At 42.3% G+C, this 107,243-nt stretch overlaps 2 protein-coding genes across 4 annotated transcripts; both read right to left on the reverse strand.

The window, feature by feature from the left end:
* Window positions 1-494: 494 nt before the first annotated feature.
* TKT (transketolase) lies at window positions 495-33,410 on the reverse strand. Of its 3 annotated transcripts, none has more exons than XM_066613688.1 (14): window positions 33,165-33,410; window positions 24,746-24,863; window positions 23,976-24,089; window positions 23,348-23,445; window positions 18,761-18,952; window positions 16,998-17,116; window positions 13,996-14,189; window positions 10,714-10,878; window positions 8,236-8,392; window positions 5,563-5,693; window positions 4,781-4,864; window positions 4,533-4,626; window positions 2,310-2,432; window positions 495-855 (listed from the first exon to the last, which is right to left on the reverse strand). In XM_066613688.1, exons 1-14 carry the CDS (start codon window positions 33,269-33,271, stop codon window positions 668-670), a joined length of 1,884 nt encoding a protein of 627 aa, XP_066469785.1. In that variant the 5' UTR covers window positions 33,272-33,410; the 3' UTR covers window positions 495-667. The 3 variants fall into 3 exon arrangements, with proteins under 3 accessions (XP_066469785.1, XP_066469786.1, XP_066469784.1); XM_066613689.1 differs by lacking the exon at window positions 33,165-33,410 and adding an exon at window positions 26,745-27,779; XM_066613687.1 differs by lacking the exon at window positions 33,165-33,410 and having other exon boundaries at window positions 24,746-26,724.
* Window positions 33,411-38,097: 4,687 nt separating this feature from the next.
* Window positions 38,098-97,827, reverse strand: DCP1A (decapping mRNA 1A). Its single transcript, XM_066617214.1, has 10 exons — window positions 97,693-97,827; window positions 95,255-95,295; window positions 85,792-85,919; window positions 70,167-70,233; window positions 65,758-65,896; window positions 55,605-55,715; window positions 52,364-53,122; window positions 50,081-50,146; window positions 45,805-46,020; window positions 38,098-42,167 (listed from the first exon to the last, which is right to left on the reverse strand). Exons 1-10 carry the CDS (start codon window positions 97,825-97,827, stop codon window positions 42,087-42,089), a joined length of 1,743 nt encoding a protein of 580 aa, XP_066473311.1. The 3' UTR covers window positions 38,098-42,086.
* Window positions 97,828-107,243: the final 9,416 nt, after the last annotated feature.

Consider the following 107,243-nt stretch of genomic DNA (forward strand, 5'->3'; position numbering starts at 1 on the left):
AGGAAGGGAGGAAATGAACTGAAATGTTAATCATGGATGTTGTAGAACATGATAAATACTTCTGGACAGGTAACTGTGCCAGCTGGAGGATGTAAATTCCTCTAAATGTATGTGCATAGAAGGGAGACAAAAGTTGCACCAACCATCACTCCATGTCTCAGGCAGGAAGGAGAAGTAATTTAGAATCAATCTGCAGAGCTAGACAAAAGACAGGGCCATGCATGTGAAAGAACACGCGTCAACCTCCTACAGTCAGGCATGAAACCCATCGCATGGACTTGGGAAAGCCACTCTTTCAGCCTGTCCTACCAGCACAGGATAGGAGAGACTAGTAGTAAAGCATTTTGATACACTGAACAGAGTCCTGAAAGTGTGGCCATTCAGTATCTTGAAAAACACAAACCTGGACCTATCTGTTTTATTTGCCTTGTACCATGGCTTCTGAGCATGTGGTTTTCTACCTCTCCTTTCACTCCAGTACATGACTCCTATTGGCTAAGTTATCAAACACTATTTTGCTCCCAAAAATTTTGTTTTTATTAGACTTCTTTCATTAAACGCTGCATATAATTTTAAGCACGTTTGAAGTTACAGTACTCATCCTCCCCTCTTCCCCACCTGGTGCAAACACCATTTCTAGCATCACACAATGGGCATATGATTCAAACTACTCTGCATTTCTTGACTTGGACATGGCCTTCTTCACAGCCTGGATAATGGCATCCTTGTCAATGCCAAACATGCTCAGGAGCTCAGCTGGTTTTCCACTTCTTGGTATGTGGGACACAGCCAAGCGTGAGACAGTGATCCCAGGTTCTCCAACCACTGCAGCAGACACTGCTTCGCCAATGCCACCTAAGGAAAGATGGTATACGACAAGTCATGACTAGTAGGCTTTACTGCTTGGTAAGCAGCTTAATGTGCCTATTTAAAAAGAAAACAGACAGTTCAAAGGGATCAGAAAGGCTTCAGTTTGTTTGTGCCATGAGAGACTTTGTTCTAAACAGTCTTTGTTCTGAGACCAAGATAATTGGTTTGGAGACCCAATCTTAGGAGATAAGCTCCAAGAATCCGCACAGGACACTAAGGCACAGGAGCTGAGCTTAAAAGGAGGGCTTTCCGACTCCAGCAGTCAAAAGGATTCAATAGCCCACCAGCCTGTTCTATGAAATAAACATATCCTATGCCTCAGACCTTTAGATAACTTGCATCCTTTAAACCATGTCTGCCCAGCCCACAGCTGTACACATTTGGTGCCTGTTGCGTATATGCAAACTTGGGCAGAAATGGGTTAAAAAAAAACTTTTCAAAAGACAGCCTTATACAGTGGCAGACAAGTGTTTAGCACTGCATGAGCGCAACTACACAACCAGCTCAAGCAGGATGGCCATGGCCTTTTCCAAGTTGGAACTGGGGAGAAGATGCAGCTCACAAGTACAGCACATGCTTTGCAAGTTCCAGGTTCAATCCCCATGCAGGACAGGCCTGCAACTTAGAAACATAAACCCTGTTGGATAAGGCCAAGGACCCATCTAGTCTAGCTTCCTGTATCTCACAGTGGCCTACCAGATGCCTCAGGGAGCACACAAGACCACAAGATATTTTCATCTCACTGCTACTCCCCTGCATCAGGCATTCTACTTACCATTGCACCTCCCAAATGATGACACTAGACTGCACTTCGGTTTAATTTGGGCCACTTTATTAAACACGTGACCAATTTTTAAAACATGAAACCTACTCAACACACCACCCTTCCTTCGCCAGTCTGGAGTAGGTGTAAAAACTGCCATCCACAGCCAATTCAGATGACAGAAAAAAATTCCTACCCAACCCTCATGATGAGTGACCAGCTAATCTCACTGTACATATTCATCATGGCTTGTAACTTTTGATGGAGTTTTCCTCCAGAAATCTGTCCAATTCCCTTTTAAAGGCATCTAGGCTAGACTCCATCACCACATCCTGTGGCAAAGAGTTCCACAGGCTAAATTACACCCTGGATAAAGAAATATTTTCTTTTGTCTCTTCTAACATCAATTTTAGTGGATGTCCCCTAGTTCTAGTGTTGTGTGAGAAGGAAAATACCTTTTTTTCAGAGAAAAAGAGCAGAACTCTTTTTCTCTGAAACTCTGGAGAGCCGTTGGCAGTTAAACAACACTGATCAGGACGGACCAATTGTGTGAACTAGTGTAAGGCAGCTTCCTGTTTCCATGGAAATGATGGAGATGGAGGAGTGGAAAATTACCCTTGCCTCTGTGTTCAGATACTGAAAACTTGCTTTGTACCAGGTAGGTTACTAATAATACCTTCATAATAATGGTCTTCCACAGTGATGATTCTTCCTTTGGTTGCTCTTGCATTTTCAAGTATAGTTTTCTTGTCCAGAGGTTTTATAGTGAAGGGGTCAATCACTCTGATGGCAATTTTTTCTGGAGAAGAGGAGCAGCAAAGGTAACGTGCATTAGGGCATGGGGTGCAACAAAAGCCAAAGTGAGAAAATGGCTGATATCTGAAAATCCTAAGAGTTGAGCATTTCACATTCAACACTTATTAAAGCATCCCTGCGAGGCTCTGGGGAACTACTGAATATCTAAAACTAGATAGAATAATGTGGTCGAAAGCAACTTTCTGTTTATTATATGTAATGTCTATTTTCATGTTGTGTCCTTCAGTTTCAAGGACCTCTGCACTTTACAAGAGCAAAAACCACCATAAATCAAAGGATTTTGCTTGCTTTTGTCTACATGCTTTACCATCACATTTTGAGATGTGTGCTAATTATGTGCTATTTGCAATTACTACTCTGATCCACTAAGAAAGAATTCAAGTGTCACTAATAGTCACTTGCAAGGCTAAGAGGTAATTTTGGGGTGCAACTAACACTATTTGGTGATAGAGTTCTACAGTGGACAAACTGAATTACCCACAGTCACTTAAAATACCATTCTTTTCACTGGGTCAGTTCACACATTGAGCCACAAACTGCTGAGGACTGCATTAAGAAACCAAGTGGCATGTGAGCCAGCCCTTGCCCCTGCTTTATAATAGGCACCCTGAGATCAAGTCTTAAAGCAATAGGCACCCTGAGATCAAGTCTTAAAGTAACATTTTATTTGGGCAGCTCTACAGTAGCTTCACACACAGTGTTTGCTTCTTGGCTGGCAAACCCAAAGAGCAGCCTAGCATGATCAATAGACCCATTGCTATCTCTGGGTCCACATGCATTCTGGCTTAGCGTCTATACTGTAACATTTTGCATCCACACAGTCAATGATTTGTAATGTCTATTATCTATTAGAGCCGAAAAAGGGGAAATGGAACCAAGGCTTAATATATATAAAAGGATCCAATGCCACACCAGAGTTCAACCACCAACTGTCATTTTATCCATGTTGTGCTTGCAACAATGAGATGCTATGTTAAACTGTATGCCATAAGTACTCCTATCAAGAATGATTCTCTGTTGCATATCTGATTGGCTATAATTACTTAAGGCTGAAAGAAGGCATAGAGCCAGTGGAGAATTTGGTGACAAGATGCTACTGTAGCTTAGGGAATATCCAAAGATCAAGATATCACTAAGTCATCCTTAAGCTTCAGTCTCCTTAATGCTGAACTGCCAACTCACTCAAATGCAATAATTGCATTACATACTTAGTACTATATTTTGTAATCTCTTCTAATTAGGGTATTGTCTAGTGGGCTTTTCAGTGGTGAGATTTCCTTAATATTCCACTGAAGGGCATTATGGTGGAAGACTAGGTCAATCGCTGCATTTCTGATACCAGAGTACTGATATCTATCGTGAAGTGAGTAGACATGCAAACAAGTTTCAGGCATCAAATTAGTTGTGAGTGGAGTCAGTGAACTACTGCCAGGCAAGTGGTTTGCAACTAAATGAAATAATGCATCTTACATTATAAATAAATATATATAAATATATTTAACCCTATATAAAAATAGTATGCTTCTATGTTTCAGAAAAAAGTGACATTTCTTTCCATGAGAAGCAAGTGAATATCTCCCCCCACCATGCCTTCCCCTACCCTCTCCCTGCTCCAGAATGCCTCCTCCCCACCTCCAACTCAACTCTCCACTGCCAGGCAGTTCGGCGACCACCGGATGGTGGAATGTGGGCCCAGTGCCAGAGCTGGCCTAGTGCGGGCTTGTGCTGGGCTAGTTCCAGCACTGGGCCTGTGGAAAGGGCTCAAAAACGTGCCTTATGGGATATTAGCGACAGTGCATGCTGGCGCTAAGCTGGTGTGCACAGGTCTGGATCGGACCCTTAGCCATGGTGAGAAGATGGGGAATGTTATGTCTAAGTCAGGTCTAACATTATAAAAAAAAATGTAGTGACATTTGAGTTCATAATGTCTAAGTTCCAAGAGAATCTAGGAATTGGGTTATGCTTATCCAGAACTCTGTTTCTCTTTCCACTGGTTCTCTTGCCCTGGTTTTCTTCCACAGAAAAGCGTGTCTGGCTGGCACACATTTTTCAAGGCAGTTCATAATATCCAGCATTTAGTCACCTTTCTTTAGTTGCTCAGCCGCAGCTAGTGCCTCATGGAGAGTCACTCCTGCTCCAATCACTGTAACCTGGTCATCCTTACTTTTGAACACCACCTGATGAGCATTAAAAACAAGGATAAGAAATACATCAGGGTTTATATATATATTTTTTTGTTCAAAGTTCTTTAAAGCTGATTTAAGGTCAATATATTTAACAATGATTTTCTTGGGGTTCAAGTATTTTAGTGACTCACTACATGGTTCTCACCTTGGCTTGTCCAATATGGAACTCCTCGTTGCTGCCATAAATCACAGTGTTTTCTGGACGACTGGTCCTTATGAAACATATGCCCTGTTTGAGAACAAAAACAACATAGACTGTAATACCAGTTCAACCCTCAGACTGCTCTTCAAAAGCTAAGTTCACAAAGCTGTCTTTTTCCATTTGGCTTGCATTTCAGAGGAATGTAGGAACTTGCCTTACAGTGAGTCAGACCATCTAGCTCAGTACTGCCAACCCTCTTTTGCCCCTGTCAATGTAGCCTAATTCATCATACAGCCAGCGATTGTGCCTTCCAGAAAACAATGGAGTTTTCTGCTCATCAGGTAATGATGCATTCATAGTAATCAGTACCCAAGCAGAAAAGGCTGACCCCACTCCCCATCAGCAATTTCGGCCCAAATCCTAACCAACTTTCCAGGACTTGCTTAATGCTAACAATGGGACATGTGCTGCATCCTGCAGTTGGGTGTCACTCACGGAGGCCTCCTCAAAGTAAGGGTATGTTTGTTCCCTTACCTCAGAGCTGCATTGCCTTTATTTTGGTGCTGGAAAGTGGGTTAGAATTGTGCCCTTCATCATTCTGCAAGTTTAGAATACAAGCGTGCACCACTTAATCTTCCACTTAATAATGGACTGCATGTATTACGGTGGTCAAAGTCCAACAAAGAGCTCTTAATGAGGCAGTCGGGACTCTTTTTAAGAATCCCTTCGTAGTGAAGGTACGTTGTAAACATTTTAAGGTAATACATTTGCAAAGAGTTGCAGACCTTTGTATTTGCAGCCAGTTCCACTGCCTTTTCAGTGGATACAGCATCACTAGGGTAAAAGACCGTGGAATTAGGAACTGCACGGAACATGCAGAGATCTTCTAGACCCATTTGTGATGGTCCATCTTCACCTAAAGGAAAAGGGTTGAGGAAAAAAATCTGTATAAGATGAATTTATAAGTCTCTTCTGGATACTTTTTCAAGTAAATAGTATCCAAAATAAACACTCATGAGACATGGAAGACTACCTACCATTGTCTCCTTAAACTTGGAACCCTCTAAAGAGCAAAGAAAGAAGACAGAAGGAAACTAAAAAGAAAAAGAACTAGGGTTATAAAGAAAAACCAAGGAAAAATGCAATATTAAGCAGTAACTAAATAAAGGAACAACAAAAACAGATGCACAAGAACACAAAAGAGGAGGAAGGTATATAGTTTTATGCAGTGAGCAAAAGGCAAAGAACAGTGAGTGAAAGATCCATGAAAAGGTACAGTATAATAGTATGTTGGGGTGTGCGTACACATAGCAGTCTTTTTCTGGCCCTGGCAGACCAGATTCCCAGCTGTCTTCCCTCCAAAGAAAGGAACTGCAGATAGACTCATATTATTGATAGAAAGGTGTGGGGAATTTATACCAGGTAGGACACAACTTTCAGTACAATTTTTTATTCTGGGTTCCAGTCGGTTTAGCTGACGTGTTTCATCACCTGTGTCAGGAGAAGTCTTTGCTTTCAGTACAGAAAATTGCTACAGAGGATGTTCTGTTTTAGGAAACACTATACAACAAATGGGAAGAAATTGTATCCTTTAAAGTGCACGAGGTTTAGGAAGCTGCTGTAAACTGAGTCATGCTCTCTCTGAGTCATGCTCTGAGTTGCTCTCCCATGTTAAATATAAGAAAAGCATAATTTCAGCACTGACTCTTTGCCTGGTTAGCAGGGGTGCAGCCAGTCTGCCAACCCCAGCTGGCTCAGCATCTTCACTGCTCTGAAACTTGAAGGAGCCAAAGTTTCTCTCAGCATTGGAATCTGAAATTCCATTCCTCAAAATACTAAGGACTGAACCTGGACCCTCAAGAAGACTTCAAGAACATACTTCATACAAGCACATGCTTCAGTTCCAAGGGATAGTCCCCTGCTATCAGCATCCTAATTGCTATGTGAATTTGAGAAAAATTATCAAATCTGAGCATGTAAAGCATACACTTCTTCCTACAAAGTAACATAGAGCAGGTGTACTGAATTATGCAAGCACCTGCATTTAAAGCAGAACTGCACTGCACATTCTTCCATGGAAGAAACACCAGAAAATTATCCTTCCCTTTGAAGTAATGCATGAGAGGCAAGTGGTATTAGAAAACTACAGCTAATGGACAGAGCAAAAAACCTGAAATATCATAGGACCAAAAGATTCTTGAATGCATGCATGTAGTGAGTGGTTCAGGCTCACTACAGCTGTCTATCCATATTGCCAATGCAAACTTCCTGTGCAGTGTTAATTCCAATTAAGTTGATAAGGAAACTTCCGGTGAGCTTTGCAGAGCTCTGATTTTGGCTCATTCCAGGGGAGGATTTTTATTATAAATTACTTGTAATAGTAAATGATGGAAAGTATAAAGCCCCTGTGGTGACATATCCTCCACTGATGAGCTAGGAAGAGTCAGCTGTTGGTTTCAAAGATTTGTAGACAGAAGGTCAAAACTGATTTATGAAGACATGTCAGATTGTAAAAATCCCTGTCCATATTATAGACATGGCAATAGCAGTATAAAAACTTCAAAAAAGCTCGCTACACTGATTCAAGCTTTGCTAGACAGAAACAGATGTCCTGCATGTTAAAATAATACTGACAATACACAGCAGTTTCAAGTGCATGTGGGACATTTATAATGCCTCCCAAAACTTTTGAAAGAGACTCAAAACACATTTTGAAGAAGCTTTTACTAACATCCTGTTTGACAGATGGGTTATTTATTTGGTATGTAAACTGCTTTGGGAACTTTTCTGTTGAAATGTGGTATATACGTTATTTTCAGAATAATAATTATAAAATGAAGCAGAGACTGGAATGCAATTTCTAAAAGTCATACACAGGTAAACACTAATGCACTGTATTGTTATTATTATTATTAACAGTACTTATATACCACTTTTCAGCAAAAAGTTCACAAAGCAGTTTACAGAGAAAGGGCGCAATCCTAACCCCTTAAGTAAGTGCTTTCCAGCACTGACATAAGGGCAATGCAGCTCTGAGGTAAGGAAACAAACATTCCCTTACTTTGAGGAGGCCTCCTTGAGGGACACCCAACTGCAGGATGCAGCACACGTCCCATTGGCACTCCTATGCCAGTGCTGGAAAGCACTGACATAAGGGGTCAGGATTGTGCCCAAAATCAAATAACTAATGGCTCCCTGTCTCAAAAGGGCTCACAATCTAAAAATATGCAGAAGAACACCAGCAGACAGCTGCTAGGAAAGACACTACTGGGGTGAGGAGGGCCAGTTACTCTCCCCCTGCTAAATAAAAGAGGAGCACCCACTTGAAAAAGTGCCTCTTACCCAGTTAGCGGGGAAGAGAAGAATGTAAGAGAAGAATGTGCGAGTCATGCATGCAGGTGCTGTTTTACCCCCAGAGATAATCTGGTAGATAATTTCATAAATGTAGAGACACTCACCAATTGACACACCACAGTGAGAGCCACAAAGATTGATGTTGCTCTCAGAAATGGCTGCCATGCGGATCTGATCAAAGGCCCTGGTGAAAAAGGTGGCAAAGGCGCTGGCAAAGACAATGTTCCTGTCACGGGCAGCACAGCCAACTGCAACGCTCACCTGGGAAGAGGGGCAAAGGAAAAGGTTCACTTGGAAGGCATTTTTCCAGCACAAACACTTGCGCTATACAAAGAACAGCTGCATAACAGGTTGTGTTGCTAAATGCTTGAGTTTGTCTCTGCGTAAAGTTGAACATTTCACCTACCTGCAGACTGATGTACAGCTATTTTTTTGTAAGTTCTCACTGTAACACGAGTGTTCTTTTGAATAAACATGTTTATGACTCCACAGCATAAAAAATGTCAGTGACTACAACCCTAAGCTTGTACACCTGCACTAACCAACCAAAAATTCTGCATTCTTCTCCTTATACGCTACTTTCCAGCGTACAGTCATCTTATTTGTTTCATTTCTTCTAAACCAACACTAGGCACCGACATCCTCCATGTCACCCCAATATGTCATTGAGGGACTAGATGTTAAGAAGTTGTCCTTGTGCACGTCTACTAAGGGTGCAACAAACCCTTGCTCAAGCTTGTGAAGAGATCAGTAGCAATGGCTGTGGTGGCAGCAACCTAACTACAACATCCCAAAGACCTGTGAACTCAAGGCTGGACCAAGACCTCCTGATACCTGAGGCAGCATGCCAAATGCTGCGCCTAACCCAACTATGTGCCAGCCTCTGCTCCTCCCACTCTCCAGTGTCCTAGCACAGCACTTGCCTTCCTCCTACAGTTTCTTTTTCCTGTATGGTCCCCTCTTCCTTTTCCAAGAAGCAGCAGTGGAGGCAAGTTGGCAGACAGAAATGGGCACACCCCACCAATCTACTGCCTGCTTCAGCTGGCCTCATGGATGGGTTGGAACTGTGTGAACTGAACTGTATATAAGGAGCATTATGAAATGCTTAGAACCTTGAATTAATCTGACTATGGTTCATTATCTGTATTTGTCAGCACTTTTGTTGCCATTTGTTTTCTCTCTTTCCTGGAGGTCTTTTGGAGACTTTCTAGATTTATCTCAGAGAAATATGCACTCTGCACTCTGATTCAGAGTAATATGCTTGTGTCAAGATATTTATTACTTACAGCAATATGTGTAGATGGGCATGTCCAAGAAACTCTATATTGCTGAGTGTTTTTTCCATTTTTCCTTTGCAGAATTTGGTGTAGTATCACTCATGAACAGTTGCATTTGGGGTCAAACTAGACAAACACTGAACATATCCTTGAATGCTACACATTGGTTCTTTTTTTATTATTTAACTAACAGCTGCAGGATACTGATCCAGATCAAGGCTGTGGCATGGGAGAGAGAGGCGAGTCTTTTTTCTGCACTATTTTCCCAGAGAATATTGTCCTCCACCACAGCTGCTATTTACTTGCAGCAGAACCGCTCCCCCTAGCTACAACTTGTAGTAATTGCTAAGTAAGCCATTATAAACCAATTAATCCTAGGCATTTTGAAATTGCACATAATTATAAGACTGTAATAAACACAGTTGCATGTATCCCATACACTACATCCATTAAAAGCACAAGACGAGCCCTGCTGGATCAGGTCAAGGGTCCATCTAGTCCTGCTTCCTTTATCTTAGTGGCCCATCAAATACCTGGGAGCACTTAAGATAAGCAGATTTGCAGATACTGGGAGATGCCTGTAGTTTAATTAAATGTATTGCTGTTTTTACACCTTTTAATCTGCTCCAGTTTCATTTTAATTGTTTTAGTTGGTTTTATTTAATGTTTTTATTAATTACGTGTTTTTGTAATTTTGTTGCACATTGCTTTGAACGCTGAAAAGAAAACGCACGCACACACACACAGTTCTTGGACCCTTCACCGATACCAAAAATCAATAATCCCATACATGATTTTCCACCCCTTTCTCCCTCTGAAGGGGACCTATGAGAGCTATGCTCTGATCATCTCGGGAGAGCTTTCTGAAGCCTGCAGAGGCAGCTTGCATCCACCCACTGCCTCTGCAGCTTCAGAATGGCTCAGAGAGGCAAAGAAAATGCCACTTCCGGTTTCCTGAGGGAAATCGGAAGTGACATGTTTTCTGCCATATAAGGCATTCTGAGACCTGGGGGAGGCCTCAGAATTCTTTCTGAGGCCTCAGAATGCATAATATAGTTTCCCTCAGGAACCGAAGTGGTATTATTTTTGCCTCTCCGGGTCATTCTGAAGGTGCCTCTGTGGGCTTCAGAAAGACCTCTGGAGGGGATTGGAGCGCAGCTCCAGTCATCTTGGGAGGGCTCAGGTGGAGTCCAGTCTGGCTCAATGCGGGTTCAGGGGACCTGCATTGAGCCAGATCTGTGGATGAAAAATCTATGGATAAACAAGGCTCCAAGCCAGAATGTAAAATCTTACACGAGAGCTTACCATGTTTTGTTCAGCAATGTAGCACTCGATGAAACGGTTGGGATGTTCCTTTTTGAATAGTTCAGAGAATGTGGAATTCTTTGTATCCCCATCTAAAGCAACCACACGGTCACAGGCATGGCCCAGTTTTGCAAGAGCCAAGCCGTAAGCTTTGCGGGTAGCAAACTGAAAAGGAAAATGACAAATTTACCGTTTGTCTTTTGATAGGATTTCAACTGTGTTCAAATATCCTACAACTACAATTACCAATATCTAAAGGTGTTTTCTTCTGGTAAATAAGGATTACAGGCTTACTGAACACAATGGGCTTACTTCTAAAATAAATAGCACAACTTTCAAACACCTCTACCAATATCCATTGAAGAGATTAAAAACAAATCTTCATCTTTCTCTTGATTAACAGTATGTAATGCAGGTATGGAGTTATCTTCTACAGATTTGTCTGGTTTTTATAAGAATCACCGCTTAAAATCTTTAACAACCTGATCCTCAATATTTACACTGTCATTTACACTGCCTGTAATTTCTGCAATGCCACTTAACCTCACTCTTAGGGAAGAGGACTCAGGAAAAGACAGTGACTGGAGGAAGTAGCTTCTAATGCGAATGCACACCTTCCACTTTCCCACTTAACCAACAGCTTGGTAGTTCATATCCACTGCCACCATGTCATGCTACAGAGACCAGGAAGAGGACTATCTGGGGAAAAACTACCCTGCCACACGGAACCCCTGGAGTTCTTATTAAAAATCAAACCCACAGTAGTGTCTGCAGGGTGAAGAGATGACAACCCAACAGTTTACCTGTGAATATGGACTAGGAAGGCAAAGAATCAAACTGTAACTAATTTATTAAAAGCCCAGAAGAAAAAGTAATTACAGGTGGGGCCTCTGTATCTGGGGATTGTGTATCTTCGGATCAGGCCCAACACAGGTCCCTTGAACTCACATGAGTCAATCTTGACCCCACTTGAGCCTTTCAGCGGTGACTGGAGTTGTACTGTGAGGGCACAGAGGCAGAGTACTTCTGCCCCACTGCCTTTGTGGGCTTCAGAATGGCCATTTCAACTGAAAAAATGCCACCTCCAGTTTCCAAAGGTAAACTGGCTTTTTAATGCCATATAAGGCATTCTGAGGCCCGGGGAAGCCCTCCAAGGGCAGCTCCGGTTCCCTTTAGAGGACTTATGGGATTGAGATTTGATTATCCACGATTTTTGGTATCCACGGGGTTCCAAAAATGGATCCCCTGCAGATACTGAGGCCCCGCCTGTAAATAAAAAGGAGGAAAAGCAGTGAGTAGAAAAAATACGAGCAGACTGATGGGAAATGCCTGAACTTGGCTGGAAAGCACACAGCAGAAGCTTGTTCAAATAGATACAGTCACTAGTAACACCCAGCAGATGGCGCTGGAATGCTTCTTGAAAACAGAGCCCACAAACTACCAATGTCAATGCATTACCAGGTTAAACTGGGTGAAGCTGGCAGGATGGACTTGGTGTCCAAGCAGATAAATGAAAAGAAAGTTAATTCCTTCATCACCTCAAGCTAGAAAAGAGCCCAAGCACTAGCAACTTACATTTGTCACAGGAATCCACAGCTTACTGACTCTGGACATAATAACAAATGGTGGTCTGTTTTAAATTAGGAATGGAAGCAAGGTGGGGAACATGAGTCCAAGGTATATGCTAGATCATGACTACAAATTTGTAACTAAAATGATGGTTTGGTGAAAAATTACCTCAATAAGTCACAAGCAAAATCTTGGAAGACCATCTGAATATCTTTTTAACAGCATAGAACAAGGGGGTTTATTTAATTTCTGTGCAGGGAATTCCAAACTGGGGAGCTGTCATGAAGAAGGCTCTGTCCTGTGTGTGTCCCACACAGGACACTGTGAGCCAAGCCTCACCCAACAATGGCAAGCAGAGCAGTACCTTGCCCAAAGATCTTAGCTGAAAGGTAGATTCATATGACAGAAGGCAGTCCTTAAGGTATCAAGGGTCCAAATCATATAGGGATTTCAAGGTGATGACAAGGACTCTGAACTGCACTGAAAATGGGTGGGAAACCAGTGCGGTTCTTGCAAAATGGAAATGACAAGCTCCACCCAACACAGCTCCCATCAGCAATCTAGTTGCAGCATGCTGAACTACTAGCAGTTTCTGAATACGTTTTAAGGGTGGCACCGCATAGGGTGTTGTTCTGTCAAGCATGGGTGACTGGCACCAGATATGCTTTCTCAAACAAAGGTTGCAGCTGGGCAAAAGCAGTCTTGGCCATGGCTGTCACCTGCCTCTGCAGGAACAGGGCCAGGAGCACTCCCAAGCAGCATAATTGTTTTTTTCAGAGGGGGTGCAAACCCATCAGCAACACACTCATTCCTGGACCAGCACTCCTGCTGACCACTTGTCTTGCATGGATCAAGCTTCAGATTTGGATTAAAATTCAAAGTTACATCTGTTTTAGCATCTTTCAAGGATTTGTTTAAGGTTTTGATCTTCAGGCCCAAGTGCAGTTCTCATTCTTGTCAAAGTTGAAAATTGGGGAAAGGGTGGAAAGTCTTAACATTCCTCTCCTTGATACTGCAACAAGTGAGCTATGTGACAACTATAGTTAGTTGGGCAGGAGGTCTGGTCTAGAGGGTAGAGCCTCCATTAGCCCGAAGATAACATCAGAAGGTTGCCAGTTTGAGGACAACGACAGCTCCCTGAACGGCTGAGAATGGCAAGACCTTGAAGCAGCTGACTAGCCAAGCGGAATGATTCCACCTGCTCTTGGTGTGAGCAAGAAGCGTCTTGGTTGCCCTCCATGTGAGAGATGGAGCTGCTTGTCAGCCTGCGTGGGAGAACTGGAGGCCAGAAGTGAGACCAAACCAGGAAGATCCATTCTGAAATGTTGTTGGTTCTTGAAAGAGAGAACCTCTATGGTTGTAAAAATCCCCTTGAGGGATTTAGAAACGCCTGCCTATGTAAACCGCCTTGAATAAAGTCAGAGGAGTAATCTGATGACCAGAAAGGTGGTATATAAATACCAAATTATTAATTATTATTATTAGTTTCATCTGTGTTGCAGCAGGTGATGGGAACGTGTGGGAGGCCATATCACTTTACCACCTGGGTGAGCGAAGTCGGACAGGTCAAGTCTTTCTCTAACCCATCTGGCCACAGCTTGCTCCCTTGAGCGCTGAGTATTTCCATTAACAGGCACCATTTACAGGAAATTGAACTAATAGCATTTCTGAGCAAAGCAAAGCAAGCATCACTGCTGGAAAACACCACTGTACCTTCTCTCCCATCTTGTAGTTCGGTGGAGATGGCATCTTTACATTTCTGATATTAACTACTGGGGCATCCTCTCGGGGGAGGGCTGGAGAAAGCTTTTTTTTGTTCTGGATTCTGTCATCAATCTCCTGAATGACTTGTTCGATCATGTTTTTGGGAAGAGGCTTGCCATGCCAGTTTTCTTTATCCTCAATACCTGAGGATTATTAGACAAACAATTTAAAGAATGAAGACGTTAAACCACAATCCATTTCGTAAGGTTACAAAATCAGTGAGGATTCTCAGTTAATGCCACAACACTATCTGCTTCCTTGGGTATATTTGCAGATTCAATGATCTACACACCAGTTTGTGCTAGCCATGCCTCCATTCCCTGTCACAGCCTGCCTTGTTCCTGATACTGCCTTCTGCTGGGCAAGCCCCTGATCTCCGCTTCCCATAGTCTCCTGCAACCTACTTCCTCCCCTCTCCCACATGCACTCCAGCTCCATTATTGCAATTCCTTCATTCATCTTATCACCTCATTTCTAGAAAACTCTCCTTTGGCGCCTGCCCCATTGCAATCCCCAATATGAGTGCAACACGTGCACCCATGTGCACCCAATTGGAATGCATGTGTTTTGCCTTTCTAGTTGCTCTCCTGCCTTGGTCTCTCAGTGCTTTTAATACTGTGAGCCCGTACAACAAGGAATATCATACTTCATTTCTCCAATACCAGCCCTGAACCTTTGGAACAGGATGGGCTATAAGCCTAAATAAATGAATAAATAAAATCAGCAAATCAATATCCTTGACTGCAATAATGACATGCTATGTATTCTGTAATTAAGGACCTGAATAAGCAGGCACTCTCTGCAAGCACGAAACGTCTCTCTGCTGCAGGAAAGAGCATCAGACAGACTGAGCTCTCACAGTAACAGGATCTAAATACTGGATTCTTTTCGCCATACAGAAGTCTCATTGAGTGGCAGCAGCCCAGTTAAACAGCATTTGTTCCTGAAAAATGACAAATATCCTAAGTTTATTTAGCTATTTTTGAAAAGGCTTCAGCCAGCTGATGGATGTACAAAGTCAAAAATATAACATGATGGGGAAGAAAGAATATGTAAATGTGTGGCACAACCCAATATTGTTGCATGCTTGTCCAGAGTAGCAAAGAGATCCATTACTTGTGGTGATTGCCACTGATCTTGTATTTGATCAAAGAGGAATCCACATCCTTTTGCATACTCAATTTCAGCATTGTTCTTTGTGCTTTGCTTAATATTTAATGGGCACAAAATGCCAGGACGACAGGTCAAGCACAAAGATATCTCTTGGGTGCCTTATGAAAAGTCTGATATGTCCTGCCACTTGTGACAGCTTGTGGTTCATGCCAGAAAATGGCAGAAAACTATTCCTTATTACTGAAGTATGTAAAGTTATATAATATGGTCACTAGGGGACAGCACAAAAGATGTTTGCAGCCTAACTCAAGCCTCCTTCAATGTAAATAGCTGCTAGCACAGAACACACTCAATAAAATCTCATTAAATTTGGCAACTGATTTTTTATTTTTTTTAATGCCTCCACATTATTCTCAATTCTCCTAAAGCACCACAGCTTGGAGCATATATAATTCAAATACTGTACATCTCACTTTTTCTTAATGGCTACATGTGCGCATTGCAACTATTTCCTAATCTATTGAAACAGCTGGGACATGCATACACAGGACTTTACCGGACTCCCAATTAGCCAATTGGACTCCTGCAAAACTGGGACAAAATCTGTACTTCTATTTCATAACATTTTCTTTACTTATTGTCATTTGTATTACACATGTTTCTTGCACAAAGAGCTTAACAAACATTAACAGAGTCATGCTCACAACAAGGCCTGCATTTTTACTATTTCTGCATAGTACCCCATTATTCAAATACTCATATGCTAACTGTGCAGCGGGTAAGGGAGTATGATTATAACCACATTAATCTACTGTTAAGGCACACTACAAGACAAGAAGTTTTAGAATTCAGATTATTATTATTATTATTATTATTAAAAATATTTATATTTTCAAAAATGTTTTATTTGCTCTCTCTCTCGCTCTCTCTCTCTCTCTCTCTCTCTCTCTCTCTCTCTCTCTCTCTCTCAATATCTGTGTTATAACAAGGTACATGGGAACATAGACTAGTAGTCCAGCTAGCCCAGTAGTATCTATGCTGACTGGCAGTGGTGCTTCCAGGTTTCAGATAGGACTTTTTCCTTGCCCTACCTGAAGATGCCAGGAACTGAATCTGGCACCTCCTGCATGGAAAGCAAGTTATCTTACAGCAAGTGACAGCCTCTCCCTGCTGTAACTGTTGAATACCCTGCAATTTTTCTGATACAGAACTCAAGAGAGTTTCTTATTCAGCTGAAGGGGTCTAAACTCAAAGAAAGGGTTCATATAAAAGCTGCTTAGAGCAAAACATGGAAGCCATGTCATATTTAAAAATCTCGTTTCACTAATCAAACCTGGCTGGTTTATGTACACAGCACAGGGGCAAAGAGACTGAACTATCCACACAGAAGGGCCCAGAAATGAAACTTCAGCTATGAACTGACCAGGGGCCCAATCCTATCTAACTTTCCAGAGCTGGTGCAATGCAGCCCCTAAGCAAGGGAACTAATGTTCCCTTACCTTGTGGAGGCCTCCATAACTACCCTCCCACCATAGGATGCAGCGCACACCCCACTGGCACGGTTATACCAGGGATGGAAAACTGGAAAAGATTTGGCCCTAGGTGTTCTTAAGGCAAGCCACTCTCTCAGGCACTGGTCCCATCTACAATGTGCAAATTATACTGCTGATCTACCTTACAGGGTTGTTGTAAGAATTACAAAAGGATAATGTATGTGAAACACTTTGAAAACTCAAAAACACAGTATAAATGCTAATTAATTATATTATTACTGGTAGAAATACAAGCAAAAATAAAATCACAGCAGCAGCAGCTGAAGACTTTGCTACTTTTATCACCTGTTATTCCTTTTCCTTTAAAAGTCTTGGCAATGACTGCAGTTGGTTGATGTTTGGCCTGGCTAAAAGCTTTGCAAAGTTCTTCCACGCTATGCCCATCGACAATAACAGCATGCCAGCTAAGAATCCAAACAAACAGATTAGCTTTAAAAGAATTTATACTAGCAATTTTTTAAAACAAAAATCAAAGCTCCTAGCCTAACAAGTGAGAGTACACACTATACTAGTACATAGTACATGAAATACACTAGTCAATGCCATTGGCATTCTTGATGCAAGATGTTTAGACTGGCCAGGTTTGAAAGAACTATTTAATGAGATTTGGTATGCTCAAAAGAATATGAAAGAATGTTTCTCTCTCTCTCTCCCTCTCACTGATCAGCAACACTCTATACCATACCAGCTTTGAAAAAGTCTCCCATTTCAAGGGAGGTTCACCACATGCCACATGAAAATGCTGATTGACAAACAAATGTAAGCCCCATACTTCCTAGAGTGCATGGAGGTACTTGTGTTGTTCTTAGGACCCCAGCAGCACCACAAGAAATCAGAGAGCAATCCATGGTCCTGACTGAAAATAATGCTATGTCATGAATTAATTGCTTACTGAAAATCTCATGGCTCTGTGGTGGTTAGAAAATGGAAACTTTTCATACCCATGTTTATACAGGGGTCTCAAAAAGTGTACACACATTTTAACATGGTCATATTCAGCACAACTCTCAGGTGTTCCAAGCACTGAGCCTGTGAGGTAGGTAAACCAGTACAGGTGCAGGCATGATGGTGTGGAGTAAAAGGCCCTCGTGGCTTGGTTCCCAGATGATAATCTGAATAGACAAGCATTCAGGTGAGAGTGCAGGCACACCCTCATGTGCTCAGAAGGGTTACTAAAACACACAAACATTTAAGGGATGTGACTGAACAGATGCGTGGGACTCTCTCAGCACACAAGCTGGTAGAGGTCTGCAGATCCCTCAACAATGTCAGCAGTGCACAGACACCAACAGGGAACACTTAGAGCACATGGTCTAATTAACTGAGGGCCCAATCCTATCCAGCGTTCCAGTGCCAATACAGCCACACCAACAGGATGTGCGTTTCAATCTGCGGTGAGGGGGCGGTCACAGAGGCCTCCTTTTATTCCCTTACAAAAGCACTGAAGTTGCACCAGTGCTGGAAAGTTGGACAAGACTGGGCCTAATTGGGTCAAGCAACTGCTTCTGTGTATGCCATATGCAGTACATGTGTGCATTATAGCAGTGGATCCCAAACTGTGCATCTGGGACCCACCAGTGTGTCACAGCCAAATTTTGGTGGGTCATGAAACTGACAAGGCAGATTAGGCTATGTGTACCAAGAGCTTAACAACCTGCTACTTTGGGGGGGAGGCAGCACTGCAGCACAACCACCATTATAGCCACAGAAACTTGAGTAGCTGCTAAAGTGAAGCTATTTTTTAGGGGTTTCCAATGCTAAAAAGTTTGGAAACTACTGAATTATAGAATATGGGTGAATTATTGAATAATAAATTTGACACTATAAAGTATGTGTACATTTTTTGGAGACACCCTGTATCATATTATCTGCCTACTGCAGATTTTGTAGTCCACTAAGCTTATCCTAAAATAAACTGATGAGTCCTGAAGATGCTACCAGACTCCTTGCTGTTTTTCCTTTATACTTAAGACTATCACTTCTATTTGAAAATAGCACACGGCACCATAGCAATGAGACAAGACACAAAATCTCAAAGACATACAGACCCAAAGGCTTCACAACGTTTTTGGTAGATTTCAACATGATGCTGGAGAGGAGCGGGGTCACTTTGTCCCAGCCGGTTAACATCAAGAATAGCAACCAAATTATCCAGTTTGTAGAACCCAGCAAAGGCCATCGCTTCCCAGACTGAGCCTTCAGACAATTCGCCATCTCCAAGGACACAATAAACTCGAAAGCTTTATATCAAACAAAAGAAGAAGGGATTAAATATTCTGTAGCCTAAATTCCTGAAAAGGGTGGGGGAAAACCGTTCTTTATATACATAATTAATCCTGGAAACATTTTGGCTTAAGCAACACTCTTTCAACACAAAGCATGAAGATACTTGCTGTGTCTACAAAGCCCAGTATGTAAAGCTTTTAGTTTTGAACTCTTTTCCTACCTCTGATCAAATGTTCTTGCTGCATGTAGAAACAATGATGGCCAACTCATAAGTCTAAGCACCAATTTATCCCAATTTTGAGAAAACGGAAGGTGACAAGCAAAAGGTTGAGAGCAAAAGATTAGGGTTGACATAAACCTTCCCACACCTTACCTCCTAGCAGTTCTTTGCTCCAGGCAATTATTTCCCAGCTAAGTTAGCTTCTAGTATCAGAGTTCAGTTGGGGGTAAAAAAGTTTGAGCAACAGATTGCAGAGAGGTGAAGCTATAGAAAGGAAAGGCCTTAGCATACCATGCACTTGCACTTAATACCTGACACTAGTCCTTGCACTTGATACAGTGTGACATGGAACACTGCCTCAAATCCACTGCATCTGCACAATTCCCAAAAAAGCAGCCTCTTACTGTGCTCCACACACAGTTTCTTCAATTACAGAAGTGAAGGACTTCTGGTTTGGTTTAGTGACTATGCATTCGCTCATGGAGCTCCTTCATTCACAGCGTCCCTGTAAATTAAACTGGAAGCTCTGCACTTCTGTGTTTCAAGAAACTGCACCTAGAAAAAGGTAAGGAACCAGGTGATCCTACTTGCTTTTAGCAGACAGAAAGCAGATCAATACTGTTTGCATCCATGGCAAGCTGAAGGGAGGAGGTAGAAATGGCAGACTCGGGGTGAAGAGCAACCTGAATCTGCTGCTCTCTGGCCTTCTCCACATCTGTTACTGATGCAACCCATGTCACCTTCTCTAATGGATGGGTTGCCCCGGCTTGGCACACATACTTGGGCACTCCCTATGTGACTGAGGCAGATCAGGGTTTATACCCATGGATCTCCTGCCACCATGTCCACAGAAGAGCTCAAGAAAATTGTTATATTTTGTTAGGCTGAAAAGGTCTGTAAGTCTTGTCTTTGTTTATAATACCGTACGGCTTTTAGTTGATGCAGGTTATTTCTGGATTTTAGCTAAACCATATTGACTTCCTCTAATGGAATCTTGATTTTCAAGTGTAGCCTATTTTGAATAGTTGCTTTAAAATAAAAAATAAGCCTACATCAGAAAGATCTTGTTTGTGCTGGCTAAGACAATGTTGAGAGGGAGCTTGAAGATCAGGTTTCCCAAACCCCGCTCAGTGCAGGCAACCTGTCCCTGCAGTGTCCCTGTCAGGTGTCCATCCAGCCTCCGCTTGAAAACCTTCAATGACAGCCCACCACTGCAGACTCTTCTAACTGCAGACTCTACCACTAAGACTCTTCTAGTGCTTAACTCTTACAGTTCTTAAATTACTCCTAATGACTAGCCAAAATCTATTTCCCATAATCTGTCCACGTTCTGAATGCATGCTCAGTTCTCACGGCTTCTCCTCCTAAACAGTTATGAAAATTACTGTTTCATTGAGGGAGCTAGGGCTCTCTTAATGGAATTCTCAGCCCCTTTGCAAAGCTATAGTTTTTAAGAACCCATGAGGGACCATCAAGGGAATCAATTCAGCTTAAAATTGGTTTTGGGTTTATAATGTACATGTACCCTGAAGGGACATTTTTTGTTCAGCTTCATGAACAGTGCAGAAAAACAGTCTGCACGCAAACATTATTCAACAGTAGGTTATTAAAAGTCAAAACACAACATCTAAAAATAGTTTGCCATATTATTTTATTTCTGTATTGTAACTGCTGCAGTTGTTAAGAAACTTGTTAGTGTGAAACCTGTTCATTTGAGCCTATGTACCGAAAACTATTTGAACACATTCAGGGCTCTCAAGAACATACAGAAATATATTTTATTTCCTCCCCCTTAAAATTAAGTGAATTAAGTGAAAATTGGCACGAATGAGTCACACCCTTCCTTTAGTCACTCACTTTGTTTGCTTATAAGTGATCGAATAAAGGAAGGGTGTGACTCATTCATGCCAATTATCGTAAAGTAAATATGTAATGTTAAGAAAGAAAGGGCTCTAGCAACAAATCTTACTGTAAGTGCTGGCATGAACATGCCTATGAAAACCCTGTCACTGTGACTCAGCAAGGCCACTGGGAAAGCACAGCTCTTACCTAACAAGGCCTCTTCCTCTTTGTAAAATGATCGTTTTTATTAATATTTCCACAAACATCAGAGCAGAATACTTGCATTTCAGAAAAGTGACACTTAATTTCATCCAGGCAGAGGCAAATATTTACAGACCATCTCAACTGTACATATTTAAGTCCTGAACACATTGAATCCCCCAAACAGCTATGTCTCAATTGTGGTCTATTACAGACAAAAAGGTTCCTCTTCCCATCCCCACCTAAAATCCTGTGGCTTTCCTACTTCCCTTGTCACATGAGAACCACAAGTAAAGCATTGGGTAGAATGACCTTGGTCATCAACATTTTTCTTTTGTACAATTATATTAATAGATTAAATATACAAAAGATTTTAAAGTGACTAATTAGATAACAGAGTTTTACTTTTTAAACAACTCTGCATTATGTATAATACAAGTACTTCCAAAACAGTGGAAAGGCCTCTTCCAAGATGCTGCCCAGCAAAATATGTGGGGGCCACTGTACATTGATACAGCTTTAATCAATTAAGGAGATCACATCATCTATGATTTCTTTAACTGGGTGACAGTTCCATTTTGTGAATCTGTCTCTCTCATATGCTGAAAGATCAATGGTCTATCATATTGCAGGGGGGACAATACATTTCTCCAACTTTCCCTTCCTCTGTGGTACATGCCTGAGTTAATTTAAAGTATCTGGTTCACTAGTCTCCTGGCACAAGCACCCTTTACTCTCTGCTGACTCCACAAAGCAATAAAGACAATGTTCTTTCTGGCAGGATAGCAGAAGCTGGGAGAGTCCAGATGTGAAGACAGAGCAGTTGTGAGCCCAAGATCTAGTTGCTACCAAGAATCTGGGGCAGGGAGACACAAGCTGGCAGTTCTCCTGCCTGTGCTCTTGGCAGACTGAAATTTAACAGGTGGTGTTGCCCAACCCAACATGCTGGGAAAGCATCTCCATCTGAATTTCAGCCTGTCACAAATCTGTAACGTCCAGGAACCTGTTAATATAAAGAGCTGGCACCCTATATGGCCTTCTAGTCATCTCCCAACCTTAGAATTCTACAAATCAAATGAAACTCCAAGTGATAGCTTTTCCAATGTGGCTTTCTGAAAAACTTGATGGCTGGCTGGTTATTTCTGGGCAGATGTATGTTGCCCAAGCATTGGTCTATAAATTATATATGTCGAATTAGGAGGGACAGAATATAGGAAGGTATCAGTAAAAAAGAAAAATAAATACAGATGAAATTAGTTCATGCTTTTATAGCAATACAATTGGTGTTGAAACACGTATCTGCAAGCCTGATTACTCACTTAGCTAAAATACCAATTTCACAAAATCTTGGATACTCTCCAGTTTTACTGGAAGCAGCAAGCAAGCACCAACGGTAAGCAGAGATAAAGTCTTTCTACGAACACCACCTGCCAGGTCACATTAAAATCAGACAACCATTGTACACAGAACCACTTTCAAGCAAGTGAAGTGTACAATTTAAAATTACATTTACTCAGCAACCCAGATTTTCATGCACCAATACTGTCATATAAAATACATCAACTTCCCCAGCACAGACCTGCCTTTGGATATCTATTTTGCTTTGACACCGCATGAAGCTCTCCATGCCAGTTCGAACAGGACTGTCATTTTACATGCTGGGATTAAACATGTACCAAACACTATTCCCCTTGAGCAATCCTGTATTCCCTGTTGCACAACAGAATACTTCTGCCTTATATTCACCAACACCCACTTTCATTCTACAATGCTGTGTTTCCATAACAACCTTTGAGCAAAACTCATTTCCCACAAACTAAAGACTTCTTTCTCACAGTTCACCTTCCCCTATCATTAACAGTAATACTATTCCTGCAAAAGCATGGAGGTTCACACACACGTGAGCAGAGAATACATTTATCACTGCAATTTGAGTTGCATACCAGATCCTGCCGTTTCTTTGGTTAATGACCAGCTTACAAAAGGAAGCACTTCGCTGGTTACACACAATCCAAAATTTCAGAAGTAACATTTGGGATTAGCAGTTGATTGAGGCACACTATTGCTCAGATGACAGTTATATTTTATTTCCTTAAATTCATCCCATATACACTTTGGGAGGGTGAACGACACTCAAAAACGTTACCTGGCTCTGTCAAAATATTTTCCGGAGTAGGCCATACCACAGGCAGCACCCAGTCCTTGACCAAGGGATCCAGTAGCTACATCAGTGAATGCTTGTTTCTGAAAAACAAGAAGGCAACATTACGTAATGAATACAGCACCAAACACAAAGGCTGCAACCCTGAATTAAACTGCAAATCAGCCCCATGAACATTGACTGGACTTACTCTCCAAGTAAATATGCATAGATCAGGCTGCACATTCAATCCCTACTAGGAAATCCCTAGTATTCAATCCCCTGAAACATTCAAAGAATGTTTGAGAAGAGAAGATTCCATTCTCTGGCATTCAATCTTCTTCCTGATTTAAGAAACTTAGCCTTTAGTATCTCAAGCCATCCATATTAAGTTTGAGTGCCTTCAGACCATCAGTGTAAGCCTATGCATGTCTACTCAGAAGTAAGTCCCACCAAGTTCAATGAAACTTACTCCCAGGAAAGGGACTTACCAAGGGCCAAATCAAGAATTACTTCAAGACTCTTAGCTAAATCATGAATATCATTAGGCATATAGGACATGTAAAAATACTGCTATACAAGGTTCAGGAGGCAAACCTGCACTCTGCCATAGGCACACTGCTGCAATACTCACTGGCACAGGGTGCCCTTCTAAAATAGAATCAATTTTCCTCAGGTTTAACAATTCAGATTCATGGATGAAGCCTGCCTCGGCCCAAACAGCATACAAGATTGGTGCTGCATGACCCTAGAAAAAATAACAGAGGAATAGTTAAACATCATAATATCATCATCATAAACATATAAAAATACATTTTATTTCTTATTGTATTTTTATTTGTGTTAACTATCTGAAGCAATGGAAAGGCAGGATAAGTACGTATAACAAGACAAGTAATAAATAAGTGGCTGGACCGAAAGTGAGTATGACTATACCAGGTCTAGAGGCAGCATGGCAGACTGCTCAAAAATAGTAGTCAATGGAAGGAAAGTGACTGGAGACAAGTTTGTGTAAAGCTAAAAGAGAAAAAAATGGGAAATAAGAACAGGGATATTACTACGTTTGAAAAGAGCTCTGAATACAAGGACTAGAGGTTGCCTCCTCTGGAGCTCTGACACAACTGCTTTCTTCTGTGCCTATTTTGTTTCAAACAAACAGGATGAGTAGAGCATACTGGGAGGAAAGAGGTAGAGCCAGAGCTCCTGTAAAAAGAGTGATCAAAGAAATCTTGAAAGAACAGTTGCAAAGACATACTGCTTTTAAAGTGTTGAGTTACTGCTGAGGAACATCATGAGAAAACAAAACAGGTACATGATCAAAACCAGTCAGAAGACATAACCATGTATCTTAACTCTTTATGAGTTCATCTGAAAGGGCATTTCCTAAGAAGATGAAGCTCTTACCTTAGAAAGAATAAAGCGGTCATTGTTGGGATTTCTGGGGTCCTGAGGTTTGTACTTCATGGTATTGAAAAACAGCACAGACATAATCTCTGCAGCACTGCAACATGATGTAGGATGACTGCAAGTCAAAGCAAATGCAGAATTACGACTATAGCCTTTTGCCAGGTCACATTCTCTGAGATACTCTGAGACAGCAGTGTGGCCAATGGGGAAATATGACATCAGAAGCATATATGAATCTGTCCTTAAGCCTACTGTCCATTAGCTGCACTCAGCTCGGGAGCACAGGATCAACTTGTCCAAAGTGGAAGTTAAATGATAAGCTTTAGTGATAGCAACATCTGAGCATTCTTCTCTCACCTAATGTCAAAGGGGATCAGAATCAACAACTGCTGTGTTAATGGAGTCTATACAGTACACCGCTTTCCATTCACTTATTAGTAGGTGGAAGCATAAGCATCACTTCCAAAAGATCGGCAGACCTCTTCATGAGCTGTAGGCCCTGCCAACCGTAGAACATTTTGCAAAGGCAAACCCTTAATTGTGACCTACATAAGTTAATGGACAGGGATTTTAGTGATATTGTGAAGGGACACCTTAATAGGATTCCCCCCCCCCCATAGCAAAGAAGCCTTGCAGCTGCTTCCCAGAATGATCAAGCCAGAGACTGCAAGAGATTACCAAGAACTGCATAAACTGGAGATATGCCATTCAAATTCTGGATTCCAAACTATTAAGCTATTCCAGAAAAACAAGTAAGGTTTTGTTTAAACAAGCATAAACTATATGACTTGACACCAAAATGCAAAAGAGTTTGCTTCTTCCTCTTTTATATCCCTACATAATTTTTAAGACTGATCAAGAACCCCCACTTGCACCAGAAAGAGACAGATTCTCCCTAAGTAGGGAACTGCCTTAGGGACATCTGCAAGAGCTCCACTTACTATCTTTTAGAAGCAACACAAGACATCTCAATAAAATTTATGGTCAAGGTTTTTGATTGCTGGCAAGGGCTACTGAGGATTTCACACCTCCCTGATCCCCCTTCTTTTCAGTCTTCTTACATTTATCTTGTTTAAATTGTTGCCTCTCTTTATCTTTGAACAGAGAAGTACTGCAAATTTACAGTTCTACAAATTACTGTCTAATCTCATTAACAAACTACTCACAATTATCCACTGCTTGTAAAACATAAATTCTATGACTGCAGAAATCAACAAAGCAAATATTACCCTGTGCTGCAATTTACAGCTTCTTCAAACACAGAGAAATGAAACACAGCCTTGATGGAAACATGCCAGTACATATTTATAAACGTTGTTTTCTAAACAGGGCCTCTGGCTTTCACCATTTGATCTTCCCAGGAGCATAAAATATTGCAGCATCATTAATAGAATCAGAATCAAATTGCACAGGCATTTACTGTTGTGACACAAAAGATCAGTTTTAATGATCGCCAGTTAAAAGCCATTGATAATGTGATCTTTTGATTCAGGAACAAAAGCTTTATTTATTACAGCTGCTTCAGTGACATACTTAAAAGCCAGAAACCTTATTTTTAGAGTAAAAGTCTGCTTGTTGGGCTTTATCACACATGGCACATTTTTCTTCTATTTCCAATATTTTTCATGCATGTTAACACTTTGACACCATAATGCCTAACACATGGATATGAAAGATATTAGACATCAATGGGACTCAAGTCTTTACACAATGTTTGTATTATCAAGGTGTCAATTAAACATAATTTACTAACACAAATCCCTCTGGAAACAGCACTCATGTTAATCTCTTAAACTCATGCAAATGACTTTAAAACATGTGGAATAAAAATTAGTGTTTCCCTTAGTAAGTACTTGCACACAAAGAATTAAAATAATTAGGTTTAAGTCACAACTCAAACATGTATTAGTAAATATTTACATGTCAGTTAATCAATAAACCTTACATGCTTGCTTAAGGCTTTCATTCCTTAAATCTTATGAACTTTATACTTAACCATCTCTCTAAAGAACTGCTGCTCTGGGGGAAAAGTTAACAAACCTATTGATGAACATGTGGAAATAAACACAAAATTAAAACACAGAATAAATTAACGTTTGAAAAGAAAATGTGCATAAGTATTCTTCACCACCACAACAAAAAGGATATGCTTTACAGACAAAACGAATTACTGTACTGCAGCCATTCTCAGCTCAATGTACAGAACTTAACTTTGAGCATGAAACAAGAATTCTATTATTTTAACATTTTAAAAACATGATAGTATAATGCTAGGTCTAAAGTATATTAATAAAAAGCCAAGGAAATATAGAAAATATAGACAACCACTCTTGGTGACAAAAACGTGAAGTCTGCTTAGGACTGCAACCTTGGTTACCAAAAAGAAAGACTTGTTCTTTCGAGACTGAAGGTTGCCAACAATATTTAAACTTTGATGGCAAAATACCAAGTGTTTTAAAAACTGTAAGTTCTGCTACTATGCAATTTCTACTAAATGTCCTGAGAAAGGACTTCAAAATTAAAAGAGATATCACAGTGCTTAGTGGCGCATTCTACTAAAGTTCAGTCTCCATCCATAATCAACATCCAGTTTACAAGCCAAACTATGCTCCTAGATCAAAATTCTAAAGTTTCTTTTATTATGCTAGGGATTTATCAGTTTTATTTCGTAATTAAACTATTTCCTTCAAAAATTTGCAAATGGCATGGCTTACAACTAAAAAGGCTTTAAAATTACATTGAAACTGAATATCAAAGACCCAATTAAAAAAAAATAAAAACAATGGAATTGTTTATCTCTATGCAAACTATTAAAATGCAGCTTACATCTAAAGACTTTCTTGCAGTGTATCTTAAGAAATTAAGAGCATAATTCAAAAGACATGTTCAGCTGGTGCAGGCCCCCTGTGCCTGCCTAAAAGTGTCGCAAATGTGCCATAGAGCATGTTTCATGACTATTCTCAAGCCAGCCTGCTGGCATCAGATCCAGACCCAGAGGGGTACATTTGTACCAGCTTGGGCGGGCAGGCAAAGGGAGTGGGAGAAGGTGGTAGGTGGATAATTCGGGGGGGGGGTGTTTTTGGGCAAGGGTGGGTGGACCAAGAAGTGGATCAGGCCCAAGAATGAGGTGGAATTCACTGTAGCAGCACTGGCCAAATCCTAACCTCCACTTCCAGCCTGATCAGCCTTGCATGAGTTGCTTGGATTTGCATCAGCAAATTCACTGGCACAGATCTGAGTATCCCCACAGGGATGGCTGGGGCATAACACAGGGCAAATGTCCCCTCACCCCAACATGCAGTCTAGCTGGCACCTATCTTGCGCTGGATACAGCACAGGCCACTCAGCCTGCCTGTTCCAGAGCAAGTTAGGAGAGGGCTGCCTATACTTCTCCAAACCACATAATAGCCAGTTTTCTTTTCGTCCTTTCAAAAAAATCAAATCTCTAGGCCTCTAATAGTCAAACTCTATTAGTTCTGGTCAAACTGTTTGTATGAACAACAGAAGCACTTTTCAGCCACCAAAACAAACAGAGCTGCATACAAAGATGCCGGCTCAGCAAGTACAGCTGCATAGGCAAAAATATGCCAGGTGCAAGGAAAAAATAAGCAACGGCAAAAATGGCCGAAAGGAATTAAAAATAACTATTTTCAATCATTGCTGGAAGCACTCAATAAGTAACAGCACAATGCTATGCATATCTACTCCAAAGTCCCATTGAGTTCAGTGGAACTTATTCCCAGGTAGATGTGTATAGGATTGCAGCCCAAGCGTAGCTTAAAGAATACCAAGTACAAACACTGGTAAATACTGTACCCACCACCTTACCTTCAGTGGAACACACACACTAAAATACAAACGTGAATCATTCCAGAGCAAGACAGAAGTACTTGTACTGTACATGAGGTCTGCACCAATTAGTAAAAGGATGAGGCAAAACCACAAAACTGCTGTTAAGTTAAGGCTGCAGGGCAAGGAGGGTAGGACAGCTGGGGACCAGCCATCATCAATTCTTTATTTTTCACAGTTATTTGATTTGGAGGACATAAGTAGAAAAATATCATTCACTGTCATGGCAAGCTAAACCATGAGGTACACCACAGAGCAGGGCCAGAGGTAAATATAGGCCTCTGCTGCAGTGCAACTGCAGAACAATTACCTGAGAACCAAATCCTATCCAATTTCCCCAATGCTGATGCAGTTGCAACGCAGCCCTGAGGTAGGGGTGGATCCAAGGGGAGAGCCATGGGTGTATGGCCCCCCCCAAAACTGTTGTGCCAGCAGGGAAGGGTGCCCACCGGGATGGTGAACAAAATTGGGTGCCAGGGGAATGCCAGCTTGGCGGGGCACCGGCAAGATTGGCTGGAATAGGAGCCCAGGTCTACCCAGCAGGTAGATCTGGGCCCCAAATTCAGGTGGGAGCCCAGGTCTACCCACCCAGCAAATCTGGGTTCATCTGGGCTCTGGAGTTGGTAGTGCCCATGGCCCCCCCAACTCAAACGTTTGTTGGATAGGATTGGGCCCTGAGTGTCTTTGAGTACCTTTGAGTTTGGAATGATGATACTATGGTTAGCTGCTGTCTGGCAGATCAGAATTGGAAATTGTTGTTTGAAGTAGGTTTGTAAACCATAGTTTACAATTGTTGTTTGAAGTAGGTTTGTAAACCAGAGATGAAAACAGAAATGAACTATGTGAGACTGCTATATGGCAATTTCATGTGTTTGCAGCATGGAACTTTATTACATGGAATCAGTATTTAAACAGTTCCAGTTTTCATCTCTGAATGGCCCATCACTTCCAAACTCTAGCCATCATTACCCATCTTTATGCAGAAGTCTTATTGAAGCTCCCATTGGAAATCTGACTTTCGAAACTAAAACAGGAACCACCTTGATGTTGTAAAAGTATACACACAGTTGTTGCAATACCATGTCAACAGCATAAACACCAACTTCCTTCCTTGAAATGAATGGTGTGGTACTTTTTCTTCAAGAATTTCCTCATTTTTCTATCTGACCTCATTCTTCATAAAAGGTTTGCATTAAATAAGAACTTGGTTAAGAAGTGTGGACTCTGTGCTGCAAACACCTTTTAATCTACATTTAAAAAAATAATCTATGCAAAGTACAGGAAAGCAGTGACCAAGCCCAAACAAAACACATTTGTCCTCATCTAAGGGTAAACCCAAAAGATGTCTGGTGAACACAAACTGCAGTTTGTCAGAATTCTGACATATCAAGTTACAGTTAGCACAGACTAAGGTTTACAAACCTACTTCAAACAACAATTTCCAATTCTGGTCTGCCAGACAGTAGCTAACCATAGTATCATCATTCCAAACCATAGTTAAGTTTCTTAACTATGAACAGGCCTATCCTAAATCCTTTGCTCTCATTTCTTTTTCTAATACAGGTTATGAGCAAAGGGGATTCACATCTCATACCATAGCATGTTCTGCTCCTTTCAGACATAACTCAGAGTAGTGCATGTAGTTGTGGAACTTTAACACTCCATATAAATTAACTTCAGCCCAAAATAGCCTTTTCTACTAATGCCAGTTTTGATGCAGTGCTTCCTAAACTTACCCAGCTGGCAACACTTCAGAGCTCTGGAACCAGAAGTAAGTGCTAATGATGTATGAAATCCTGCTGATGTGTAAGTGACACTTACTTCCAGGTCATAACAAAAAGTCTCATGCAAAATGGCCCAGGAATAGCAGGTGGGTTTTTTCCACAGCTCCATAGGCTGCCTGGCCCGCCATTCCAGACCTCGATGCATTGTGTCAAACTTGTGCTGCCGAGGGGCTCGGTCAGCATGGGTCCCATGACACTCCCAAAAACATGTCACAATGCCAGTTTGGGAACCTCTGCCTTAATGCAATTTACTGATTTCAGCAAGACCATTACAAACAAAAGAGGAGAAATATTATAAATCTCATGGAAAATATAAACTTTAAATTTATATTTAAGAGTTATAGAAAGCATCAATATTTTCTATCATACAAATTAAAAAGGAGCCCATCAACCAAGCCTTATATATACACGGTAAAAAGTTGCAACACAAAAATATCAATGGAATCAGTGTTTATCAGTGTTTCCAAAAAATCAGTGTTTATCAATGGAGCATCAAATATATCTGTTGTTTTGTGGGAAGAAAAACTGGCCTAATTTTTGAACAAAGAAATACTGAAATAATTTTCTCCCCACATCAGTGGAGTATAACCAAAATTAGACTGGAATCTGCAGACAACAGAATCTAAAATAAACCCTGCTCATAAGCCTGAATAAATCTGAGGCCGCAGGCATTTGGCAAATAATCACACTTGGGCCAACTTGAAAATCTGCAGACAATTTGTTATGACTGATGGGCACAAAATGAAAAAATAATAACTTGGCCTAAAGCATACATTCTTTTTTCTTTTTTTCCTTTCTAGCTGTGCATCAACTTAGTATACCTGGGTTTTCCCTTCCATCACATCAAAATATTCACTAAAAAGCTACACAGTATCTTAATGTCCGTGTTCAAAAAACCTGCCATAAAGCATATTTATGAAACATGCTTTCCGATTTTAACTGCCCAAAAGTGATATCCATAATCAAAAGGGTCAGCATTGTGGTAAAGTGCAATTCTTCCCTCCTTCCTCCCCATCCACCCTCATTCAGCTACATTACACACGACCACGTACACACCCCACGCTTCTTGTACAGATGCATATACATACAAAAGTAATCAGAAAAATCTGCCATCTTTAAGGGAGATCTACTTGCTATCTTGTATCTGTAATAAAATCTTGAATCATCTCATGAAATGAAACAGCTTCCTGAAACCACCCAAATACAATGAATCCTTTCCCAAGACAACATGCATGTCAAACGTCCTCCAAACACATGAATACATTGTATCTGTCTACAGATATATCTAATACCTTTAATGTGTTATAATGAGCTGGTTCTTTATTATTCCCTTTTCATAGCTGAGTGGACTTGCAAAAGGTAAGAGCAAGTGCCCATGTAAACTGCCTTGAATACTGTCTAAACAACAGAGAAAGGCAATAAATAAATAAATACTGTAGAAGCAAACTTCTAATATGGATTAGTAAAGATTTACTTCTTCTGTCCAAAGAAAAGCCTCCATCAACCATACAAGTTAATGTTAACCAACAGATTACTGTTCCAGCTGTTGAAACTGACAGCTTGAGGTTACCAAACCAGTGATGGTTCATTGCAGAAGTTATGAAATGTAACTAGCACCTGAAAGGTTGTTTCAAAACTATGTTTCAAAACCTCACTTTTAATGGAGACTTTCATCTTTTATTGCCATTCCAAACCGCCTCTAGAAACAATACTTTCAGCTCTATTTTTCCTTTAGTCTTTTTTTGCAAAACAAAATGCCTCTGACAGGCATTATGGCAAACAAGAGATTGCTGTGCTCTTCTAGAAAAATTTCACTGGGTCAAACAGCAGCATTAGCAACGGCTCCAGACACACCCCACCAAACTCAAACCTCTAGGAAACATTCCTCTTGAAGGCAGAGCAGACACATGGCTCAAAGGCTTTCAACAGCCAAGTCCCCTTGCGGAAATAAGCAACCAGTACCTGAACTGCTCAAGCATGCTGCAGGAAGTGCCAAATTCCACAAGGAGAGATGATGATGATGATTATTAACGGTATTTATATACTGCTTTTCAACGAAAAGTTCACAAAGTGGTTTACAGAGAAAAATCAAATAACTAATGGCTCCCTGTCCCAAAAGGGCTCACAATCTAAAAAGGTGCAAAACACCAGCAGATAGCCAATAGAAAAGACACTGCTGGGGCAACTGAACCTGCAAAACTACCATACATTGGCAACCCCCCCCCCCAAGCTATCTATACATCAACTACTGAAGGACAGCAGCATCATGGTCCCTTACTACATCAAAGGGTTGCCACAGGGGATTGCTAACAGGCAGGATCCTAATTTAAGGAGTGCAGGAAGGAGGGGTGAAAGGCAAAGGGCCCCTTAAGCAAAGGGACAAAGTTGGCATTCCCATCTACAGGTGGTACACAACTGATCTGCTCATTGGGGTGGCACAGGGGTGCAAGAGAGTTGGCACCATGTGCCCAGATAACGGCAGGGAACTATTGCTGGGGGGGGGGGGGTAGAGACCATGCACAGATAATCGCCAAACCGGAGCCTGCTGCACCGGGGAGGATGCCTGGCAGGGGCACGATGTGGTGGGGGGCACGCCCAACAGCCTGCCCCAAGCCGCCTTCCACCAGGGGTGCCTACAGGGAGCGCGGGCGAAGGGGAGGCACAGCAGGGGCAGCTGCGGGAGGGAGCAGCTGGCCGGCAGACGTGCGCCCGGGCACTGCGCCCTGCGAGGCACCCAGCAGCAGCAGCAGCAGCAGCGTCCCCCGCCCCCTGCCCGGGCTCACCCGGAGCCAGCTGCGGTGGTGGCCTTGATGGAGCTGATGCGCAGGCGGTTGGCCGTGTCCTTGAGGGCCTGCAGAGTCTGCTGGTCGGGCTTATGGTAATCCTCCATGGAGAAGCAGGAACGTGCGCTCGGCTGGCGGCAGCTGCGGCGGAGAGAGAGGGAGGGAGGCTGGCTGGCTGGGCAGGCAGGGCGCGCAGACTGAGCGAAGCGACGCGGGGTCGCCCCACCAAGTCCTGCCGGCTGAGGAGGGGCTGGGCGGAGCCCTGCCTGCGCGCTCAGCTCCAGCCAAGTCTCCGCCCCGCAGCTCTGGAGGCTGCGCTCTGCTCGGCTCCCTGCTGGAGGCTGGCGAGAGGCGGGGACCTGGGAAGCCTTTGCCGCGGGCTGTGCTGGCGCAGGAGGCCCAGCAAGGTGCCCCCCAGGCCTGGGACCAAGCAGCGCTGTCGCTGGAGGGGGGGAAGTCAGCTGTTTGCCCACCCCTCGCACTGGTGGCTCTTGGATGCTTCTCCCTGCTTATCCTTTCACTTTGCACACCAGTTGCACACCAGATACCCCACCCAACTGCCCCCCCCGGGAAAATAGTCGCCCCCCACCTCTAGGATCCTGAGTTCAACTTCCTACATGATGTCCAGGACCTGCACGGCAAAGCAACAGGGGCAGGAAGAGAGTCTCATTTGAGGGTTCCCAAACTTTTGAACACCAGGACTCACTTTTTAAATGGGACACACCAAGCCTTACCAGATTTTTTTTTTTTTTTAAAGATCTAGAAATATTTTTTTTATAAGTAATAACCAGAAAGAAAGACCCATAAACATTTATCTCCCTATATCAGTGATTTTCAATCTTTTTCATCTCAGGGCACACCAACAAGGTGCTAAAATTGTCAAGAAACACCATCAGCTTTTTTTTTTAAATTATTATTGGCAAGGCATGCCACACTGCCCACAAGGGGGGGAGGAGCTCACATCCCCCAGTAGCCTTACTAATAAATTTGTATCTTCTCTCAAATTCCTGTAGCACACTTCAGACCATAGGTTGAAAATTGCTGCCCTGTTTTTACAAATGCTTGCAAACTGCAGGAGCCAAGCACTTTGCAGGGTAATTAGCAGCTACAATATAGCTGCTATATTGTATAGTTGCAATGATTTTTGAATAGCTTCAGTGCTTGAGGCAATTAGTTATCTGATCTTTCCATCACTCTTTGGTGACCTACTTTGAAAGCCATAGTTCTAGTGTCTTCTGATGCACTTCCACCCCATCCATCTCCTCACTGTGGGATGCTCCTTCCCTGTATCACAGGCATGAAGAACACATCTGTTATGATCTTCTTGGTCCAAGAGCTGAGCATTGACTGACAGCTGTGCACCAAAGTTTCACACAGGGCTCTTCCCCCCTCCCCTTCCTCCTTCCCAGAAGCTACCAAAGATCTAACCTGCAACAGAGTATGTGCTTTCCACACAGAACCACCACTGAACCATGGCATCTGCCCAAGTTATCTAAGGGCGCAATCCTAACCCCTTATGTCAGTGCTTTCCAGCACTGGCATAGCGGTGCCAATGGGACATGCGCTGCATCCTGCAGTTGGGTGTCACTCACAGAGGCCTCCTCAAAGTAAGGAAATGTTTGTTCCCTTACCTTGGAGCTGCAGTGCCCTTATGTCAGTGCTGGAAAGCTAGGACATAAGGAGCTAGGATTGCACTCTAACTTCTTTAAGTCATGCCCAAGCTTGAGGCATGCAAGTCAGGCTCCGAGGCATGCAAAATTATTTACTCCCCCCCCCACACCGAAAGCAAGGGGAGAGCCAGCTGTGAACTGCTATGCAGCATGATCCCACCTCCCCAAACCATGCAGAAGCCACTATCACTTTTTGAAGATGGGATGCAATTCCCACTCCCTTTAGGTTAAGAAATTAGTGTGCCAGCACAGTGAGTCCCAGTTCACACCCCATTTTAGTTTTTGAGCACTTCTGAGTACATTTGGGCACTCCTGAACTTTTGGCTCAGTCATTTTTTCCTGCTGAATTACACAGTTGTGCCATTAGCTTCAACACAAAACCCCTCCACATGATTGCTCCCCCCCTTGTTTGTGCACATTAGCACTGCTGGTAACAGCAGGGGCAGAAAGGCAGGATCCTGACTGTCTATGTGAGACATAGCCCTGTCCAGGGGTCCATCTTGTTCACATGTCTCCATATAATGCTGAATGTATGAGACAGGATTGAGATTCTGTTGGCATACCGTCCACCAACCATGCTGCTCAAAAGTTTCCTTGTCTGAGCTAGCCAGGATCATGGCATGGCCTTTGAGTCTCCCCAATTGTCTTTCACTTTCACTGCTGCAGGGAGCCCTGCCAAAGGTTTGCACCGGGCTCCCTGCACCCTGGGGAGGCTGCAGGAGGCTTGGGTAAGTGTACCCAAGTCCCTGCAGCCCCGAGTGGTGCGATCCTGGAGATTGCGCCGCTGCCTCCTCCCTGCCTCCAGGCTGCCCCTGCCCCTTAAGGGCAAAGAGGCCAGGGCCCACAGACTGGGGCATTGCGACGCCCGTTTGAAAAGCCCTGATTTAGGCTAATCACACAGGTAGAGGACCAAATTGTGTAGGCTGTCCCCAGTGACTGATCAATCCAGAAAGACACCTGAGGTCTTAGGGCTTTTCCCTAAACTCCTGGAGGACCACTACCTAGTTACAGAGCTAAAGCAGCTCCCTGGGTTTTCTGCAGAGCCATGAACAGTGAAGTGACTTGAAAGATACCTTGGTGGAGCAATAGTGGAGAAAAATTTGTAATTCAAGATGGGCTAGAGCTCATTTTGAAACCCACTACTCCATGGTGGTGATGGTAGCAAAGGGTTTCTTCTTTATTACCATCATGTTTGTGGAGAGTTGTCCAACTGACCTGTTTCATGTTGTCCAGAACTTGCTCCATGGCACATATGTTGATCCTGTTTTAGATTCCTTTCAGCTTGTACAACTCAGGATGACAACACGATCCTCTGGCATGCAAGGCTATCTGCCCACTCACTTGACCCTTGCCTGAAGTGGCTTGTTAAATGTGCCTGGGAAGAGCTGGCTGAGTGGACAGGGAGGATTCTTAATTTATCTCTGATGGTGCCACCAGCACTGAAGTTGGCTGTGGGTCATCCCCACTTGAAGAAGCCTCCTTGGATCCCACCATACCAGAAAATTACTGGCCAGTGTTGAACCTCCCAGTATGATTGAACGTATGGTGATTGAACGTGATTGAAAGTATGGTGACATCTTGGCTCCAAAGTGTACTTGATGAGATGAATTATTCTTAATAATAAATCACAATTGGGAACCCTTAAAATTCGGGTTTGGGATGGAGACAAGCTTGGTTACCCTGGTGCATGATCTGTTCTGGGGGTTGGACAGGGGAGTCCATCCCTATTGGTCCTATTTAATCTCAGCAACTTTTGACATCATCAGCCATGGGGTGCTTGACAACACTTGGGGCTTGGAGGCACAGCTGTGAAGTGGGTTCAGTGCCACCTGGCCAACAGTTCTCAGATGCCATTATTGGGGAGGGGGTCACCTGTTTGGCACGCTGTTGTTCCACAAGATTCTTTTCTGTCCCCTATGTTATTTAGCATCTATATGAAACCACTGGGTTTCATCTATATGAAACCACTGTTATTTAGCATCTATATGAAACCATCTGAGGGTTTGGAGTTGAGTGTCATCAGTATGCAGATGATGCCCAGCTCTATCTCTTTTTTTTCAGTGAAATGCTGGGGAGGCTGTTGAAGGTCTGAAGCTCGATAAAGACTGTATGAGGGTTAACAAGCTGAAGTTAAATCAATACAAAACAGAGATTCTTAGAAGATCCACAGTGCAGGTGCTGGACTATGAACCTGTTTGGAGAGGGAGTGCAACCCCATTCTAAGGGTAGATGCACAGCTTGGGAGTCCTTGTGGATTCTCTTATGTTCCTGGATTGCCAGGTGGCTGTGGTAGCCAAAGGAGCCTTTGCCCAGCTTATCTTGGTATACCTGCTATGGCAGAATCAACTTAAGTTGATCTGACCTAGCCACAGTGTCCATACCTTAATGATATCAAGACTTGGGGGGGGAAGGGAGGATATGAATATTTTAAATAAAAAATAGTCAAATAAAAACATTAAAGGATGCTAGAGCAGAGGGGACAAAATTAAAACAAGTCAAGAAGAGCTGGTAAAAGTTCTGGAGGGTACAGGGGCTAAACAAGCATCCTTCCAGAAGCCAGAAGTAAGCAAAAACGAACTCTTGGCCTATAGCCCCATTCACTTAGGGCCAAATCCTACCCAATTTTCCTGTGCCAGTGCTGCTGTGTGCTGCATCCTGTGGTGGGGAAGCAATCACATAGGCCTCCTCAAGGTAAGGGAACATTTGTTTCCTTACCTTGGGACTGCATTGCAGCTATACAGGTACTGGAAAGTTGGATAGGATTGGGCCCTTAATCTTTGAAGGGGATGCAAAGCAGTGGCTTGGCTAAATACCTAAGAGTAATTATGGGATTGTGTGTGATCATCCTAAAACGGAAATAAAATGTCAACTTGAGAAACTTTGTCTGTACTTGTATGACAGTTAGATATTCTGTTGCTGTGCCACTAAATTACTTATAGACTTCAAACTTTCACTCAGTCTTGATTTCAAGACTGTCACTTCTTTGAGACTTTGAAAAGCTCTAGTATGGTATGTCTTTTGCACATGCCTTCTATGCCAATTCTCAGTCTGTAGAATTTCTTTTAAGCGTATCAAGATACTTTCATTTAATGTGTTTCTGAATATGGATGAATATCAAGTCAAGCTTTCCAATGCAGGTTCTCTCAGAAAGTGAACTGTTACCAAGCAGCTATTTTTAGGAGGTACTGAAACATTTGTCTTTGAAGTTTTATTACAAAAATATATTTGCAAACATACAAAACTTTCAATGAAAAATGCTCATTCTTAAACATTTATGCAATAACTTAATATTCGCCAAAGTAAGATGGCACAAATTACATACCCATATACTGAAATGTCAATGATGCACTATGGTTACAGTTAAAACAGTGCTCAAATAGCACTGGACACAATCCAGACCAGCACATGGGCAGCACCCACATGTAGAGGATTTCTGTAGGATCAGAGCCCTATTCCCAGTATCCCTGCCTATGCATGCACACAAGTAACTTGCACAAAGTCAAAGTGGTGGGAGAGGGTTGGATGGGAACATGGGAGGTGTGCACAAACCTTCCATTTCCTCTGATGGCCCCATGCACTCCCCCCCCCCCCACACTCTGAGGGAGTGAGGAATAGGGCTTTACTGAACTGGCTAAATTCTTTAGGGGTGGTCACTGTATTTGTGAGACTGGATCATGCCTACTGTTTTCCAAAAGTCATTACTTAAAATTTCAGGAGATCTGAAGCACCACAAATTCTCAAGAATGTGCAAGTGCAAATCAAAGTGGTAAACCCGAACACTGAGTATAGTGTGCATTTTTAACACAGATCCACCATGTGTCCACATGTTCAATCATTACAAAACACAAACTATGAGGGGAAGATTATTGCAATTTTTTTCCAACTTAAAATGAAGATATTGCATCTTAACATTTTCCACAAAGATGTCAAAAACTGAGGTGAAATATATATTGCACACATTCCTCTTTTTAAGATATGCTTAAGAAGCAACTCAAGTAGCTGACAAAAGGTGGCGGTCTGTGTCAGAACACTCCACATTAAATACTTTTTAGAAGAGCTCCTCAGTTCTACTCTTGCCTACATATGGTATTGGCAATCCATAGGGTATTCTAGGAACTCACTAAAACCAAGCAAAACTAATATAGGGAAAATTACAATTTAGGATTTTGAAATATTTGATTAAGTTCTATTTCAGCAATCCATTTCAGACACAGACTGCATTTTCACTTGACATTATTCCTTTGTTCTTTGCAGACTCTCTAAATTTTGTAAGATGTGTCCCAAATGTATAGCTGTTAGATACATCTTCAAAAAAAACATTGTATTGTTAATGTAAAAGCAGTTACAATGTTTATCCTTTTTTAAAAAAAATAAGTTTCATGTTTTAAAGTCACTTCTCATTAGACAGATATTAAGCATTTTTCAAAAAAGCTGTATATAGGCAACACAAAAATCCATGCTTAGTGAATATTTTGTAAATCAGGTTAACATAATATTTTTACTTTTGGGAAATAGGGAGTATCTTATCAAAATACACAGTCAAATGAATGCCCAAGTTAATTAATCAGCTATTCATTTGTTACTGTTACATGCAAATAACAAGAATTAAATATTTTATTATGAATCCAAACTTGGACAAAATAAAATTTAAGGTCATCAGACTAAAGCTGTCCAGTGATTTCCACATTTTTGTAAACATCTGTGGTTTTACTTTGCAGCTGAGTTTTTCAAAGCAATTCTTAAAGAGGTTTCTTTGTTTTGTCACGTTACAATAAGCAATAAGAGCACTAGTGTGGTACACTGAATGTTGCTAACAGTGCTTTGTATTGTGTAGGACACCTCTGTTCTTTCAGCTTGAGTCTGCTAATTACACAAATGTTGTAATATTGATGTGCATTAAGAATTCAATGCAAATCTGCTGTAAAAAAAGAATTTTATCTAATTTACTATTATTTCAACTTCTATCTAAGAAAATTCTCTTTGGAAGTAGAGAACTTTTTTTTATGCTGTATATATTTCTAACAGTTAAGATCTCTGATCTGCCAGCTACCAGCTGAGGTTCCTAGGGAATAATAATGCAAAATATAGGATAAGAATACAAAGTGTATTGGAACAAACATACCTGGAAATAACATTGCTTTTTTAAAGCAATATTCCCTTTCTTTCTTTAACCCTTTGAAAACACAAGACCTGGACAGTACATTCAATATCAGGGAACCCTTTCTAGTTTCATTTCTACACATCTTTGGAAAGGATTCTTATTTTAAAGGTTGCGACCAAGTCCAACTTACTATATACCTAACATGCATCACCTCCATTCTCATGTTAAAAATGGTTTCTTTGCTTTCATAATAATGTTAAGGACCATTCATAGATGATGAAACAAACAGTATGATATAAATTTGGTTAACATGATATAGTCAAATAGCCATTAAAAATATATCTAAGGTTGCTCTGGCTTGGTCTAATGTCCCAGAAAAAGCTTAAATTAAAACAGACCCATTTTAGACATGCAAGTATTTGCTTTTCTTGGTGGGCATACATGTTGGCTATTAAAGGTCCACTATGTGAGCAGAGAGCTTTTCTGTTCCCTACATAAGGTCTAGAAAGTCTGAAGAAATGCATCTGATTTTACCAATAAAGCCAATACATTAGTCAAATGTGCATGTCACCACTAACGTATTTCCCTGAATTCTGCACACTTTTCAGATATAAAATACTATGTTTGTAACTAGAAACACTAAGTTGAAAGGCTGAAGAGGTTCTCTCAGAAGGCAGATTTGCTAAACATAAAAACACACACTAAAAACCACTCAAACGTAAGTACATATTTTGATTGATTAAAAAACTCAACACACTGTTTATATCAAAACACTGATTTGTGGCTGAGTCATAATAATTAAAGCTTGGTTGATGGAACTGCAGTGAAAGTATTCGCACCTTGGTGCTATTATTATTATTACATTTAATTAACAGGTACAATCTACCCCAGGACCTTCTCCTTTGCACATTTTGCTGAAAGGAATGGGGATTGCAAAAGAGCCTGGCTGTGCTTGTTTGGAAATCCTAGCCACTACCATGGTTTGCACAGAAAACTCATTGAAATATGTGGAGCCAAAACTATGGTCTTCCTCCATTTTAACAGTGCTTTGAAAAATATGCAGTGCTTGTTGACTAGTTAAATTCACTAGAAAATTACCTGTCACAATATAAAACAAAGACCTTTTTACTAAAAAAAAACCCCTATCTTTTAAAATTACTATTGCTTGAATAAATTGACTTATATTACACTAGTATTGCTAGCTACTATCACATGCCATAATGAAATAAATAGAAGTCACAGAAAAACCAATAGCAGCTTATAACACAATTAGAGATCAGAACCTGACTTCCATTGGGAATAAGTTTAAACTTTACAGTGGTGTACAATGAAAAGTTAACCCTTTGATGAAAACTACTTGGAAATCCCTGCATATGGAGGAAAAAAACAATGAGAAGGGCACAGACTGCAGATGCTGATCGTTTGTCTAGTTTTAACAAGGTTACACATACTTCTTTTGTATCAGTCCTCCAGCAAGCTTCTTCCAAAATATGATTTTAACTTGGATGGGACAACGAAGTGACCAAGGTGATGTCCCATTCATTTCTAGTTTGTTTAAAAATAGTATAAATCACTCTCACACACACAAATTCAGGTTATTGGTAAGGATATTTGATAGCTCATTTTGATTTTCCTTTAGTAAAACTGAATACATACATCAACTCTGCATTCTGTGGAAGCAAGTGCTACTGAGTCCCAAGGTGAAATACATCATTTTTCATTAATTGTTTCATGCAAAACTCCCAACATTACTCTCTCCAGCCCTTTCACAATTCTGTAATTTGAAGATTTCCAAACTCTTGCACTGCACTGCCAAATGCAGTCAGACCTCATTTATAGAAATTGGCGGGGTCACGTCATACTAAAAGCTTGTGGTCAACTCACTTTAATCTTTCTAAAAGAACATGCTGTTAAAACATGAAGACCAGTTTATGCACACACAGAAATAAAAGCCTGCTGGTGATGGTCACAGTGAAACCTAAATCACCTCTGAGAACATAGACAAGTTTTTTCTCAAGAACAGCATCTCCTTGGAGACTAAAAATTAAGACTTCAAAAACTAAAAACAATAGTTAAAAATATTAGTTTTACAGAAGAGGCATAATTGTTTCAGAAGCAAATAGGTGGTCAATGAAACTGAATTCACTTCGGTTATAATTTGATACTGTCCGTATTCTTGCTCAAGACTTGTAAATATACTTCGTGAAGAGTACTAAGAAAATTTGCATCATTCTGAAAGAGAGAGAGAACATAATCAGACTACTGAAAAGCACTAAGTGCCTTTTTTAGTGTTAAGTGATTTACTCCTGAACATATCTGAGAGAATAAAGATATAGAGAGCAAAAGCTGAATGAAAATGCTATTTCCTGACAATCACAATTTCAGGATTGTACTCAAAACAGGGCACATCCACAAAGCCTTTAGCAACAGCACAGTAGCCATTAGATCCAATACATTCATGTACTGCAACAGAACAAAAAACACTAATAGGAGACATGCTCTGGCAAGGTGAAGCTGAGTTTCACACTATTCTTCACACTATCCTGCCTCGAAAGAGGCCTCCAAGGTGGTCCACATTAGTTGAAGGGAAGTTTATAAAATCATCAACTCATCATCAACACAAAATCATCAACTCTCCTTTCCTCCTCCTAGGAAGCTGGTTCCGCATGGCTACTGCGGGGTGGGTGGCTGGGTGTAGTGGAGCACAGTCTAAACTTTTATTGAGATAGCAGCAGGTTGAGCCAGTACTTCACTCTTTTCTCCTCCTCCTCATAGGGCAGTGGGTGTATCAACTAGTGGGCCAGTGTAGTGTGCTGAACTTCTATCACAGCATTGCAGGCTAAAGTCCTTGCTCAACCCATGACTATTTCATCTCTACATTATAAGTCAGCTGTTCTCACTGAATAGCAAGGATAGGAGAATCCATACACAAGAAACTGTTGTGGCATGAATTTTAGATGTTGCATGCCAAAACAAAAAACAAAAAAACCCCACACACATTCTGGGTATTTCTACATTTTGCTTTAAAGGTAAAGCAACCAAAGTATATTGGGAACCACATGCAGCAGATTTCAGCACATAGCTAGCGTACAAATTGCACACTCATTTTGGATTGTACGCTTATTCCCCATTTGAAAAGAAATGTACAGAAGTTCAGACTTTTCTTGTCATCCATTTGTTTGGTCCTGCATGTGCAGGAAATTTCACCCTCCTCAGGTTATGAATATGACCAACATAGACCTGATTTGTCACACTGATTAAGGCACACAGCTGCAAATCAAGACTTTGCTGGTTCAAATCTCACCGCCACCATGAACTCATTGATACAAATTACCTTACACAGGGTTGTCATAAGGACTATATTAAGACAATATATGTGAAGCACTTTGCATTTCCATAAAAAGCTATACAACACATTATTACTACCATAACTATTTTGGGGTCCATTTCATGTTCCCCCACATAAATACTTTGTGCCCTCAACAGCACTGGGTCTTAAATTAATCCTCAACCACCACTGTTCCGTCAGAAAAATTTCCATATGAGGAAAAAAATATATCTGGGTGTATCCTAAATTAACAATTCTAAACAAACATGAATGAAAACTGAACAAGTATTTTGAGGGTTTTTTAAATTTCAAACATTTCTGCTCAACAAACTTTGTATTTTGAACTCTGGCATCACAGTGGATTACCAGAGAGTTCTGAAACGATGCTTCATTCACCAGCAATTCACCAAATGAGACATATATGAGCCAAAGAGCAGTCCACAAATCTGAAGCAGTGATCCTATAGGTTTAAGAACACAAGCGCATTCTTAAGACCATTGGTAGGAAACCGAGAATGCCATTTTACTGTAATTACAGTAAAATTGCTGACAATTCAGCTCTTTCACAGGTCCATCTGTCCCCTTCATAGTCAGCAAGTTTCTTTGTTTCACTTGTAGTTCCGGCAGGGAAAAAGAAACAGCAGGTTGTGCAGAAAAAAATGACAAACAAAACAGAAGCCACAAAGCTAATTATATGACCTAGTATGGGCCCATTTTAGTCTTAACAATTCTATTACTAGGGTTACTATGGCCTGTTATTTTTAGATCTATACTAACCAGTGTAGAAAGAACTAGAGTGCACTAATGTAGCACAAAGGTTTGTAAATCTGATCATGACAAAAGGGATAAACACAGTCCTCACAATATAAACCTGTTCTAGGAGGTTTTTCTTTGCAATTTAGCGATATACTTACAAGCAGTCATGCAACTGAAGTCAAGATTATATACTAAAATGTACTTCAAGTGATCAAGCCTTAACTTTTTTTCTACTTTCGTATTTGAAAAGTGACAATGAACTTGACCTGAGTTCACTGGTGAATATTTAATAGCAGTACACACTAGAAACGAACAAGTCAATTTATACAATTTTCTTTTTGATTAAAAAGAACCTGCAAGGTGGGTATAGGTTCATGATCTCCAGTTTTACTTTTGCCATCAAATATTGCTAAATGTTTTCATATACAAGGGACAGTGTAATTTTTCCAGGGTTACTTTTCTCAGTCACCACCCCCTTAGCTTGCCAGTTAAATTCACTTCTTAGAAAGATGAGGTTGCAGAGCCACTGCAAAAAAATGCAAGCACTTAGTCTCTTTATAGTATTTAAATAGTATAGATTTACCAATCAAATTAACAATACTAATATTGTTATTATCAGGTAATTACAACAGTGCTTCAACTGTATTTTCTGTTAAAAGCTGTATTTTCTGTTAGATTCTGTTAGTAATCTAGTACATACATACAGTGCGAGTTGCACTGATGCGGTGCAGGGCTGCACTAGGTGACACCATTGGGGAGGGATGAGGGGGCAGAGCCCCCGTTAGGCTTTGATTCAAGGTCTGGAAACAAACACATCTTGCTGCCATGCTCTCTTGTCACTGCTAAGAACATAAGAAGAGTTGTACAGGATCAGGACAAGGCCCATCTAGTACAGCTTCCTGTATCTCACAGTGGCCCACCAAATGCTTCAGGGAGCACACAAGACAGCAAGACACAACCTGTGTCCTGGTGCCCTCCCCTGCATCTGACATTCCGAGGTAGACTACTTGTAAAATCAGGAGCTTGCACATATCTATCATGACTTGTAATCCATGATTAACTTTTCCTCCAGAAATGTATCCGATCCCCTCTTAGGCATGTAGGTGTGATGCCATCACAACTTCCTGTGCCAAGAAGTTCCACGTTCCCCCTCAGGCTGCTGTTCAAGGCAAGGCCTCCATATTGAACTGAATGGTTCTGAGCAGGCCATCCAACTCCGTGCCCAGCCTCTGTCGTGGCCTCACACTGGGTGCGACTGCTGGCAGTGTCCTCACCAGACCACCAGCTTACCTGGAGATCCCATGAACTGAGCAACGATGGAAGGGGCAGTCTGCCCAAGCAGTCATCTTTCGCTCCCCTCCGCTCCCACCAATTCACCAATTGGTGAAGTCACCAATTCACCCTCCCCATGTAAGGCTCCTACAAAAGTCATTTTGGTGTCAACCCCCCCCCCCCAACTGTCAAGAGAATTTTAATCCTGTGACGCTCATGACAGTGCCTGTGCACACCGGGGATAGGAACAGGCCCATGAAGGTGACACCACACACACTACACTGGGTAACACCAATCCCAGTGACACTACTGCATATTTTCCTTGTAATCAACTCTTTATGGCACTCAAGCTGCAATCCTACACGTTTTCCAGAGAGTAAGCCCCACTGAATAGAATGGGAGTTACACCTGAGTAGACACGCCAAGGATAGTGCTGTTTATCCGCATTTCAGGTGGCCTTACATTCTGAAATCTGATAGTTAAATCTGAATGATATTTAAACCAGGCATACTACCTTTATTAGATATATTAAAGTTTCTTGAAGCTGAGATCTACTGAGAACTGTAGGAGGTAATGACTGAGCATCCACAGCTCCAAGTGTAAGAGGAGAGGATGAGCCAACTTTGTTTTCAAATTCAGATTTTGTAACTGACTGCTGGAATACACTAGGTGACAAGAGGACTGAAGGTGTCATTGTGGTTGTAGCTGTAGCAAACTGTGAGGAAGCAACCTGCCAAAGCAAGGAAATAAGTTAGATGCAATAACTTCCAGAGGTACAAAATGGAAACAAGTACCATTAAAAAAATTACCTAGACCCATTATCCCTTCTACCATGACATTAGCAACATGCACGTCACTGCAACACATTTCCTTCCCACTCTGGTAATGTCAGAATCTCCAGGTAACATGGAAGGAAGAGAGACACATGTATTATCACAAAAGAGGTGATGGCAGCAAAGGAAACAGCTTCCCTGACTCCTCTCACATGACCTGGGGCCAACCACTACTGCTGAAATGGCATGGCAACGATATAATCTGTAGCAGCTCCCATGCCACTATGCAGAGACAGCCCACCAGCCATAGGTAACAGGTTGAGGGGGAGGCACCTATCTCTGTCTGCTTACTTGCCTCCACTGCTCCTCCTACTCCTCCCATTTGCTGGATTAGAAAAGGAAGGAGAGTGCTGAGCTAGGATACAGGAGAATAGGAGGAGCAGAGGCAGGCACCTCATTGGGTAAGGGGGGCAGTATTTGGCATGCCACTCAGGAGGTCTTGGCCCAGCTCTGCTGCTATAGTATCATCTGAACAGCCCCTAAGGAACTACTGACAGAAACACTGCTAGGACTTAGATTGATTTTTAAAAAAATCAAACCATGAACAGATATTTCTGAAGATTTAAGAGCTAGTTTTATATCTAAGTATCAGAGAGAAAACTTTCAAAATAAAAATGCAGTCTATCTCTGCATCAAACATCTTAATGGAAGAAATATCCACAAAATCAATGATCTATTCTTAAAAGTTCATTCATATAAGGGGAGGGGGCAGGGCTTGAGGTGGCTGAGTAGCCAAGCTCCTGGAAAGCTCTTGGAAAACACACTATTTCTTCCCAGAATCGCGGGTATGATGAGATGCAAGGATCAGAGGCCAGGAGAGGCCTCGATCCTACAGATGGTGTACAGTTTCGGAGAAGAAGGGTCCAGCCAGGGACTGTTTTTTCTCCAAGGGAACCCAGCCATCGATGTCGGTGATGGTGAGGATTCAATGTTGAAATTAAGCCGAAGGCTCCAAGCAGGGAAGGAAGCTGAAAGAAGCAAGTGAGTGTTGTTCCGTTGTGTGTGTCTGGTATTAATTGACTAATTGACTGCCTGATTAAGCTTTTGCCCAAGAGAAGGAGGGGCAGGCTTTCTCCCTTCTGGGAGAAGAGGAAGGAGGGGGAGGCTTTCTCTGCGTATTTGTTTGTTGATGTGAGAAGAAGCTTTGGAGGAGATCTGCTAAGCTTGTTATGGAAATATGAGTGCATAACTCTAACTTTATAAATCTAAAATTTGTTGGATTACAAATTAACCATCTTGGAATACAATTATTGTTGTGGAGTGTTCAGTTTTGTTTTCCTGTGGACAGCTTGTGGAGTGCCTGTGGAGAGCAGCTGGAGACCTGCATTTTTTTTTGTTTTACAGAAGTGGTTGGTTGTTTACATTCCTTTGATTATCTCCTGGAAAGGAATGCCGTTGACATAGAAACAAATATAAATAACAGAAATAAGATATAAACAACAGAAATAAGAACATCAGGGACATCTAGTGGACTAAAAAAGATACTACAAGGACAAGAACAGGACTTGACAAGTGAAGTAAGAGGAAGATATAAGGAAGAAGAAAAAGGATGACAGGAAAAGGAGCAAAAGTTAGGAGCTCTTCTGCCCTGGAGTCCAGCTTGGGAAAACTAACACAAGAGGAACCGAAAGGGAAAGAATGGAAGCAGACAATACAAGACAATATAGAGAAATTAGTGGTGATGGGACAGCAACAAACAAATCAATATCTGCGGGGTCAAGCTAGTTGGATGAGTTAACTACACAACTAAATGATCTTAGTGTGCAACTTAAAGATGTTATATCCAAATCACAGGAGAAAAAACAAAGGATTATGGAAAAAGTATTGGAAATGGGAAAGCAACAAGCAAATCGATATTTACAAATCCAAATTAGCCTGGAAATCTTAATTCAATAGACAAATAAGTCTAATACGCAACAAACAGGAGAGGATCAACAAAAGAGCAAAGAAATGGAAGATAAATCCAAAACACTGGAGACAGGACAAAACAAACAATTGGAAGAGACAATATGAATGGAGATAGCTTGCAAGATAAAGACTCAAAAGTCACCAGATCACAAATACTTCGACTAATTGATGCAGATTGGATTGATCAAGTGAAGGAAGAAGAAATACTTCAACCAGCCAACATAGATTGGAATGATCAAGTGAAGGAGATGACTCATCAAGAAGGGTGAGTACATTAAACTGTGATTTGTTAAGAGTAATTCATGGGAAATTTATTAGCAAAAAAAGATGGAAAGTTAAAGTCTAGAGAAGAGAAGAGATTTGGCAGACCTGTGGATATTTAGGTTGGAGACAAGGGAATAGATAAAAAGACAGTAGTGTGTTAATTTTGTATGTTAGAAATTAAAGTTTATTAGATGTCAATGAGAATTTATATACGTTTTATAGATGATATGTAATATGTATAAAATATTTTAGTAATATTTTAGTTTGATATTAATAGATGTTAGAATTTTAGAGGATAATTTTAAAGAATTAGAATTAATTTTAGGTGATATTGTTTTGGATGTTTATGTATATGTTTATATTAATAACATATATATATTAATTTTGGATGTTATAGATAGAGAAATGATATATGTAATTATTAGGATATTAAAAGTTGTTAGAATTTAATATGCTAGATATTGGATTATGATATTAATTCTTGTGAGGATTTTATATGCTAGATATTGGAAAGACATGAAGATCCCGATGAAAGATGAATTAATAGAGAAAATAATGAATGTGGTGGAAATGGACAGATTTCTAGAGAGCTGGGATCAACAGTGAAACCGATATAGATTGAGTAATGAAAATTATTTTATGCTTGGTTGAAAATAAAGTTGTAGAAGTATAAGATAAGGTATTTAGATGAATGGTTATGATAGATAAATGATATTAAGAGGCTAACATAGAAGAGGAACTGGATTAGGAAATATGTAATGATTTATTAGTTATAGTGATGTATGATATCTTGCACCCTCTAATACTGTGTTTATGTATTTTATGTATTGTATTATGTGTTATGTGTGTTTGTCATTTGTTTTTGGAAAAATTAATTTAAAAAAAGAAAAAAGTTCATTCATATAACATCTGTACTCCCAATCATGCAGTAATCCTATGATTTTCAGTGCTTTGTCCTGTGCATTAACTAGTAGTACTTCTGAAGCTGTCTGCTGGTTCTTATTTATGTTTATTTTGCAAGCCCCAAGACACTTCTATATCTGTCAAAGTCATTTACTGTTCTTCTTGTCAGAGATAAATATAAAGTAGTTTTAGATGATACAAGAGGAATTAGAACAAAAGATGATTTAAGTTATTGGGAAGGCCTCACAGGTTATGATGAAAATCACCAATGTGATCAATTTGATAAAAAAAATCCTCTGAATAATTTGCTGTCATTAATCATTTCCTTAACAGAAACCAAACCTTTATTTTGATGCAATGTTGATGCTATAGTTCAAAGAAAGCTATGTTACTTTTTATAAAGTAACAGCAGATTTACAAAGCAGATTGTGATAATAGTTAATACTTTCTTGGTATCCAAATGAGATCATTCATCTGCTTTTATTAAAAAAATTTGATTAGTAAAATATAATCAGGAATTTGTAAAAAGATGTTGTAGGTAACAGCCAATTGCAATGTTTTTAACGGAACTGCAGGACAAAGGACTACTATTTCAACTTGCTTCTATTCTAGCAAGCCTTTGAAGTTTCCTGAAGGAGCACACTGGAAGAAGGGTACTATTTTATCCTAATAACCTATTAGAGTCAGAATTCAAGATATTTGGCTTTGAACAAGGACGGAACCACTTTCTATTTAAAATGGCTTTAACCAAGAAATTCTGAACACAGTTTCTATTAACTCTATTTCAACCAAAATAAAAACAGTATTCTGCACTCAAAAGGTTTTTGGAGAAGCAGGTATTTGATGTCTAAAGCATGGTGATGAAAGGATTTCAATACATACTTGGCTTGCCTTTGACAACGCTTTGGAATGTGGAAATGTTTCAAGCTCCTTATTTTGCTGGGTAGCCTAAAAATTAAAACAAAGCACCACATGAATAATTTGTTTCTTACCATACTAGCACTGTACTTGCATTTCTCTTACAAAGTCTGATGTGTACACTAAGGGTGAAATCCTATCCAACTTTCCAGCCCTAGTGTAGCCATGCCATGCAGGATGTGCACTGCATCCTGTGGTGGGAGGGTAGTTATGGAGACCTCCACAAGGTAAGGGAACATTTGTGCAGCGTAGGGAACATTTGTGCATTGCAGCTGCACCTGTGCTGGAAAGTTGGACAGGATTGGGCCGTAAGACCCCAACATATGTACCAATTCCACTCTGGAAGTCTGCACATAAGTTTGAACATACATACCATGAAACAGCTGACTCTTGCCAGCCCAATGCTATCGTGCCTATACGAAAGGCCACAAAAGGATATCCTTGTGCATGCATAAGAGTGCTGACACAGCCATCTCTAACTTGGGGAGCCAGTCTACCTAAATTCACCAAATAAGGTACATATTACAGCAGTGGTTCTCAAACTGGTGGGTCACGACCCACCAGTTCATGTAAAGGTTCCCCCGTCCCTTTAAGGGGCGGGGGAAGGGGAGAGGCAGGGAAGTGATCCTCAGGATCGTGTCTGTTTGGGGGGGGCAAGGGGGTGCTTGTGACTGCAGGGCTGCAGCAGGCTGAAGGAGGTGTGGGGAGCCCTGCTCAGCCTTCCACAGCGCTCCCCGAGGCTTGGAACTTTCCCTGAAAGAGGGTGCAAAGCACTTCCTGCAAAACGGAAGTGCTTTGCACCCACTTCAGGGAAAGCTCCAAGCCTCGGGGAGCGCTGCGGAAGGCAGAGTAGGGCTCCCCGCAACTCCTGCAGCCTGTTGCAGCCCTGCCTTCACAAGCAAGTCACAAGCAGCCCCCTCGTCCCCCCTCAGCGATGCAATCCTGGGGATCATGTCACTGCCCTAGCCCCTCCCCCGCAAGAACTTACTGAGGGAGTAAAGCTCCCTCAAAGTTTGAGAACCATTGTATTACACCATAGAAGCTCCTGATAAAAAATGTCAAGTACAAAAGGTTGCTTTGGTTTCCTTCATTATATTTTTGTTTTCTGAACTTTTAACTGTCTTTTGATCCTCTCCTGAACACTGAGCTATACAGGTCGGCCCTTGTTATCTATGGCTTTGGTACCTGCGGATTTCACAATAGACACTAGAGCCCACCAGGGCACTGGAGCTGTGCTCCGGTGATCTCCGGAGTGTGTTTTGAGGCCCACAGAGGCTGCATGCAGATGCCATGTGCATGTCAGAATGCCCATTTAAGAGGGGAAAAATGAGACTTCTGGTTTCCACAAGAAACTGGAAGTGACATTCATGTGCCTTTACAAGGCATTCTGAGGACTGGGGAGGCTATCGAGGGCCGACCTGTATGAGACTGTGAGGTTTATGTCCACTTGTTTGCAGATTTGTTCAGACTTAGGCAAGTTACTAAAGCAAAGATGAGACTAGAACTTGGGATCACCCAGAGGCAAGTTTAGCTTTCTCCATCCATCTGAACTACACAGACTTTGCTAAATCATCAACACGTTTTGTTATTGCACATAATCATATCAAATCTGAGTTAAGACCATTAGTTTCTGGTCAATTTTATCATTTTTATTTTATTATTTAAAAATAAAAATGGTCAAAAATTAATTCCCATTAAAATTACATAACTAACAGGACTAGAGCAGCAGCATGATCTCAGAAATGGTGGCTGCTTAAACACCTTTGGCAAGGCCAAAGTAAGACACAAATTATGCACACTGGGTTACATCCCAAGAAAGCTAATAACAACAAGTCCCACTGAAAATAATGAGACTTAGGGCGCAATCCTAATTAACTTTCCAGCACTGGCATAGCTGTGCTAGTGGAGCATGTGCTGCCTCCTGCAGTTGGGGGGGGGGCAGTCACAGAGGCCTCCTCAAGGAAGAGTAATGTTTGTTCCCTTACCTCGGAGTTGCATTGCCATGTCAGTGCTAAAAATTGGTTAGAATTGCTGCCTTAGTCATAACTAAATTTCTTTGGATACAACTCCAAAGAAATCTCCAAAGAAGATCAGTGGGATAGCCTGACGACCATTGCTATCACCAATAAACTACAAAGGCTTCTACAATCAGATTAACAAAACTTCAGACTTTAACTGTTTATTTGAAGGCACACTCTTCAAGCTTTGCATTTTACCAAACACACACGCAATCAATCCATACATTACCTGAACAGCTGGAAGCATTTTGCCAGTCAGAGCTTGTTGCTTTGCATGGAATTCCTTGAAGCAATCTGGTGTTGCCAGCTGGCTAACACCAGAGGGAAAGTTGGGTGCTACTGGGGTTTTATTATGCGATTGTTGTATTTGGTCATGTTGTGGGGTCAACCTGAGTTTTTGAAGAAGATCCATATTTGGAAGTGGGGTGTTTGAAGCATCTCCTGCATTTGTTGTAGCCAAAGAGGTTATGAACTGGTTCTGACTTGGAGTCAGATTTTGTGGACCGTGGTTCATTTCGGACGGTGGCTGATTCACAAGTGGAGACATCTGCTTGGCAGCCTGTTGCATAACTTGCATTATGTTATTGTTTGCATTCACACTCTGGAGTATTTGAGCAGAGGGAGCATCTGATGTTAAGGTAGAATTAAGGACAGGGCTTAACTGCACAGTATAGTTTGAAACTTTGTTTATTTCAGGCTGTGAAGATGAAGATGGGGCAATTAGCAAGGGTGGCACACACTCCTGTGGCAATAAGGTACAAGAAGTACTTTTGAAGTTTGGACTGTCCAGCTTCCCTAGAGGCTGGTGGATCACTGTTGACTGTTCAAATGAAAAAGGTAACAGCAAATTGTGCTCTCTACATGAGGTGTCACTCTGCAATTTTTCTGTTTTCTCTGGATTAGAATAGGGGACCGCAGAGTGTTCCTTTGGTAATGAAGTTCCAAATAATTCTTCCACTGTTAGATGTTTATGTATGGATGGACATGGCTAGAAAAGTTTTAAAAAGAAAAACAAAGTCAACAATTCAATTAAAATACCCCTGCACACATTATAAATAAGTGCTTAAGCAGAACTAGAAATAGTTTGCAAATAGATCAGGTGTTTTAAAACCTGTTTCGTCTATGAAGAAGTGAAGATTTTACTAATGTTACTGCACTCATCTGCAACACAGATCTTTAAAAATATATATGATATGGACCCCAACACTGTCAAATTGCTTTAAGAAAGACCCTTACGGTTAGACTTATATTATCCATTTCAGTATGATTAAAAAATATAGCAAGATTGTCAGGTAACTGAATTCGTTTAAAACAACAATTTTCAGTCATGTTCCTTAGCCCATGCAGGACATCAACCTACCACATGCTAGTCCAAAATGACTGCAAACATATTTTTATATGTGTAAGAAGAGTGAACTACATTAGATAACTAGCTCAAGATGTTCATTCACTAGAATTCCACAGTACTGCAACTAATTACCCTAGTTCCTTAAATCTGGCCGTCAGCCTGGAGAGAATATCGCTGAAACTGATACACAGGTGAGTAATTAGGTTCAGGGGCGAGACCATGGTCCTGTCTCTTCTTCTGTAGCAACACTGAACAACCTTCTTCTACCTCTTCCCACAATACTGGGCATACCCCAATTCCATCGAATTCCCTGTCTAGAGTAAGTGTGACTTATTTGCATTAGGTCCAGTTTGAAACCCTTTTTGGTTTTTGAGCACTAAAGAAAATCGTCTTGCACATTCACCCTCATGTCCATTTTGATTTTCTCATAAAATTCTACAGCTGAGCTATTGGCCAAGGAGCCAGTATCCCAGCACACAATGCTTTCTCCTGTTTGTTCACGTTACATGCGTTTTACAAAGCACTGCCTGTAAACACGAACAAAGCAGATGAAATGACTCATCCATTTCTAGGGATGCTCTAAGTTTAAACTGCATTTCACATTTTATTCCACTAGATGGTACTATTAGCAGGCACAAATTATCACAGTAATTCTTCCAGGTTTGCCCACATTATTTCCTACAACCTAATTTATTACTTGGATTGCTATCCCACCTGTTAGTGAAGTCCTAGCTTAACTAACTAATAAAGCTACATGATTTTTAGTGTACTTGTCAGTCAATATTGCCTATTATAGCTTCAGGTAAAATCTGCTGGTCTAAAATCACCATGAATTTAAGCCCAAGCATGGCAGAGGTGTGCTCTGCCATGGAGATCTAATGTGGGTACATGGAAGCTCACCCACTTACTCACCAGTAAGCATAGAGGACCAGTATACCTTGGACAAATGTAAACTACTAGGACAAGGACTTTATTTTCTAGTAAGCAGCATTCAGGGAATTTTTGTTTTCTATTGACTTTACTCCAAGCTTCAGACTTTCCTGTGTTTTACGAAGGGGGTGGGAAGAGTCCTGTGGGGCTTCTGAGTAACAGCCCAGCTCCATCTGCTTGGCATTAATAATTACTGTAGCCATTTTATCAAACCTTTTCTTCGTGCGTTCTAGCCAGGTTAAAGCATTTTCTGTCAATCTGCTTTTACTGTCTCTAGAAACCATCTTCTCCTTTTGTTTAATTCATTTTCTTTTGGACTTTAAACGATTAACATTTTAACTCCTTGTCTGCTAGACCATATGCACAGATAATTCAGTAGGTTATCACATCTCTTTGCCCTGCAGTCAGTACTGTGGATTTTATTTTCAGTAAGAACCCCTGCAGTTCAGTACTCTCTTGGGAGGATTTTTTCCCAGGTGCCCCCCCCCCCCACCGCCTGATCTCTTTAGCCTGGGATGGTGGCAACAGATAAAAATTATCAATATTTTACCCTGTTCAGCTGCTGGTCCAGTAAAGAGAAAGCAGGGAGCAAGTAGGGGTATGCACATACTAATCACTAAGCATAACCCCCTTAGTCAGCCTACCTTCTCTTTCCCTGACAGATAGGTATGCTTACAAGAGACAGGAAAGTGGGGACAGCAGCAACACAGCCTAGCCAACACATGGGCCTCTCTGGGGCATGAATCCTTCCTGATCACTCTCAACTTCAGACACCCAGTGCTACCATAATGGCAAAGCAGCAACAGCAGTGAGAGGGCCACTTTGGCAACCCCCACAGACTCACTCTGGCTCATTCACTCACACTCCGTCACGAAAAGTTGTGTGCATGGCTCTCTCAGTATCTTTTCTATCCCTAAAGTAGTATGCGAAAGCTCCCAACCTAGTCCTCTTCCCAGTGGCCCAATTTATTTGCAGTTTACAAAAAAGAAAAAGAAAGAGAGGCAAATATGCAGTTCCTTCCTTAAAGGAGTACAGCCACAGCAATGTACCACTCTGGTGCTTATAATTCAACACAGATCTGATCTACATATTTAGAGTGAAGACAGTAATGCTATGTTTCAAGAGAGAACATGCTACAAAAGGCAACACCACAGTGAGCTAATCACAATGCTATTGCTTTAACTAAACATACATGGTCTTGCAGTTGCAATGTTGACAATCCATGTTCTGAAATCTCTGTATTTTCGGTCTTCACTGCATTTACACTTTGTTGTGTTCCACAACTTAAATCACTCTTCTGATTCTAGAAAATAAAACATATTAATGCTTTCAGTTCTAGGCCAAATTAGATGAGTTCATTATTATTTACAGTCAGTTCTCATTGCCCACTAGAGTTAGGTTCCCAGAAAACCTAGTGGAAATCAAATTCTCAGATACTGAATCATTGAGGAAAATGGGGTTAGGTTCCAGGGGACTTTCTTCACCATATAATCTATGAACTTTATGACACTCAATCTCAACTTGAAGTTTGTGGAGCTAGGTGATAGCGAAAGTTCGTCTACATCTCCAACATAAGATGCTTCCTCCCTCTGTGCTGGCTATCCCTTGACTTGCTGAAGATTGTTGGCCCAACAAGGTCTCAGAAGTCAGCAGTGGGGAGGGGGGTGCTTCACCCTTTCTCCTCTTCCACCGGTCTCTTGGCTCCCTCCATGGACTTGCCCCAGCCCCAGAGTAGCCCTCAGGTAGCCTTTTAGAGACCTCTTATCGTTGATTTCTCACCATCATCAGGGCTGTGGAAGTTCAGCTGGAGTCCCCAAGATGGTGGGACAAGTCTGGAAGCAGACAAAAGTGTGTCTGATGATTTTCCACTGGCCAATATTAATGCTTGTTTGAGGTGGAAAACTGACCCAGTCCAGACAACTTTCTAAAAAATGAGGCATATAATTGGTTGGATGCAATTACTGCAACCCTTTCTCCCGTCAGTCATATACTGTATATACTATATAGGTATCTCTTCCTCACCCCCCTGCATAGCACCGGCGCTACCTTCTGCTCAGGGGGAAGCCACTAACTCTTGTCTTCTCATAACTACTCTCTCCCCCACCTGCCTGCTCATAGCTGTGCCAGGTTCCCCACCCAAAGTGCACCAGCACAGTATACATGGATAATGATAACAAAGTTACAGATAATGATAGGTAGGTGTCAATTCTGCCCCTCACAGATTCGTGAATGCAAGGATAGTGAATTCACATATAAAGAGAACTGACTGTATGCGTCAGGGGTTGAGCCCTTGTCTGACCCCTGCCTTACCTGGCTGCGGGCCAGGGACAGAACCACCAAGCCACAGAGTGGTCACTGCCTAGCTAGCTGAACAGGCAAGACACAGGGCAGCTGGGTGGAAGAGATAGTCCCCCCAGAGCTCACCTGACTGGAGCAGTGAGCAGGGCAGGATCATCATTAACCACCAGAGAGGAGAGAAGCAGGCTAGGGTCGGGGCCCCTTTAAGTCTGGAGAGGGAAGGGCCGAGGGTGTGGCTAGGGAGGATAAAAGCAAGGAAGCCTGTGAAGACAGGGAGTTCTGGAAATGGAAGGCAGGAGCCCCTGCCTGAAGACCAAGGGCCTCAGGTCCTGCCTCCAGGGAGGAGGACAAGGGTGTCATGAACCCCCTCCCCCGGTGAAGTTTGAGGCTTCCCCTGTAGGGAACCCCAGGCAGACACACCCGCCCAGGGGACCCCAAGAGACCAACCAGCTGACCCTCAGCACACTGCTGGGTGACCCCTAGAGACCCCCTTCACGAGGCATCCCTCACAGTATATAACTTTTAATAACCCTCCAGAAGAATCCAGCAAAAATTGAGTCTATACTACACTAGCTATAGATGTCTATACTATGCTAGCTATGGATTTCCCTCCCTACACCATGCTTTTCCTAAAGCTCCATCTATATACCACTGTGATACCACACTGTGCAATCACTTCCGATAAGCCCTTTATTGCATCCTGAGATGCAATGGTGTCATTATGGCTGTAACTTGATGGGAATGAGGCAGGATCATAGATAGTGCCACACACGTTCAATCAAAACTGCTCTGCCAGCTGTTGAAAACTGAGTAGGTATCCACAACCCATGCAATTTGGATTATTCAAATTAAACAGAGAAAAGACATGTTCGCAGTTGAGATTTTTTACATCCACTATAACTCCACAACTACTAGTTCTCCAGGGTGACAATGATCACTTGTTAAAATACATGTCAAGGTGTCCGTCAAACAATTATGAAATTACGTAGCTTGTGTAGTGCAGAGACTAGCATGTTTTCAGACATCAGACAAATGCACCACCAACATTAAAATAAAATTATGATTCAGCTCTATGGTTCAAGGAACCTGCCACTTTAAATCCTTTCAGTGTGCCATTTATGCTGCATTCATTTCCAACAGAGTTGAAACTGACAAAATATGATCTTGTTGGGAAGATCTGTAGCACATACACCATCTTATGCCACGCTATACCCAACTGCCAGTATCAAAGGTTAACAAGTCACTAAAGAAGCCATCAATAGGTACCCTAGAGCTGGCCAGGACAAGGAAACTTACTGTATCACTTTTATTTTGTGTGCTTACAAAGTAGAGCTTATGATTGTTTTCAGATTTAATATGAATTGCTTATAGATTTACAAAAAACCACCCTCTCATAACTTTGTCTCGCTGTCCCTTCAAGCTTTAACACTTTGGGCTATGTTGGGCTTACTTTGTTTACAAGTAAGATTCTAAACCAGGGGTCTCCAAACGTTTTGGACAGAGAGCCGCATCAAATATCTGGCATGGTGTGGAGGGCCGGAAAAAAAATTTCAATATAAAATTTAAATAAATAAGAGATGGAACTTAGATGAGTGAATAAATGAATGAATGGGCTCATTCATTCAACCTCTCTGGCCCTCAGAACACCCTCCAGACACAATCAAAGCACAGTTCTGGTCATGTTCAGCTGAGTGGGCCACAGGCTTTCAGAAGACAAGAGGTTGGCTGCGGGCCAGAAAGAGGTTGGCTGCAGGCTGCATCTGGCCCCCGGGCCAGGGTTTGGAGACCCCTGTTCTAAACAATTAAGACTGGGCTACAATTACATTTCATTATCTCTCGAAGGAGCTGACTATAAAAAAGCATCCACCCACTAACCATTAAGAAAAATATAACCAAATTCACTCATTTTCACATATGGACTGGATGTAGAGAGAACTTGAAGGATTAAGCTGATTTAGAAGGCTAGATTAAACCACTCAGGGTCTTTACAAATCTATTTTCTCACTTCCGCTCTGCTCCTTCTCATGCTGTCTCCTTGCCAAACTCATGCAGGCTGCACAGGATTACTTTATGATCCATCTGCAATTAGTGCAGAATCTGGCGGCCCTTGTGGTCACTGGAGCTAGGCGGTTTGACTCTGTCAGTCCGCTTCTCCGGGGGCTACATTGGCTGCCCATTCGCTTCTGGGCCCAATTCAAGGTGCTGGTCTTGACCTTTAAAGCCCTATACTGCTCTGGGCCAGGCTATCTTAGAGGTCGCCTACTCCCGTACAATCCAGCTCGTCCTCTCAGGTCATCAGAGGCCTTTTTACATGTGCTGCCGCCTAAAGAGGTACGTGGGGCGGCGACAAGAAATAGGGCCTTCTCAGCAGTGGCACCAATGTTATGGAACTCCCTTCCCCTTGACTTGAGAATGGCTCCCTCCCTCGAGACCTTTCGGCGAGGCCTGAAGACCTTGTTGTTTACACAAGCCTTCTGACTTTATGACCTTTTTAACATCTTTTATACATCTTTTAGTTTTTTACAGGCGTGATTCCTCCTTGAATTGCTGTTTTATGCTCTTTTTATTCTGACTTTTATCTGATTACTGTTTTTATGGTTTCTCTTAATGTGTTTTTAATATGTTTTTATCTGTTAAATTATGTTTTAATTTGTTTTTTTAATATGTTGTAAGCCGCCCTGGGTCCCTTTGGGGAGAAGAGCGGGATAAAAATAAAGTTTATTATTATTATTATTATCTGGAGTGTACTAGGAAGATGTATTTTCTTTTCTTAAATATTAAAACACATATTCATTTACAATTATTAAGTGAAACGATCCAGGATAGTCGGCAAAGGAAGGTGTAAGACATTAAGAGAATACATGCAAATTTAAAAAAAGGCTAACCATCAGTAACAAAAATGCATGAAGCAACAATGTGGAAGGTGCAACAACAGAAAGTCTATAATTAAATAATGCCGAACACCAGTTTGCCCATTGTTAAGACAGGCATTTCTACATTTAAACAGGCATTGCTCTGCATATTTAGAACCTGAACATAGTCTTCAACCACAAGAATAAAATAGTGGTTCTAGAATTCTTTATATATAGCTCAAAGAGTTATGCAGTCTGTGAGAAGATATTTATTTATTTATTTGCAGAATTTATATCCTGCCTTTCCACTCCAGAAAAGAGCACTCAAGGCGGCTAACAAGTGAAATATAAAAACCATGAAAAATATAAATAAGTATAAAAATCAAACATATAAAAACAATAAACACAAACAAAACATTGGATTTTCCCGCCCCCCCCCCCAAAAAGAAGAAAAGTCCATGCCCCCTTGGGTCAGCATTAAAAGGTTTGTGTAAATAAAAAGGTCTTAAGCCCCCACCGAAAGGACTCTAGAGAGGGAGTATAATAAGAGAGGCAGTATAATAAACACAAGCTGCCCTGAGCATTCTAGGTGGTGTATACATTTTAATCAGTTATTTAAATCAACCTGTCTAGTCTATTTATATTAGTCCTCAAGAGAAAGGGGAAAGAGGGCCTGCAGATTTAGACAGAAATTAGCCTTATGGGGACTTTACAAGCTGGCAGATTTTCTAGTGTGGATCATATCACTGAGACTGCCAAATCATTCTTCAAGCAGCATTTCTACGCTTTTTACAGAATTTAATAATCTAAATAAGAGTTTAAGTTTTCCCTTTCCCAGCATGTAGATACAATAAAGCAATGTGTCAGAGACTTATCTAACATAAGAAAAACCCTGCTGAATCAGCCAAATGTCCAACTGGTCCAGCATCCTATTTCCCACAGGATTCATCAGCTATCTGGGAACCTACAAGTACCAGAAAAAGGCATGTTTCTTTTCTTCCACAGCCCCCTTGCAAAAAGTATTCATAGGCTGCGGAACCAGAAAGTGGCACAAACCCATCATGACTAATAGCAATTGACAGATATGTTTTTCATGAATGTGACCAATCCCCCTTCCTCTTTCGTGTATCCATCTTAGGGTCCAACCCTATAAGGCCTTCAATGGCAGCACACTTCCTGCACTGACACTGACTGCCGTAAAAGAGTCAGCTCCAGTTGTAAAAGAGGTGCGCTGTCAAAGCAACTTGGCATGTGCCTTCCTGCCTGCTCCAGCACTACTCCCACCACTTGCCAGAGCAGGTAAGTCAACAGGAGAGGTGGAAGGGCGGGATGGGGGTTAGGGACGACTGGATTGGGGCTGGGAGGAGGTCGGGATCAGCAGCACCCATGCCACTGAAATCCAGCTCCCAGGCCAGCCTGGATCCCATGGCGTGGGTTCACATGGACTTGAGTCAGCTATTTAGGTAGTGCAGGTCCAAGTAGCCCCCCCCACCCCATGCCACAGACACACACCCTGGAAGGGAATAACCCCCCCCTCCCACTCTAGGATGCAACGGTCACCATTTTGGCACAGCTGCATCAGTGAAGGGGGTAATGGTTAGGATTATTTTGTTTTGTTTCAATCACTTTATCTTTTGGCTGTTTTGTGGGGATGTTAAATGTGTTTCTTAATACTGGTTGCTTTTACTTCTGGTTTTTAATTTTTGTATTGTTGTCAGGGGTTTTAAATGAATTTTGTAAGCTGCCTTGGGTACCCCGGGGGGGGGGGGGAGAAAGGTGGGGTATAAATATTCTAAAGAACAAAACACAAAGCAGAGAGCAGGAATAAATGAGCAATTTTCACCCTGGAAGAAAATAAGAAGTGGGGTTCCCTAAGAATCTGTATTGGGAGTGGTGCTTTTTAAACTTGTTCATAAATGATTATTTAGGCACAAACAACACAAGCTAGGCACATAGCACAAGCTAAACACAAGTTAGGCACAAGCTTGCAGATGACAACAAGTATTCAGCATAATAAAAATAAAAGTAAATTGTAAAGAACTCCAAAAGTATCTCTTCGAAATGTGGGAATGGAAAACCACACGGCACGTGAAGTTCAGTGTCAAGAAAAGAGTTGCATTTTGGAGCAAAAAATCCTAGCTTCACATATACACTTATGGGGTCTGAACGGTTAGTGAGAAACCAGCAAAGAGATCTTGGGGTTGTGGTGGACAGCTCAATGAAAACATCAACTCAGTGTGCAGCAGTGCTCAAGAGGCAAATTCCATGCTAGCTGTCCTTAGAAATGAAATCAAGAATAAGATTGCTACAATTCTGAGAAGAATGCATTCTTAGGGCCAGGGTATAGGGGTGTGCTTTCCAACCAGAAGCACCTGCTTTTGTGAAAAACTTTCACTCTGTGTGTGTGTGTGTGTGTGTGTGTGTGTGTGTGTGTGTGTGTGTGTGTGTGTGTGTGTGTGTGTGTAAACCAGGGAGAACTTCAATCAGGGCCAGGGTGCACAGTATGGGATTCTCTCTTTCACTGTGCACCTTTTCCTATGGAAAAGTCATCTCTCTGAAGAGGCAATTTATTCAAATATATCTGAATTTATTCAAATTGCTGCTTCAAGAACAAATTGTCACTTTAGGGAGGGGGCTATTGTGAATAGGAAAACGGTGCACAAGGAAAAAAGTGAGTTAGTCCTAACTTAGGTCAACCCTCCCCCCCAGCTGTGTTAGACAAAAACAGAGAGGTGCTTTCAGTTAGAAGCATTTGTACACATGTCCAGTTTGGTCCTTGGTGCAGGAGTGAAACAATAAGACCAATGGGGCTGACAGCACAGACTATTTTTTTCCTGAAGAACCTGACACCCTATAACGGGGTTCTTAGGCTTGATCTACAAACACAGCCAATTGTGGTAGTGAACTGGACTGTACTATTTCAAAAATATTATTTCCACCAGCGATCTAAATGCTCCCCTATGTAAAACTCCTGCAAGTGAACAAACAAAACACACCCAGACATTTCTGAGGATAAAAATTCTAACTCAGCTCCATTTTCAACCAAGCAATGCTTGGAGTTGTAGATGTATGGAGTTGTAGATGTATACGACAGGGCATTTAGATGAATATATTGTATACATGATATATTATATAAGATATGATATGATAGATAAATGATATTAAGAGGCTAAGCTAGAAGAAGAACAAGATTAGGAGATATGTATTGATTGATTAGATATATTGATATATGATTGCCTACACCCTCCAACGGTGTGTGTATTTTTGTTGTTTTTTTTTTGTGTGTGTTGTGTATTGAGTTTGTGTTTGTTTACATTTGTTGTTTGTTTTTATTTTGGAAAATAATAAAAAAATTAAAAAAAATTCTAACTCAGACTATTTCCTATTGTGCTAGTTTTCTACTTGCAGTTTTTTCATGTAAGGTAGGGGTGCCCAAATCGCGGCCCTGGCGCCACTTGCGACCCTCGAGGGCTCCCAATCCGGTCCTCAGGAAGGCCCCAGTCTCCAATGAGCCTCTGGCCCTTCGGAGACTTGCTGGAACCACACTAGCCTGATGCAACTGCTCTCAGTGTGATGGCCAACTGTTCAACCTCTCACGTGAGCTGTGGCATGAGGGCTCCCTGCGCTGCTTGCTGTTTCACATCTGTGATGCAGCAGCAGCAAAGGAAAGGAAAGGAAAGGCTGGTCTTGCTTTATGCAAGGCCTTTTATAGGCCTTGAGCTATTGCAAGACCTTCATTCATTCATATAAGTTCCATCTCTAATATATTAATTTATGTAAATTTATTCAAATTTGAAATGTAGATTCTTTATTTCCCTGGCCCCAACACAGTGTCAGAGAGATGAAGTGACCCTCCTGCCAAAATGTTTGGCCAACCCTGATGTAAGGGAACATTAAAAATGTTATTTCCTCAGCAGAGGTACAGTCAATTCACTTTATGTGTTGCTGCCCTTGAAGATAGTCCAGAAGTTGAAGTTAGTGCAGAATGAAGCAGCTCATGAGGTTGCTGGAGGTCAGCAGTTTGTCACACAGCTACTTCAGTGGCTGTACTGGCTGCCAGTTTGTAGGACCAATTCAAGGTACTGGTTTAGACCTTTAAATCCCTTTACAGCTTGAGACCAGTGTATTTGAGAGACTGCCTTTTTCTGTACAGTCTGGTTCATTCTCATCTATCATCGGAGGGGGCTGTTTTGGTTGTGCCACCATTTAGACAGGTTAGGGGGTGGCAGCCAGAAATAGGGCCTTCTCAGTGGTGATGCCTGTACTGTGGAATTCCCTCCACTTTGAGCTAAGAATAGTTTTTTCATTGTTAACCTTCTGGTAAGGTCTTAAAACATTTTTATTCCAGAAAACCTTTGGGGCCTTGTAAGAGGGTAGGGTGGCTGATTTTTACTAATTTACTTAACGTTTTAATTGATGGTTTTATTCCTGAGCTTGCCACAGGCTGGCTTTTAATGTCAATTTATAGTTTTAAGGTTTAGTTGTATTTTATAGTTTAAGTAATTTAATTGTCAATCACTGTGAGTGCCCTTTGGGGAGAAAGGTGGGGTAAAAATGGAATGAATGAATGAAATTCTGCTATCTCCTTCTGCTATCTATACAGCTTAAGAACACAGGCAATAATAGAGACAGATTCAGCTGTTACATTTGGGCTTGTCAGGCAGTACAAGTACAAGGTACAAGAAAAACTGCCCAACTCTTAAATTGATAGGTTACAATCTATTAAGCTGTAGAATGAGCAAAAATTAGAACTAATGAATATGACAAAATCCTGAAGAAAAAAATTTCAGATTCTACAGATATAAACTATAGCCCCACAAAAGTAAAACTGAAGCTGTCAAAATAACCTATCATTGCTTCCCCTTAAAATTAGTTGGCTCATATAGTTAGAGTTAAAGCACATATGGTTACAATTGTGGCATTCTCATTTTTAAAAGAACTATGAAGCTTTTTAAATGGCAGTAAGTCATTCTAGGATGGATAAACATCAGTGTGCCTAAAATTGCTATTCTGAGGTGGTTGAAGCCCTTAGCCTTTTGCCTCATGACTCAACACCCCTTGGAGCAGTTTAAGATACGCACAGCCTATGATGATTCATTGCTCAGTCTATTTTCCCCAGTGAGTCTGGGGAAGGAGAAAGAAAACAGATTGTGCTGAGGTACAGAAGTTCATAAAAAGAACCTCTGCAGAATACAGAGTTATGCTATACTCATTGGGAAATACTTAAATAAACGGGAACGTCCACTTCCCACTTCTCCTGAACTACCTGCCATATAATCAAGTTTGTAAAGATGACACACAAACCTACAGTAGCAGCATGTAACACATCCACTGGCATTTATCTGAACTTCCAGAAAGTCAATGCGAGACTTTTTTTTTCCAAGTCAAATGATACAAGTTATAGAAGTAAAGAATAGTACACTGATATAAATCCAGATAATAGTTAGTCTCTTACAGCCCAATCCTATCCTGGATGGAGCTGTTGATCAGAGTGCACTGTGACAGAGGAAGGCACTTCCGGTGTCACAAAATGGCCAATGAAGGTGCAGGGGGCAATTCATTGGCAGCCATTTTCAGAGCACTGCCACAAGAAATGGCAGCATTCCATTCCATTGCTACTGCTAGTTAAAAATGAGAGAGTTAATGCATCTGACAATCACTCAGAATCTCTGACACAGTTATAACCTTCCTTTTCATTGTAGACCTGGAAAGAAAAAAGTTATTATCCCTGTGAAGCTATGGAAAAAATCTCCACTCCTCACCCACTCTCCAGCTACAAGCTGGATAAAAAGCTGATGTTAGCTTTCTAGCAGTGGACAGAAGCACCATTTGGCATACCACCACTTGCCACAAAAAAGAATGCAAGACTTTCTCCTTGGCTTTGAAGGGGAAATTAGCACAGGGCATTCCTATAGCAGGCTACAGAGACACGTCAGTCATAGCTGCTGGCCCAAAAAGCCCCAATCTTTACTGCAGCTCCAAGTTTCGAACTATGGAGGGGAAAGTAGGGATTATCCCTCCAGCAGTCTTCAGCTTCTAAGGCCACCCTGTAGCCTGCACTAAAAGAAGCTTTCCAGTACATTGTCTCTGCCTTGAATCCATTACAATATATATGCAAAGAAAACCTTACTTATGGCTATGCTGGGATCAATTTTCAATAGTAGTAATATAATTAAACATATACACTTTCCTTACCCGTTCATACTCAACCTTGGCTTTGCTAAGCATCTCTAGGATATCTATGGACTTGTTTTCACTGCAACCATTAGTCCTGTTAGGACTTTTTCTGTCCTGTGATAGCTGCTGAGATCTTCGTGCTTCTTCTTGGACCACTCTATTATATAGAAAAAAATACAATATGTTTAGAATTATTATGTATGCAAAACACCAACACCATTAATTGCTGAACTGCAGAAGAACAAAAATGTCAGTTACATGTTGGTTAATGCATATACCATAGACCTATAGTAAGTGAAATTTTTGCCAAGTAATCAAGCTCAAATTATCACTTCACCTTATCTCTGGGTCAATCAGAGGGCAAAGCCTTTCAACTCTGAAAAGTTTCCTTTCTCAAGCAGGCACAGCTCCTTAGAAGCAATTTGTTAACCTTTTATTCTCCTTCCTTCTGCTGCAGCCTGGTTCTGCTTTGCAAGTGTTTGCAAATGCTTGCAAAGCAGGTCTGTTTTTTGAAACACCAGGATGGGAATCCTCCTTTCCATCTGAAGCAGGCTACAATTCAATGCACCCTTACTTAAGAATAGCACCCATGGAAAGCAGTGGGTCTACTTCTGAGTAAAAAGGGTTGCAAATATATGCAGCTGCATCTCTCTGCTGTGAATTGATTGCACACTCCCAGTTATGTGTTATGGGTTGTATGTTGTACGTAGAGCTTCTGGCTTAACACACCAGACACCTTAAAGGCGGATTTGATTCATGGTTCTCCTGCAGTGGTTCCCAACCTTTTTCACTTGCATATCCCTTGGCAGCCCATTTGCATAAATTGTACCCTTCATATTAGCAAAATGTTTGTAATTAATAATACAAGCCCTCATCTCCTCTATATGAAAGCCCAGACCATGTATTTATCACAGTGTTTTCTCTTTTTATCTGTTTGAAGAACAGAAGACTCTGCCGTTGCACTGTTTTGCACCAGAAGTGTGCTGAGAAATTCTGGGTGATTGATCACTTTCCATATTATGTTTCAGCTTTTTTACTGTGCTGGTTTTCAATCACTGGTTCATACATGAATTGATGACCAAAAACTAGCTATTGGTGGGGCTTTCACAGCCAACTAGCTACCTTCCTTCCTGCCTTGCTGGTCCTTGCAAGGCATTCCTGACTTGCACGGCATTCTGGTGCATGACCTGCCTTTTTCTACCATTATTCCATTCTTTTTCAAGTACCCCTAAAGGTCCTGTTGAGTGTCCCTGGGAGTACATGAATACCAGGTTGGGAACCACTGTTTTACTGGTATGTTGTTTACAGTACACTTACTCTGATAGTGCTTACAAAAAGGTGATGAAGATCAGAATTTAAAAAGAATAAAAATGTATCTTGTGATCTTTTACTATGTTTTTAATAAATTAGAGACTACAGTTCTTAGGTAACAATTAGTGGTGGGTTATTTTTCAGGATCTGGCCTCGAGTAAAATCAGACAAAACTATAGTCAGACACCCCCCTAAGTTTAACCTCCGAGGGTCATAGAAAATTCCATGATTGTTGGCTCAAAACCTGCCCTTGACTTATCTGTGGAATCAACTTTAGGTGAGTGTCTGCGGTATGTCATCTATCTGAATTTTTACAATTTTCTGTTTTCTGCACCTCACAAAACTGATTAGTATTTATCATGTTTAGTCCGTTTTACAGTAAAGTATACAGAATGAGAACATGACATGTTATATTACTGACTGATTTCAACAACTCTTTAGTTCCATTGTTGTAAACCAATTAACGCCACAACATGATCCAGATCCACTCCAAGTGAAGGAAATTTGGGTAAATTTCGCCTCAGCAACTGACTGCTCACAAAAGACTACAAGATTTATAATTACTATGTGACAATTTTTATACTGACATCTCCAAACTACTAGAATACGGCTGCTAGTATGCTCTTTCAGCAACTCGCTGGTGCTTTTCACACATACTTAAGTACAGTATAGGACTATCTATCTCCATGGAAATCTGCCTGCCCACCTCCCTCACCATAAAGTTGTGCTCAGTGTTCCCCCTCTTTCTGAACTATAGAGGGACATCTATAAAGTGTTCTCCATTAGTGGCCCCAGGCTTTGGAATTCTACTCCGGAGGCCTATTTGCTGCTACTGCTGCTGCCCCGCCCCCATGACATTTGCAGGCTGGAGAACAATTTCGTTTAAGCTTAATAACTTTAATTAATGCCTCCATGTGTGTCTATCCTCAGTGGGTCTCTCAGTTCAGATGATTGTTTTGGGTTATTGTTTTATAGTTTTTGTTTTCTGTGATTTTTATTTTTTATCTTTGTATTTTTAAATCAATGCAAGCCACTTTGAGGGTCTCTTTGGAAGCAGAGAAGTGGGTTTCAAATCACCAGACAGATACATGAAACAGTAAATAAGGCAGGTGAATGCCATACACTTTCTCATTTTACAGAAAAAGAAACGTGTGCATTCACGTACAGCATCAAAGACAAGAGTCAGGAAATTCATCTATAAAATCTTCTATTTTTCACATCACAGAACTGTTTTATCACTAAAACAGAAACACAAAGTGCAATAAAACAGAGAAACCACAATTTACATGTAGACACTTTTTGAGAGCTGCTCAAACTGAACAGAATTTCAAGATTTCAATATGAAAGTATCATTTTGGTACAAATAGCACAAGACATGTCAGACATAATGGGAACAGCATCATTCTCATGAGAGAAGGAACCATAATCAAATAAGAGAAACAAAAACTTGAAGAATACAGACTGGCCACTATAAGAAATGGTAGTGTCAGTTTATTACACAGCCCAACACACAACTCAGTGCCTTAAAAGTTAGACCTATTCTTGGATATATTTGAGGTGCCAATTGTAAAAATGGCATCAATTTTGCCCTGTAAGCTCTAGTTTTGGATATATTGGTTTGTTGCTAGCCATTCTGGGTCTTAGAGTAGAGAAGCAGGATAAATGTTTTTATATCAACAAACAGAACAAAACCCTCCAGAATTAATATACTAACCTCCAATAATAGAGATGGAAAGAGTAGTATTTATCCAGTTTCAAAAAACAAAAATACAGTGCATTTTAACTCTGCATTTTAAAGCAGGAAATGTCACTCCAGAAGTATGAGGCTATATAACTGACAGCTGATGGGAAGGCCAAAAGGTGCTATCATAACAATCACAGAATATGTCAATCATACTATAGCTCCACTTCACATCTCAAAGGATGTCTGGACAAATTAACTCCTTATTACAGTCTGTATTGCCTGCTCCATAATTTCATTAGTATTTTCCCAGTCTTGAATGAAAAGGCCTGCAGAAATGGATGGCCACAAGGACCATTAAATTCTCCAGAGTGGGGCAGGAGTAATCCATTCTTTGAGCTCTAATGCTTTGCATGGTTTTATCCTGTCAAAAAAATTTATTGTGTTGGCTCTGCTAGATATGCTCTGTAATTAAGCACCCAATTTATTCATTCAAACTAATTTCTGCTAATTTGCTTAAAGGCTCCTCCTCATCTGTATCACCCCAATTTCATTATTTGGACTCTGTATTACTGAACTGGTGGAGTGCCAATGCTTCTAATCCTGCAACCACAGTGCCTTCAGATTATGTGCTTCCTTCCACCCACTCTTCCCTTCTTTGACTGGAGTCCTCCCCTACTCTTACAGTGCAATCTTATGTATGCCTATTCAGAAGCTAGTCCCACTGAGCTTAATGAGAGTTATTCCCAGGTAAGCGTACATAAGATTGTAGCCGCCTGTTATCCTTAATCAACGTCCGCTGTTGTGATTATGAGACTGAGAATATTATCCTGGCCTACTGTGATACTGTAATTTGATCAGTGGTTCTCAACCTTTACTTAAAGGTTAGGGAGCCACTACGTTTTCACAGTGCCCCTTTTTTGACTTAGGCAGTGGTGCAAAACCAGAAGTGATGTCATTGCCTTTCTGCTATCACTGCTGAGTAGCCACTACCCTTAAGGGGGAATACTGTATTTCCTGCTGCCCTGGAGGGTTGTAACCCCCAGGTTAGGAAACAGTCATATAGTTGCCCTCAAGCTCACTGAATATTTTGATTCGCAAATTGCAGCCACACACGAGCTCAATGTAACTAGGGTACTGTAAAGAGGCAGCACTTTATGGTAAACTCTCAACTTTTGAGCTGTTTTGAGTAAATGGAGACTTTATGCAGGCACTTAAATGTACCCTACATCGTGAATCCACAGCATGCTAAGTGGCATGTACTATAAAAAAAAATTATACAGATCTGAAAAAAATTAGCAATCTGTTAGGAATAAAAATACCATGGAACGTAGTAGGGTGTGTAGACAGCATGCATATTTTACCAGATGTAATAAAATCAAGTTGCAAATAATGCAACTTTTAAGTATATATTTATATATATTAAGGTGCTTACTTAGCCATGAGTTTTGCTATTCGATGACAGTCATTCTTGTCATAGAACCAGATGCTGTAAATTGATACTGTAAATTGAAGAAAAAAGATACAAAAAAGGTTAACAGAATCTCTAACTCTTGCACAAAAACCTTGAAATAGGACAGAAAAAATACAGATTAAATATGATCTACATGCGCCAGAGAGCAAATCACAGATAAGTAAAGACAATGCATGATTTTGAAGGCATGATCTATGTTTGAATATTGGGTTGACAAAACTCACACCAGAGTTTACTCATAAGCAAAGACATCCTGCAGCAGCCAGGAAATAATTTTGTCTCACAACACATTATGAGTGGCTGGAAAGACACTTGATACTATACTCCTGTTATAATTCTGGTTAATAAAAGAACCTGGGAGAAGACTGGGGTGTGGGAAACAGAACAGTTGAAAAAAGGGCAACCCAACGGGCTAAGCAGCAGAGACCTGAGAGACGGATGGATGATGGAAATAAACAAGCACAGAATTAAAGACTGTAGAAGAGACAAGAAAGTTTTTTTTAAAAGTCAACTAGTTACAGATGAAGCGGTCATGCTGCTGGTATAGAGACAAAGAAATTGAAAAGGTATAAAGTACATAGACCAAGTCAGCAGTTCCCAAAGTGTGTGTTGCGATGGCCTGGGGTACTGTGGAGCGCTTGCCGGGGTATTGTGGGCTGCCCACTGCCCCGGCAAGGAGACGGTGGTGCAAGCCTCCAAGAAGTGCACTATGCAGTAGGCCTAGCTACAGCACATGAAAACCATGCACTGCAAAAAGTTCTCCCACCTGCCCTGACTCTTTTACCACTCTTTGGATGCTTGTGATGACCTCCAAATCCAGAAGTGAGTGGCCAGTGATGTCATCATGTGACATGTTTCACGTCACCACTACTCACTTCCGGGTTCTGACAGCATCGCAGCCCCCAAAATTTGTACTGAACTAAGTAACCAACAAAGAAACAATGCTCAATTTAACATATTTATTTGAAATAACCAAATTCAGGCAACAAGAAAGGTATACTTTCTTGTATCTGAAAGATACAGGAGGGCAGGAGGTCTGGTCTAGAGGGTAGAGCCTCCATTTGCCTGAAGATTAACATCCACAAGGTCGGCAGTTCGAGGCCACCGGCACCGTGCGACCTTGAAGCAGCTGGCAAGCTGCAGCTGAGCTGTTCCATCTGCTCGGAGCATGGGAGGATGGAGGCCAGAATGTTAAACCAGATCGGAGCGTAACATCTTGAATGTGGTGGTTCTTGAAAGAGAGAACCTTCTTTCAATTTGTAAAAATCCCTGCGTGGATTTAATAAGCCTGCCTGTGTAAACCGCCTTGAATAAAGTCTTGAATAAAGACCAAGAAAGGCGGTATATAAATACTGTATATTATTATTATTTATTTTATATTACTTCCTGATGAGGCAGCATAGTAATAATAATAATAATAATAATAAACTTTATTTTTATCCGGCTCTTCTACCTAACGGGACCCAGGGCGGCTAACAACATATTAAAAAAACAGATTTTTAAAAACATTAATACATAGCAGATAAAAACATTTAAAAACACATTACAGAGGCCATAAAAACAGTAGTCAGATTAAAAGACAGAATAAAAGAGCAAGTCACCGAGGAATCAAGCCTGTAAAAAACTAAAAGATGTATAAAAATGTTAAGAAGGCCAGAAATCAGAAGGCTTGTTTAAACAACAGTGTTTTCAGGCCTCGCCGAAAACTCTCAAGAGAGGGAGCCATTCTCAAGTCAAGGGGAAGGGCGTTCCATAACGTTGGTGCCACTACTGAGAAGGCCCTATTTCTTGCAGCCGCCCCCCCGGACCTCCTTGGGTGGCGGCACTTGCAAAAAGGCCTTCTCTGATGACCTGAGATGGCGAGCCGGATTGTACAGGAGTAGGCAGTCTCTAAGATATCCTGGCCCAGAGCAGTATACGGCTTTAAAGGTCAAAACCAGCACCTTGAATTGGGCCCGGAAACGAATGGGTAGCCAATGTAGCCCCCGGAGAAGCGGACTGACAGAGTCAAACCGCCTGGCTCCGGTGACCACACGGGCTGCCGCATTCTGTACTAATTGTAGTTTCCGAACCGTCTTCAGGGGCAGCCCCACATAGAGCGCGTTACAGTAATCTAACCTTGATGTCACCGTGGCATGGATCACCGTGGCCAGGTCTGCACAATCCAAGTACGGTCGCAGCTGGCGCACCAGCCAAAGCTGAGCAAAGGCCCCCCTAGCCACAGCCACCACCTGGGAATCCAGGAGCAGCTGCGAGTCCAGGAGGACCCCCAAGCTGCAAACCTGCTCCTTCAGATGGAGTGCAACCCCATTCAGAGCAAGCCGATAATCTAGCACCTGCATCGAGGATTTCCGAACCAGGAGAGCCTCTGTCTTATCCGGATTTAATTTCAGCTTGTTAGCCCCCGTCCAGATCCTCACTGCTTCCAGACAGTGCTCCAGGCCCTCAACCGCCACCCTGGAGTCTGGAGGAAAGGAGAGATAGAGCTGGGTGTCATCAGCATATTGATGACACCTCACTCCAAACCCCCGGATGACCTCTCCCAGCTGTTTCATGTAGATATTAAATAGCATGGGGGACAGAATTGAACCCTGCGGCACCCCGCACCTCAAGGGCCAGGGTGTCGAGCAGGCATCCCCCAGCACCACCATCTGGGACCGACCCTCCAAGTAGGAGCGGAACCACTGCAAAACAGTGCCTCCAAGTCCCAACTCGGCCAATCAGCCCAGAAGGATACCATGGTCGATGGTATCGAAAGCTGCTGAGAGGTCCAGCAGGACCAACACTCCCCCTTTCCAGTCCCCGGCGTAGGGACCATTTATGAAAGCATAAATAGAAAACCATTTATGCATAGAAAGCAGCATAGAAAACCATTTATGATGCCACACCCTTCCCCCACACTCCCTAGACTGAGGCCCTTGGTCTGACTCAAGTATAAACAAAAGCGTATATTTTTAAGTCCCTCAAGTTATCTCAGTTACCATTCTTTTCTCACTTTACAGATAAGGCAAGGAAGTAGGAATTTCTTACCTGAGAATTCCAGTTCTGGGAAAGGAAGGGTGGCATTCCTACTACTGGGATGCCCCTCCTCCTGGAGGTAGGATCGGAACCTCGACTGAATGGATACTCCTCCCACGTTCGGGGGGGGGGCTTCCCTTCCGGTCCCAGTTCGGACTTGTCAAGCAGGAAAAACTGAGTGCCCCCCTGGTCCTCGGCTGTGGTCTGTCCCTTAAGGTGTAGCGTGCCCACTGCAAGGACCAGTTTGGAAGAATCTTAATCAACTGTGTGTGAATAACTACAAAGGTAACCACCAAACCACAGTGAAGAAAAACATAACAGATAAGCCGTCCTGCCGCTGGCGGGTAAGGGAGAATTGTTCCCCATGGGGGAGCCTAGTCTAGCAGGGTACCCCCCGAGCTGGAGAAGAGGTGGCGGAATTTCACCCTTCCTTTCCCAGAACTGGAATTCTCAGGTAAGAAATTCCTACTTTCTCTGGGAAGGTGCGCTCTCTCTTGTGGCGAAGAAGTCTCCAGGGTCTGTCACCTGCTGAGCCAGTCTGCCGCGGAGTTCACTATCCTGTGGGAAGAGTAAGAAGAGTCTCCTCCTGCAGGGGGATGGGGAAAAACTTAGATTTGGCCCATTCGGGCTTGTGGTTGGTGGGGTCTCTGAATGAGCCCCTGGACCTGAATGCTGGGTGGTGCGACCGAAAAGGCTGGCACGATCTGGCTGGCTTGCTGTCCTCCTTGCCTGCCGTGGGCAGCAGCTTGCGTTTATCCCTGCTCCCCACCAGCAGGGGATGTAGGGCCTGACCGAACAGCTTGGACCCCGTGAAGGGGAAGGCTACCAGGCGTGCCTGGGAGTCCTGATCTACATCCCAGTGGCAGGGCCAGATATTTCTCCTTGCCACCACATTAGCAGCCACTGCTCTAGTGCTAAACTGCATGGCCTCCAGGGATGCGTCTGCCGAGAAGGCTGCGGTCAGAGACAGCTTCTAGAGGGTGTTGCGCATGGGTCTAGACAGGGTCTTGTCAGAGGCCAAGAGATCCTCTACCCCCGTCACGAGGGCCCATGACAAGGAGTTAGCAGCTGATACCCTTACGGCCAATGCGGAGGCCTCAAAGTCCCTCTTGAGGGCACTCTCCACCAGGCAATTGTCCCTGGGGCCCCACCTCCCCCTCAGAGGGTAGTACAGCAGAAGAGGATAGAGCTGCCACCGGGGGGTCTACTCCTCGGACCTTTAGGTGCTCCATAACGTCAGTAGGCAGTGGGTAGTTTGTCCACTGAGTGTGGGCTGTGCCTCGACCTAGTGGTCGCTGCCCAATCCGCCTCTAGGGCCTGCCTGAAAGGGTCAGGGAAAAGGGTCCTGAAAAGGGACCACTGGCTTGGTGGAGGTCTTCTGGGGGAAAAGGAATTTTGAGCCAGGCCTGTGGGACTCTGTGGCTTCAGTTGCCTCGGTCTCTCTCTCAGGGCCTAGATCCAACATGCCAGCCGCCTTGGTCAGAAGTTGGGGGAATAGGTCCAGCGGGAAAGGTTTGCCCCCGCCTTCCTCTGGGAGCTCCTCTTCCTCACCTGTGAGCTCCCCCTTCTCCCTGGAGTCTTCAGACAGGTCAGGGGTGACTGACTCCCAGGGATACAATGAGGCCGCCCTGCTAGGGGTACTTGCTCGCCTTGCTCTTGGAACTCCTAGTCTTTGCTGCTAGCAGGAGCTGGGTTCCCTCTCAGGGCTGCTGGAGGAGGGGATTCTTTAATGCTTTTTTTGCCTCCTCCCATGGGCCTGGGGCCTCTGGTATCTCCCAGGATCCGGAGCACATTGTCCTCAATCTGGTCTTGTGTCTGGGCAGATAGCCGTACTAGGTTTGCCCCAGCTTGGTTTGGGGTTGGGCCATGCTCCCCTGGGGTAATTGAGGCACTGGATGGGCCAGAGGACTCCCCTTCCGCCTTGGGGCTGCAGCTCCCGCCACAGTGGGTTCCCGTCCAGGGCCCCCACTCTTCGCCCACTAGCGCTACTCTTCCCCCCTTCCCTGGTGGGAATGGAATGCTGCGCTGGATGGGCAGGATGGGTGGGGAGAGGGGGGCCGCCTGGGGAAGGGGCGTGCATTTCAGGCCCCAGGTTCTCCCCGCCTGCCCTCATCCCTTGTTGAGGGGGGCAAAGCCTGGCAAAGGCGCGAACCCACCTGGGGGGCGGTTCCCCAGATTCTCCCCTTCCTGCGCTCGCCCGCTGGTGAGGGGGGTGGCGGCAGTGCCTGGTGGGGGTGCATGTCTGCCTAGGGGGTGCACGCTGGGCCTCCGACCACCCCTCCCTGCGCTCGCTCACCGCTGGTGGGGGGTTGGCGGCGCCCGACAGGGGATGCTTACCCGGCTCTGGTGATGTTGGCTGGCTGGCTGGGGGGGGCACTGAGTGAGAGGGGTCCTGTTGCCTGCTGGCCTTCTGCTGCCGCTGCCTCTCCGCTCTGCTGCAGGGGAGAGGGCGGCGAAGGCTGAGCCGCTCTGCTGGTCCGAGAGGCCAGCGGGGCGCAGTGATGTTGGGGCCCCGCAGCTCTCCCTGCTGCTTGCCTGCAGCAGGTCCTCCCTTGACAGGGGGAGAGTCTGAGATGGCGCCCTCCACGTGGTTGGAGCTTTGCCTGCCGGCTGCCCAACTCCTACAGGAGCGGCGCTGCTGCTGCTTCCTCTCTGTGGGATGGCCTGAAGCTGCCCACGGTGCTCGTCCCCACCGCTCTCCCTTGCGTTGAGGGTGCGGGGTGCCGCGCTATGCCCTGCCACACACAGGTGAGGCTCTGGCTGTCGCTCAGAGCCTGGGCGAAGGTAAGTTGGGGGGGAAGAGCTATCCCCCCTGCTCTTCAGAGCAAAAGGAAAAACAAAAAGAAGGAGGTCATGCAGGAGCACGACTGAGGTCTGTCCTTACTCCTGGAAGGCAGGACCGGAACTGGGACCGGAAGGGAAGTCCCCCCAACGTGGGAGGAGTATCCATTCAGTTGAGGTTCCGATCCTACCTCCCAGGAGGAGGGATATCCCAGCAGCAGGAATGCCAGCCCTTCCTTCCCAGAGAACAAGCACAACTAGCACAACCTAGCTAGAGAGGCAATTATCTCTGTCAGCCATTAACTTCAGCCAAGTTAGCAATGCTACAGGAAGCAAAAGGTAGCTACAATTTCCACCTAAGTAGCAAAAACAGTGTTAAAGGTAGAAAGGTTATGCCTATCGATGAAAAGGTAAGAAACTTTAAAAGACTGTGCTTAACAAATGTTCAAGCAATGTTAAGTGTCAGTTCAAGCAAACCCAGCACTGTATCCAGAAATCCATTCTGCATGACAACTTGTCAAATACTTCAATATTTTCCTATCAGCAAGAAGCCTTAGGGAGTTACCCTAAAAACCTTTCAGAGTTGTTCAGAATTAAAGGCACGTTATCAATATGACAAGCACCCTGTGTATAGAAATTGACAGGCAAAATCTAAGATACTCCTTTCCTAAGGCCACAGGAGGGAATCAGTTTAGGTCATACCCAACACAGGATTGTCCTATACTTAAAACTTACTTATCTGTCAGATTAAGTTTCCTGGCTTTCCATGTCAGCCTTCAAGCAAGGATTTTCCATATCTTTAGGCAGCCTGCTCTGCTGCTGAACTGCCATGTTTAGTTTGTCTTTTGTTGAAAAAAAAAATTCACAAAATCTATACAAAAGCTCAGCACTTAACATTTATACTATCTACTGCAACCCAAAACTAACAATATGATAGAACAATCCTGAAATTCACATTTTTTTCAGTTAATATACTTTAAACATAAATAGAAAACATAGCTAGGAAAAAAAAAAACATAGTGTACATAGAACAAATAATAAATCAGGGAGAAAAGAGAGGCAATTTCATTCCCCCCCCCCCCCCCGGAAAAAGTCCAGAAAGATGCGTCATGTGTTTTTATTCCAAGAGTGTGTTTTTAAAATTACAATTGCTTTCAATTGTACTAGGTAGGTGATATAGGTGGTACAGTGTCAGTAGATGCAGCCACAGTCATTACACAGTCAAATAGGAATATAGAAAATGGTTTTATTTTTTCCACAGATTTCAGGTTTTGTTTGACAAAAATGAGAAGTGCAGAGAGCAGTTGTATTCTCATTTCATTATCACCGGGGGAAAAAAAATTCACACCTCTACCTATCAGACCTACAATACTATTGGTTTTATAATACTGTTTAAAAAAACCACCACTACATTCTATTTGGTTATGCCAAGATTTATTTAAGTTTACTCTGCTGCTGTTTTAACTCTATAGCAGGGGTGCTCAATAGGTGGATCGCGATCTACCAGTAGATCGCGAGACAAAATGAGTAGATCGCGGAGTGCCAAACCCCCCCTTCAGATGCCTCTGGGAGGAAACGCCGGGAGTAAGGCCCATTGTACTCAATGGGGCTTACTCCCAGGTAAGTGTGGCTAGGATTGCAGCCTCACAGCCTAATCCTAGGCATGTCTACTCAGGAGTATGTCCTGTTATACTCAGTGGGGCTCAAGGTACACCAACATACATTGTACACATAAATGTTATATGTTATGATGGCGCGAACATTGTAAAAAAAATCTCTGGTAGATCTCCGGGCCTTGCTGGGTTTCAAAGTAGCTCTCGAGCCAAAAAAGTGTGAGCATTTCTTTACTTTAGCAATTTGGAAATTTTAATTCTCATTTTATGGTGTTTTTCTGAGCTCTTTGGGAGCTGGGGGAGCAGAAGAGTGCCCTAACAATTCAAGCAAAAATAAATAATGGCTACAAAGATATCCTTAAAAGCTTGTGCACAATCCTTGTTGAGGCCTCAAAAGCCACAGAGGTTACTAACATTTTCAGTAGCTGAAAGTAGGGAAGTGTCCTTTCCCTTCCCTATACCTAGCTAAACCAAAATTATAAAGTTATGCAAAACAACCTCACACTTCATGCAATAGAATTTTGCCTGTATGAACACAGGATTTCTTACATACAGTCCTGACCATAACTCCCCAGTTCCATAAAATCACGCAACCACATTTTGAATAGCGTTATCTCAGTACATCATAAGACAGTATTTTAATCCCTAATGCTTAAAACAATTTAGTATGCAACATACCTTTTAAATCCTCTTCCCCCCCCCCCCCACAGTCTTAGGAAAGCAGAGGGGGAAATCAGGAATTTTATTTGCACTACACCCTCTTACACTGCAATCAAAATATACAAGCCAATTTCTTTATTTCGTTTGTATTTAATACACATAATATTGGTCTAATTCACTACTCATTGTACTTCACTTCCTGGTCTGCCTGGTCTGCCTCCAGCTCAAATATGGAAGGACTGAAGTTCAGTTGTAAAGCTGAATGTAGAAAGTGGTAAGGTAGAATGTAGAAAGCTGAATGTAGAAAGTGGTTTGTATGTAGAAAGTGGTACCCGGAACAATGCCTCACCAAAAGAATGTCCCACCAATTCAAGACAGAAGAGTTAGAAAGAATGCTATCTGACTCCTTGGAGAACTGTTGCCTTGGAGAACTGATCCAGCAGGGCTCTTATCAGGCCAAAGGCCCATCTAGTCCAGCTTCCTATATCTTACAGTGGCCCACCAAATGCTTTAGGGAGCACACAAGACATCTTAAACAGAATAATTTGAACAAGATTACCACCCATACAATCCAGCTATTAAGCTCTGTGCCTTACTGCTTTTGCCAAACTCATACTTACAGTGGTCATCAATAGTCATGGAGAAAGAAGTTTCCCCTGTACTAACAAATCTATCTCAGATAGTGGAAGTCAGAGAAAGACTCTTCCTTCTCAGATAAAAATGGGGAATATTCCCTTACTATGCACTGTGGAACACTACAGGTTGGAGAGTGCCTGTTGTAATTAGCTGTTAATTAGCATAGTAATTAGCAGGGTCTCAAAACTTTATGGGACATGAGCTACATTCAATTTTTTTTTAAAGAGGTTTTGTAGGCCATCAAGGATAAAATGTACAGGTAGCCCATGACTTAAGGACATCCAACTTAAGAACATCCCAAGACATGTCACGCTTTAGTGCAGGCACAGTCCGTCCACAATGGTATTTTCAAGCAGACACAATTGCACTTGGTTTGGGAAAAACAAAGAGTTGCTGTTTTTTGGATATACAGAAGTGGTGGGTAAAGGATAGCCAGTACAGCATTTAATAGAATGATACTCATGTTCCTACAACTCAGCCATTTTCAACCACTGTGCCACGGCACACTGGTGTGCCGCGAGAATTTGGGGGAAGGTCATTTATTAGTAGGGCCAATGGGAGATGTGAGCCCCTACACTGGCAGCATGGTGTGCCTTGTCAATTGACGAAAACCTGGTGGTGTGCCTTGACTGACCATTGTGTGCCTTGTCAGTGTGCCGTGAGATGAAAAAGGTTGAAAATCACCACTACAACTAATAAAAATGCAAATTGTAACTTGTTGAAAAATGCAAGTTGTAAAATGCAATTAACACAAATGCAGCCCCTCCCCAATTTAAGATGCTCTAAGACAGGGGTGTCAAACATAAGGCCCGGGCCCAGATGTGGCCTGCAGAAGCTTTTATCTGGCCCTCAGGCTCTCAGCTGCTGAGCAGTGCTGAGGTTTTACTGCTGTAAGGGCAGCCCACATGAAAATTGGGCTCTCCCATATCTTGAAATATGATCAAGTTTTGCATATTTTCTCTTCTGTCATTTGCAGTTAATGAGTTCCTAAGTGAGAAAAAGTGTTTATTTTGGGTTATGACCTGTTTAATGACATCACTTTCTGCCTAATGACATCACTTCTGGCCCTCAGCAGGCATCATTAATGCTGTTCAGCCCTTGGTATGAAATGAATTTGACAACCCTGCTCTATTTTGTATATCATACAACAAAAGACGCAGGGTTACCAAAGAGTGTACATTCACTAGGGAATGAATAATCTTTTCATAGCTAAATATTTCTATACTGTTTCTCAACCACTACGGAAAGTTGTTCACATTTTGTTTATGCCCCATACATAAATAGACAGATAAAAAATTTTTTGATGTGAGTACAGACCTCTGAAACCTCGCCTGTACTTAAGTACAGGGACTACCTCTATAAAAACTACCTGGCTATGCCATTCTTACATTAAATGCTAAATTGGATATAAGTGAAGAAAATTCATCATTTAAAAAAGCACATGTTTTTATTTAATTCATAACTCACAAATCTGAATAACGCAAATTTACTTAAGATAAGTCAGAAGTATGGAGCAGGTGTAGAACCCTTTCAAAATTTATCTCTTAAGGAAAAATTTCATTGATGTGTCCCAAACACTCAGTAGTAGGGCACCATTCACTAGTATGCCAATTACATCATTCAATTGCAAAGTATGACATTATCTCAGTAACATTTTCTAGTTAAAAGTTAAAACTGGTAAGCACAAAAATATCTTGAATATATTCCTAGCCAGCCACAATGACCAAAAGTAATACAACATAGACAGCTTTTGACATTTTAGAGTAGAAGTTTTTGTTTTTTTTAAAGTAACAGTGGACAAACTTATCAGATAGGTCAGCACTTACAGCACAGTAAACACATATCTAAAGTGGATACAAAGCCAAGTACTAATGGATTTGTCCTAAACAAAGCTAGTTATCCAAGATGGAACAGAGATAAAGACTTTGCAACAGAAATGCAGAACAAGAATGAAACCACTGTTCACATTATCTCATTGGGCCATATTATTCTACAAGTTTGGCTGCCCTCAACCTAATCTCTGCTATAAAAACCCTAAATGCAGTTATACCATTTCTCTCTACAGAAATAGCAACAGCAATCTTTACTCCTTATCTCAGCTGAGAAAGCCAAGATAAGGCAGTTAACTAAATACCAAACAATCAAATACATGCCACTCTGACAACAGTGTGAATATCCATAGGTAACTATTCTGAAACTCGCTGTACTCAGATATTTTTACTTAAAAAACTATATAATTCTGTTTGGCCACAACGTTTATTTCCTAATCAATATAATTTGTTATAGTAAGTACGTGCACTTCCAAGAGAACATTTTTACTACAGTATTTCAACTGGAAAAAGGCGAACAAATCTGAAGGAGAAGGGGGTAGGACTACAGTCCTCGTATAAGCATTTTCTCACTTCATAATTTTAACACTATGGAAATTAATTCTATACATCAAGATGGAAACATTCACTACAATGGGAAAGTTGTAAGTGAAAGAGATTTGAAAGCAAACTTCTTAAAGTCCTTAAGAGGTAAGTTCCAAATTGATTCACTTTTTTTTAAATTGGGCCTCTTAATTCATTTAAGCCAAATTATATGCATGAATTTATTAGAACAGTTAACTACGTGATGAATGTGATGTGATTTCAAGTCCCCTCTGGAATGAGGGAGGTGATATGAATACAAGTTCAACCTTGTTATACACGAATTTTTATACATGGATTTGACTCAACACAAATGGTCACTGCAAATGAGAACGAATGGGCTGATTCCTGGAGAAGGGGAAAAATGCATCCCTTTAAAGTTTAAAAAAACTGCTTTTCTTACTGTAGCAGAGACAGTCATACAAGCAATTACAGGTCTAACCTATCCATGGATTTTTCTATTTCAATGCCATGAGAAGGGCCCTTTATATTAAAGGAAAACAGTTGTTTAACAATAGGCAGACGGCTGATGAACTGTCAATCATCCTCTCTTTAGACACTTAGGAGGACAGTGACCTGACCCCTCCCTTCCCCCTCAGCACTTGAAAGAAAGATAATCACTTTGCTCTGGATGAAGGGAGGAGTTGCTGGCTCAAGAGTGAAGCCTTTCTAAGTGCTTGGAGAAAGACTGATTGATGGATTGTCTGCTTAATGACTTTGACTTACATCATAAAGGCAAGCAAGGCTGTTTTTAAATTGCTGAGCAAAGGGACACTGTTTTTTAAATTGGTTTGTTTAATGTGATTTTTGCCATCCATGTGAGTTCAGGGAACAAACCCTTGGGAATAGTAAGACTCAGTCTGCACCTAAAAGAGATTAAGAGCCCAATACTATCCAATTTTCCAGTGCCTGTGCTGCTGTGCCATTGGGGTGTGCACTGCAAGCTGTGGTGAGGAGGTAGTCACAGAGACCTCAAGGTATGGGAACATTTGTTCCCTTACCTTGGGACTGCATTGTGGCTGCACGGGTGCTGGAAAGTTGGATAGGATTGGGCCCTAAAAGGGTAGGTTGTTTTTTAAATGTGTACTTATTTCCTATTTACAGCACAAAGAGATTTCCGCTCAGTCCCCACCCCTCTCCACTGATGTATTTGTACTGGTCCCCATTATGCCATTTGAGATAAACACTTATACCAATTAAGCTGATACCCTTAAATTGCCAAACATTGCCATTTCTGTGTTACAAAAATTTTCAGCACTTTGGAAGTGAGTGAACATTCTCATTACAAATTAGAGTGCTTGCCTGACATGCTGAATGATTAAAATACATGACTTTGAGAAGATTTAAAGACAGTTTTGAGTGTTATTGTTATATCAGGAAAATCAACACCAATTTTGCCAAAACTAAGTTGCAAAGTTGAATTTACGTGCCTTCCTCCCTCAACTCAATATGTGGGGAGGGAAAGAAACCTGCCAAGTTTCCTTTCCCTCCACAGACTTGCCAAGCACATGTTGGCAGAATACCCAAACACACATATTAGAACTACTCCCAAGACTACCTCCCATTCAAAATTCATCATCTGGTACAGTCGTTGTAAACTTCTAATGGCACAGAAAGAATCATATGGATGTGTCTTTTGCTGAATCTAATAACAAACCTTTGAATGAGAGGGAACAGGCTTACACTAAACCATAAGTATTTTTCTTCCAAACCTGAATACTCAGTGCAAAACTGCTAGAGAAAATTCTATTTGCATAGAACTATACTCTCCTACTTTATTTTTAAAGGACTTTTCTTGTTTTGCATTTTTTACATTGTTTTAATAGTGCAAATACCAAATCTATGTTACAAGTTCATAAGTGTTCTTATGGAGATCAAATCAAATAAATGCTGCTTCTCTCAAAAACAAGCAAGATATTGTTACAGCCATGCCCCATTAAACACGGATCCAGTATCCACAGTTTCAATTTTCCATGATTCACAATCTCCCCATCCCCCCCCCCCCATCACACAAATTACTTCCCTGTGTCTGGCTGCAGCCCCTGGGGGTTGCCTCCTGTATCACTGTGTGCAAAACCTACCAGGAAGTGCTGCGAAGCAGGGATTGGTTGAATCAAGGCTGAAACTATCAGAGACTCTGGGGTGTGCTTGCTTGTGTACTCAAGGGCTTGGGGGGTTAAAGGAACAATGTCCTTAACAGTTAAAGTCAGGAAGTTGCTGCTGCAGCCTGCCTGAGGAACAATGCTTAGTTTCCTAAAACTGTGGAGCCTGTGGCACCTAATCTGTTGAAGGGGGACCATCCTCAGGATATTAGAGGCTCATCATCAAGAAAGGACTGTAAGCAGAATGGGGGGGGGGGAAGAGCGCACTTCCCAACTTGCCTGAGTCCCTCCCTGGACAGCTAAAGTTTCCCTGCACGCCCTGAGACTGCAAACAAGGAAGCTCTTTCCAATATGCCTCGCTCTCTGTCATGCTGCCTGAGCGACCCCAAGCAGGTAGGCAGGCAGAGAAAGGAGGAGGGGGTGATCTTTTCAGTCCAGTCACTGGGTTGCCAAAGGGGAGGTGGAGGCAGGGGTAGGAGCTGCTCAACTTGGAGGTGTGCACTGGCCAGTGACTGAAGGAGGCTGCAGCCAGAGGGACTTTGGCTGCCCTGGGAGACACACTCCTCCAGATTGCCCCTTCTCTCAGCCTTTCTGCAGAGCAGAGGGCTTGCCCTCTGCCAAGATGATTGCTGTCACCTCGAAGCAAGTTGGAAGCTGCGTCTCCCTGGGCAGATGAAGTCTTGCAGGCTGCAGCTTCTTTCATTCACTGGCCAGTGCCCATCTCTGAGTTGGGCAGCTCCTCTCCCACCTCCACCTCCCCTTTGGCCACACAGTGACGGGACTGAAAAGATCCACCACGACAAGATGCAGTGCGTGCCCCAATGGCACAGCTGCATCAGTACTGGAAAGTTGGATAGGACTGGGCCAAAAGTAACAATTCAAATGAACAGCCTGATATGAATTTAGATCCAAACATCTGTTTGTAGCTGTTAAAATTAAGGGTGACTGCAGAGGAAGCTTGTTGGACCCCCAACAATAAGTTTGATGGACCCCCAGCTGCAAAACCAAAAGGCATATGACCAAACTATAAGTTATAAGAAATGAACAATTTGGTCCAACTTTTGGTCATTTACTTTTGTCTCAATAGTAGGGGAGGAACATGCAGTGAGAATTTAGAACTTTGCCACCACTAAACAGTAGTTCCAATTGTGTTTCCTCTATATCAGTGTTTCTCAAACTGTGGGTCAGGACCCAATAGGTGAGTCGTGAACCAATTTCAGGTGGGTCCCCATTCATTTCAAGGTTTTATTTTTAATAGATTTGACTTGATGCTCCCATGGTATGTGACTGCTTTTGGGGAAATGTTACAGACCTTTACTTTTAACAAGGTATTGTGCATATTCTTTTAACAGTGCTAGTAAATGGGACTTATGCCTGGGTAAGTGCGGGTAGGATTGCAGCCTAGGATTGTTAAAAATTTTCCTGCTTGATTATGTCACTTCCGGTCATCACTTCTGGTGGGTCCTGACAGATTCCAATTCTAAGAAGTGGATCCTGGTGTTAAATGTGTGAGAACCATTGCTCTATATACAAAAGAAAACTCTTCTATTAGCAAAGTTCTAACCCCCTCTCCCATTTCACACACCACCACCCTCCATTCAGATGTTGTGAAAGAAGGATTTGTGTGCCTGGAACAGCCACTCTATATCAGAGGTCCTCCTTTAGATCTTTCTACCATCATACATGTGCCAGAAACAGCTTTTTCAATTGTACTACCTAAGATTTGAAGCAAACTTCCAAAATAAGTCTGCCTGCCAAGTACTGACTGCCTTGAATAGTAGTATCTTAAAGTCTAAAAGGCTGGGAGCAAACTCAAATATAACATGGTCTACCACTACCATCCATAGTGATGCAGCAACATTTCCAAATATACATATTTTTTATTCCTTGCTCCAGCCTCTGTCCCATCCAACCAATGTATGACATCACCTTACCCCAATATATGAAAAGATAATAGTTATTGATTTGGCAAATCAATTAGGATTTGGAAAGCAGATTTCATGGGTAGGAGCAGACCAGGAATGCAATTGTGCACTCTTATAGAGGTTATCACAACACAGTGCAAAATTATGTCAGATGGAGTTCACATTGTTTAACATCACAAATCTGAACAGAATACTGTTTTAAGACACAGGGCACAATCCTAATCAGGTCTACTCAGAAGTAAGTCCTATTTTGTTCAATGGGCCTTACTCTCAGGAAAGTGTGGTTAGGATTGCAGCCACAGTCTGGCACCTTGTGAAATGAAACTGGTATGGAGAACCTTAACTAGCTAGTGCTGAGTTTCACATATAATACTTAAAAACAGCAGAAATGCTCCAGGACAGGGTCTTTTAAATAATACATTCTTCAAGATTATACTTACAGTTAGCATTTCTATAAAGAAGAAAGGGTTCATGCAGTTGAAATTCTAGTTCTTTATTTACAGGCTCAACCAGGTTGTGCATGTTCAGCCGATTCACGATTGTAAAGCCATGGTAAGGTGAAGCAGACCTGTTATTTTGAGAGCAACAAAATAAACAAGTAATAGCAATGATACATATTAGGGGTAACAGACTGCTTTCAACAAAATCAACTGCACAGTATTACAACTTTAGCAGAGTCAGAATATGGTGCAATGGCTGCAATTAGAACAGAAGGTATTGCATCTCTGCACAAAAAATGCAGAGAACCACAAAATGAACCACAAAAAAAGCAGTATATACAGTCATGCGCCACTTAATGACGGGGATTGGGACTGCAATCCCCATCATTAAACAGCACTTGACACAATGCAAACCCTCTGCAGGGAAGGGATGCTTTGCTCCTCTCCCCTCCAGAGGGTCGTCTGAACCTCCCAGAGGCAGCGCACATCCGAGCACTGCTTCTGCAAGGCTCAGACTGAGGGAAATCATGGCTCTCACACAACTTCCAGTTTCACGGAGGAACCCGGAAATTGCAAGAGAGACACGATTTCCCTCAGTCCTAGCCTTGCAGAGGCAGCTCTCAAATGTGTGCTGCCTTTGGGAGGCTCAGACAACCTTCAGGAGGTAAGAGGAGCAGAACTCCCCTCGCATTAGGAGGGTGGGAGTGTGTGCCCCCGATGACCACACATGGTCGTCAGATATGCGATCCTAGCATTAGCTGGAACCTGTATTTATATACTATAGCAAAAATATAGCAACGATTAGTATAATTACCAATAAAGTAACAAAGTTTTCCAAGAAAAATAAGCCCTTAAAAAGTTTTCAGTTTTTGCATTCTATGAAGTTATTGCATGCATAATTAATTATACATGCAGGTGCTGCATTTTGCAAAATATTTACTCATTTTGTACCCCACTTTTCTCCCTGGAGGGCACCCAAAGCAGTTTACAGAACCGCAAGTCATATTTAAAACTGTAATTTACAATATAAACATTAAAGCATCCTTATACTATCACAATAAACCACAAAACCAGAAATAGTTACTGCTCAATAAGAAAGGGCAAAGTCAGTAAAATCTAATCAGTATGGAAATATTTGCATAAATATACAGAAAACCAAGTATTAAAAACCATTAACTCAGAAGGCTAATCTGAAAAGAAATGTCTTTAGGCCCAGTCAGAAAGCCAGTTCAGAAGCTGAGAGAGTTCCATATGGTTGGAGCCACTACTGAGAAAATACCTAATACTAGTGAGGGCGCAATCCTAACCCCTTATGTCAGTGCTTTCCAGCACTGACATAAAGGCACTGCAGCTCCGAGGTAAGGGAACAAACATTTCCTTACTTTGAGGAGGCCTCTGCGAGTGACAACCAACTGCAGGATGCAGCACATGTCCCATTGGCACCGCTATGCCAGTGCTGGAAAGCACTGACATAAGAGGTTAGGATTGCGCCCTGAGCGTCACATCCTCTCAGAAGAGAGCTATGGATAATTTTGCATGCTTGCAATGTTATAAAATTCTGCTATTTAACATTTACATAGTGCATTCCAAATGTACAGAACACTTCAAATGTATTATCTTGATATTGTGCTTATATCACAGGGGGGTCCAAGAACAGATCCCCACAGATACCAAGGCCCAAGCTGTATTTGCTATTTAAATCATGCTAAATGGAGTAAGAATAATATATTAGACACCTTGGCCCAACTCTCAGAATGCTAATTTACACTTATTAAAAAACATGCTTTGAATAGCACAAATGTACATTTTGCCCATAAAACAGGAAGCATTCAAGGGCATTATATATGACTGTGCAGCTATTTCTGTACAAAACACCAAAACAAACAAAAGTAGTTTTAAAAAGTTTACATTTCAGTCCCAGAGCAGTTTCCTGGACTTTAGTATGAGAATCAAAATATACACTGGGTTCTCAATATCCATGGTGGATTGGTTCCAAGATCATCCATGGAAACTGAAATCCATGGATGCTGGAGTCCCAGTGGGGGCAAGGTCGCAGCGCTGCAATTACTCAATTTGAGGTTGGGCTGGGACCACGGCCTACTCTACTGGCCTCCCTACACCTCAAAACACCTCCTGGATGTGACCGAAAGCAGTGGGTAAAAACTAGAAGTTGCTTGCAATGGTGTCCGGGAGGCGTTCTGAGACATAGGGAAGACATCTGCAATTGCTGGAATCTGCGGTTTCCAAGACGGTGGATGTCAAGAACCCACTGTACATGTCCATTCAACCAGTTCTACAGTTTTCTTGTATGTAAAAATAAGTATTTGTGTTTTATGTAGAGTACTGAATCAGCCAACTGAGACAAATGCAATCATATTCAAAGTATTTCTTGGGAATGCAAGAAACTCCAGCACTCTTTAAGCCTGAAATCCCACTGAAGCTTAACAGCACTTCAGAGTCAACAATGGTGCACTAGATTGTGGCCCTGAAATGTAAAAGAGATCACTTCAACGAATCATTTCCTATTTATTTTTTTACATCTATGAGAACAGATGGACTAACAGCCTGAACTAGCATGTCAAAAATAATTAAAATTCAACTGAAATCATGATTAAAGCAGCAGAGATCTGGAAATAGCATGTGCAGAAGGCCCAAAAGGCATCACAACAGCATAAACAGAAACACTGACATTTTGGTTTTTGACATTTTCCCTGGAACTCTAAAAAGGTTGCAAAGAAAACTGAGAACACAATCATTGTTTTAAGAGCAATGCTAGTAGTACATTACTGGACCCTAGCTGTATCTTGAAGCTGTATGCAAACATCTTGAAGAGGCCATCCCTGCTGACCAGGTCGAAAGCCTTCGTGAGATCTATGAAGGCTATAAAGAGTGGCTGTCGTTGTTCCCTGCATTTCTCCTGCAGCTGTCTAAGGGAGAATACCATATCAGTGGTGGACCTGTTGGCTCGGAATCCACACTGTGATTCTGGATAAACGCTCTCTGCAAGTACCTGGAGCCTCTTTAGTGCAACTCGGGCAAACAACTTTCCTACAACGCTAAGGAGAGAGATGCCACGGTAGTTGTTGCAGTCACCCCTGTCGCCTTTGTTCTTGTACAGCGTGATGATGTTTGCATCCCTCATGTCTTGAGGTACTCAACCTTCTCTCCAGCAGAGACAAAGGATTTCATGCAGCTCAGTGATGATGATCTCTTTGCAGCACTTTAGGACTTCAGCAGGGATGCTGTCTTTTCCAGGTGCCTTGCCAAAGGCAAGGGAGTCCAGGGCCACGTGAAGTTCTTCTAGGGTTGGTTCACTGTCAAGCTCCTCCAACACAGGCAGGCACTCAATGTTGTTCAGCGCTTCTTTGGTGACTACATTTTCTCTGGAATATAGCTCAGAGTAGTGCTGCACCCAGCGTTCCATCTGCTGCGCCCGATCCTGGATGACCTCGCCTGTTGCAGACTCCAGAGGGGCAATTTTCTTCTGTGTTGGACCTAGGGCCTGCTTGATACCATCATACATCCCCTTGATGTTGCCCGTGTCAGCTGCTATCTGTATCTCGGAACAGAGCTGGAGCCAGTAGTCGTTAGCACATCTCCTGGCAGTCTGCTGGACTTTGCTGCGAGCACCTTGGAGGACCTGCAGGTTGCGCTCACTGGGACAGGCCTTGTATGCTGCTTGAGCTCTCCTCTTTTCCTCAATGACCGGTGTCAACTCCTCAGAGTGGGCTTCAAACCAGTCTGCCGTCTTGTTGGTCTTCTTGCCAAATATGGACAAGGCGTTGAGAATCTTCAAGATTCTCCCCAAGATTGGATGTCCACCCAGGCTCCTCAGCATCATCAGATCCTTCCACAAGGACATGAAGGGCACTGTTGTCTTTGATGGCTCCACATCAGACCCCTTTGACATCCGAAGCGGCGTGAAGCAGGGCTGTGTTCTTGCACCAACCTTGTTTGGGATCTTCTTCGCTGTCCTGCTGAAGCAGGCCTTTGGAACTACAACAGAAGGCATCTATCTCCGGACCAGATCAGACAGAAAGCTCTTCAACCTCTCCAGACTGAGAGCAAAGTCCAAAGTCCAGCTGAAATGTCTGCGTGATTTCCTCTTTGCCGACGATGCAGCTATCACTACCCACTCTGCCAAAGATCTCCAGCAGCACATGGATCGTTTTAGCAAGGCCTGCCAAGACTTTGGACTGACAATCAGCCTGAAGAAAACACAGGTCATGGTTCAGGATGTGGACTCACCTCCCTGCATTACAATCTCTGCGCATGAACTGGAGGTTGTCCATGACTTTGTGTACCTTGGCTCAACAATCTCCGACACTCTTTCTCTCGATACCGAGCTAAACAAACGCATCGGTAAAGCAGCTACCACGTTTTCCAGACTCACAAAGACAGTCTGGTCCAACAAGAAGCTGACGGAACATACCAAGATCCAGGTCTACAAAGCTTGTGTCCTGAGTACACTTCTGTACTGCAGCGAGTCATGGACTCTTCACTCACAACAGGAGAGGAAACTGAATGCTTTCCACATGCGCTGCCTCCGACGCATCCTCGGCATCACCTGGCAGGACAAAGTTCCAAACAACACAGTCCTGGAACGTGCTGGAATCCCTAGCATGTATGCACTACTGAAACAGAGACGCCTGCGTTGGCTCGGTCATGTCGTGAGAATGGATGATGGCCGGATCCCAAAGGATCTCCTCTATGGAGAACTCAGGCAAGGAAAGCGCCCTACAGGTAGACCACAGCTGCGATACAAGGACATCTGCAAGAGGGATCTGAAGGCCTTAGGAGTGGACCTCAACAAGTGGGAAACCCTGGCCTCTGAGCGGCCCGCTTGGAGGCAGGCTGTGCAGCATGGCCTTTCCCAGTTTGAAGAGACACTTGGCCAACAGTCTGAGGCTAAGAGGCAAAGAAGGAAGGCCCATAGCCAGGGAGACAGACCAGGGACAGACTGCACTTGCGCCCAGTGTGGAAGGGATTGTCACTCCCGGATTGGCCTTTTCAGCCACACTAGACACTGTTCCAGAACCGCCTTTCAGAGCGCGATACCATAGTCTTTCGAGACTGAAGGTTGCCAACTACTACTACTATGCAAACATGGACCCACTGAAGTGAGTCAGACTTAAATAACAAAAAATAAACTTGGAAGGCTACACCATGTCAACACAGGCCACAAAATACTAATCTAGCTCCTTGACAGTTCAGCAGCATCTGAAAGTGAGTCTTCCTGTTCTACACTGCCTGTAGCCTTCAAGTATTCATGGACAACCCAACCAAAAGTCTCTACAGCAACTTCTCTGGAGTTGCTTAAAAAGCTCTGCTCCCTGAAAAGTGACCTTAGATGTAATGTGAGGCGATTATCTAAGCTTAGCTTGATTTAATGGCAAAAATTTCTCGTCCTGCAGGTGAGTATCTATGCAATTTACATTTAAAATTTGAATAAATTTAAGTGAATGAATATAATAGAGATGGAACTTATATGAATGAATGAAAGTCTCACGATTGCTTAAGGCCTATAAAAGGCCTTGAACAAAGCCAGGCCAGCCTTTCCTTTGCTGCTGCTTCACAGATGTGAAACCAAGCAGCAGAGGGACCCCTTGGCCCACAGCTCGCATGAGAGCTCCTTGAGCCAAGAGCAGTCATGGGCCAGTGCAGACTCAAACAAGTCTCCAGTGGACCAGAGGTTCATTGAAGACTGGTGGCTCCTCGTTGGCCGGATTGGGGGTCCCGAAGACCCCAACCGCTGGGAAACTGAATTACGTACAAGTGGTAAAATACACCCATTTCAATCTCTACATGTGATGAAACAACAAACACACATACAATGTGGCTTTTCTGTCCTAGTGATGACTTGGCAAGATTTCTACTCAAAAGTCCCTTTAACAACTAAACCTTCAAACAAGACCATTCAGAATGTTACTAAACCACAATATACCACATATTGCTTAGAACAATGGTTCTTTTAGCCCAGGACTCACTTTCTAGAATGATAACCTGTCAGAACCCACTGGAAGTGATGTCATGGCCGGAAGTGACATCATTAGGCAGGAAAAATTTTTAACAATCCTAGGCTGCAATCCTATCCACACTTACCCAGGAGTAAGCCCCATTGACTATCATTATTAAAAACATATACATTGCAGCCTTTTAAAAGTACAGATTTCCCCAAATGCAGTAACTTACCATGCTGGCATCATGTCTGATGTACTAAAAATATTGAAATGAATGGGCACCCACCTGAAATTGGTTCACAACCCACCAAGTGGGTCATGACCCACAGTCTGAGAAACAGTGGCTTAGAATATTTATAAATCTAGTAAAGATTTCATGGTAGCAAGTGATTTTCCTTCAACTCTTATGTCTTAGTAATATCACCAACTGCTCAAAACACTTCCCAGAAAATGAAAAAATGGTCACACTCATCAAAGCTATCCTACAGCCCTAGATGCTACACATCAACATGATAAACATCAACAGTTTAACATCTAAGCTAGCCATTTTCAACAACTGTGCTATGAGACACTAGTGTGCTGCGAGAGGTCCACAGGTGTGCCACAAGAATTTGGGGGAAGATCATTTATTAGTAGGGCTGATGGCGATGTGAGCCCCCACTGGCAGCATGGTACGCCTTGTCAATTGTCACAAACCTGATGTGTGCCTTTGACAATTCTGATGCCTTGTCAGTGTGCCACAAGATGAAAAAGATTGAAAATAGCTTATCTAAGCTAAACTACCGTAATATAATGTTTGTGGGACCACCTTTAAAGTAGGCACGGATATTACATTTAGTTCAGAACACATCATGGAGTTCTGCATCATAGAGCTTAGCATCGCATTATTTTCAGCCCTTCAACTGGCTTCCTGTGAGCACTTCCTGTTAGCATTTGCAGACTGCAAGGAGCCAGTGAGACACAGGAGTCAGTAAGAGAAGCATGCAATTAACAACAAATAAGCCACTTGCGTGATGGGGGGGGGGAGATTTTTGAACCATAGGTAACTGAAACTGTGGCTACAGGATCCATGAATGGGGAGGGGGGGCACTCCTGTATCTTGTTTAAGCTTAACAGTTTCACAAGCTCCTGGTCTGTTTCTGAACACAATTCAAAGGCTCCTTCTAATGTCAGAGGGGAAAAGAAGTATTACACAGCTTCAGAACTGGTTACCTGAAAGATTGCTTAGTCCCACATCAACCTGCCCTACGCACAGAGATCAAAGGCCTTCCTCCAGGTGTCTCCAACAACTCATATTGCAGCAGGTGGTGACCAAAGAGAGAGCCTTGTCAGTATCGGCACCCCAACTGTGAAATAGTTTCTTCAGAGAGGCTTGCCTGGTACCTACATACATTTATAGCTTTTCAGCCCTAAGCTGATTTTGATTTTCCCAGGAATTTCATTCTAATGGCATTCAGTAATTTGTTCTCATCTACTATTTGTGTCATTGTTTTATAAATGTCATTGTTTTATTGTACCAATCTCATAAACCACTCTGAAAATATTTATATTGAAGGGTGTAATATACATTTTAAAATGTAAAAAAAACATTTCCTATGACTGATCTACATGTTTAAAACAAAACTCAATTTAATTCTAGTCCCACATAAAAATATGACCATTTACACCCTGTGGGCCAATGACAGTGAACTACTAATGGCAGTCACAAGTTTAATAGCTCCCTAGGCCGCTGCTACTTCTTCAGAGGAAATGTCGGTGACTGGAGCTGGTGTCATTGCTCTTGGCATTTTGACTAGTGCTGCCACATCATGTTTCAGGCACAGCAGCAGCTGCCGCATAAACTTTCAAGGGACCCACAAATCAGTGGAACGAAGGAACATCATGCAAGTATCCCCTACTCTTTCCATTATCGGTCTGGATCCAACAATGCTGTATTCACACATGGATACTTGCTGCTTCAGCAAGTGCAAATAACTGCAGTGAGACAGTTCATGAAACCTCCAGCTCTGCACACACAGTTGGAAATGCACACATGGTTGATCAGTATGCGTATAAATTATTTCCCTTGTTATTTCATCTTCCCTCCCACCCATTGCTGTTTATGTCTTACTCATTCCAATCAGGTAGGAAGTTCCAGTAAAGATAGTAGTGACAGCTACCAAGGGAATCACCTGTTGACTTTCTCTGGACTCCCAATTCTACCCATGGACCACAAGAATCAGATCCTAGTTTTTATGAATAAAGTAACTGAATAGCTTTTGGAATCCAATTTTAAAAAGTTAAGAAAAAGCAAGTGTGTAGGTCACTGGCTTACAATGGCAACAGTTTAAAACCCATTTAATAATGGAGTATCAGGCTTGAACCTTAGCCTACATACTATACTGTAATTAAGCTTAAGTAAGCATACATTAGTAAGTGTATACTAAGTAACTGTTAAGTCTTTCTCTGCTTCTACTTCTCTCCCTTGCGTCTTTTAGATTGTGAGCCTTTGAGGGCATGGTTATCTTCTCATTCTACACAAAGTTCAATGCACAAAGGTGGACTGTAACAACATGTTCCACTCAAAATGACTCAATTTAAAAATAGGATAACATACCATCTCTTAAGCCATGATTTTATAATCATTTGGTACAAATCATTGTTATCTGTATACTGCTTGGGATAAAGCAGAATAAAAACACTTTAAATAATAAATTTGTATCACATTATCAACATATGCTAAGCATACTACAGCTCCATTTTGTTTGGGGATAAGGACCAGGAAGTTCAGCCAAAGGGGTTCATGGAAAGGTGGAAGTTTGGCCACCCCTGTTGTATACTATACTGCCCAACCTCAAGAGGGATACCATAGAGCTAGAGGGGATACAGTGATCAAGGAGTTGTCACCTTCATTAAGAGAGGCTTAAGTAGTTTGGGCTTTTTAGCTTAGAACAAAAAAAATAAAGAAGAAGACAAGGTAATGGCAAAAGTTTAAGAAACTTTTAAGGTCTAAAAAAAACACACACACATAGTTGCCGATTCTTTTTTATCACTTACGATAAATACCATAGTTCTGATAAAAACAGTGGATTTCACCATAGACAGGTTTATAATTCTGCAATGCTTATAGGTTTATAAGTTTATAATGCTTATACCCCTGCTAATTGGGTAAGTACCCCTGCTAATTGGGTAAGAGGCACTTTTTCAAGTGGGTGCTCCTTTTTTTAGCAGGGGGAGAGTAACTGGCCCACCTCACCCCAGCACTGTCTGTTCTAGTGGCTGTCTGCTGGTATTCATTTGCATCTTTTTAGATTGTGAGCCCTTTTCGGACAGGGAGCCATTCAGTATTTGATTTTTCTCTGTAAACAGCTTTGTGAACTTTTAGTTGAAAAGCAGTATATAAATACTGTTAATAATAATAATAATAATAATAATAATAATAATGCTTTTTTATAATGCTAACAGGTTTATAATGCTGCAATGTAAAAATATTATACCCTAACATAAGATTAATATAAACTTACCTTTTATATACAAATAGGGTACCTTCTATGTCCGTCTTCTCCTATAGGACACAAGAGCAAAAAATTAGTTTAAGCATTTCATTAAACACAAGCCTTATAGTATTCAAACCTTTTCCATTTAAAAGGTCAAATTAAAAGTACTGGCCCTGTATATCTGAAAGGCCAGGCCAGTTTAATCTTAGGACTAGTCATCCCACTAAGAAAGTGCTTAGACCAGTGTTTCTCAACCAGCGATACTGGTGGTGGTGTTCAATGGTACTTTCGGGACCTCCAGACCCCTACTTCCTGGCAGCAAGACCAGCAAATCAATACAACAAGCAGCAGTAGAACTTGGGCAGAACTCCAGTGTACACTTTCCTGTGCTTGAAAAAGCCCCCCTGTTAGCCCTGAGCCTCTTACCAGTGTTTGTCATCTCTGGCTTCTCAATCTGGAACTAACTGGCGATGGCATCATCACCAGTTACTTCCAGTGGTACTCCAATAGGTGGACCATGCAAAGCAACACAGTGGGGGATAAATGTTGAGAAACGATGGCTTAGATATACAGACACCTGCATTCGTTAGTGGACCTAGGCAAACACAGTTGTACAATCATCTATTTCTCATGGCTTTTGAGGGGTCTGTAGTGATAAAAAGGTTACAATTTGTAAAAAAAAGGTAAAAAGAACCTCAGCTCTAAAATATGTGGAAGAACAACAAGAAATGTGATTTGAAGCTCTCTGTGCACATGCTCTCTCAAAAACAGATTCAAAGCATCAGTATATCCGATACAATTCCCAAAACTAACCTTCTAAAAATAAGTCTTAAGTAAGGGTGACTGGGCACATCAGAGTAGACCGCTCAGGTTCAGAAGACACTTGAATCTACTTTCCATGATCCTGCAGGATGTAATTAGCATTTCTGTGTCTGCAGACACCTGCACAGCTATGCACAGAGGCTTCAACAGTGCATAAATCATTACTCTTTCATTCCATGCTTGCAAACATTAATGCAAATTGGAATCTCTGCCAGGGGTACCATTTCAAATTGGAGAGACAAAGATTCAGCCAGGTCCAAAAGACCCCACTCTAAGAGACATGCCAGGTTAAGAACAGCACATTTAAACACATTTTCTGCATTTCTTTTTTGGGGCCCTATAATAACTTCAGTGACATTGCCTGCACAGGTCACAAACATGGGGGGCAAGAGCAAAGAGATTTGGTACATTTCACATACATGCTTAGCAGGTTGGCCAATTTAATATATAAACAACCACTCCATGTGTAGAATCTGTGAACCAGCCAAGGTACCTATGCAGGCAATTATCTAGATCAGGGGTGGGCAAATTCCAGCCCACAGGCCCTTGGGGCCTCCCAATCTGGCCTGCAGGGAGGCTCCAATGAGTCTCTGGCCTGTTGGAGCCCACGCTGGCCCATGACTGCTGGTTCAACTGCCAGATGACAGCTGTGGGCCAAGTTAGACCAAAGTCTTTTACAGTCTCTACATGTTTTCTGCTTTTCCCTGGGCATTATTTTAACCTTCCAGTCGTCCTCCCCCAATTGCGTCTGACCGATTTATGCCTCCATGTGTTTCTGGCTTGGTCTCTAAGTTTTCACTGTACAAGAATGTGGCAAACAGTTCATAGTTCTCATGTGGTTCTACATGCCTATATTATAGTTCTCATGTGTATTATAAATAAGCTCAATAAAATTCATTCATTCACTCATATAAGTTCTGCCTCTAATGTATTCATTTATGTAAGTTTATTTAAATTTGAAATGTAAATTAATTCTTTTCTTTCCCTGGCCCTCAACACAATGTTAGAGAGATGATGTGGCCCTCCTGCCAAAACATTTGCCCACCCCTGCCCTAGATAAGAAAAGCACTGGAGAAAGGTGGGGCAAGCTCATTATCACTGTGATCAGTGATTTTCAACCTTTTCCATCTCACTGCACACTGACAAGGCACTAAAATGGTCAAGGCACACCACCAGGTTTTTGACAATTGACAAGGCACACCATGCTGCCAGTGGGGGCTCACATCTTCCACTGGCCCTACTAATAAATGACCTTCCCCAAATCCCTGTGGCACACCTGTGGACCACTCACGGCACACTAGTGTGCCACAAATGGCTGGTGTAGATACTTGACTATAAGTCGATCTCACAGATAAGTTGAAGGCAGATTTAGGAGCCAAAATCAAGGAACTTTCTATGACCCTTGGATAAGGGGATGCTTGGAGGGAGAGGGGCTGGGACTGCCCTGCCTCCTGGGAGGGAGGGGGAGGGGCTGCCTTGGAGGGAGAGGGTGGGACTGACTCCCGGGAAGTGGGGCTGAGCAGGACGCTCTCGCTCCTTCCAGCGGCCAGCGTGGCGAGGGGAGAGGGCGGCCAGCACTGCCCGGGGGGCTCGCCCTCGCTCCCTCCCGGGGGGCGGCGGAGGTGCTCCTGCCGGCCACTCACCCACTCGTTGGCCTTGGGGCTGAAGCTGTAGAGGGCCACCTGGCCGGTGACGTCGGCGATGCTGGTGATGTAGGGGTCGTTCTGCTTTAAGGCCGCCAGGCTCATCTCCTGCCCCGCTTTGCTCAGCGCCTCCATCTTGGAGCCGCGGAGGGGAGGGAGGAAAGGGGGCGCGAGCAGCGGCAGGCACGCGCCACACTCCGCTCCGCCGGCAGAAACGGCTCCCGCGCCTTTGGTTCCGCTGCCCGCCTGGTCCCGCCCAGCCTCCCTCCTTCTGGCCAGCCTCAGGCACTCTGCCGGGCCTGTGCCTGCCTACTCAGAAGTAAGCCCCATTGGAGTCAGTGGGGCTTGCTCCCAGGAAAGGCTGCACAGAACTGCAGCCCCAGAGCCCGTCCTAGGCATGACTACTCAGAAGTAAGCCCCATTAAAGTCAATGGGGCTAACTCCCAGGAAAGTGTGGACAGGACTGCAGCCTCAGAGAAGCAGCTGTGGGTGGGGGATGCTTTTTAAAACAAGATGACCATTAAGTGCCAATTCCACTTGGTAGCACCAAGTACCACCACATTAAAAGGGTGTTGACAGTCCAGGTGTTCAACAGGTTTTTCTGGGGCCTCTTTTTGCTTTATGTTGGAGGGAATTTTTTTCAATAAAAACTAAACTAAAAATATATATAATTATTATAATTCTAATAAAAAATGTAATTTTTAAAAATAAAAACAATAACTTCAGTCAGATTTAGTATTTGGAAACAATTTACTCAAAGCTGGCCTGGCCAAAAAGTTCCAAACAGGGATGCTTTCATTGTTCCACAGCTGCTGTTCTTTTCTTACTGCGGTTCCCAACATTTTTTCTCTTGCGTATGCCTTGGCAGCCCATTTCTATAAATTGTACCCCTCAAATTAGTCCTTCAAGGCATTCTAATGCCAGCCCCACAAGGCATTCTAATACAGAGCTGCCTTTTCCCTCTATTATTCAATTCTTTTCAAGTACCCCTAAAGGTCCTGGCAAGCACCCCAGGGTACACATACCCCATGGTTGGGAACCACTGTTCCATTACAGTAACCTGGGAAAAACATATAAAGGTGTTGCACTGACACATCTGAGTGCTTTTGTCCATCTTCTACCATGTTGGGTGAGCTCTTGACTATAAATCATTTTTAGTCTTATTTCGTGCTCTATCCAATACCTCAAAGTGGCATAAAAATATAGTTTAGGCTGCAAGTCTGTACACACTTTCCTGGGAGTAAGCCCCATTGAACACAATTTGACTTACTTCTATGTAGACATGCACAGGCTTGTGCTCTGAGGTGTTACATTTGTGCCATCCCACGCTTCAAGGGACTGAGAACAAGATCTTAACCTCAAAACAACCATGTGAAATAGATTGGGCTGATATTGTCAATGCTTAAAATCAAAAACTTGTGGTGGGATTGGAGGCTTTGGATGGAATGTGCCTGCGTTGAAGCTAGGAACAGAGCCCAGAACAGGTCTGGAAGTGGAATTATGGATCCTAGGCAAGATTTTGTTAGAGTATTTATTTATCAATACTATTTTATGCTACCAATCTCAAAGAGACTTGAAGTGGCTCACAAAATCTAATAAAAACAACCAACCAATTTTTAAAAACTGGTGCTCTGCCAGTACTGCTGGCCTAGGCTGTCGGAAAAAGTGCGATAAGGCACTTTTGCACCACCAGAACTGATGTGACACTGGTGCTGAGCCCAGTGCCAGTCAGTGCTGAACCTTAGTACCCAAAGCTTGCCACCAAGAGCTCCCAGCTGGCAGGAATGGTAGGACTGGCTGGCAGCTGGCAGCGGGACTTTTGGGGGCAGGGGGAGGGAGGGGGAGGGCATGAGTGGGCCCAGGAGGCGGGCAGAGATGGCAACAGGCTCTACTGCTGTATCCTGACCCCCCTACCAGACCGGGAAACCTGACATGGTCTTGTCAGTTCTATGCCAGCTCAACAGCAGGCAAAGATCTGAGGAGACCCATTGGGGCTGCCTGAGTCTTACACAGGATAGGGGAATATTTGTTCCCTTTAACCCGAGGAGACCTGGTGCTGCTTTCCTACCCCACAGGATGCAGTGGTCACCATTTTGGTGCCACTGTAACCCTGGGCACTAGGGAAGCATAGGATTGGGCTGTTTGACCCTAATAAGTCAGACAGTGGACTTGCTAAACCAATGTCTGAGATCAGATATGGACTGGATAAGGGTTTTAATAGACTGAAATTCAATCTATTAAATACTGATTACTAAATTAGTAAATATTTGTAATGTTAAATACTATTAAATACAGATAATACTGATATATTGTTATCTATTATTCTATTTTATGTATTTTATGACTTTTAAATGTTGTTAGCCACCTTGGGTGCTCTCCGGAGAGAAAAGTGAATTATAAATAAATAAATAAATGTTGTTAGAGAGTTGTTCATCTGACAAAGGCAGTGATTTTAAACTTCTAGATAAGGTTGCTCTCCACCCCTAGAGGATCAAGCTTGCAGGAGCTTGCTGTTAGATCTGGTCTTAATGTTAGATGCTCAGATGGTATCAGTAGCACCAGGCACCTTCTACCAGTGAGATTGTTGTGTCCGTGCAACTACTCCTGGATAGAGATTGCAGGTTATGGTCATCCGTGTCCTGGTTGTTGGAAGAGCCACAGCATGTGAGCTGAGCCAACCAGCATATTCTTTGCAAGCGTGTAAATGTTGGCCTCCACCAGTACAGGGAGTTACTTGCTCTCTAGCTGTTACTAGACTTCTCCTTTGGCTTCTTTTTCCTCTCTTTTTTTCTGAAGGTCTTTTTTTGTTCTAGTAAAACTCTTAACAAAAGTCAGTTTTGCTGTGTGTGGAACTGCTTTAAGCCATTTCTGCCCAACCTTGCATATATGCAACAGGGACCAAATGTGTACACTTGCTTAATCCCTCAGCTATGCGAACACTGGTAACATATACTGTTAATTAGGCCACTGCAATATTTTATGGTGTAGGCTGCCTTTGCTGACTGCCTGGAAGCTACAACTGGTGAAGGACATCAAAAAGAACTGGTGCTTTGGAACTCATTTTGCCAGTTATGGGGGGACGGGACTTCATTGACTTTTTCATTTTGGGACACAATGCAAAACATTGGTTTTAACCTTTAATGCCCGTGATGGTTTGGGATCCAGAGACAGGAATCAACAACAACCTGTTAATTCAGGATCCTAATCTGGGTGCCCCAGCCATCTGAGATTAGGCACGTATTCACTAGGGAAAAAGCCTTTCAGTGGCCACTCCAAAATTATGAAATACTGTCACTAGGACTGCTTGCCTGGCACCAAGCTTGTTAAAGCTTTAGGCACCAGGCCAAGACTCTGTTATGCACCCAAGCTGTTAATTGATATTTTGTTGCTGTTTTAATTACATTATGCTGTTCTGCTATTTTGTGCTCAGTTGTTTAATGTTATTAGTTTATTCCAGTGGTACTCAAACTTTTCCGGCCAGTGGCTCCCTTGACCCCCATGGCTGTTGGCCATGACTCCCCATCATGTTCCTGAGGGCTGGAAGTGACATCATTAAACAGGAAGTGGCCAGAAATATTAACTATATTAAATATATTAAATATAATATATATTTATTAAATATATATATAATTATATATAATTATAAATTAAGAGGCAAAGAAGGAAGGCCCATAGCCAGGGAGACAGACCAGGGACAGACTGCACTTGCTCCCGGTGTGGAAGGGATTGTCACTCCCGGATTGGCCTTTTCAGCCACACTAGACGCTGTGCCAGAACCACCTTTCAGAGCGCGATACCATAGTCTTTCGAGACTGAAGGTTGCCAATACAATACAATAAATTAAATATAAATAATATAAATTAAATATAATTATATTTATTATAATATATTAAATATATATTAACTATATTAATATTAATAATATTAATCATATCATTAATTAAATGCATTAATTAAATGATCTTTAAATATATTATTAATACACAGCAATATACATGCTTTATAAATGATCAGCTGCTGATCACTGTTGGAGACAGGATGCTGGAGTAGGTAGATTTTGTCTGGTCCAGGAGGACTCATTTTTTTAAACTTTGTAAGCATACCAATAGAATTGTTTTATCAAATGAACTTTGTGGACAACCAGTCTGACCAACATTACACACACACACACTCCTGTGGACCCCAATCCAACTAGTCATTTCTCCCATTCTCCTTGGATAGAACTGAATCCTTTTTTAATTTAATGAAATTAAATTTTTCCAGCAGCTGGTGGGGAAAACAAAAATAGACCATGAAAATATATCAGAGCTGATAAGGGTTTGGTTAGGAAGCTGATTTGTCTCCTATGCTAGGAGATGCACAGCTCAGGCCTATGCATGTCTACTCAGAAGTAAGTCCCATTAGAGTCAATGGGGCTTACTCCCAGGAAAGTGTGGATAGGATTGGGCTGGCAATCACTTCATCAATGGCTGATGATTCATCACTTTAAAAATACAGCCTCTCCTCTTCTGTCAAACAACAAGATTAATAAATCACTTTAAAGTCAGTACCCATTTTCTGCTCCTTGTCAAGTAAACTGTGTGCTTCTCTCCCCCCCCCCCCCTTTGCCAACTGCATGGAAACAACTTTAAGACCCCTGGTGACTGGTAAAATAGGAAGCATTTTATTTGGGGAGGGGGAGGAAAGCGGGAAAGTTTGGAGATCAAAAGGGGGGAGTGGAAGAGGGAGGGGGTTGAAAAGAGATTTCACTTTGATGAGAAGCGGTCCCAGGCTGGGAACTAGGAACCAACCAGACAAGGATCAGCAAAGGTTAAGGACTGCAAGCTGAGCATGCTCGGTATTTGCCAGATGGGGGTTGGAGTTGAAGAGCGAACACAGAAGGTGGCAGCCTCGGAGTGGAGGGAGAAGAGGCAGCAGCCACTCTCACAACTGAGCAACTCCCATTTCCTCTGCTTTAAAATAAAGCACAGACGATGGGCAGAAGATGGGCTCTTATTCTGCCCCGGGGTGTGACTGTATCGCTGTGAGAGGACATTCCGCACCTCCCCTTTGAGTCTCTTTTGAGACTCCAACAGAGTCTCCCTTTGAGATCCAACAGAGTCTCTTTGCAGGAAATGCTGCATTGTGGCAGGTGTTAGAAGATCTCAGAAATCCCTCTCGAACTGCAAGTGCAACATGATATGAGCTGATAACAGAATCAAGTGGCAGTTGCTGTTAATTGATTCTTTTCCTCTTTAGTTCTCTAACACCTCTTTTGAATTCTAGTGAATTGAACACTTAAGTTCTCCTCTCTTAATTTTCTTTATTCTTGAAGCACAAAACAAATATTACTGTACGTGTATTTCCCAAAGATGTTTTTATTGCCCTGGAGCTTCCTTTCCTATATTCTACATATGAACCTTCTTTATTCTCCATCTGACAGCCCTTGAAGATCATTTGGAAACTCCATCTAGAAATCTATTAATACTGGTAGCTGTTATGAATTGGTACCCAGCACCAATAGTGGTGGGATGACCCCAGTTGTGTGCAGTAGTGGATGAAGCAGGTGGCTGGGGGTCAGGTGCCAGGCTGCATGGAGGTGTCGGAGAGGCCAGGAGCATTCATGGGGCAACTGGGTTGGCCTCTTCCCCAGAGCTCCAGGTGTTTTCCGGGCTCTTTGGGGGCACACGCAGTGATACCTGTTTAAAGTGGTGAGCACCGCGAATTGGGCCCATCCACCCTCCCTTCTCTCCATGTGGCTCTGAAATAGCATCCTTCCAGAAGTGGGGGAGGATGGCAGGCATGGGGATGACACAGGGGGGAGATGTCACTGTGCCATTGCATCACCCAGCCCCTGGTGCCATTAGGCCCCAGGACATTTCTGTTTGTGTGTTTGAAACTTTAGTCAAGTGCAGAATATTTGCTGAACATTAGTGGGGTTATGGCAGTAGGTGTAGTGTACACTGTAAAGGCATCACACGTAGCATGACAGGTAGAGCATTCATGACAATACTCATTTCCCACTCACAGAGGCAAAAGGTGGGATTGTTCTTTCTCACCACACCCTGCCTACAGCTGAGTGAGCAGAATGCGAGAGGAGAGGTGATAGTGGCACCCATGGCATTTTGTTCCCCTTTCACCCTATAGCAATGCTGCAGGGAGAAAGGGGTGCTGGTGTCCTGATCCCCCCCTTGCTTGATCTCAACAAGAGGGAAGAGGATTTAAGCACCAACAGGATGACTCCATCAGTAGTGGGCTGGAGGAAGGTGGCAGACCCATTGCTGCAGATCACCAACCCCCTCCAAGGCACAGCTCAATGCAAAGCTTACAAGTTGCATCATCTGTGGGCCAGCTCTGATGTTCTGTGCCAAGGAGACTGTCCATCATTTTTATGAGCAGCATAGGAATAGATGGCTCAACTAGGGAAACGTGTTATCAAGCAACTTGGAGCGTACATGCCTCTGAGTATCAGTGCTTAACTAAACGGTGGCATTGCAAAAACCTTTTCTAAATTGATTGCCCCCAGATTGGCTCCAGTCTCTTTCCTTTGCCTGGGTTGTTTAGGACCTTGAATGTAGGAGTTCATAGCAAGGGATGGTGATAAAAACTGAACTCACAGGAGTCTGCTTTATACTGAATCAGACTATGTAGTTCAGTACAGTGTTATCAATGTAGATTCACAGTGTCTTTCCAGGACTTCAGGCACAGATTTTTCTCTGCCCTGTGTAAAATGCCAGAGATTGAATTTGGGACTTTCTGCATGAAAGCAGGTGCTTTGCCACTAAGCCTTGGCTCTTTCCTATGGAACTGCTAATAACTTGTATCTGAGATATGAAAGATTAAAGAGTTGATGTATGTCTATTCCTTGTCATTGGTGGCTGTATTATGCCTGCAGGCATTATTCAAATGGATCTCTGCTTTCATGGTTAATTTCACCAACATGCTTGACTGTGCTGGTAAAATACGATAAAAGGACAATGAGAAAAGATAGGCTAAGCAGCAAAATGTATCTCTTCGAATTACTTTCGTTTAGAACCAAGCATAAGCATTGCACTGTCTTTTGGCTGAAATCTCCACTGTGATATTTTTAGTTTTGCTGAGGGCTAATGTCAATTGGTTGTTATTTACAGTTAACAGGGCAAATACATGGTAAATGACAGTTCATGAAAACGGTTTCTCCTATAGAATAATTATTTAACTACACTGCTCAGGTGACTAATTTAGGGTGTCCTTTCGTCCCTTTTATCCGTAAGTTTACACACTTCTAGGCCTCCCAGGAAGAGAAAAGTGTGAAAAGACTAATGTGAATTGATATGCTGTTTGTTCTTTCCTATGAAGCTGGCAAAATCCTTTAGGAAATTGTTAAGAAGTGGGAAACATTAAAGAAACTATGAATAATTGAAAGCATGTAATTTAATAAAGTATAACAGCATAAAACAGCGTTTAGTGTCCTGTGTGCTCCCTGGTAGTTGTGGATTTATCTACTATCACCAGTTAAGGTTCAGCTAACAGATGTGAAATGGCCATTGTTGAAAGAAAATGGATATAAAAGCTCGGTTGGTGATCCAATAAGAACAGCTGCTGAAAATGGCTAGTGTTCTTTCTACAGCAAAGCTGTTCTCCCAACCGCAGCAGGAAGGGTTGATATAGGTCACAGGCAGCCCTCCTTACATTGCTCAAGAACATTAGAAGGATTAATAATTTATGGATTATCTCCTCGAAACAATGATCTGGTGCAGACAGGTAATCCAATCCCCTGTATCCTTCTACCATGGGATGCCATTTCATCGGGGGATTGTGCGAGGGTGGCAACTTTTCTAGAAAGGCAGCATCAGCTTGCCAGCTGGAGACATACAAATTGCAGGAATTTGCTTCATGAATATGACATCTTCCGTTTGAGAAGTCAGTGCTGTAATCACACAGGTAAAGCTTTCTCATCCATAAGTGTGTGGTTCACAAATTGTATTCATTTTTGTTCTCCAGAAATCTGTTTCTGAAGGCAGCACTAGGTAAATGGAGACAGCCTATCATTAATGCAGAAATGAAGCTGAGATGACATTTGCATTTATGTTCTGATTCTTGGTATATACATGTGGAGGAAGGGATCGGGTGCAAGTTGACGGTGTATGCTTCCGTATAAGCCATGAAGCGTGCATTGGATTGCAGCTGGACTCTGTCATCTAAACTCTGTAGAATAACATGTATTGTACATAGCAAATACCACTATTTGTAAAGAAGAGGGGAATACCCAGTTTTTGTCTTCAGGAAGTAAGCCAAAACAATACAAAATGGGGTGTTCAATAACAATGACATTTGACTATTGGGAGCAATGGCTTCATAATTCTTAGTATGGCTCACCCCTCTCCCCTAAATTTCACTGCAGTCCTAGGAAAAGGAGGTTTAACTTGAAACCAATGAGACTTATTTCTGAGGTAATCTGGTGAGCTACCTGGGTAGTCTCTCTTTGTTCAGATGGACCCATCTCTCAGTTCTCTGAACTCAGCCAGAAGCCATACAAGTGGTTGCATCACCCTGTGTTTGCCCCATGATGATGATGAATATTTATACAGTATACTGCTTTTCAACAAAGCATTTCCAAAACAGTTTACATAGCAGAACCAGTAGAAAAAATAAATAAAAGCTGGGCCTCTTGCCACCATTGTGCCCTCTGCACATCTCAGCATTCCAAGCTAACATTTGGGAACCATAACAGGTTTCTTCATGTGGAGAAGATTAAACTCGTTTTCAAAATGGCCACTGCAGCCTTTTTAACAAGCTTCGGTATTCAAAGCTGTCTATAGATCTGGTGTACAAACTTTCATATGTGGTTTCGAAGGTAGGATAAAGGGGTTTCTTCTGAGGACCACAACTAGGAAGTAGATAACGAGCTGTGTTCTGTATGTCACTTGTATGAAATAATCCCAGTGTTTGTAGTTGGCCTAAGACCTTAGTCACACAGATTTGATGATGCACTTTTAAATCAGGGTTGTTAACCACTGCTTATCATAAGGATATGTATTTCATAATCGTCTCATTATTTTAATGTGTACAGTTGGGTAAGGGGTGCTTCCAAATTTGACTTTGCCACTCAGATTTACAAATGTTTTGTTGCACACTCCCTTCTTCCCAAAGGAGAAAGAAGTTCCAGGGTAAAGCTACTTTGGTGTGGTTTCCTTTGAAAAGATAGAGAGCACTAGAAAGTTACTGTGTATGTTTTTGTAATACAGTAGTTGATCTATCCACAAGCATACAAACAGAATGTAGGTTGAAGCAATTAACATATGTATTCCTGCCAGGCAGCACATCTGCCAGTGCACATCAGATTAGTAGAGACACCCTTGAACCTCAAAGTGCATTCAGTCAACTCTCAGCTCTCGCTCGTGTTTGTGCCCAAACAGCAAAACTGCAGTTTATTCACACACATCTCTTCCATCAGCTTCTTCCCTATAGCTGATGGTGGGCAGAGGAAGCAGAGCTGTGGAGTTGGTATACGAGACATCTGATTCCTGCTTTGACTCCACCCAAAATTATTTCTGGCTCCAACTCCATTACTCTGATTTCACCCTGCCAAA

Source organism: Tiliqua scincoides, chromosome 2, assembly GCF_035046505.1.
Source record: "Tiliqua scincoides isolate rTilSci1 chromosome 2, rTilSci1.hap2, whole genome shotgun sequence".
NCBI classification, from domain to species: domain Eukaryota; kingdom Metazoa; phylum Chordata; class Lepidosauria; order Squamata; family Scincidae; genus Tiliqua; species Tiliqua scincoides.

Bases quoted from the DNA above. Each gene is read 5' to 3' on its own strand.
- TKT (XM_066613687.1), bottom strand. From the start codon at position 24,976: ATGCTTCTGATGTCATATTTCCCCATTGGCCACACTGCTGTCTCAGAG. The intron at 23,446-23,975 runs GTGAGTATTGCA...CTTGTTTTTCAG, and splicing joins TAGAAGGGCACCCTGTGCCA to AAACAAGCATTCACTGATGT. The intron at 18,953-23,347 runs GTAACGTTTTTG...TTTGATATAAAG, and splicing joins AAATATTTTGACAGAGCCAG to CTTTCGAGTTTATTGTGTCC.
- DCP1A (XM_066617214.1), bottom strand. From the start codon at position 97,827: ATGGAGGCGCTGAGCAAAGCGGGGCAGGAGATGAGCCTGGCGGCCTTA. The intron at 55,716-65,757 runs GTAAGGAAAGTG...TTTATTTTCTAG, and splicing joins CCAAGGTTGAGTATGAACGG to AATCAGAAGAGTGATTTAAG. The intron at 50,147-52,363 runs GTAATGTATGGA...TTTAATTTTTAG, and splicing joins AAATGCTTCCAGCTGTTCAG to GCTACCCAGCAAAATAAGGA.